A 144,179-nucleotide genomic window follows, 5' to 3' on the forward strand; every position below is an offset into this window, starting at 1 on the left:
AAAAACGCTTAGGTTAAGTTTCAGAGTTGCTTCTAATGTACCGAAGCTGGACTTAGACATAATTTCACTCTCACAACATTATGGCTGGTTGGAGACAGTCCGAACCACAAATAGCGGGTCCATGGTTCTGGGCATATACTGGGGGGACGGGGACGACTCCCATTAACCCTTGACTATACCGGGGATACGCTTATCACAATGCCTTTCTGGTCTGTGCTGAAGCAGGGCATTCTGGCAGCCAAGTGGCTTGACCTTTATTAGTGAGCCTGGTTACCCCCTCTCAGAACCACAGACTTAGAAATCGCCAGCTCATATACAGTGCATAAAATATATTTATATATATACCCTTATACACCATTTTAATAAAAAATATCACAAAATTCTTCTAAGTCCCTCGGGAAGAGTGAAAGACGCGCAGGTTCATTTTCAGAGCTCCTAGACCTTCCTATAAGAAGTTAGCCAAAAAGTAGCTTCTAAAAACGCTTAGGTTAAGTTTCAGAGTTGCTTCTAATGTACCGAAGCTGGACTTAGACATAATTTCACTCTCACAACATTATGGCTGGTTGGAGACAGTCCGAACCACAAATAGCGGGTCCATGGTTCTGGGCATATACTGGGGGGACGGGGACGACTCCCATTAACCCCTGACTATACCGGGGATACGCTTATCACAATGCCTTTCTGGTCTGTGCTGAAGCAGGGCATTCTGGCAGCCAAGTGGCTTGACCTTTATTAGTGAGCCTGATTACCCCCTCTCAGAACCACAGACTTAGAAATCGCCAGCTCATATACAGTGCATAAAATATATTTATATATATACCCTTATACACCATTTTAATAAAAAATATCACAAAATTCTTCTAAGTCCCTCGGGAAGAGTGAAAGACGCGCACGTTCATTTTCAGAGCTCCTAGACCTTCCTATAAGAAGTTAGCCAAAAAGTAGCTTCTAAAAACGCTTAGGTTAAGTTTCAGAGTTGCTTCTAATGTACCGAAGCTGGACTTAGACATAATTTCACTCTCACAACATTATGGCTGGTTGGAGACAGTCCGAACCACAAATAGCGGGTCCATGGTTCTGGGCATATACTGGGGGGACGGGGACGACTCCCATTAACCCCTGACTATACCGGGGATACGCTTATCACAATGCCTTTCTGGTCTGTGCTGAAGCAGGGCATTCTGGCAGCCAAGTGGCTTGACCTTTATTAGTGAGCCTGGTTACCCCCTCTCAGAACCACAGACTTAGAAATCGCCAGCTCATATACAGTGCATAAAATATATTTATATATATACCCTTATACACCATTTTAATAAAAAATATCACAAAATTCTTCTAAGTCCCTCGGGAAGAGTGAAAGACGCGCAGGTTCATTTTCAGAGCTCCTAGACCTTCCTATAAGAAGTTAGCCAAAAAGTAGCTTCTAAAAACGCTTAGGTTAAGTTTCAGAGTTGCTTCTAATGTACCGAAGCTGGACTTAGACATAATTTCACTCTCACAACATTATGGCTGGTTGGAGACAGTCCGAACCACAAATAGCGGGTCCATGGTTCTGGGCATATACTGGGGGGACGGGGACGACTCCCATTAACCCCTGACTATACCGGGGATACGCTTATCACAATGCCTTTCTGGTCTGTGCTGAAGCAGGGCATTCTGGCAGCCAAGTGGCTTGACCTTTATTAGTGAGCCTGGTTACCCCCTCTCAGAACCACAGACTTAGAAATCGCCAGCTCATATACAGTGCATAAAATATATTTATATATATACCCTTATACACCATTTTAATAAAAAATATCACAAAATTCTTCTAAGTCCCTCGGGAAGAGTGAAAGACGCGCAGGTTCATTTTCAGAGCTCCTAGACCTTCCTATAAGAAGTTAGCCAAAAAGTAGCTTCTAAAAACGCTTAGGTTAAGTTTCAGAGTTGCTTCTAATGTACCGAAGCTGGACTTAGACATAATTTCACTCTCACAACATTATGGCTGGTTGGAGACAGTCCGAACCACAAATAGCGGGTCCATGGTTCTGGGCATATACTGGGGGGACGGGGACGACTCCCATTAACCCCTGACTATACCGGGGATACGCTTATCACAATGCCTTTCTGGTCTGTGCTGAAGCAGGGCATTCTGGCAGCCAAGTGGCTTGCACTTTATTAGTGAGCCTGGTTACCCCCTCTCAGAACCACAGACTTAGAAATCGCCAGCTCATATACAGTGCATAAAATATATTTATATATATACCCTTATACACCATTTTAATAAAAAATATCACAAAATTCTTCTAAGTCCCTCGGGAAGAGTGAAAGACGCGCAGGTTCATTTTCAGAGCTTCTAGACCTTCCTATAAGAAGTTAGCCAAAAAGTAGCTTCTAAAAACGCTTAGGTTAAGTTTCAGAGTTGCTTCTAATGTACCGAAGCTGGACTTAGACATAATTTCACTCTCACAACATTATGGCTGGTTGGAGACAGTCCGAACCACAAATAGCGGGTCCATGGTTCTGGGCATATACTGGGGGGACGGGGACGACTCCCATTAACCCCTGACTATACCGGGGATACGCTTATCACAATGCCTTTCTGGTCTGTGCTGAAGCAGGGCATTCTGGCAGCCAAGTGGCTTGACCTTTATTAGTGAGCCTGATTACCCCCTCTCAGAACCACAGACTTAGAAATCGCCAGCTCATATACAGTGCATAAAATATATTTATATATATACCCTTATACACCATTTTAATAAAAAATATCACAAAATTCTTCTAAGTCCCTCGGGAAGAGTGAAAGACGCGCACGTTCATTTTCAGAGCTCCTAGACCTTCCTATAAGAAGTTAGCCAAAAAGTAGCTTCTAAAAACGCTTAGGTTAAGTTTCAGAGTTGCTTCTAATGTACCGAAGCTGGACTTAGACATAATTTCACTCTCACAACATTATGGCTGGTTGGAGACAGTCCGAACCACAAATAGCGGGTCCATGGTTCTGGGCATATACTGGGGGGACGGGGACGACTCCCATTAACCCCTGACTATACCGGGGATACGCTTATCACAATGCCTTTCTGGTCTGTGCTGAAGCAGGGCATTCTGGCAGCCAAGTGGCTTGAACTTTATTAGTGAGCCTGGTTACCCCCTCTCGGAACCACAGACTTAGAAATCGCCAGCTCATATAGAGTGCATAAAATATATTTATATATATACCCTTATACACCATTTTAATAAAAAATATCACAAAATTCTTCTAAGTCCCTCGGGAAGAGTGAAAGACGCGCACGTTCATTTTCAGAGCTCCTAGACCTTCCTATAAGAAGTTAGCCAAAAAGCAGCTTCTAAAAACGCTTAGGTTAAGTTTCAGAGTTGCTTCTAATGTACCGAAGCTGGACTTAGACATAATTTCACTCTCACAACATTATGGCTGGTTGGAGACAGTCCGAACCACAAATAGCGGGTCCATGGTTCTGGGCATATACTGGGGGGACGGGGACGACTCCCATTAACCCTTGACTATACCGGGGATACGCTTATCACAATGCCTTTCTGGTCTGTGCTGAAGCAGGGCATTCTGGCAGCCAAGTGGCTTGACCTTTATTAGTGAGCCTGGTTACCCCCTCTCAGAACCACAGACTTAGAAATCGCCAGCTCATATACAGTGCATAAAATATATTTATATATATACCCTTATACACCATTTTAATAAAAAATATCACAAAATTCTTCTAAGTCCCTCGGGAAGAGTGAAAGACGCGCAGGTTCATTTTCAGAGCTCCTAGACCTTCCTATAAGAAGTTAGCCAAAAAGTAGCTTCTAAAAACGCTTAGGTTAAGTTTCAGAGTTGCTTCTAATGTACCGAAGCTGGACTTAGACATAATTTCACTCTCACAACATTATGGCTGGTTGGAGACAGTCCGAACCACAAATAGCGGGTCCATGGTTCTGGGCATATACTGGGGGGACGGGGACGACTCCCATTAACCCCTGACTATACCGGGGATACGCTTATCACAATGCCTTTCTGGTCTGTGCTGAAGCAGGGCATTCTGGCAGCCAAGTGGCTTGACCTTTATTAGTGAGCCTGATTACCCCCTCTCAGAACCACAGACTTAGAAATCGCCAGCTCATATACAGTGCATAAAATATATTTATATATATACCCTTATACACCATTTTAATAAAAAATATCACAAAATTCTTCTAAGTCCCTCGGGAAGAGTGAAAGACGCGCACGTTCATTTTCAGAGCTCCTAGACCTTCCTATAAGAAGTTAGCCAAAAAGTAGCTTCTAAAAACGCTTAGGTTAAGTTTCAGAGTTGCTTCTAATGTACCGAAGCTGGACTTAGACATAATTTCACTCTCACAACATTATGGCTGGTTGAAGACAGTCCGAACCACAAATAGCGGGTCCATGGTTCTGGGCATATACTGGGGGGACGGGGACGACTCCCATTAACCCCTGACTATACCGGGGATACGCTTATCACAATGCCTTTCTGGTCTGTGCTGAAGCAGGGCATTCTGGCAGCCAAGTGGCTTGACCTTTATTAGTGAGCCTGGTTACCCCCTCTCAGAACCACAGACTTAGAAATCGCCAGCTCATATACAGTGCATAAAATATATTTATATATATACCCTTATACACCATTTTAATAAAAAATATCACAAAATTCTTCTAAGTCCCTCGGGAAGAGTGAAAGACGCGCAGGTTCATTTTCAGAGCTCCTAGACCTTCCTATAAGAAGTTAGCCAAAAAGTAGCTTCTAAAAACGCTTAGGTTAAGTTTCAGAGTTGCTTCTAATGTACCGAAGCTGGACTTAGACATAATTTCACTCTCACAACATTATGGCTGGTTGGAGACAGTCCGAACCACAAATAGCGGGTCCATGGTTCTGGGCATATACTGGGGGGACGGGGACGACTCCCATTAACCCCTGACTATACCGGGGATACGCTTATCACAATGCCTTTCTGGTCTGTGCTGAAGCAGGGCATTCTGGCAGCCAAGTGGCTTGACCTTTATTAGTGAGCCTGGTTACCCCCTCTCAGAACCACAGACTTAGAAATCGCCAGCTCATATACAGTGCATAAAATATATTTATATATATACCCTTATACACCATTTTAATAAAAAATATCACAAAATTCTTCTAAGTCCCTCGGGAAGAGTGAAAGACGCGCAGGTTCATTTTCAGAGCTCCTAGACCTTCCTATAAGAAGTTAGCCAAAAAGTAGCTTCTAAAAACGCTTAGGTTAAGTTTCAGAGTTGCTTCTAATGTACCGAAGCTGGACTTAGACATAATTTCACTCTCACAACATTATGGCTGGTTGGAGACAGTACGAACCACAAATAGCGGGTCCATGGTTCTGGGCATATACTGGGGGGACGGGGACGACTCCCATTAACCCCTGACTATACCGGGGATACGCTTATCACAATGCCTTTCTGGTCTGTGCTGAAGCAGGGCATTCTGGCAGCCAAGTGGCTTGACCTTTATTAGTGAGCCTGGTTACCCCCTCTCAGAACCACAGACTTAGAAATCGCCAGCTCATATACAGTGCATAAAATATATTTATATATATACCCTTATACACCATTTTAATAAAAAATATCACAAAATTCTTCTAAGTCCCTCGGGAAGAGTGAAAGACGCGCAGGTTCATTTTCAGAGCTCCTAGACCTTCCTATAAGAAGTTAGCCAAAAAGTAGCTTCTAAAAACGCTTAGGTTAAGTTTCAGAGTTGCTTCTAATGTACCGAAGCTGGACTTAGACATAATTTCACTCTCACAACATTATGGCTGGTTGGAGACAGTCCGAACCACAAATAGCGGGTCCATGGTTCTGGGCATATACTGGGGGGACGGGGACGACTCCCATTAACCCCTGACTATACCGGGGATACGCTTATCACAATGCCTTTCTGGTCTGTGCTGAAGCAGGGCATTCTGGCAGCCAAAAGGCTTGAACTTTATTAGTGAGCCTGGTTACCCCCTCTCGGAACCACAGACTTAGAAATCGCCAGCTCATATAGAGTGCATAAAATATATTTATATATATACCCTTATACACCATTTTAATAAAAAATATCACAAAATTCTTCTAAGTCCCTCGGGAAGAGTGAAAGACGCGCACGTTCATTTTCAGAGCTCCTAGACCTTCCTATAAGAAGTTAGCCAAAAAGCAGCTTCTAAAAACGCTTAGGTTAAGTTTCAGAGTTGCTTCTAATGTACCGAAGCTGGACTTAGACATAATTTCACTCTCACAACATTATGGCTGGTTGGAGACAGTCCGAACCACAAATAGCGGGTCCATGGTTCTGGGCATATACTGGGGGGACGGGGACGACTCCCATTAACCCTTGACTATACCGGGGATACGCTTATCACAATGCCTTTCTGGTCTGTGCTGAAGCAGGGCATTCTGGCAGCCAAGTGGCTTGACCTTTATTAGTGAGCCTGGTTACCCCCTCTCAGAACCACAGACTTAGAAATCGCCAGCTCATATACAGTGCATAAAATATATTTATATATATACCCTTATACACCATTTTAATAAAAAATATCACAAAATTCTTCTAAGTCCCTCGGGAAGAGTGAAAGACGCGCAGGTTCATTTTCAGAGCTCCTAGACCTTCCTATAAGAAGTTAGCCAAAAAGTAGCTTCTAAAAACGCTTAGGTTAAGTTTCAGAGTTGCTTCTAATGTACCGAAGCTGGACTTAGACATAATTTCACTCTCACAACATTATGGCTGGTTGGAGACAGTCCGAACCACAAATAGCGGGTCCATGGTTCTGGGCATATACTGGGGGGACGGGGACGACTCCCATTAACCCCTGACTATACCGGGGATACGCTTATCACAATGCCTTTCTGGTCTGTGCTGAAGCAGGGCATTCTGGCAGCCAAGTGGCTTGACCTTTATTAGTGAGCCTGATTACCCCCTCTCAGAACCACAGACTTAGAAATCGCCAGCTCATATACAGTGCATAAAATATATTTATATATATACCCTTATACACCATTTTAATAAAAAATATCACAAAATTCTTCTAAGTCCCTCGGGAAGAGTGAAAGACGCGCACGTTCATTTTCAGAGCTCCTAGACCTTCCTATAAGAAGTTAGCCAAAAAGTAGCTTCTAAAAACGCTTAGGTTAAGTTTCAGAGTTGCTTCTAATGTACCGAAGCTGGACTTAGACATAATTTCACTCTCACAACATTATGGCTGGTTGGAGACAGTCCGAACCACAAATAGCGGGTCCATGGTTCTGGGCATATACTGGGGGGACGGGGACGACTCCCATTAACCCCTGACTATACCGGGGATACGCTTATCACAATGCCTTTCTGGTCTGTGCTGAAGCAGGGCATTCTGGCAGCCAAGTGGCTTGACCTTTATTAGTGAGCCTGGTTACCCCCTCTCAGAACCACAGACTTAGAAATCGCCAGCTCATATACAGTGCATAAAATATATTTATATATATACCCTTATACACCATTTTAATAAAAAATATCACAAAATTCTTCTAAGTCCCTCGGGAAGAGTGAAAGACGCGCAGGTTCATTTTCAGAGCTCCTAGACCTTCCTATAAGAAGTTAGCCAAAAAGTAGCTTCTAAAAACGCTTAGGTTAAGTTTCAGAGTTGCTTCTAATGTACCGAAGCTGGACTTAGACATAATTTCACTCTCACAACATTATGGCTGGTTGGAGACAGTCCGAACCACAAATAGCGGGTCCATGGTTCTGGGCATATACTGGGGGGACGGGGACGACTCCCATTAACCCCTGACTATACCGGGGATACGCTTATCACAATGCCTTTCTGGTCTGTGCTGAAGCAGGGCATTCTGGCAGCCAAGTGGCTTGACCTTTATTAGTGAGCCTGGTTACCCCCTCTCAGAACCACAGACTTAGAAATCGCCAGCTCATATACAGTGCATAAAATATATTTATATATATACCCTTATACACCATTTTAATAAAAAATATCACAAAATTCTTCTAAGTCCCTCGGGAAGAGTGAAAGACGCGCACATTCATTTTCAGAGCTCCTAGACCTTCCTATAAGAAGTTAGCCAAAAAGTAGCTTCTAAAAACGCTTAGGTTAAGTTTCAGAGTTGCTTCTAATGTACCGAAGCTGGACTTAGACATAATTTCACTCTCACAACATTATGGCTGGTTGGAGACAGTCCGAACCACAAATAGCGGGTCCATGGTTCTGGGCATATACTGGGGGGACGGGGACGACTCCCATTAACCCCTGACTATACCGGGGATACGCTTATCACAATGCCTTTCTGGTCTGTGCTGAAGCAGGGCATTCTGGCAGCCAAGTGGCTTGACCTTTATTAGTGAGCCTGGTTACCCCCTCTCAGAACCACAGACTTAGAAATCGCCAGCTCATATACAGTGCATAAAATATATTTATATATATACCCTTATACACCATTTTAATAAAAAATATCACAAAATTCTTCTAAGTCCCTCGGGAAGAGTGAAAGACGCGCAGGTTCATTGTCAGAGCTCCTAGACCTTCCTATAAGAAGTTAGCCAAAAAGCAGCTTCGAAAAACGCTTATGTTAAGTTTCAGAGTTGCTTCTAATGTACCGAAGCTGGACTTAGACATAATTTCACTCTCACAACATTATGGCTGGTTGGAGACAGTCCGAACCACAAATAGCGGGTCCATGGTTCTGGGCATATACTGGGGGGACGGGGACGACTCCCATTAACCCCTGACTATACCGGGGATACGCTTATCACAATGCCTTTCTGGTCTGTGCTGAAGCAGGGCATTCTGGCAGCCAAGTGGCTTGACCTTTATTAGTGAGCCTGGTTACCCCCTCTCAGAACCACAGACTTAGAAATCGCCAGCTCATATACAGTGCATAAAATATATTTATATATATACCCTTATACACCATTTTAATAAAAAATATCACAAAATTCTTCTAAGTCCCTCGGGAAGAGTGAAAGACGCGCAGGTTCATTTTTAGAGCTCCTAGACCTTCCTATAAGAAGTTAGCCAAAAAGTAGCTTCTAAAAACGCTTAGGTTAAGTTTCAGAGTTGCTTCTAATGTACCGAAGCTGGACTTAGACATAATTTCACTCTCACAACATTATGGCTGGTTGGAGACAGTCCGAACCACAAGTACCGGGTCCATGGTTCTGGGCGTATACTGGGGGGACGGGGACGACTCCCATTAACCCCTGACTATACCGGGGATACGCTTATCACAATGCCTTTCTGGTCTGTGCTGAAGCAGGGCATTCTGGCAGTCAAGTGGCTTGAATTTTATTAGTGAGCCTGGTTACCCCCTCTCGGAACCACAGACTTAGAAATCGCCAGCTCATATAGAGTGCATAAAATATATTTATATATATACCCTTATACACCATTTTAATAAAAAATATCACAAAATTCTTCTAAGTCCCTCGGGAAGAGTGAAAGACGCGCACGTTCATTTTCAGAGCTCCTAGACCTTCCTATAAGAAGTTAGCCAAATAGTAGCTTCGAAAAACGCTTAGGTTAAGTTTCAGAGTTGCTTCTAATGTACCGAAGCTGGACTTGGACATAATTTCCCTCTCACAACATTATGGCTGGTTGGAGACAGTCCTAACCACAAGTACTGGGTCCATGGTTCTGGGAGTATACTGGGGGGACGGGGACGACTCCCATTAACCCCTGACTATACCGGGGATACGCTTATCACAATGCCTTTCTGGTCTGTGCTGAAGCAGGGCATTCTGGCAGCCAAGTGGCTTGACCTTTATTAGTGAGCCTGATTACCCCCTCTCAGAACCACAGACTTAGAAATCGCCAGCTCATATACAGTGCATAAAATATATTTATATATATACCCTTATACACCATTTTAATAAAAAATTTCACAAAATTCTTCTAAGTCCCTCGGGAAGAGTGAAAGACGCGCACGTTCATTTTCAGAGCTCCTAGACCTTCCTATAAGAAGTTAGCCAAAAAGTAGCTTCTAAAAACGCTTAGGTTAAGTTTCAGAGTTGCTTCTAATGTACCGAAGCTGGACTTAGACATAATTTCACTCTCACAACATTATGGCTGGTTGGAGACAGTCCGAACCACAAGTACCGGGTCCATGGTTCTGGGCGTATACTGGGGGGACGGGGACGACTCCCATTAACCCCTGACTATACCGGGGATACGCTTATCACAATGCCTTTCTGGTCTGTGCTGAAGCAGGGCATTCTGGCAGCCAAGTGGCTTGAACTTTATTAGTGAGCCTGGTTACCCCCTCTCGGAACCACAGACTTAGAAATCGCCAGCTCATATAGAGTGCATAAAATATATTTATATATATACCCTTATACACCATTTTAATAAAAAATATCACAAAATTCTTCTAAGTCCCTCGGGAAGAGTGAAAGACGCGCACGTTCATTTTCAGAGCTCCTAGACCTTCCTATAAGAAGTTAGCCAAAAAGCAGCTTCTAAAAACGCTTAGGTTAAGTTTCAGAGTTGCTTCTAATGTACCGAAGCTGGACTTAGACATAATTTCACTCTCACAACATTATGGCTGGTTGGAGACAGTCCGAACCACAAATAGCGGGTCCATGGTTCTGGGCATATACTGGGGGGACGGGGACGACTCCCATTAACCCCTGACTATACCGGGGATACGCTTATCACAATGCCTTTCTGGTCTGTGCTGAAGCAGGGCATTCTGGCAGCCAAGTGGCTTGACCTTTATTAGTGAGCCTGGTTACCCCCTCTCAGAACCACAGACTTAGAAATCGCCAGCTCATATACAGTGCATAAAATATATTTATATATATACCCTTATACACCATTTTAATAAAAAATATCACAAAATTCTTCTAAGTCCCTCGGGAAGAGTGAAAGACGCGCAGGTTCATTTTCAGAGCTCCTAGACCTTCCTATAAGAAGTTAGCCAAAAAGTAGCTTCTAAAAACGCTTAGGTTAAGTTTCAGAGTTGCTTCTAATGTACCGAAGCTGGACTTAGACATAATTTCACTCTCACAACATTATGGCTGGTTGGAGACAGTCCGAACCACAAATAGCGGGTCCATGGTTCTGGGCATATACTGGGGGGACGGGGACGACTCCCATTAACCCCTGACTATACCGGGGATACGCTTATCACAATGCCTTTCTGGTCTGTGCTGAAGCAGGGCATTCTGGCAGCCAAGTGGCTTGACCTTTATTAGTGAGCCTGGTTACCCCCTCTCAGAACCACAGACTTAGAAATCGCCAGCTCATATACAGTGCATAAAATATATTTATATATATACCCTTATACACCATTTTAATAAAAAATATCACAAAATTCTTCTAAGTCCCTCGGGAAGAGTGAAAGACGCGCAGGTTCATTGTCAGAGCTCCTAGACCTTCCTATAAGAAGTTAGCCAAAAAGCAGCTTCGAAAAACGCTTAGGTTAAGTTTCAGAGTTGCTTCTAATGTACCGAAGCTGGACTTAGACATAATTTCACTCTCACAACATTATGGCTGGTTGGAGACAGTCCGAACCACAAATAGCGGGTCCATGGTTCTGGGCATATACTGGGGGGACGGGGACGACTCCCATTAACCCCTGACTATACCGGGGATACGCTTATCACAATGCCTTTCTGGTCTGTGCTGAAGCAGGGCATTCTGGCAGCCAAGTGGCTTGACCTTTATTAGTGAGCCTGGTTACCCCCTCTCAGAACCACAGACTTAGAAATCGCCAGCTCATATACAGTGCATAAAATATATTTATATATATACCCTTATACACCATTTTAATAAAAAATATCACAAAATTCTTCTAAGTCCCTCGGGAAGAGTGAAAGACGCGCAGGTTCATTTTCAGAGCTCCTAGACCTTCCTATAAGAAGTTAGCCAAAAAGTAGCTTCTAAAAACGCTTAGGTTAAGTTTCAGAGTTGCTTCTAATGTACCGAAGCTGGACTTAGACATAATTTCACTCTCACAACATTATGGCTGGTTGGAGACAGTCCGAACCACAAATAGCGGGTCCATGGTTCTGGGCATATACTGGGGGGACGGGGACGACTCCCATTAACCCCTGACTATACCGGGGATACGCTTATCACAATGCCTTTCTGGTCTGTGCTGAAGCAGGGCATTCTGGCAGCCAAGTGGCTTGACCTTTATTAGTGAGCCTGGTTACCCCCTCTCAGAACCACAGACTTAGAAATCGCCAGCTCATATACAGTGCATAAAATATATTTATATATATACCCTTATACACCATTTTAATAAAAAATATCACAAAATTCTTCTAAGTCCCTCGGGAAGAGTGAAAGACGCGCAGGTTCATTGTCAGAGCTCCTAGACCTTCCTATAAGAAGTTAGCCAAAAAGCAGCTTCGAAAAACGCTTATGTTAAGTTTCAGAGTTGCTTCTAATGTACCGAAGCTGGACTTAGACATAATTTCACTCTCACAACATTATGGCTGGTTGGAGACAGTCCGAACCACAAATAGCGGGTCCATGGTTCTGGGCATATACTGGGGGGACGGGGACGACTCCCATTAACCCCTGACTATACCGGGGATACGCTTATCACAATGCCTTTCTGGTCTGTGCTGAAGCAGGGCATTCTGGCAGCCAAGTGGCTTGACCTTTATTAGTGAGCCTGGTTACCCCCTCTCAGAACCACAGACTTAGAAATCGCCAGCTCATATACAGTGCATAAAATATATTTATATATATACCCTTATACACCATTTTAATAAAAAATATCACAAAATTCTTCTAAGTCCCTCGGGAAGAGTGAAAGACGCGCAGGTTCATTGTCAGAGCTCCTAGACCTTCCTATAAGAAGTTAGCCAAAAAGCAGCTTCGAAAAACGCTTATGTTAAGTTTCAGAGTTGCTTCTAATGTACCGAAGCTGGACTTAGACATAATTTCACTCTCACAACATTATGGCTGGTTGGAGACAGTCCGAACCACAAATAGCGGGTCCATGGTTCTGGGCATATACTGGGGGGACGGGGACGACTCCCATTAACCCCTGACTATACCGGGGATACGCTTATCACAATGCCTTTCTGGTCTGTGCTGAAGCAGGGCATTCTGGCAGCCAAGTGGCTTGACCTTTATTAGTGAGCCTGGTTACCCCCTCTCAGAACCACAGACTTAGAAATCGCCAGCTCATATACAGTGCATAAAATATATTTATATATATACCCTTATACACCATTTTAATAAAAAATATCACAAAATTCTTCTAAGTCCCTCGGGAAGAGTGAAAGACGCGCAGGTTCATTGTCAGAGCTCCTAGACCTTCCTATAAGAAGTTAGCCAAAAAGTAGCTTCTAAAAACGCTTAGGTTAAGTTTCAGAGTTGCTTCTAATGTACCGAAGCTGGACTTAGACATAATTTCACTCTCACAACATTATGGCTGGTTGGAGACAGTCCGAACCACAAATAGCGGGTCCATGGTTCTGGGCATATACTGGGGGGACGGGGACGACTCCCATTAACCCCTGACTATACCGGGGATACGCTTATCACAATGCCTTTCTGGTCTGTGCTGAAGCAGGGCATTCTGGCAGCCAAGTGGCTTGACCTTTATTAGTGAGCCTGGTTACCCCCTCTCAGAACCACAGACTTAGAAATCGCCAGCTCATATACAGTGCATAAAATATATTTATATATATACCCTTATACACCATTTTAATAAAAAATATCACAAAATTCTTCTAAGTCCCTCGGGAAGAGTGAAAGACGCGCAGGTTCATTGTCAGAGCTCCTAGACCTTCCTATAAGAAGTTAGCCAAAAAGTAGCTTCTAAAAACGCTTAGGTTAAGTTTCAGAGTTGCTTCTAATGTACCGAAGCTGGACTTAGACATAATTTCACTCTCACAACATTATGGCTGGTTGGAGACAGTCCGAACCACAAGTACCGGGTCCATGGTTCTGGGCGTATACTGGGGGGACGGGGACGACTCCCATTAACCCCTGACTATACCGGGGATACGCTTATCACAATGCCTTTCTGGTCTGTGCTGAAGCAGGGCATTCTGGCAGTCAAGTGGCTTGAATTTTATTAGTGAGCCTGGTTACCCCCTCTCGGAACCACAGACTTAGAAATCGCCAGCTCATATAGAGTGCATAAAATATATTTATATATACCCTTATACACCATTTTAATAAAAAATATCACAAAATTCTTCTAAGTCCCTCGGGAAGAGTGAAAGACGCGCACGTTCATTTTCAGAGCTCCTAGACCTTCCTATAAGAAGTTAGCCAAATAGTAGCTTCGAAAAACGCTTAGGTTAAGTTTCAGAGTTGCTTCTAATGTACCGAAGCTGGACTTGGACATAATTTCACTCTCACAACATTATGGCTGGTTGGAGACAGTCCTAACCACAAGTACTGGGTCCATGGTTCTGGGAGTATACTGGGGGGACGGGGACGACTCCCATTAACCCCTGACTATACCGGGGATACACTTATCACAATGCCTTTCTGGTCTGTGCTGAAGCAGGGCATTCTGGCAGCCAAGTGGCTTGACCTTTATTAGTGAGCCTGGTTACCCCCTCTCAGGACCACAGACTTAGAAATCGCCAGCTCATATACAGTGCATAAAATATATTTATATATATACCCTTATACACCATTTTAATAAAAAATATCACAAAATTCTTCTAAGTCCCTCGGGAAGAGTGAAAGACGCGCACGTTCATTTACAGAGCTCCTAGACCTTCCTATAAGAAGTTAGCCAAAAAGCAGCTTCGAAAAACGCTTATGTTAAGTTTCAGAGTTGCTTCTAATGTACCGAAGCTGGACTTAGACATAATTTCACTCTCACAACATTATGGCAGGTTGGAGACAGTCCGAACCACAAATAGCGGGTCCATGGTTCTGGGCATATACTGGGGGGACGGGGACGACTCCCATTAACCCCTGACTATACCGGGGATACACTTATCACAATGCCTTTCTGGTCTGTGCTGAAGCAGTACATTCTGGCAGCCAAGTGGCTTGACCTTTATTAGTGAGCCTGGTTACCCCCTCTCAGAACCACAGACTTAGAAATCGCCAGCTCATATACAGTGCATAAAATATATTTATATATATACCCTTATACACCCTTTTAATAAAAAATATCACAAAATTCTTCTAAGTCCCTCGTGAAGAGTGAAAGACGCGCACGTTCATTTTCAGAGCTCCTAGACCTTCCTATAAGAAGTTAGCCAAAAAGTAGCTTCGAAAAACGCTTAGGTTAAGTTTCAGAGTTGCTTCTAATGTACCAAAGCTGGACTTAGACATAATTTCACTCTCACAACATTATGGCTGGTTGGAGACAGTCCGAACCACAAGTACCGGGTCCATGGTTCTGGGCGTATACTGGGGGGACGGGGACGACTCCCATTAACCCCTGACTATACCGGGGATACGCTTATCACAATGCCTTTCTGGTCTGTGCTGAAGCAGGGCATTCTGGCAGCCAAGTGGCTTGAACTTTATTAGTGAGCCTGGTTACCCCCTCTCGGAACCACAGACTTAGAAATCGCCAGCTCATATACAGTGCATAAAATATATTTATATATATATACCCTTATACACCATTTTAATAAAAAATATCACAAAATTCTTCTAAGTCCCTCGGGAAGAGTGAAAGACGCGCACGTTCATTTTCAGAGCTCCTAGACCTTCCTATAAGAAGTTAGCCAAAAAGTAGCTTCGAAAAACGCTTAGGTTAAGTTTCAGAGTTGCTTCTAATGTACCGAAGCTGGACATGGACATAATTTCACTCTCACAACATTATGGCTGGTTGGAGACAGTCCTAACCACAAGTACTGGGTCCATGGTTCTGGGCGTATACTGGGGGGACGGGGACGACTCCCATTAACCCCTGACTATACCGGGGATACGCTTATCACAATGCCTTTCTAATCTGTGCTGAAGCAGGGCATTCTGGCAGCCAAGTGGCTTGAACTTTATTAGTGAGCCTGGTTACCCCCTCTCGGAACCACAGACTTAGAAATCGCCAGCTCATATAGAGTGCATAAAATATATTTATATATATACCCTTATACACCATTTTAATAAAAAATATCACAAAATTCTTCTAAGTCCCTCGGGAAGAGTGAAAGACGCGCACGTTCATTTTCAGAGCTCCTAGACCTTCCTATAAGAAGTTAGCCAAAAAGCAGCTTCTAAAAACGCTTAGGTTAAGTTTCAGAGTTGCTTCTAATGTACCGAAGCTGGACTTAGACATAATTTCACTCTCACAACATTATGGCTGGTTGGAGACAGTCCGAACCACAAATAGCGGGTCCATGGTTCTGGGCATATACTGGGGGGACGGGGACGACTCCCATTAACCCCTGACTATACCGGGGATACGCTTATCACAATGCCTTTCTGGTCTGTGCTGAAGCAGGGCATTCTGGCAGCCAAGTGGCTTGACCTTTATTAGTGAGCCTGGTTACCCCCTCTCAGAACCACAGACTTAGAAATCGCCAGCTCATATACAGTGCATAAAATATATTTATATATATACCCTTATACACCATTTTAATAAAAAATATCACAAAATTCTTCTAAGTCCCTCGGGAAGAGTGAAAGACGCGCAGGTTCATTTTCAGAGCTCCTAGACCTTCCTATAAGAAGTTAGCCAAAAAGTAGCTTCTAAAAACGCTTAGGTTAAGTTTCAGAGTTGCTTCTAATGTACCGAAGCTGGACTTAGACATAATTTCACTCTCACAACATTATGGCTGGTTGGAGACAGTCCGAACCACAAATAGCGGGTCCATGGTTCTGGGCATATACTGGGGGGACGGGGACGACTCCCATTAACCCCTGACTATACCGGGGATACGCTTATCACAATGCCTTTCTGGTCTGTGCTGAAGCAGGGCATTCTGGCAGCCAAGTGGCTTGACCTTTATTAGTGAGCCTGATTACCCCCTCTCAGAACCACAGACTTAGAAATCGCCAGCTCATATACAGTGCATAAAATATATTTATATATATACCCTTATACACCATTTTAATAAAAAATATCACAAAATTCTTCTAAGTCCCTCGGGAAGAGTGAAAGACGCGCACGTTCATTTTCAGATCTCCTAGACCTTCCTATAAGAAGTTAGCCAAAAAGTAGCTTCTAAAAACGCTTAGGTTAAGTTTCAGAGTTGCTTCTAATGTACCGAAGCTGGACTTAGACATAATTTCACTCTCACAACATTATGGCTGGTTGGAGACAGTCCGAACCACAAGTACCGGGTCCATGGTTCTGGGCGTATACTGGGGGGACGGGGGGGACTCCCATTAACCCCTGACTATACCGGGGATACGCTTATCACAATGCCTTTCTGGTCTGTGCTGAAGCAGGGCATTCTGGCAGCCAAGTGGCTTGAACTTTATTAGTGAGCCTGGTTACCCCCTCTCGGAACCACAGACTTAGAAATCGCCAGCTCATATAGAGTGCATAAAATATATTTATATATATACCCTTATACACCATTTTAATAAAAAATATCACAAAATTCTTCTAAGTCCCTCGGGAAGAGTGAAAGACGCGCACGTTCATTTTCAGAGCTCCTAGACCTTCCTATAAGAAGTTAGCCAAAAAGTAGCTTCTAAAAACGCTTAGGTTAAGTTTCAGAGTTGCTTCTAATGTACCGAAGCTGGACTTAGACATAATTTCACTCTCACAACATTATGGCTGGTTGGAGACAGTCCGAACCACAAGTACCGGGTCCATGGTTCTGGGCGTATACTGGGGGGACGGGGACGACTCCCATTAACCCCTGACTATACCGGGGATACACTTATCACAATGCCTTTCTGGTCTGTGCTGAAGCAGGGCATTCTGGCAGCCAAGTGGCTTGAACTTTATTAGTGAGCCTGGTTACCCCCTCTCGGAACCACAGACTTAGAAATCGCCAGCTCATATAGAGTGCATAAAATATATTTATATATATACCCTTATACACCATTTTAATAAAAAATATCACAAAATTCTTCTAAGTCCCTCGGGAAGAGTGAAAGACGCGCACGTTCATTTTCAGAGCTCCTAGACCTTCCTATAAGAAGTTAGCCAAAAAGCAGCTTCTAAAAACGCTTAGGTTAAGTTTCAGAGTTGCTTCTAATGTACCGAAGCTGGACTTAGACATCATTTCACTCTCACAACATTATGGCTGGTTGGAGACAGTCCGAACCACAAATAGCGGGTCCATGGTTCTGGGCATATACTGGGGGGACGGGGACGACTCCCATTAACCCCTGACTATACCGGGGATACGCTTATCACAATGCCTTTCTGGTCTGTGCTGAAGCAGGGCATTCTGGCAGCCAAGTGGCTTGACCTTTATTAGTGAGCCTGGTTACCCCCTCTCAGAACCACAGACTTAGAAATCGCCAGCTCATATACAGTGCATAAAATATATTTATATATATACCCTTATACACCATTTTAATAAAAAATATCACAAAATTCTTCTAAGTCCCTCGGGAAGAGTGAAAGACGCGCACGTTCATTTTCAGAGCTCCTAGACCTTCCTATAAGAAGTTAGCCAAAAAGCAGCTTCTAAAAACGCTTAGGTTAAGTTTCAGAGTTGCTTCTAATGTACCGAAGCTGGACTTAGACATAATTTCACTCTCACAACATTATGGCTGGTTGGAGACAGTCCGAACCACAAATAGCGGGTCCATGGTTCTGGGCATATACTGGGGGGACGGGGACGACTCCCATTAACCCCTGACTATACCGGGGATACGCTTATCACAATGCCTTTCTGGTCTGTGCTGAAGCAGGGCATTCTGGCAGCCAAGTGGCTTGACCTTTATTAGTGAGCCTGGTTACCCCCTCTCAGAACCACAGACTTAGAAATCGCCAGCTCATATACAGTGCATAAAATATATTTATATATATACCCTTATACACCATTTTAATAAAAAATATCACAAAATTCTTCTAAGTCCCTCGGGAAGAGTGAAAGACGCGCAGGTTCATTTTCAGAGCTCCTAGACCTTCCTATAAGAAGTTAGCCAAAAAGTAGCTTCTAAAAACGCTTAGGTTAAGTTTCAGAGTTGCTTCTAATGTACCGAAGCTGGACTTAGACATAATTTCACTCTCACAACATTATGGCTGGTTGGAGACAGTCCGAACCACAAATAGCGGGTCCATGGTTCTGGGCATATACTGGGGGGACGGGGACGACTCCCATTAACCCCTGACTATACCGGGGATACGCTTATCACAATGCCTTTCTGGTCTGTGCTGAAGCAGGGCATTCTGGCAGCCAAGTGGCTTGACCTTTATTAGTGAGCCTGGTTACCCCCTCTCAGAACCACAGACTTAGAAATCGCCAGCTCATATACAGTGCATAAAATATATTTATATATATACCCTTATACACCATTTTAATAAAAAATATCACAAAATTCTTCTAAGTCCCTCGGGAAGAGTGAAAGACGCGCACGTTCATTTTCAGAGCTCCTAGACCTTCCTATAAGAAGTTAGCCAAAAAGTAGCTTCTAAAAACGCTTAGGTTAAGTTTCAGAGTTGCTTCTAATGTACCGAAGCTGGACTTAGACATAATTTCACTCTCACAACATTATGGCTGGTTGGAGACAGTCCGAACCACAAGTACCGGGTCCATGGTTCTGGGCGTATACTGGGGGGACGGGGACGACTCCCATTAACCCCTGACTATACCGGGGATACACTTATCACAATGCCTTTCTGGTCTGTGCTGAAGCAGGGCATTCTGGCAGCCAAGTGGCTTGAACTTTATTAGTGAGCCTGGTTACCCCCTCTCGGAACCACAGACTTAGAAATCGCCAGCTCATATAGAGTGCATAAAATATATTTATATATATACCCTTATACACCATTTTAATAAAAAATATCACAAAATTCTTCTAAGTCCCTCGGGAAGAGTGAAAGACGCGCACGTTCATTTTCAGAGCTCCTAGACCTTCCTATAAGAAGTTAGCCAAAAAGCAGCTTCTAAAAACGCTTAGGTTAAGTTTCAGAGTTGCTTCTAATGTACCGAAGCTGGACTTAGACATCATTTCACTCTCACAACATTATGGCTGGTTGGAGACAGTCCGAACCACAAATAGCGGGTCCATGGTTCTGGGCATATACTGGGGGGACGGGGACGACTCCCATTAACCCCTGACTATACCGGGGATACGCTTATCACAATGCCTTTCTGGTCTGTGCTGAAGCAGGGCATTCTGGCAGCCAAGTGGCTTGACCTTTATTAGTGAGCCTGGTTACCCCCTCTCAGAACCACAGACTTAGAAATCGCCAGCTCATATACAGTGCATAAAATATATTTATATATATACCCTTATACACCATTTTAATAAAAAATATCACAAAATTCTTCTAAGTCCCTCGGGAAGAGTGAAAGACGCGCACGTTCATTTTCAGAGCTCCTAGACCTTCCTATAAGAAGTTAGCCAAAAAGCAGCTTCTAAAAACGCTTAGGTTAAGTTTCAGAGTTGCTTCTAATGTACCGAAGCTGGACTTAGACATAATTTCACTCTCACAACATTATGGCTGGTTGGAGACAGTCCGAACCACAAATAGCGGGTCCATGGTTCTGGGCATATACTGGGGGGACGGGGACGACTCCCATTAACCCCTGACTATACCGGGGATACGCTTATCACAATGCCTTTCTGGTCTGTGCTGAAGCAGGGCATTCTGGCAGCCAAGTGGCTTGACCTTTATTAGTGAGCCTGGTTACCCCCTCTCAGAACCACAGACTTAGAAATCGCCAGCTCATATACAGTGCATAAAATATATTTATATATATACCCTTATACACCATTTTAATAAAAAATATCACAAAATTCTTCTAAGTCCCTCGGGAAGAGTGAAAGACGCGCAGGTTCATTTTCAGAGCTCCTAGACCTTCCTATAAGAAGTTAGCCAAAAAGTAGCTTCTAAAAACGCTTAGGTTAAGTTTCAGAGTTGCTTCTAATGTACCGAAGCTGGACTTAGACATAATTTCACTCTCACAACATTATGGCTGGTTGGAGACAGTCCGAACCACAAATAGCGGGTCCATGGTTCTGGGCATATACTGGGGGGACGGGGACGACTCCCATTAACCCCTGACTATACCGGGGATACGCTTATCACAATGCCTTTCTGGTCTGTGCTGAAGCAGGGCATTCTGGCAGCCAAGTGGCTTGACCTTTATTAGTGAGCCTGGTTACCCCCTCTCAGAACCACAGACTTAGAAATCGCCAGCTCATATACAGTGCATAAAATATATTTATATATATACCCTTATACACCATTTTAATAAAAAATATCACAAAATTCTTCTAAGTCCCTCGGGAAGAGTGAAAGACGCGCAGGTTCATTGTCAGAGCTCCTAGACCTTCCTATAAGAAGTTAGCCAAAAAGTAGCTTCTAAAAACGCTTAGGTTAAGTTTCAGAGTTGCTTCTAATGTACCGAAGCTGGACTTAGACATAATTTCACTCTCACAACATTATGGCTGGTTGGAGACAGTCCTAACCACAAGTACTGGGTCCATGGTTCTGGGCATATACTGGGGGGACGGGGACGACTCCCATTAACCCCTGACTATACCGGGGATACGCTTATCACAATGCCTTTCTGGTCTGTGCTGAAGCAGGGCATTCTGGCAGCCAAGTGGCTTGAATTTTATTAGTGAGCCTGGTTACCCCCTCTCGGAACCACAGACTTAGAAATCGCCAGCTCATATAGAGTGCATAAAATATATTTATATATATACCCTTATACACCATTTTAATAAAAAATATCACAAAATTCTTCTAAGTCCCTCGGGAAGAGTGAAAGACGCGCACGTTCATTTTCAGAGCTCCTAGACCTTCCTATAAGAAGTTAGCCAAATAGTAGCTTCGAAAAACGCTTAGGTTAAGTTTCAGAGTTGCTTCTAATGTACCGAAGCTGGACTTGGACATAATTTCACTCTCACAACATTATGGCTGGTTGGAGACAGTCCGAACCACAAATAGCGGGTCCATGGTTCTGGGCATATACTGGGGGGACGGGGACGACTCCCATTAACCCCTGACTATACCGGGGATACGCTTATCACAATGCCTTTCTGGTCTGTGCTGAAGCAGGGCATTCTGGCAGCCAAGTGGCTTGACCTTTATTAGTGAGCCTGGTTACCCCCTCTCAGAACCACAGACTTAGAAATCGCCAGCTCATATAGAGTGCATAAAATATATTTATATATATACCCTTATACACCATTTTAATAAAAAATATCACAAAATTCTTCTAAGTCCCTCGGGAAGAGTGAAAGACGCGCACGTTCATTTTCAGAGCTCCTAGACCTTCCTATAAGAAGTTAGCCAAAAAGCAGCTTCTAAAAACGCTTAGGTTAAGTTTCAGAGTTGCTTCTAATGTACCGAAGCTGGACTTAGACATAATTTCACTCTCACAACATTATGGCTGGTTGGAGACAGTCCGAACCACAAATAGCGGGTCCATGGTTCTGGGCATATACTGGGGGGACGGGGACGACTCCCATTAACCCCTGACTATACCGGGGATACGCTTATCACAATGCCTTTCTGGTCTGTGCTGAAGCAGGGCATTCTGGCAGCCAAGTGGCTTGACCTTTATTAGTGAGCCTGGTTACCCCCTCTCAGAACCACAGACTTAGAAATCGCCAGCTCATATACAGTGCATAAAATATATTTATATATATACCCTTATACACCATTTTAATAAAAAATATCACAAAATTCTTCTAAGTCCCTCGGGAAGAGTGAAAGACGCGCAGGTTCATTTTCAGAGCTCCTAGACCTTCCTATAAGAAGTTAGCCAAAAAGTAGCTTCTAAAAACGCTTAGGTTAAGTTTCAGAGTTGCTTCTAATGTACCGAAGCTGGACTTAGACATAATTTCACTCTCACAACATTATGGCTGGTTGGAGACAGTCCGAACCACAAATAGCGGGTCCATGGTTCTGGGCATATACTGGGGGGACGGGGACGACTCCCATTAACCCCTGACTATACCGGGGATACGCTTATCACAATGCCTTTCTGGTCTGTGCTGAAGCAGGGCATTCTGGCAGCCAAGTGGCTTGAATTTTATTAGTGAGCCTGGTTACCCCCTCTCGGAACCACAGACTTAGAAATCGCCAGCTCATATAGAGTGCATAAAATATATTTATATATATACCCTTATACACCATTTTAATAAAAAATATCACAAAATTCTTCTAAGTCCCTCGGGAAGAGTGAAAGACGCGCACGTTCATTTTCAGAGCTCCTAGACCTTCCTATAAGAAGTTAGCCAAATAGTAGCTTCGAAAAACGCTTAGGTTAAGTTTCAGAGTTGCTTCTAATGTACCGAAGCTGGACTTGGACATAATTTCACTCTCACAACATTATGGCTGGTTGGAGACAGTCCGAACCACAAATAGCGGGTCCATGGTTCTGGGCATATACTGGGGGGACGGGGACGACTCCCATTAACCCCTGACTATACCGGGGATACGCTTATCACAATGCCTTTCTGGTCTGTGCTGAAGCAGGGCATTCTGGCAGCCAAGTGGCTTGACCTTTATTAGTGAGCCTGGTTACCCCCTCTCAGAACCACAGACTTAGAAATCGCCAGCTCATATAGAGTGCATAAAATATATTTATATATATACCCTTATACACCATTTTAATAAAAAATATCACAAAATTCTTCTAAGTCCCTCGGGAAGAGTGAAAGACGCGCACGTTCATTTTCAGAGCTCCTAGACCTTCCTATAAGAAGTTAGCCAAAAAGCAGCTTCTAAAAACGCTTAGGTTAAGTTTCAGAGTTGCTTCTAATGTACCGAAGCTGGACTTAGACATAATTTCACTCTCACAACATTATGGCTGGTTGGAGACAGTCCGAACCACAAATAGCGGGTCCATGGTTCTGGGCATATACTGGGGGGACGGGGACGACTCCCATTAACCCCTGACTATACCGGGGATACGCTTATCACAATGCCTTTCTGGTCTGTGCTGAAGCAGGGCATTCTGGCAGCCAAGTGGCTTGACCTTTATTAGTGAGCCTGGTTACCCCCTCTCAGAACCACAGACTTAGAAATCGCCAGCTCATATACAGTGCATAAAATATATTTATATATATACCCTTATACACCATTTTAATAAAAAATATCACAAAATTCTTCTAAGTCCCTCGGGAAGAGTGAAAGACGCGCAGGTTCATTTTCAGAGCTCCTAGACCTTCCTATAAGAAGTTAGCCAAAAAGTAGCTTCTAAAAACGCTTAGGTTAAGTTTCAGAGTTGCTTCTAATGTACCGAAGCTGGACTTAGACATAATTTCACTCTCACAACATTATGGCTGGTTGGAGACAGTCCGAACCACAAATAGCGGGTCCATGGTTCTGGGCATATACTGGGGGGACGGGGACGACTCCCATTAACCCCTGACTATACCGGGGATACGCTTATCACAATGCCTTTCTGGTCTGTGCTGAAGCAGGGCATTCTGGCAGCCAAGTGGCTTGACCTTTATTAGTGAGCCTGGTTACCCCCTCTCAGAACCACAGACTTAGAAATCGCCAGCTCATATACAGTGCATAAAATATATTTATATATATACCCTTATACACCATTTTAATAAAAAATATCACAAAATTCTTCTAAGTCCCTCGGGAAGAGTGAAAGACGCGCAGGTTCATTGTCAGAGCTCCTAGACCTTCCTATAAGAAGTTAGCCAAAAAGTAGCTTCTAAAAACGCTTAGGTTAAGTTTCAGAGTTGCTTCTAATGTACCGAAGCTGGACTTAGACATAATTTCACTCTCACAACATTATGGCTGGTTGGAGACAGTCCGAACCACAAATAGCGGGTCCATGGTTCTGGGCATATACTGGGGGGACGGGGACGACTCCCATTAACCCCTGACTATACCGGGGATACGCTTATCACAATGCCTTTCTGGTCTGTGCTGAAGCAGGGCATTCTGGCAGCCAAGTGGCTTGAATTTTATTAGTGAGCCTGGTTACCCCCTCTCGGAACCACAGACTTAGAAATCGCCAGCTCATATAGAGTGCATAAAATATATTTATATATATACCCTTATACACCATTTTAATAAAAAATATCACAAAATTCTTCTAAGTCCCTCGGGAAGAGTGAAAGACGCGCACGTTCATTTTCAGAGCTCCTAGACCTTCCTATAAGAAGTTAGCCAAATAGTAGCTTCGAAAAACGCTTAGGTTAAGTTTCAGAGTTGCTTCTAATGTACCGAAGCTGGACTTGGACATAATTTCACTCTCACAACATTATGGCTGGTTGGAGACAGTCCGAACCACAAATAGCGGGTCCATGGTTCTGGGCATATACTGGGGGGACGGGGACGACTCCCATTAACCCCTGACTATACCGGGGATACGCTTATCACAATGCCTTTCTGGTCTGTGCTGAAGCAGGGCATTCTGGCAGCCAAGTGGCTTGACCTTTATTAGTGAGCCTGGTTACCCCCTCTCAGAACCACAGACTTAGAAATCGCCAGCTCATATACAGTGCATAAAATATATTTATATATATACCCTTATACACCATTTTAATAAAAAATATCACAAAATTCTTCTAAGTCCCTCGGGAAGAGTGAAAGACGCGCAGGTTCATTTTCAGAGCTCCTAGACCTTCCTATAAGAAGTTAGCCAAAAAGTAGCTTCTAAAAACGCTTAGGTTAAGTTTCAGAGTTGCTTCTAATGTACCGAAGCTGGACTTAGACATAATTTCACTCTCACAACATTATGGCTGGTTGGAGACAGTCCGAACCACAAATAGCTGGTCCATGGTTCTGGGCATATACTGGGGGGACGGGGACGACTCCCATTAACCCCTGACTATACCGGGGATACGCTTATCACAATGCCTTTCTGGTCTGTGCTGAAGCAGGGCATTCTGGCAGCCAAGTGGCTTGACCTTTATCAGTGAGCCTGATTACCCCCTCTCAGAACCACAGACTTAGAAATCGCCAGCTCATATACAGTGCATAAAATATATTTATATATATACCCTTATACACCATTTTAATAAAAAATATCACAAAATTCTTCTAAGTCCCTCGGGAAGAGTGAAAGACGCGCACGTTCATTTTCAGAGCTCCTAGACCTTCCTATAAGAAGTTAGCCAAAAAGTAGCTTCTAAAAACGCTTAGGTTAAGTTTCAGAGTTGCTTCTAATGTACCGAAGCTGGACTTAGACATAATTTCACTCTCACAACATTATGGCTGGTTGGAGACAGTCCGAACCACAAGTACCGGGTCCATGGTTCTGGGCGTATACTGGGGGGACGGGGACGACTCCCATTAACCCCTGACTATACCGGGGATACGCTTATCACAATGCCTTTCTGGTCTGTGCTGAAGCAGGGCATTCTGGCAGCCAAGTGGCTTGAACTTTATTAGTGAGCCTGGTTACCCCCTCTCGGAACCACAGACTTAGAAATCGCCAGCTCATATAGAGTGCATAAAATATATTTATATATATACCCTTATACACCATTTTAATAAAAAATATCACAAAATTCTTCTAAGTCCCTCGGGAAGAGTGAAAGACGCGCACGTTCATTTTCAGAGCTCCTAGACCTTCCTATAAGAAGTTAGCCAAAAAGCAGCTTCTAAAAACGCTTAGGTTAAGTTTCAGAGTTGCTTCTAATGTACCGAAGCTGGACTTAGACATAATTTCACTCTCACAACATTATGGCTGGTTGGAGACAGTCCGAACCACAAATAGCGGGTCCATGGTTCTGGGCATATACTGGGGGGACGGGGACGACTCCCATTAACCCCTGACTATACCGGGGATACGCTTATCACAATGCCTTTCTGGTCTGTGCTGAAGCAGGGCATTCTGGCAGCCAAGTGGCTTGACCTTTATTAGTGAGCCTGGTTACCCCCTCTCAGAACCACAGACTTAGAAATCGCCAGCTCATATACAGTGCATAAAATATATTTATATATATACCCTTATACACCATTTTAATAAAAAATATCACAAAATTCTTCTAAGTCCCTCGGGAAGAGTGAAAGACGCGCAGGTTCATTTTCAGAGCTCCTAGACCTTCCTATAAGAAGTTAGCCAAAAAGTAGCTTCTAAAAACGCTTAGGTTAAGTTTCAGAGTTGCTTCTAATGTACCGAAGCTGGACTTAGACTTAATTTCACTCTCACAACATTATGGCTGGTTGGAGACAGTCCGAACCACAAATAGCGGGTCCATGGTTCTGGGCATATACTGGGGGGACGGGGACGACTCCCATTAACCCCTGACTATACCGGGGATACGCTTATCACAATGCCTTTCTGGTCTGTGCTGAAGCAGGGCATTCTGGCAGCCAAGTGGCTTGACCTTTATTAGTGAGCCTGGTTACCCCCTCTCAGAACCACAGACTTAGAAATCGCCAGCTCATATACAGTGCATAAAATATATTTATATATATACCCTTATACACCATTTTAATAAAAAATATCACAAAATTCTTCTAAGTCCCTCGGGAAGAGTGAAAAACGCGCAGGTTCATTGTCAGAGCTCCTAGACCTTCCTATAAGAAGTTAGCCAAAAAGTAGCTTCTAAAAACGCTTAGGTTAAGTTTCAGAGTTGCTTCTAATGTACCGAAGCTGGACTTAGACATAATTTCACTCTCACAACATTATGGCTGGTTGGAGACAGTCCGAACCACAAGTACCGGGTCCATGGTTCTGGGCGTATACTGGGGGGACGGGGACGACTCCCATTAACCCCTGACTATACCGGGGATACGCTTATCACAATGCCTTTCTGGTCTGTGCTGAAGCAGGGCATTCTGGCAGCCAAGTGGCTTGAATTATATTAGTGAGCCTGGTTACCCCCTCTCGGAACCACAGACTTAGAAATCGCCAGCTCATATAGAGTGCATAAAATATATTTATATATATACCCTTATACACCATTTTAATAAAAAATATCACAAAATTCTTCTAAGTCCCTCGGGAAGAGTGAAAGACGCGCACGTTCATTTTCAGAGCTCCTAGACCTTCCTATAAGAAGTTAGCCAAATAGTAGCTTCGAAAAACGCTTAGGTTAAGTTTCAGAGTTGCTTCTAATGTACCGAAGCTGGACTTGGACATAATTTCACTCTCACAACATTATGGCTGGTTGGAGACAGTCCTAACCACAAGTACTGGGTCCATGGCTCTAGGAGTATACTGGGGGGACGGGGACGACTCCCATTAACCCCTGACTATACCGGGGATACACTTATCACAATGCCTTTCTGGTCTGTGCTGAAGCAGGGCATTCTGGCAGCCAAGTGGCTTGACCTTTATTAGTGAGCCTGGTTACCCCCTCTCGGAACCACAGACTTAGAAATCGCCAGCTCATATACAGTGCATAAAATATATTTATATATATACCCTTATACACCATTTTAATAAAAAATATCACAAAATTCTTCTAAGTCCCTCGGGAAGAGTGAAAGACGCGCACGTTCATTTACAGAGCTCCTAGACCTTCCTATAAGAAGTTAGCCAAAAAGTAGCTTCGAAAAACGCTTATGTTAAGTTTCAGAGTTGCTTCTAATGTACCGAAGCTGGACTTAGACATAATTTCACTCTCACAACATTATGGCTGGTTGGAGACAGTCCGAACCACAAATAGCGGGTCCATGGTTCTGGGCATATACTGGGGGGACGGGGACGACTCCCATTAACCCCTGACTATACCGGGGATACGCTTATCACAATGCCTTTCTGGTCTGTGCTGAAGCAGGGCATTCTGGCAGCCAAGTGGCTTGACCTTTATTAGTGAGCCTGGTTACCCCCTCTCAGAACCACAGACTTAGAAATCGCCAGCTCATATACAGTGCATAAAATATATTTATATATATACCCTTATACACCATTTTAATAAAAAATATCACAAAATTCTTCTAAGTCCCTCGGGAAGAGTGAAAGACGCGCAGGTTCATTTTCAGAGCTCCTAGACCTTCCTATAAGAAGTTAGCCAAAAAGTAGCTTCTAAAAACGCTTAGGTTAAGTTTCAGAGTTGCTTCTAATGTACCGAAGCTGGACTTAGACATAATTTCACTCTCACAACATTATGGCTGGTTGGAGACAGTCCGAACCACAAATAGCGGGTCCATGGTTCTGGGCATATACTGGGGGGACGGGGACGACTCCCATTAACCCCTGACTATACAGGGGATACGCTTATCACAATGCCTTTCTGGTCTGTGCTGAAGCAGGGCATTCTGGCAGCCAAGTGGCTTGACCTTTATTAGTGAGCCTGGTTACCCCCTCTCAGAACCACAGACTTAGAAATCGCCAGCTCATATACAGTGCATAAAATATATTTATATATATACCCTTATACACCATTTTAATAAAAAATATCACAAAATTCTTCTAAGTCCCTTGGGAAGAGTGAAAGACGCGCAGGTTCATTTTCAGAGCTCCTAGACCTTCCTATAAGAAGTTAGCCAAAAAGTAGCTTCTAAAAACGCTTAGGTTAAGTTTCAGAGTTGCTTCTAATGTACCGAAGCTGGACTTAGACATAATTTCACTCTCACAACATTATGGCTGGTTGGAGACAGTCCGAACCACAAATAGCGGGTCCATGGTTCTGGGCATATACTGGGGGGACGGGGACGACTCCCATTAACCCCTGACTATACCGGGGATACGCTTATCACAATGCCTTTCTGGTCTGTGCTGAAGCAGGGCATTCTGGCAGCCAAGTGGCTTGACCTTTATTAGTGAGCCTGGTTACCCCCTCTCAGAACCACAGACTTAGAAATCGCCAGCTCATATACAGTGCATAAAATATATTTATATATATACCCTTATACACCATTTTAATAAAAAATATCACAAAATTCTTCTAAGTCCCTCGGGAAGAGTGAAAGACGCGCAGGTTCATTGTCAGAGCTCCTAGACCTTCCTATAAGAAGTTAGCCAAAAAGTAGCTTCTAAAAACGCTTAGGTTAAGTTTCAGAGTTGCTTCTAATGTACCGAAGCTGGACTTAGACATAATTTCACTCTCACAACATTATGGCTGGTTGGAGACAGTCCGAACCACAAGTACCGGGTCCATGGTTCTGGGCGTATACTGGGGGGACGGGGACGACTCCCATTAACCCCTGACTATACCGGGGATACGCTTATCACAATGCCTTTCTGGTCTGTGCTGAAGCAGGGCATTCTGGCAGCCAAGTGGCTTGAATTTTATTAGTGAGCCTGGTTACCCCCTCTCGGAACCACAGACTTAGAAATCGCCAGCTCATATAGAGTGCATAAAATATATTTATATATATACCCTTATACACCATTTTAATAAAAAATATCACAAAATTCTTCTAAGTCCCTCGGGAAGAGTGAAAGACGCGTACGTTCATTTTCAGAGCTCCTAGACCTTCCTATAAGAAGTTAGCCAAATAGTAGCTTCGAAAAACGCTTAGGTTAAGTTTCAGAGTTGCTTCTAATGTACCGAAGCTGGACTTGGACATAATTTCACTCTCACAACATTATGGCTGGTTGGAGACAGTCCTAACCACAAGTACTGGGTCCATGGCTCTAGGAGTATACTGGGGGGACGGGGACGACTCCCATTAACCCCTGACTATACCGGGGATACACTTATCACAATGCCTTTCTGGTCTGTGCTGAAGCAGGGCATTCTGGCAGCCAAGTGGCTTGACCTTTATTAGTGAGCCTGGTTACCCCCTCTCGGAACCACAGACTTAGAAATCGCCAGCTCATATACAGTGCATAAAATATATTTATATATATACCCTTATACACCATTTTAATAAAAAATATCACAAAATTCTTCTAAGTCCCTCGGGAAGAGTGAAAGACGCGCACGTTCATTTACAGAGCTCCTAGACCTTCCTATAAGAAGTTAGCCAAAAAGCAGCTTCGAAAAACGCTTATGTTAAGTTTCAGAGTTGCTTCTAATGTACCGAAGCTGGACTTAGACATAATTTCACTCTCACAACATTATGGCAGGTTGGAGACAGTCCGAACCACAAATAGCGGGTCCATGGTTCTGGGCATATACTGGGGGGACGGGGACGACTCCCATTAACCCCTGACTATACCGGGGATACACTTATCACAATGCCTTTCTGGTCTGTGCTGAAGCAGTACATTCTGGCAGCCAAGTGGCTTGACCTTTATTAGTGAGCCTGGTTACCCCCTCTCAGAACCACAGACTTAGAAATCGCCAGCTCATATACAGTGCATAAAATATATTTATATATATACCCTTATACACCCTTTTAATAAAAAATATCACAAAATTCTTCTAAGTCCCTCGTGAAGAGTGAAAGACGCGCACGTTCATTTTCAGAGCTCCTAGACCTTCCTATAAGAAGTTAGCCAAAAAGTAGCTTCGAAAAACGCTTAGGTTAAGTTTCAGAGTTGCTTCTAATGTACCAAAGCTGGACTTAGACATAATTTCACTCTCACAACATTATGGCTGGTTGGACACAGTCCGAACCACAAGTACCGGGTCCATGGTTCTGGGCGTATACTGGGGGGACGGGGACGACTCCCATTAACCCCTGACTATACCGGGGATACGCTTATCACAATGCCTTTTTGGTCTGTGCTGAAGCAGGGCATTCTGGCAGCCAAGTGGCTTGAACTTTATTAGTGAGCCTGGTTACCCCCTCTCGGAACCACAGACTTAGAAATCGCCAGCTCATATACAGTGCATAAAATATATTTATATATATATACCCTTATACACCATTTTAATAAAAAATATCACAAAATTCTTCTAAGTCCCTCGGGAAGAGTGAAAGACGCGCACGTTCATTTTCAGAGCTCCTAGACCTTCCTATAAGAAGTTAGCCAAAAAGTAGCTTCGAAAAACGCTTAGGTTAAGTTTCAGAGTTGCTTCTAATGTACCGAAGCTGGACATGGACATAATTTCACTCTCACAACATTATGGCTGGTTGGAGACAGTCCTAACCACAAGTACTGGGTCCATGGTTCTGGGCGTATACTGGGGGGACGGGGACGACTCCCATTAACCCCTGACTATACCGGGGATACGCTTATCACAATGCCTTTCTGGTCTGTGCTGAAGCAGGGCATTCTGGCAGCCAAGTGGCTTGAACTTTATTAGTGAGCCTGGTTACCCCCTCTCGGAACCACAGACTTAGAAATCGCCAGCTCATATAGAGTGCATAAAATATATTTATATATATACCCTTATACACCATTTTAATAAAAAATATCACAAAATTCTTCTAAGTCCCTCGGGAAGAGTGAAAGACGCGCACGTTCATTTTCAGAGCTCCTAGACCTTCCTATAAGAAGTTAGCCAAAAAGCAGCTTCTAAAAACGCTTAGGTTAAGTTTCAGAGTTGCTTCTAATGTACCGAAGCTGGACTTAGACATAATTTCACTCTCACAACATTATGGCTGGTTGGAGACAGTCCGAACCACAAATAGCGGGTCCATGGTTCTGGGCATATACTGGGGGGACGGGGACGACTCCCATTAACCCCTGACTATACCGGGGATACGCTTATCACAATGCCTTTCTGGTCTGTGCTGAAGCAGGGCATTCTGGCAGCCAAGTGGCTTGACCTTTATTAGTGAGCCTGGTTACCCCCTCTCAGAACCACAGACTTAGAAATCGCCAGCTCATATACAGTGCATAAAATATATTTATATACTGTATATACCCTTATACACCATTTTAATAAAAAATATCACAAAATTCTTCTAAGTCCCTCGGGAAGAGTGAAAGACGCGCAGGTTAATTTTCAGAGCTCCTAGACCTTCCTATAAGAAGTTAGCCAAAAAGTAGCTTCTAAAAACGCTTAGGTTAAGTTTCAGAGTTGCTTCTAATGTACCGAAGCTGGACTTAGACATAATTTCACTCTCACAACATTATGGCTGGTTGGAGACAGTCCGAACCACAAATAGCGGGTCCATGGTTCTGGGCATATACTGGGGGGACGGGGACGACTCCCATTAACCCCTGACTATACCGGGGATACGCTTATCACAATGCCTTTCTGGTCTGTGCTGAAGCAGGGCATTCTGGCAGCCAAGTGGATTGACCTTTATTAGTGAGCCTGATTACCCCCTCTCAGAACCACAGACTTAGAAATCGCCAGCTCATATACAGTGCATAAAATATATTTATATATATACCCTTATACACCATTTTAATAAAAAATATCACAAAATTCTTCTAAGTCCCTCGGGAAGAGTGAAAGACGCGCACGTTCATTTTCAGAGCTCCTAGACCTTCCTATAAGAAGTTAGCCAAAAAGCAGCTTCTAAAAACGCTTAGGTTAAGTTTCAGAGTTGCTTCTAATGTACCGAAGCTGGACTTAGACATAATTTCACTCTCACAACATTATGGCTGGTTGGAGACAGTCCGAACCACAAATAGCGGGTCCATGGTTCTGGGCATATACTGGGGGGACGGGGACGACTCCCATTAACCCCTGACTATACCGGGGATACGCTTATCACAATGCCTTTCTGGTCTGTGCTGAAGCAGGGCATTCTGGCAGCCAAGTGGCTTGACCTTTATTAGTGAGCCTGGTTACCCCCTCTCAGAACCACAGACTTAGAAATCGCCAGCTCATATACAGTGCATAAAATATATTTTTTTTACTGTATATACCCTTATACACCATTTTAATAAAAAATATCACAAAATTCTTCTAAGTCCCTCGGGAAGAGTGAAAGACGCGCAGGTTAATTTTCAGAGCTCCTAGACCTTCCTATAAGAAGTTAGCCAAAAAGTAGCTTCTAAAAACGCTTAGGTTAAGTTTCAGAGTTGCTTCTAATGTACCGAAGCTGGACTTAGACATAATTTCACTCTCACAACATTATGGCTGGTTGGAGACAGTCCGAACCACAAATAGCGGGTCCATGGTTCTGGGCATATACTGGGGGGACGGGGACGACTCCCATTAACCCCTGACTATACCGGGGATACGCTTATCACAATGCCTTTCTGGTCTGTGCTGAAGCAGGGCATTCTGGCAGCCAAGTGGCTTGAACTTTATTAGTGAGCCTGGTTACCCCCTCTCGGAACCACAGACTTAGAAATCGCAAGCTCATATAGAGTGCATAAAATATATTTATATATATACCCTTATACACCATTTTAATAAAAAATATCACAAAATTCTTCTAAGTCCCTCGGGAAGAGTGAAAGACGCGCACGTTCATTTTCAGAGCTCCTAGACCTTCCTATAAGAAGTTAGCCAAAAAGCAGCTTCTAAAAACGCTTAGGTTAAGTTTCAGAGTTGCTTCTAATGTACCGAAGCTGGACTTAGACATAATTTCACTCTCACAACATTATGGCTGGTTGGAGACAGTCCGAACCACAAATAGCGGGTCCATGGTTCTGGGCATATACTGGGGGGACGGGGACGACTCCCATTAACCCCTGACTATACCGGGGATACGCTTATCACAATGCCTTTCTGGTCTGTGCTGAAGCAGGGCATTCTGGCAGCCAAGTGGATTGACCTTTATTAGTGAGCCTGATTACCCCCTCTCAGAACCACAGACTTAGAAATCGCCAGCTCATATACAGTGCATAAAATATATTTATATATATACCCTTATACACCATTTTAATAAAAAATATCACAAAATTCTTCTAAGTCCCTCGGGAAGAGTGAAAGACGCGCACGTTCATTTTCAGAGCTCCTAGACCTTCCTATAAGAAGTTAGCCAAAAAGCAGCTTCTAAAAACGCTTAGGTTAAGTTTCAGAGTTGCTTCTAATGTACCGAAGCTGGACTTAGACATAATTTCACTCTCACAACATTATGGCTGGTTGGAGACAGTCCGAACCACAAATAGCGGGTCCATGGTTCTGGGCATATACTGGGGGGACGGGGACGACTCCCATTAACCCCTGACTATACCGGGGATACGCTTATCACAATGCCTTTCTGGTCTGTGCTGAAGCAGGGCATTCTGGCAGCCAAGTGGATTGACCTTTATTAGTGAGCCTGATTACCCCCTCTCAGAACCACAGACTTAGAAATCGCCAGCTCATATACAGTGCATAAAATATATTTATATATATACCCTTATACACCATTTTAATAAAAAATATCACAAAATTCTTCTAAGTCCCTCGGGAAGAGTGAAAGACGCGCACGTTCATTTTCAGAGCTCCTAGACCTTCCTATAAGAAGTTAGCCAAAAAGCAGCTTCTAAAAACGCTTAGGTTAAGTTTCAGAGTTGCTTCTAATGTACCGAAGCTGGACTTAGACATAATTTCACTCTCACAACATTATGGCTGGTTGGAGACAGTCCGAACCACAAATAGCGGGTCCATGGTTCTGGGCATATACTGGGGGGACGGGGACGACTCCCATTAACCCCTGACTATACCGGGGATACGCTTATCACAATGCCTTTCTGGTCTGTGCTGAAGCAGGGCATTCTGGCAGCCAAGTGGCTTGACCTTTATTAGTGAGCCTGGTTACCCCCTCTCAGAACCACAGACTTAGAAATCGCCAGCTCATATACAGTGCATAAAATATATTTATATACTGTATATACCCTTATACACCATTTTAATAAAAAATATCACAAAATTCTTCTAAGTCCCTCGGGAAGAGTGAAAGACGCGCAGGTTAATTTTCAGAGCTCCTAGACCTTCCTATAAGAAGTTAGCCAAAAAGTAGCTTCTAAAAACGCTTAGGTTAAGTTTCAGAGTTGCTTCTAATGTACCGAAGCTGGACTTAGACATAATTTCACTCTCACAACATTATGGCTGGTTGGAGACAGTCCGAACCACAAATAGCGGGTCCATGGTTCTGGGCATATACTGGGGGGACGGGGACGACTCCCATTAACCCCTGACTATACCGGGGATACGCTTATCACAATGCCTTTCTGGTCTGTGCTGAAGCAGGGCATTCTGGCAGCCAAGTGGCTTGAACTTTATTAGTGAGCCTGGTTACCCCCTCTCGGAACCACAGACTTAGAAATCGCAAGCTCATATAGAGTGCATAAAATATATTTATATATATACCCTTATACACCATTTTAATAAAAAATATCACAAAATTCTTCTAAGTCCCTCGGGAAGAGTGAAAGACGCGCACGTTCATTTTCAGAGCTCCTAGACCTTCCTATAAGAAGTTAGCCAAAAAGCAGCTTCTAAAAACGCTTAGGTTAAGTTTCAGAGTTGCTTCTAATGTACCGAAGCTGGACTTAGACATAATTTCACTCTCACAACATTATGGCTGGTTGGAGACAGTCCGAACCACAAATAGCGGGTCCATGGTTCTGGGCATATACTGGGGGGACGGGGACGACTCCCATTAACCCCTGACTATACCGGGGATACGCTTATCACAATGCCTTTCTGGTCTGTGCTGAAGCAGGGCATTCTGGCAGCCAAGTGGCTTGACCTTTATTAGTGAGCCTGGTTACCCCCTCTCAGAACCACAGACTTAGAAATCGCCAGCTCATATACAGTGCATAAAATATATTTATATATATACCCTTATACACCATTTTAATAAAAAATATCACAAAATTCTTCTAAGTCCCTCGGGAAGAGTGAAAGACGCGCAGGTTCATTTTCAGAGCTCCTAGACCTTCCTATAAGAAGTTAGCCAAAAAGTAGCTTCTAAAAACGCTTAGGTTAAGTTTCAGAGTTGCTTCTAATGTACCGAAGCTGGACTTAGACATAATTTCACTCTCACAACATTATGGCTGGTTGGAGACAGTCCGAACCACAAATAGCGGGTCCATGGTTCTGGGCATATACTGGGGGGACGGGGACGACTCCCATTAACCCCTGACTATACCGGGGATACGCTTATCACAATGCCTTTCTGGTCTGTGCTGAAGCAGGGCATTCTGGCAGCCAAGTGGCTTGACCTTTATTAGTGAGCCTGGTTACCCCCTCTCAGAACCACAGACTTAGAAATCGCCAGCTCATATACAGTGCATAAAATATATTTATATATATACCCTTATACACCATTTTAATAAAAAATATCACAAAATTCTTCTAAGTCCCTCGGGAAGAGTGAAAGACGCGCAGGTTCATTGTCAGAGCTCCTAGACCTTCCTATAAGAAGTTAGCCAAAAAGTAGCTTCTAAAAACGCTTAGGTTAAGTTTCAGAGTTGCTTCTAATGTACCGAAGCTGGACTTGGACATAATTTCACTCTCACAACATTATGGCTGGTTGGAGACAGTCCTAACCACAAGTACTGGGTCCATGGTTCTAGGAGTATACTGGGGGGACGGGGACGACTCCCATTAACCCCTGACTATACCGGGGATACACTTATCACAATGCCTTTCTGGTCTGTGCTGAAGCAGGGCATTCTGGCAGCCAAGTGGCTTGACCTTTATTAGTGAGCCTGGTTACCCCCTCTCGGAACCACAGACTTAGAAATCGCCAGCTCATATACAGTGCATAAAATATATTTATATATATACCCTTATACACCATTTTAATAAAAAATATCACAAAATTCTTCTAAGTCCCTCGGGAAGAGTGAAAGACGCGCACGTTCATTTACAGAGCTCCTAGACCTTCCTATAAGAAGTTAGCCAAAAAGCAGCTTCGAAAAACGCTTATGTTAAGTTTCAGAGTTGCTTCTAATGTACCGAAGCTGGACTTAGACATAATTTCACTCTCACAACATTATGGCTGGTTGGAGACAGTCCGAACCACAAATAGCGGGTCCATGGTTCTGGGCATATACTGGGGGGACGGGGACGACTCCCATTAACCCCTGACTATACCGGGGATACGCTTATCACAATGCCTTTCTGGTCTGTGCTGAAGCAGGGCATTCTGGCAGCCAAGTGGCTTGACCTTTATAAGTGAGCCTGGTTACCCCCTCTCAGAACCACAGACTTAGAAATCGCCAGCTCATATACAGTGCATAAAATATATTTATATATATACCCTTATACACCATTTTAATAAAAAATATCACAAACTTCTTCTAAGTCCCTCGGGAAGAGTGAAAGACGCGCAGGTTCATTTTCAGAGCTCCTAGACCTTCCTATAAGAAGTTAGCCAAAAAGTAGCTTCTAAAAATGCTTAGGTTAAGTTTCAGAGTTGCTTCTAATGTACCGAAGCTGGACTTAGACATAATTTCACTCTCACAACATTATGGCTGGTTGGAGACAGTCCGAACCACAAATAGCGGGTCCATGGTTCTGGGCATATACTGGGGGGACGGGGACGACTCCCATTAACCCCTGACTATACCGGGGATACGCTTATCACAATGCCTTTCTGGTCTGTGCTGAAGCAGGGCATTCTGGCAGCCAAGTGGCTTGACCTTTATTAGTGAGCCTGGTTACCCCCTCTCAGAACCACAGACTTAGAAATCGCCAGCTCATATACAGTGCATAAAATATATTTATATATATACCCTTATACACCATTTTAATAGAAAATATCACAAAATTCTTCTAAGTCCCTCGGGAAGAGTGAAAGACGCGCAGGTTCATTGTCAGAGCTCCTAGACCTTCCTATAAGAAGTTAGCCAAAAAGTAGCTTCTAAAAACGCTTAGGTTAAGTTTCAGAGTTGCTTCTAATGTACCGAAGCTGGACTTAGACATAATTTCACTCTCACAACATTATGGCTGGTTGGAGACAGTCCGAACCACAAGTACCGGGTCCATGGTTCTGGGCGTATACTGGGGGGACGGGGACGACTCCCATTAACCCCTGACTATACCGGGGATACGCTTATCACAATGCCTTTCTGGTCTGTGCTGAAGCAGGGCATTCTGGCAGCCAAGTGGCTTGAATTTTATTAGTGAGCCTGGTTACCCCCTCTCGGAACCACAGACTTAGAAATCGCCAGCTCATATAGAGTGCATAAAATATATTTATATATATACCCTTATACACCATTTTAATAAAAAATATCACAAAATTCTTCTAAGTCCCTCGGGAAGAGTGAAAGACGCGCACGTTCATTTTTAGAGCTCCTAGACCTTCCTATAAGAAGTTAGCCAAATAGTAGCTTCGAAAAACGCTTAGGTTAAGTTTCAGAGTTGCTTCTAATGTACCGAAGCTGGACTTGGACATAATTTCACTCTCACAACATTATGGCTGGTTGGAGACAGTCCTAACCACAAGTACTGGGTCCATGGTTCTAGGAGTATACTGGGGGGACGGGGACGACTCCCATTAACCCCTGACTATACCGGGGATACACTTATCACAATGCCTTTCTGGTCTGTGCTGAAGCAGGGCATTCTGGCAGCCAAGTGGCTTGACCTTTATTAGTGAGCCTGGTTACCCCCTCTCGGAACCACAGACTTAGAAATCGCCAGCTCATATACAGTGCATAAAATATATTTATATATATACCCTTATACACCATTTTAATAAAAAATATCACAAAATTCTTCTAAGTCCCTCGGGAAGAGTGAAAGACGCGCACGTTCATTTACAGAGCTCCTAGACCTTCCTATAAGAAGTTAGCCAAAAAGCAGCTTCGAAAAACGCTTATGTTAAGTTTCAGAGTTGCTTCTAATGTACCGAAGCTGGACTTAGACATAATTTCACTCTCACAACATTATGGCTGGTTGGAGACAGTCCGAACCACAAATAGCGGGTCCATGGTTCTGGGCATATACTGGGGGGACGGGGACGACTCCCATTAACCCCTGACTATACCGGGGATACGCTTATCACAATGCCTTTCTGGTCTGTGCTGAAGCAGGGCATTCTGGCAGGCAAGTGGCTTGACCTTTATTAGTGAGCCTGGTTACCCCCTCTCAGAACCACAGACTTAGAAATCGCCAGCTCATATACAGTGCATAAAATATATTTATATATATACCCTTATACACCATTTTAATAAAAAATATCACAAACTTCTTCTAAGTCCCTCGGGAAGAGTGAAAGACGCGCAGGTTCATTTTCAGAGCTCCTAGACCTTCCTATAAGAAGTTAGCCAAAAAGTAGCTTCTAAAAACGCTTAGGTTAAGTTTCAGAGTTGCTTCTAATGTACCGAAGCTGGACTTAGACATAATTTCACTCTCACAACATTATGGCTGGTTGGAGACAGTCCGAACCACAAATAGCGGGTCCATGGTTCTGGGCATATACTGGGGGGACGGGGACGACTCCCATTAACCCCTGACTATACCGGGGATACGCTTATCACAATGCCTTTCTGGTCTGTGCTGAAGCAGGGCATTCTGGCAGCCAAGTGGCTTGACCTTTATTAGTGAGCCTGATTACCCCCTCTCAGAACCACAGACTTAGAAATCGCCAGCTCATATACAGTGCATAAAATATATTTATATATATACCCTTATACACCATTTTAATAAAAAATATCACAAAATTCTTCTAAGTCCCTCGGGAAGAGTGAAAGACGCGCACGTTCATTTTCAGAGCTCCTAGACCTTCCTATAAGAAGTTAGCCAAAAAGTAGCTTCTAAAAACGCTTAGGTTAAGTTTCAGAGTTGCTTCTAATGTACCGAAGCTGGACTTAGACATAATTTCACTCTCACAACATTATGGCTGGTTGGAGACAGTCCGAACCACAAATAGCGGGTCCATGGTTCTGGGCGTATACTGGGGGGACGGGGACGACTCCCATTAACCCCTGACTATACCGGGGATACGCTTATCACAATGCCTTTCTGGTCTGTGCTGAAGCAGGGCATTCTGGCAGCCAAGTGGCTTGAACTTTATTAGTGAGCCTGGTTACCCCCTCTCGGAACCACAGACTTAGAAATCGCCAGCTCATATAGAGTGCATAAAATATATTTATATATATACCCTTATACACCATTTTAATAAAAAATATCACAAAATTCTTCTAAGTCCCTCGGGAAGAGTGAAAGACGCGCACGTTCATTTTCAGAGCTCCTAGACCTTCCTATAAGTAGTTAGCCAAAAAGCAGCTTCTAAAAACGCTTAGGTTAAGTTTCAGAGTTGCTTCTAATGTACCGAAGCTGGACTTAGACATAATTTCACTCTCACAACATTATGGCTGGTTGGAGACAGTCCGAACCACAAATAGCGGGTCCATGGTTCTGGGCATATACTGGGGGGACGGGGACGACTCCCATTAACCCCTGACTATACCGGGGATACGCTTATCACAATGCCTTTCTGGTCTGTGCTGAAGCAGGGCATTCTGGCAGCCAAGTGGCTTGACCTTTATTAGTGAGCCTGGTTACCCCCTCTCAGAACCACAGACTTAGAAATCGCCAGCTCATATACAGTGCATAAAATATATTTATATATATACCCTTATACACCATTTTAATAAAAAATATCACAAAATTCTTCTAAGTCCCTCGGGAAGAGTGAAAGACGCGCAGGTTCATTTTCAGAGCTCCTAGACCTTCCTATAAGAAGTTAGCCAAAAAGTAGCTTCTAAAAACGCTTAGGTTAAGTTTCAGAGTTGCTTCTAATGTACCGAAGCTGGACTTAGACATAATTTCACTCTCACAACATTATGGCTGGTTGGAGACAGTCCGAACCACAAATAGCGGGTCCATGGTTCTGGGCATATACTGGGGGGACGGGGACGACTCCCATTAACCCCTGACTATACCGGGGATACGCTTATCACAATGCCTTTCTGGTCTGTGCTGAAGCAGGGCATTCTGGCAGCCAAGTGGCTTGACCTTTATTAGTGAGCCTGGTTACCCCCTCTCAGAACCACAGACTTAGAAATCGCCAGCTCATATACAGTGCATAAAATATATTTATATATATACCCTTATACACCATTTTAATAAAAAATATCACAAAATTCTTCTAAGTCCCTCGGGAAGAGTGAAAGACGCGCAGGTTCATTGTCAGAGCTCCTAGACCTTCCTATAAGAAGTTAGCCAAAAAGTAGCTTCTAAAAACGCTTAGGTTAAGTTTCAGAGTTGCTTCTAATGTACCGAAGCTGGACTTAGACATAATTTCACTCTCACAACATTATGGCTGGTTGGAGACAGTCCGAACCACAAGTACCGGGTCCATGGTTCTGGGCGTATACTGGGGGGACGGGGACGACTCCCATTAACCCCTGACTATACCGGGGATACGCTTATCACAATGCCTTTCTGGTCTGTGCTGAAGCAGGGCATTCTGGCAGCCAAGTGGCTTGAATTTTATTAGTGAGCCTGGTTACCCCCTCTCGGAACCACAGACTTAGAAATCGCCAGCTCATATAGAGTGCATAAAATATATTTATATATATACCCTTATACACCATTTTAATAAAAAATATCACAAAATTCTTCTAAGTCCCTCGGGAAGAGTGAAAGACGCGCACGTTCATTTTCAGAGCTCCTAGACCTTCCTATAAGAAGTTAGCCAAATAGTAGCTTCGAAAAACGCTTAGGTTAAGTTTCAGAGTTGCTTCTAATGTACCGAAGCTGGACTTGGACATAATTTCACTCTCACAACATTATGGCTGGTTGGAGACAGTCCTAACCACAAGTACTGGGTCCATGGTTCTGGGAGTATACTGGGGGGACGGGGACGACTCCCATTAACCCCTGACTATACCGGGGATACACTTATCACAATGCCTTTCTGGTCTGTGCTGAAGCAGGGCATTCTGGCAGCCAAGTGGCTTGACCTTTATTAGTGAGCCTGGTTACCCCCTCTCGGAACCACAGACTTAGAAATCGCCAGCTCATATACAGTGCATAAAATATATTTATATATATACCCTTATACACCATTTTAATAAAAAATATCACAAAATTCTTCTAAGTCCCTCGGGAAGAGTGAAAGACGCGCACGTTCATTTACAGAGCTCCTAGACCTTCCTATAAGAAGTTAGCCAAAAAGCAGCTTCGAAAAACGCTTATGTTAAGTTTCAGAGTTGCTTCTAATGTACCGAAGCTGGACTTAGACATAATTTCACTCTCACAACATTATGGCAGGTTGGAGACAGTCCGAACCACAAATAGCGGGTCCATGGTTCTGGGCATATACTGGGGGGACGGGGACGACTCCCATTAACCCCTGACTATACCGGGGATACACTTATCACAATGCCTTTCTGGTCTGTGCTGAAGCAGTACATTCTGGCAGCCAAGTGGCTTGACCTTTATTAGTGAGCCTGGTTACCCCCTCTCAGAACCACAGACTTAGAAATCGCCAGCTCATATACAGTGCATAAAATATATTTATATATATACCCTTATACACCCTTTTAATAAAAAATATCACAAAATTCTTCTAAGTCCCTCGGGAAGAGTGAAAGACGCGCACGTTCATTTTCAGAGCTCCTAGACCTTCCTATAAGAAGTTAACCAAAAAGCAGCTTCTAAAAACGCTTAGGTTAAGTTTCAGAGTTGCTTCTAATGTACCGAAGCTGGACTTAGACATAATTTCACTCTCACAACATTATGGCTGGTTGGAGACAGTCCGAACCACAAATAGCGGGTCCATGGTTCTGGGCATATACTGGGGGGACGGGGACGACTCCCATTAACCCCTGACTATACCGGGGATACGCTTATCACAATGCCTTTCTGGTCTGTGCTGAAGCAGGGCATTCTGGCAGCCAAGTGGCTTGACCTTTATTAGTGAGCCTGGTTACCCCCTCTCAGAACCACAGACTTAGAAATCGCCAGCTCATATACAGTGCATAAAATATATTTATATATATACCCTTATACACCATTTTAATAAAAAATATCACAAAATTCTTCTAAGTCCCTCGGGAAGAGTGAAAGACGCGCAGGTTCATTTTCAGAGCTCCTAGACCTTCCTATAAGAAGTTAGCCAAAAAGTAGCTTCTAAAAACGCTTAGGTTAAGTTTCAGAGTTGCTTCTAATGTACCGAAGCTGGACTTAGACATAATTTCACTCTCACAACATTATGGCTGGTTGGAGACAGTCCGAACCACAAATAGCGGGTCCATGGTTCTGGGCATATACTGGGGGGACGGGGACGACTCCCATTAACCCCTGACTATACCGGGGATACGCTTATCACAATGCCTTTCTGGTCTGTGCTGAAGCAGGGCATTCTGGCAGCCAAGTGGCTTGACCTTTATTAGTGAGCCTGGTTACCCCCTCTCAGAACCACAGACTTAGAAATCGCCAGCTCATATACAGTGCATAAAATATATTTATATATATACCCTTATACACCATTTTAATAAAAAATATCACAAAATTCTTCTAAGTCCCTCGGGAAGAGTGAAAGACGCGCAGGTTCATTGTCAGAGCTCCTAGACCTTCCTATAAGAAGTTAGCCAAAAAGTAGCTTCTAAAAACGCTTAGGTTAAGTTTCAGAGTTGCTTCTAATGTACCGAAGCTGGACTTAGACATAATTTCACTCTCACAACATTATGGCTGGTTGGAGACAGTCCGAACCACAAGTACCGGGTCCATGGTTCTGGGCGTATACTGGGGGGACGGGGACGACTCCCATTAACCCCTGACTATACCGGGGATACGCTTATCACAATGCCTTTCTGGTCTGTGCTGAAGCAGGGCATTCTGGCAGCCAAGTGGCTTGAATTTTATTAGTGAGCCTGGTTACCCCCTCTCGGAACCACAGACTTAGAAATCGCCAGCTCATATAGAGTGCATAAAATATATTTATATATATACCCTTATACACCATTTTAATAAAAAATATCACAAAATTCTTCTAAGTCCCTCGGGAAGAGTGAAAGACGCGCACGTTCATTTTCAGAGCTCCTAGACCTTCCTATAAGAAGTTAGCCAAATAGTAGCTTCGAAAAACGCTTAGGTTAAGTTTCAGAGTTGCTTCTAATGTACCGAAGCTGGACTTGGACATAATTTCACTCTCACAACATTATGGCTGGTTGGAGACAGTCCTAACCACAAGTACTGGGTCCATGGTTCTGGGAGTATACTGGGGGGACGGGGACGACTCCCATTAACCCCTGACTATACCGGGGATACACTTATCACAATGCCTTTCTGGTCTGTGCTGAAGCAGGGCATTCTGGCAGCCAAGTGGCTTGACCTTTATTAGTGAGCCTGGTTACCCCCTCTCGGAACCACAGACTTAGAAATCGCCAGCTCATATACAGTGCATAAAATATATTTATATATATACCCTTATACACCATTTTAATAAAAAATATCACAAAATTCTTCTAAGTCCCTCGGGAAGAGTGAAAGACGCGCACGTTCATTTTCAGAGCTCCTAGACCTTCCTATAAGAAGTTAGCCAAATAGTAGCTTCGAAAAACGCTTAGGTTAAGTTTCAGAGTTGCTTCTAATGTACCGAAGCTGGACTTGGACATAATTTCACTCTCACAACATTATGGCTGGTTGGAGACAGTCCTAACCACAAGTACTGGGTCCATGGTTCTGGGCGTATACTGGGGGGACGGGGACGACTCCCATTAACCCCTGACTATACCGGGGATACGCTTATCACAATGCCTTTCTGGTCTGTGCTGAAGCAGGGCATTCTGGCAGCCAAGTGGCTTGAACTTTATTAGTGAGCCTGGTTACCCCCTCTCGGAACCACAGACTTAGAAATCGCCAGCTCATATAGAGTGCATAAAATATATTTATATATATACCCTTATACACCATTTTAATAAAAAATATCACAAAATTCTTCTAAGTCCCTCGGGAAGAGTGAAAGACGCGCACGTTCATTTTCAGAGCTCCTAGACCTTCCTATAAGAAGTTAGCCAAAAAGCAGCTTCTAAAAACGCTTAGGTTAAGTTTCAGAGTTGCTTCTAATGTACCGAAGCTGGACTTAAACATAATTTCACTCTCACAACATTATGGCTGGTTGGAGACAGTCCGAACCACAAATAGCGGGTCCATGGTTCTGGGCATATACTGGGGGGACGGGGACGACTCCCATTAACCCCTGACTATACCGGGGATACGCTTATCACAATGCCTTTCTGGTCTGTGCTGAAGCAGGGCATTCTGGCAGCCAAGTGGCTTGACCTTTATTAGTGAGCCTGGTTACCCCCTCTCAGAACCACAGACTTAGAAATCGCCAGCTCATATACAGTGCATAAAATATATTTATATATATACCCTTATACACCATTTTAATAAAAAATATCACAAAATTCTTCTAAGTCCCTCGGGAAGAGTGAAAGACGCGCAGGTTCATTTTCAGAGCTCCTAGACCTTCCTATAAGAAGTTAGCCAAAAAGTAGCTTCTAAAAACGCTTAGGTTAAGTTTCAGAGTTGCTTCTAATGTACCGAAGCTGGACTTAGACATAATTTCACTCTCACAACATTATGGCTGGTTGGAGACAGTCCGAACCACAAATAGCGGGTCCATGGTTCTGGGCATATACTGGGGGGACGGGGACGACTCCCATTAACCCCTGACTATACCGGGGATACGCTTATCACAATGCCTTTCTGGTCTGTGCTGAAGCAGGGCATTCTGGCAGCCAAGTGGCTTGACCTTTATTAGTGAGCCTGGTTACCCCCTCTCAGAACCACAGACTTAGAAATCGCCAGCTCATATACAGTGCATAAAATATATTTATATATATACCCTTATACACCATTTTAATAAAAAATATCACAAAATTCTTCTAAGTCCCTCGGGAAGAGTGAAAGACGCGCAGGTTCATTTTCAGAGCTCCTAGACCTTCCTATAAGAAGTTAGCCAAAAAGTAGCTTCTAAAAACGCTTAGGTTAAGTTTCAGAGTTGCTTCTAATGTACCGAAGCTGGACTTAGACATAATTTCACTCTCACAACATTATGGCTGGTTGGAGACAGTCCGAACCACAAATAGCGGGTCCATGGTTCTGGGCATATACTGGGGGGACGGGGACGACTCCCATTAACCCCTGACTATACCGGGGATACGCTTATCACAATGCCTTTCTGGTCTGTGCTGAAGCAGGGCATTCTGGCAGCCAAGTGGCTTGACCTTTATTAGTGAGCCTGGTTACCCCCTCTCGGAACCACAGACTTAGAAATCGCCAGCTCATATAGAGTGCATAAAATATATTTATATATATACCCTTATACACCATTTTAATAAAAAATATCACAAAATTCTTCTAAGTCCCTCGGGAAGAGAGAAAGACGCGCACGTTCATTTTCAGAGCTCCTAGACCTTCCTATAAGAAGTTAGCCAAAAAGCAGCTTCTAAAAACGCTTAGGTTAAGTTTCAGAGTTGCTTCTAATGTACCGAAGCTGGACTTAGACATAATTTCACTCTCACAACATTATGGCTGGTTGGAGACAGTCCGAACCACAAATAGCGGGTCCATGGTTCTGGGCATATACTGGGGGGACGGGGACGACTCCCATTAACCCCTGACTATACCGGGGATACGCTTATCACAATGCCTTTCTGGTCTGTGCTGAAGCAGGGCATTCTGGCAGCCAAGTGGCTTGACCTTTATTAGTGAGCCTGGTTACCCCCTCTCAGAACCACAGACTTAGAAATCGCCAGCTCATATACAGTGCATAAAATATATTTATATATATACCCTTATACACCATTTTAATAAAAAATATCACAAAATTCTTCTAAGTCCCTCGGGAAGAGTGAAAGACGCGCAGGTTAATTTTCAGAGCTCCTAGACCTTCCTATAAGAAGTTAGCCAAAAAGTAGCTTCTAAAAACGCTTAGGTTAAGTTTCAGAGTTGCTTCTAATGTACCGAAGCTGGACTTAGACATAATTTCACTCTCACAACATTATGGCTGGTTGGAGACAGTCCGAACCACAAATAGCGGGTCCATGGTTCTGGGCATATACTGGGGGGACGGGGACGACTCCCATTAACCCCTGACTATACCGGGGATACGCTTATCACAATGCCTTTCTGGTCTGTGCTGAAGCAGGGCATTCTGGCAGCCAAGTGGCTTGACCTTTATTAGTGAGCCTGGTTACCCCCTCTCAGAACCACCGACTTAGAAATCGCCAGCTCATATACAGTGCATAAAATATATTTATATATATTCCCTTATACACCATTTTAATAAAAAATATCACAAAATTCTTCTAAGTCCCTCGGGAAGAGTGAAAGACGCGCAGGTTCATTGTCAGAGCTCCTAGACCTTCCTATAAGAAGTTAGCCAAAAAGTAGCTTCTAAAAACGCTTAGGTTAAGTTTCAGAGTTGCTTCTAATGTACCGAAGCTGGACTTGGACATAATTTCACTCTCACAACATTATGGCTGGTTGGAGACAGTCCTAACCACAAGTACTGGGTCCATGGTTCTAGGAGTATACTGGGGGGACGGGGACGACTCCCATTAACCCCTGACTATACCGGGGATACACTTATCACAATGCCTTTCTGGTCTGTGCTGAAGCAGGGCATTCTGGCAGCCAAGTGGCTTGACCTTTATTAGTGAGCCTGGTTACCCCCTCTCGGAACCACAGACTTAGAAATCGCCAGCTCATATACAGTGCATAAAATATATTTATATATATACCCTTATACACCATTTTAATAAAAAATATCACAAAATTCTTCTAAGTCCCTCGGGAAGAGTGAAAGACGCGCACGTTCATTTACAGAGCTCCTAGACCTTCCTATAAGAAGTTAGCCAAAAAGCAGCTTCGAAAAACGCTTATGTTAAGTTTCAGAGTTGCTTCTAATGTACCGAAGCTGGACTTAGACATAATTTCACTCTCACAACATTATGGCTGGTTGGAGACAGTCCGAACCACAAATAGCGGGTCCATGGTTCTGGGCATATACTGGGGGGACGGGGACGACTCCCATTAACCCCTGACTATACCGGGGATACGCTTATCACAATGCCTTTCTGGTCTGTGCTGAAGCAGGGCATTCTGGCAGCCAAGTGGCTTGACCTTTATTAGTGAGCCTGGTTACCCCCTCTCAGAACCACAGACTTAGAAATCGCCAGCTCATATACAGTGCATAAAATATATTTATATATATACCCTTATACACCATTTTAATAAAAAATATCACAAACTTCTTCTAAGTCCCTCGGGAAGAGTGAAAGACGCGCAGGTTCATTTTCAGAGCTCCTAGACCTTCCTATAAGAAGTTAGCCAAAAAGTAGCTTCTAAAAACGCTTAGGTTAAGTTTCAGAGTTGCTTCTAATGTACCGAAGCTGGACTTAGACATAATTTCACTCTCACAACATTATGGCTGGTTGGAGACAGTCCGAACCACAAATAGCGGGTCCATGGTTCTGGGCATATACTGGGGGGACGGGGACGACTCCCATTAACCCCTGACTATACCGGGGATACGCTTATCACAATGCCTTTCTGGTCTGTGCTGAAGCAGGGCATTCTGGCAGCCAAGTGGCTTGACCTTTATTAGTGAGCCTGGTTACCCCCTCTCAGAACCACAGACTTAGAAATCGCAAGCTCATATACAGTGCATAAAATATATTTATATATATACCCTTATACACCATTTTAATAAAAAATATCACAAAATTCTTCTAAGTCCCTCGGGAAGAGTGAAAGACGCGCAGGTTCTTTTTCAGAGCTCCTAGACCTTCCTATAAGAAGTTAGCCAAAAAGTAGCTTCTAAAAACGCTTAGGTTAAGTTTCAGAGTTGCTTCTAATGTACCGAAGCTGGACTTAGACATAATTTCACTCTCACAACATTATGGCTGGTTGGAGACAGTCCGAACCACAAATAGCGGGTCCATGGTTCTGGGCATATACTGGGGGGACGGGGACGACTCCCATTAACCCCTGACTATACCGGGGATACGCTTATCACAATGCCTTTCTGGTCTGTGCTGAAGCAGGGCATTCTGGCAGCCAAGTGGCTTGACCTTTATTAGTGAGCCTGGTTACCCCCTCTCAGAACCACAGACTTAGAAATCGCCAGCTCATATACAGTGCATAAAATATATTTATATATATACCCTTATACACCATTTTAATAAAAAATATCACAAAATTCTTCTAAGTCCCTCGGGAAGAGTGAAAGACGCGCAGGTTCATTTTCAGAGCTCCTAGACCTTCCTATAAGAAGTTAGCCAAAAAGTAGCTTCTAAAAACGCTTAGGTTAAGTTTCAGAGTTGCTTCTAATGTACCGAAGCTGGACTTAGACATAATTTCACTCTCACAACATTATGGCTGGTTGGAGACAGTCCGAACCACAAATAGCGGGTCCATGGTTCTGGGCATATACTGGGGGGACGGGGACGACTCCCATTAACCCCTGACTATACCGGGGATACGCTTATCACAATGCCTTTCTGGTCTGTGCTGAAGCAGGGCATTCTGGCAGCCAAGTGGCTTGACCTTTATTAGTGAGCCTGGTTACCCCCTCTCAGAACCACAGACTTAGAAATCGCAAGCTCATATACAGTGCATAAAATATATTTATATATATACCCTTATACACCATTTTAATAAAAAATATCACAAAATTCTTCTAAGTCCCTCGGGAAGAGTGAAAGACGCGCAGGTTCTTTTTCAGAGCTCCTAGACCTTCCTATAAGAAGTTAGCCAAAAAGTAGCTTCTAAAAACGCTTAGGTTAAGTTTCAGAGTTGCTTCTAATGTACCGAAGCTGGACTTAGACATAATTTCACTCTCACAACATTATGGCTGGTTGGAGACAGTCCGAACCACAAATAGCGGGTCCATGGTTCTGGGCATATACTGGGGGGACGGGGACGACTCCCATTAACCCCTGACTATACCGGGGATACGCTTATCACAATGCCTTTCTGGTCTGTGCTGAAGCAGGGCATTCTGGCAGCCAAGTGGCTTGACCTTTATTAGTGAGCCTGGTTACCCCCTCTCAGAACCACAGACTTAGAAATCGCCAGCTCATATACAGTGCATAAAATATATTTATATATATACCCTTATACACCATTTTAATAAAAAATATCACAAAATTCTTCTAAGTCCCTCGGGAAGAGTGAAAGACGCGCAGGTTAATTTTCAGAGCTCCTAGACCTTCCTATAAGAAGTTAGCCAAAAAGTAGCTTCTAAAAACGCTTAGGTTAAGTTTCAGAGTTGCTTCTAATGTACCGAAGCTGGACTTAGACATAATTTCACTCTCACAACATTATGGCTGGTTGGAGACAGTCCGAACCACAAATAGCGGGTCCATGGTTCTGGGCATATACTGGGGGGACGGGGACGACTCCCATTAACCCCTGACTATACCGGGGATACGCTTATCACAATGCCTTTCTGGTCTGTGCTGAAGCAGGGCATTCTGGCAGCCAAGTGGCTTGACCTTTATTAGTGAGCCTGGTTACCCCCTCTCGGAACCACAGACTTAGAAATCGCCAGCTCATATAGAGTGCATAAAATATATTTATATATATACCCTTATACACCATTTTAATAAAAAATATCACAAAATTCTTCTAAGTCCCTCGGGAAGAGAGAAAGACGCGCACGTTCATTTTCAGAGCTCCTAGACCTTCCTATAAGAAGTTAGCCAAAAAGCAGCTTCTAAAAACGCTTAGGTTAAGTTTCAGAGTTGCTTCTAATGTACCGAAGCTGGACTTAGACATAATTTCACTCTCACAACATTATGGCTGGTTGGAGACAGTCCGAACCACAAATAGCGGGTCCATGGTTCTGGGCATATACTGGGGGGACGGGGACGACTCCCATTAACCCCTGACTATACCGGGGATACGCTTATCACAATGCCTTTCTGGTCTGTGCTGAAGCAGGGCATTCTGGCAGCCAAGTGGCTTGACCTTTATTAGTGAGCCTGGTTACCCCCTCTCAGAACCACCGACTTAGAAATCGCCAGCTCATATACAGTGCATAAAATATATTTATATATATTCCCTTATACACCATTTTAATAAAAAATATCACAAAATTCTTCTAAGTCCCTCGGGAAGAGTGAAAGACGCGCAGGTTCATTGTCAGAGCTCCTAGACCTTCCTATAAGAAGTTAGCCAAAAAGTAGCTTCTAAAAACGCTTAGGTTAAGTTTCAGAGTTGCTTCTAATGTACCGAAGCTGGACTTGGACATAATTTCACTCTCACAACATTATGGCTGGTTGGAGACAGTCCTAACCACAAGTACTGGGTCCATGGTTCTAGGAGTATACTGGGGGGACGGGGACGACTCCCATTAACCCCTGACTATACCGGGGATACACTTATCACAATGCCTTTCTGGTCTGTGCTGAAGCAGGGCATTCTGGCAGCCAAGTGGCTTGACCTTTATTAGTGAGCCTGGTTACCCCCTCTCGGAACCACAGACTTAGAAATCGCCAGCTCATATACAGTGCATAAAATATATTTATATATATACCCTTATACACCATTTTAATAAAAAATATCACAAAATTCTTCTAAGTCCCTCGGGAAGAGTGAAAGACGCGCACGTTCATTTACAGAGCTCCTAGACCTTCCTATAAGAAGTTAGCCAAAAAGCAGCTTCGAAAAACGCTTATGTTAAGTTTCAGAGTTGCTTCTAATGTACCGAAGCTGGACTTAGACATAATTTCACTCTCACAACATTATGGCTGGTTGGAGACAGTCCGAACCACAAATAGCGGGTCCATGGTTCTGGGCATATACTGGGGGGACGGGGACGACTCCCATTAACCCCTGACTATACCGGGGATACGCTTATCACAATGCCTTTCTGGTCTGTGCTGAAGCAGGGCATTCTGGCAGCCAAGTGGCTTGACCTTTATTAGTGAGCCTGGTTACCCCCTCTCAGAACCACAGACTTAGAAATCGCCAGCTCATATACAGTGCATAAAATATATTTATATACTGTATATACCCTTATACACCATTTTAATAAAAAATATCACAAACTTCTTCTAAGTCCCTCGGGAAGAGTGAAAGACGCGCAGGTTCATTTTCAGAGCTCCTAGACCTTCCTATAAGAAGTTAGCCAAAAAGTAGCTTCTAAAAACGCTTAGGTTAAGTTTCAGAGTTGCTTCTAATGTACCGAAGCTGGACTTAGACATAATTTCACTCTCACAACATTATGGCTGGTTGGAGACAGTCCGAACCACAAATAGCGGGTCCATGGTTCTGGGCATATACTGGGGGGACGGGGACGACTCCCATTAACCCCTGACTATACCGGGGATACGCTTATCACAATGCCTTTCTGGTCTGTGCTGAAGCAGGGCATTCTGGCAGCCAAGTGGCTTGACCTTTATTAGTGAGCCTGGTTACCCCCTCTCAGAACCACAGACTTAGAAATCGCAAGCTCATATACAGTGCATAAAATATATTTATATATATACCCTTATACACCATTTTAATAAAAAATATCACAAAATTCTTCTAAGTCCCTCGGGAAGAGTGAAAGACGCGCAGGTTCTTTTTCAGAGCTCCTAGACCTTCCTATAAGAAGTTAGCCAAAAAGTAGCTTCTAAAAACGCTTAGGTTAAGTTTCAGAGTTGCTTCTAATGTACCGAAGCTGGACTTAGACATAATTTCACTCTCACAACATTATGGCTGGTTGGAGACAGTCCGAACCACAAATAGCGGGTCCATGGTTCTGGGCATATACTGGGGGGACGGGGACGACTCCCATTAACCCCTGACTATACCGGGGATACGCTTATCACAATGCCTTTCTGGTCTGTGCTGAAGCAGGGCATTCTGGCAGCCAAGTGGCTTGACCTTTATTAGTGAGCCTGGTTACCCCCTCTCAGAACCACAGACTTAGAAATCGCCAGCTCATATACAGTGCATAAAATATATTTATATATATACCCTTATACACCATTTTAATAAAAAATATCACAAAATTCTTCTAAGTCCCTCGGGAAGAGTGAAAGACGCGCAGGTTCATTTTCAGAGCTCCTAGACCTTCCTATAAGAAGTTAGCCAAAAAGTAGCTTCTAAAAACGCTTAGGTTAAGTTTCAGAGTTGCTTCTAATGTACCGAAGCTGGACTTAGACATAATTTCACTCTCACAACATTATGGCTGGTTGGAGACAGTCCGAACCACAAATAGCGGGTCCATGGTTCTGGGCATATACTGGGGGGACGGGGACGACTCCCATTAACCCCTGACTATACCGGGGATACGCTTATCACAATGCCTTTCTGGTCTGTGCTGAAGCAGGGCATTCTGGCAGCCAAGTGGCTTGACCTTTATTAGTGAGCCTGGTTACCCCCTCTCAGAACCACAGACTTAGAAATCGCAAGCTCATATACAGTGCATAAAATATATTTATATATATACCCTTATACACCATTTTAATAAAAAATATCACAAAATTCTTCTAAGTCCCTCGGGAAGAGTGAAAGACGCGCAGGTTCTTTTTCAGAGCTCCTAGACCTTCCTATAAGAAGTTAGCCAAAAAGTAGCTTCTAAAAACGCTTAGGTTAAGTTTCAGAGTTGCTTCTAATGTACCGAAGCTGGACTTAGACATAATTTCACTCTCACAACATTATGGCTGGTTGGAGACAGTCCGAACCACAAATAGCGGGTCCATGGTTCTGGGCATATACTGGGGGGACGGGGACGACTCCCATTAACCCCTGACTATACCGGGGATACGCTTATCACAATGCCTTTCTGGTCTGTGCTGAAGCAGGGCATTCTGGCAGCCAAGTGGCTTGACCTTTATTAGTGAGCCTGGTTACCCCCTCTCAGAACCACAGACTTAGAAATCGCCAGCTCATATACAGTGCATAAAATATATTTATATATATACCCTTATACACCATTTTAATAAAAAATATCACAAAATTCTTCTAAGTCCCTCGGGAAGAGTGAAAGACGCGCAGGTTCATTTTCAGAGCTCCTAGACCTTCCTATAAGAAGTTAGCCAAAAAGTAGCTTCTAAAAACGCTTAGGTTAAGTTTCAGAGTTGCTTCTAATGTACCGAAGCTGGACTTAGACATAATTTCACTCTCACAACATTATGGCTGGTTGGAGACAGTCCGAACCACAAATAGCGGGTCCATGGTTCTGGGCATATACTGGGGGGACGGGGACGACTCCCATTAACCCCTGACTATACCGGGGATACGCTTATCACAATGCCTTTCTGGTCTGTGCTGAAGCAGGGCATTCTGGCAGCCAAGTGGCTTGACCTTTATTAGTGAGCCTGGTTACCCCCTCTCAGAACCACAGACTTAGAAATCGCCAGCTCATATACAGTGCATAAAATATATTTATATATATACCCTTATACACCATTTTAATAAAAAATATCACAAAATTCTTCTAAGTCCCTCGGAAAGAGTGAAAGACGCGCAGGTTCATTTTCAGAGCTCCTAGACCTTCCTATAAGAAGTTAGCCAAAAAGTAGCTTCTAAAAACGCTTAGGTTAAGTTTCAGAGTTGCTTCTAATGTACCGAAGCTGGACTTAGACATAATTTCACTCTCACAACATTATGGCTGGTTGGAGACAGTCCAAACCACAAATAGCGGGTCCATGGTTCTGGGCATATACTGGGGGGACGGGGACGACTCCCATTAACCCCTGACTATACCGGGGATACGCTTATCACAATGCCTTTCTGGTCTGTGCTGAAGCAGGGCATTCTGGCAGCCAAGTGGCTTGACCTTTATTAGTGAGCCTGGTTACCCCCTCTCAGAACCACAGACTTAGAAATCGCCAGCTCATATACAGTGCATAAAATATATTTATATATATACCCTTATACACCATTTTAATAAAAAATATCACAAAATTCTTCTAAGTCCCTCGGGAAGAGTGAAAGACGCGCACGTTCATTTTCAGAGCTCCTAGACCTTCCTATAAGAAGTTAGCCAAAAAGTAGCTTCTAAAAACGCTTAGGTTAAGTTTCAGAGTTGCTTCTAATGTACCGAAGCTGGACTTAGACATAATTTCACTCTCACAACATTATGGCTGGTTGGAGACAGTCCGAACCACAAGTACCGGGTCCATGGTTCTGGGCGTATACTGGGGGGACGGGGACGACTCCCATTAACCCCTGACTATACCGGGGATACGCTTATCACAATGCCTTTCTGGTCTGTGCTGAAGCAGGGCATTCTGGCAGCCAAGTGTCTTGAACTTTATTAGTGAGCCTGGTTACCCCCTCTCGGAACCACAGACTTAGAAATCGCCAGCTCATATAGAGTGCATAAAATATATATATATATATACCCTTATACACCATTTTAATAAAAAATATCACAAAATTCTTCTAAGTCCCTCGGGAAGAGAGAAAGATGCGCACGTTCATTTTCAGAGCTCCTAGACCTTCCTATAAGAAGTTAGCCAAAAAGCAGCTTCTAAAAACGCTTAGGTTAAGTTTCAGAGTTGCTTCTAATGTACCGAAGCTGGACTTAGACATAATTTCACTCTCACAACATTATGGCTGGTTGGAGACAGTCCGAACCACAAATAGCGGGTCCATGGTTCTGGGCATATACTGGGGGGACGGGGACGACTCCCATTAACCCCTGACTATACCGGGGATACGCTTATCACAATGCCTTTCTGGTCTGTGCTGAAGCAGGGCATTCTGGCAGCCAAGTGGCTTGACCTTTATTAGTGAGCCTGGTTACCCCCTCTCAGAACCACAGACTTAGAAATCGCCAGCTCATATACAGTGCATAAAATATATTTATATATATACCCTTATACACCATTTTAATAAAAAATATCACAAAATTCTTCTAAGTCCCTCGGGAAGAGTGAAAGACGCGCAGGTTCATTTTCAGAGCTCCTAGACCTTCCTATAAGAAGTTAGCCAAAAAGTAGCTTCGAAAAACGCTTAGGTTAAGTTTCAGAGTTGCTTCTAATGTACCGAAGCTGGACTTAGACATAATTTCACTCTCACAACATTATGGCTGGTTGGAGACAGTCCGAACCACAAATAGCGGGTCCATGGTTCTGGGCATATACTGGGGGGACGGGGACGACTCCCACTAACCCCTGACTATACCGGGGATACGCTTATCACAATGCCTTTCTGGTCTGTGCTGAAGCAGGGCATTCTGGCAGCCAAGTGGCTTGACCTTTATTAGTGAGCCTGGTTACCCCCTCTCAGAACCACAGACTTAGAAATCGCCAGCTCATATACAGTGCATAAAATATATTTATATATATACCCTTATACACCATTTTAATAAAAAATATCACAAAATTCTTCTAAGTCCCTCGGGAAGAGTGAAAGACGCGCAGGTTCATTTTCAGAGCTCCTAGACCTTCCTATAAGAAGTTAGCCAAAAAGTAGCATCTAAAAACGCTTAGGTTAAGTTTCAGAGTTGCTTCTAATGTACCGAAGCTGGACTTAGACATAATTTCACTCTCACAACATTATGGCTGGTTGGAGACAGTCCGAACCACAAATAGCGGGTCCATGGTTCTGGGCATATACTGGGGGGACGGGGACGACTCCCATTAACCCCTGACTATACCGGGGATACGCTTATCACAATGCCTTTCTGGTCTGTGCTGAAGCAGGGCATTCTGGCAGCCAAGTGGCTTGACCTTTATTAGTGAGCCTGGTTACCCCCTCTCAGAACCACAGACTTAGAAATCGCCAGCTCATATACAGTGCATAAAATATATTTATATATATACCCTTATACACCATTTTAATAAAAAATATCACAAAATTCTTCTAAGTCCCTCGGGAAGAGTGAAAGACGCGCAGGTTCATTTTCAGAGCTCCTAGACCTTCCTATAAGAAGTTAGCCAAAAAGTAGCTTCTAAAAACGCTTAGGTTAAGTTTCAGAGTTGCTTCTAATGTACTGAAGCTGGACTTAGACATAATTTCACTCTCACAACATTATGGCTGGTTGGAGACAGTCCGAACCACAAATAGCGGGTCCATGGTTCTGGGCATATACTGGGGGGACGGGGACGACTCCCATTAACCCCTGACTATACCGGGGATACGCTTATCACAATGCCTTTCTGGTCTGTGCTGAAGCAGGGCATTCTGGCAGCCAAGTGGCTTGACCTTTATTAGTGAGCCTGGTTACCCCCTCTCAGAACCACAGACTTAGAAATCGCCAGCTCATATACAGTGCATAAAATATATTTATATATATACCCTTATACACCATTTTAATAAAAAATATCACAAAATTCTTCTAAGTCCCTCGGGAAGAGTGAAAGACGCGCAGGTTCATTTTCAGAGCTCCTAGACCTTCCTATAAGAAGTTAGCCAAAAAGTAGCTTCTAAAAACGCTTAGGTTAAGTTTCAGAGTTGCTTCTAATGTACCGAAGCTGGACTTAGACATAATTTCACTCTCACAACATTATGGCTGGTTGGAGACAGTCCGAACCACAAATAGCGGGTCCATGGTTCTGGGCATATACTGGGGGGACGGGGACGACTCCCATTAACCCCTGACTATACCGGGGATACGCTTATCACAATGCCTTTCTGGTCTGTGCTGAAGCAGGGCATTCTGGCAGCCAAGTGGCTTGACCTTTATTAGTGAGCCTGGTTACCCCCTCTCAGAACCACAGACTTAGAAATCGCAAGCTCATATACAGTGCATAAAATATATTTATATATATACCCTTATACACCATTTTAATAAAAAATATCACAAAATTCTTCTAAGTCCCTCGGGAAGAGTGAAAGACGCGCAGGTTCTTTTTCAGAGCTCCTAGACCTTCCTATAAGAAGTTAGCCAAAAAGTAGCTTCTAAAAACGCTTAGGTTAAGTTTCAGAGTTGCTTCTAATGTACCGAAGCTGGACTTAGACATAATTTCACTCTCACAACATTATGGCTGGTTGGAGACAGTCCGAACCACAAATAGCGGGTCCATGGTTCTGGGCATATACTGGGGGGACGGGGACGACTCCCATTAACCCCTGACTATACCGGGGATACGCTTATCACAATGCCTTTCTGGTCTGTGCTGAAGCAGGGCATTCTGGCAGCCAAGTGGCTTGACCTTTATTAGTGAGCCTGGTTACCCCCTCTCAGAACCACAGACTTAGAAATCGCCAGCTCATATACAGTGCATAAAATATATTTATATATATACCCTTATACACCATTTTAATAAAAAATATCACAAAATTCTTCTAAGTCCCTCGGGAAGAGTGAAAGACGCGCAGGTTCATTTTCAGAGCTCCTAGACCTTCCTATAAGAAGTTAGCCAAAAAGTAGCTTCTAAAAACGCTTAGGTTAAGTTTCAGAGTTGCTTCTAATGTACCGAAGCTGGACTTAGACATAATTTCACTCTCACAACATTATGGCTGGTTGGAGACAGTCCGAACCACAAATAGCGGGTCCATGGTTCTGGGCATATACTGGGGGGACGGGGACGACTCCCATTAACCCCTGACTATACCGGGGATACGCTTATCACAATGCCTTTCTGGTCTGTGCTGAAGCAGGGCATTCTGGCAGCCAAGTGGCTTGACCTTTATTAGTGAGCCTGGTTACCCCCTCTCAGAACCACAGACTTAGAAATCGCCAGCTCATATACAGTGCATAAAATATATTTATATATATACCCTTATACACCATTTTAATAAAAAATATCACAAAATTCTTCTAAGTCCCTCGGGAAGAGTGAAAGACGCGCAGGTTCATTTTCAGAGCTCCTAGACCTTCCTATAAGAAGTTAGCCAAAAAGTAGCTTCTAAAAACGCTTAGGTTAAGTTTCAGAGTTGCTTCTAATGTACCGAAGCTGGACTTAGACATAATTTCACTCTCACAACATTATGGCTGGTTGGAGACAGTCCAAACCACAAATAGCGGGTCCATGGTTCTGGGCATATACTGGGGGGACGGGGACGACTCCCATTAACCCCTGACTATACCGGGGATACGCTTATCACAATGCCTTTCTGGTCTGTGCTGAAGCAGGGCATTCTGGCAGCCAAGTGGCTTGACCTTTATTAGTGAGCCTGGTTACCCCCTCTCAGAACCACAGACTTAGAAATCGCCAGCTCATATACAGTGCATAAAATATATTTATATATATACCCTTATACACCATTTTAATAAAAAATATCACAAAATTCTTCTAAGTCCCTCGGGAAGAGTGAAAGACGCGCACGTTCATTTTCAGAGCTCCTAGACCTTCCTATAAGAAGTTAGCCAAAAAGTAGCTTCTAAAAACGCTTAGGTTAAGTTTCAGAGTTGCTTCTAATGTACCGAAGCTGGACTTAGACATAATTTCACTCTCACAACATTATGGCTGGTTGGAGACAGTCCGAACCACAAGTACCGGGTCCATGGTTCTGGGCGTATACTGGGGGGACGGGGACGACTCCCATTAACCCCTGACTATACCGGGGATACGCTTATCACAATGCCTTTCTGGTCTGTGCTGAAGCAGGGCATTCTGGCAGCCAAGTGTCTTGAACTTTATTAGTGAGCCTGGTTACCCCCTCTCGGAACCACAGACTTAGAAATCGCCAGCTCATATAGAGTGCATAAAATATATATATATATATACCCTTATACACCATTTTAATAAAAAATATCACAAAATTCTTCTAAGTCCCTCGGGAAGAGTGAAAGATGCGCACGTTCATTTTCAGAGCTCCTAGACCTTCCTATAAGAAGTTAGCCAAAAAGCAGCTTCTAAAAACGCTTAGGTTAAGTTTCAGAGTTGCTTCTAATGTACCGAAGCTGGACTTAGACATAATTTCACTCTCACAACATTATGGCTGGTTGGAGACAGTCCGAACCACAAATAGCGGGTCCATGGTTCTGGGCATATACTGGGGGGACGGGGACGACTCCCATTAACCCCTGACTATACCGGGGATACGCTTATCACAATGCCTTTCTGGTCTGTGCTGAAGCAGGGCATTCTGGCAGCCAAGTGGCTTGACCTTTATTAGTGAGCCTGGTTACCCCCTCTCAGAACCACAGACTTAGAAATCGCCAGCTCATATACAGTGCATAAAATATATTTATATATATACCCTTATACACCATTTTAATAAAAAATATCACAAAATTCTTCTAAGTCCCTCGGGAAGAGTGAAAGACGCGCAGGTTCATTTTCAGAGCTCCTAGACCTTCCTATAAGAAGTTAGCCAAAAAGTAGCTTCGAAAAACGCTTAGGTTAAGTTTCAGAGTTGCTTCTAATGTACCGAAGCTGGACTTAGACATAATTTCACTCTCACAACATTATGGCTGGTTGGAGACAGTCCGAACCACAAATAGCGGGTCCATGGTTCTGGGCATATACTGGGGGGACGGGGACGACTCCCACTAACCCCTGACTATACCGGGGATACGCTTATCACAATGCCTTTCTGGTCTGTGCTGAAGCAGGGCATTCTGGCAGCCAAGTGGCTTGACCTTTATTAGTGAGCCTGGTTACCCCCTCTCAGAACCACAGACTTAGAAATCGCCAGCTCATATACAGTGCATAAAATATATTTATATATATACCCTTATACACCATTTTAATAAAAAATATCACAAAATTCTTCTAAGTCCCTCGGGAAGAGTGAAAGACGCGCAGGTTCATTTTCAGAGCTCCTAGACCTTCCTATAAGAAGTTAGCCAAAAAGTAGCATCTAAGAACGCTTAGGTTAAGTTTCAGAGTTGCTTCTAATGTACCGAAGCTGGACTTAGACATAATTTCACTCTCACAACATTATGGCTGGTTGGAGACAGTCCGAACCACAAATAGCGGGTCCATGGTTCTGGGCATATACTGGGGGGACGGGGACGACTCCCATTAACCCCTGACTATACCGGGGATACGCTTATCACAATGCCTTTCTGGTCTGTGCTGAAGCAGGGCATTCTGGCAGCCAAGTGGCTTGACCTTTATTAGTGAGCCTGGTTACCCCCTCTCAGAACCACAGACTTAGAAATCGCCAGCTCATATACAGTGCATAAAATATATTTATATATATACCCTTATACACCATTTTAATAAAAAATATCACAAAATTCTTCTAAGTCCCTCGGGAAGAGTGAAAGACGCGCACGTTCATTTTCAGAGCTCCTAGACCTTCCTATAAGAAGTTAGCCAAAAAGTAGCTTCTAAAAACGCTTAGGTTAAGTTTCAGAGTTGCTTCTAATGTACCGAAGCTGGACTTAGACATAATTTCACTCTCACAACATTATGGCTGGTTGGAGACAGTCCGAACCACAAGTACCGGGTCCATGGTTCTGGGCGTATACTGGGGGGACGGGGACGACTCCCATTAACCCCTGACTATACCGGGGATACGCTTATCACAATGCCTTTCTGGTCTGTGCTGAAGCAGGGCATTCTGGCAGCCAAGTGGCTTGAACTTTATTAGTGAGCCTGGTTACCCCCTCTCGGAACCACAGACTTAGAAATCGCCAGCTCATATAGAGTGCATAAAATATATTTATATATATACCCTTATACACCATTTTAATAAAAAATATCACAAAATTCTTCTAAGTCCCTCTGGAAGAGTGAAAGACGCGCACGTTCATTTCAGAGCTCCTAGACCTTCCTATAAGAAGTTAGCCAAAAAGCAGCTTCTAAAAACGCTTAGGTTAAGTTTCAGAGTTGCTTCTAATGTACCGAAGCTGGACTTAGACATAATTTCACTCTCACAACATTATGGCTGGTTGGAGACAGTCCGAACCACAAATAGCGGGTCCATGGTTCTGGGCATATACTGGGGGGACGGGGACGACTCCCATTAACCCCTGACTATACCGGGGATACGCTTATCACAATGCCTTTCTGGTCTGTGCTGAAGCAGGGCATTCTGGCAGCCAAGTGGCTTGACCTTTATTAGTGAGCCTGGTTACCCCCTCTCAGAACCACAGACTTAGAAATCGCCAGCTCATATACAGTGCATAAAATATATTTATATATATACCCTTATACACCATTTTAATAAAAAATATCACAAAATTCTTCTAAGTCCCTCGGGAAGAGTGAAAGACGCGCAGGTTAATTTTCAGAGCTCCTAGACCTTCCTATAAGAAGTTAGCCAAAAAGTAGCTTCTAAAAACGCTTAGGTTAAGTTTCAGAGTTGCTTCTAATGTACCGAAGCTGGACTTAGACATAATTTCACTCTCACAACATTATGGCTGGTTGGAGACAGTCCGAACCACAAATAGCGGGTCCATGGTTCTGGGCATATACTGGGGGGACGGGGACGACTCCCATTAACCCCTGACTATACCGGGGATACGCTTATCACAATGCCTTTCTGGTCTGTGCTGAAGCAGGGCATTCTGGCAGCCAATTGGCTTGACCTTTATTAGTGAGCCTGGTTACCCCCTCTCAGAACCACAGACTTAGAAATCGCCAGCTCATATGCAGTGCATAAAATATATTTATATATATACCCTTATACACCATTTTAATAAAAAATATCACAAAATTCTTCTAAGTCCCTCGGGAAGAGTGAAAGACGCGCAGGTTCATTGTCAGAGCTCCTAGACCTTCCTATAAGAAGTTAGCCAAAAAGTAGCTTCTAAAAACGCTTAGGTTAAGTTTCAGAGTTGCTTCTAATGTACCGAAGCTGGACTTAGACATAATTTCACTCTCACAACATTATGGCTGGTTGGAGACAGTCCGAACCACAAATAGCGGGTCCATGGTTCTGGGCATATACTGGGGGGACGGGGACGACTCCCATTAACCCCTGACTATACCGGGGATACGCTTATCACAATGCCTTTCTGGTCTGTGCTGAAGCAGGGCATTCTGGCAGCCAAGTGGCTTGACCTTTATTAGTGAGCCTGGTTACCCCCTCTCAGAACCACAGACTTAGAAATCGCCAGCTCATATACAGTGCATAAAATATATTTATATATATATACCCTTATACACCATTTTAATAAAAAATATCACAAAATTCTTCTAAGTCCCTCGGGAAGAGTGAAAGACGCGCAGGTTCATTGTCAGAGCTCCTAGACCTTCCTATAAGAAGTTAGCCAAAAAGTAGCTTCTAAAATCGCTTAGGTTAAGTTTCAGAGTTGCTTCTAATGTACTGAAGCTGGACTTAGACATAATTTCACTCTCACAACATTATGGCTGGTTGGAGACAGTCCGAACCACAAATAGCGGGTCCATGGTTCTGGGCATATACTGGGGGGACGGGGACGACTCCCATTAACCCCTGACTATACCGGGGATACGCTTATCACAATGCCTTTCTGGTCTGTGCTGAAGCAGGGCATTCTGGCAGCCAAGTGGCTTGACCTTTATTAGTGAGCCTGGTTACCCCCTCTCAGAACCACAGACTTAGAAATCGCCAGCTCATATACAGTGCATAAAATATATTTATATATATATACCCTTATACACCATTTTAATAAAAAATATCACAAAATTCTTCTAAGTCCCTCGGGAAGAGTGAAAGACGCGCAGGTTCATTTTCAGAGCTCCTAGACCTTCCTATAAGAAGTTAGCCAAAAAGTAGCTTCTAAAAACGCTTAGGTTAAGTTTCAGAGTTGCTTCTAATGTACCGAAGCTGGACTTAGACATAATTTCACTCTCACAACATTATGGCTGGTTGGAGACAGTCCGAACCACAAGTACCGGGTCCATGGTTCTGGGCGTATACTGGGGGGACGGGGACGACTCCCATTAACCCCTGACTATACCGGGGATACGCTTATCACAATGCCTTTCTGGTCTGTGCTGAAGCAGGGCATTCTGGCAGCCAAGTGGCTTGAACTTTATTAGTGAGCCTGGTTACCCCCTCTCGGAACCACAGACTTAGAAATCGCCAGCTCATATAGAGTGCATAAAATATATTTATATATATACCCTTATACACCATTTTAATAAAAAATATCACAAAATTCTTCTAAGTCCCTCGGGAAGAGTGAAAGACGCGCACGTTCATTTTCAGAGCTCCTAGACCTTCCTATAAGAAGTTAGCCAAAAAGCAGCTTCTAAAAACGCTTAGGTTAAGTTTCAGAGTTGCTTCTAATGTACCGAAGCTGGACTTAGACATAATTTCACTCTCACAACATTATGGCTGGTTGGAGACAGTCCGAACCACAAATAGCGGGTCCATGGTTCTGGGCATATACTGGGGGGACGGGGACGACTCCCATTAACCCCTGACTATACCGGGGATACGCTTATCACAATGCCTTTCTGGTCTGTGCTGAAGCAGGGCATTCTGGCAGCCAAGTGGCTTGACCTTTATTAGTGAGCCTGGTTACCCCCTCTCAGAACCACAGACTTAGAAATCGCCAGCTCATATACAGTGCATAAAATATATTTATATATATACCCTTATACACCATTTTAATAAAAAATATCACAAAATTCTTCTAAGTCCCTCGGGAAGAGTGAAAGACGCGCACGTTCATTTTCAGAGCTCCTAGACCTTCCTATAAGAAGTTAGCCAAAAAGTAGCTTCTAAAAACGCTTAGGTTAAGTTTCAGAGTTGCTTCTAATGTACCGAAGCTGGACTTAGACATAATTTCACTCTCACAACATTATGGCTGGTTGGAGACAGTCCGAACCACAAGTACCGGGTCCATGGTTCTGGGCGTATACTGGGGGGACGGGGACGACTCCCATTAACCCCTGACTATACCGGGGATACGCTTATCACAATGCCTTTCTGGTCTGTGCTGAAGCAGGGCATTCTGGCAGCCAAGTGGCTTGAACTTTATTAGTGAGCCTGGTTACCCCCTCTCGGAACCACAGACTTAGAAATCGCCAGCTCATATAGAGTGCATAAAATATATTTATATATATACCCTTATACACCATTTTAATAAAAAATATCACAAAATTCTTCTAAGTCCCTCTGGAAGAGTGAAAGACGCGCACGTTCATTTCAGAGCTCCTAGACCTTCCTATAAGAAGTTAGCCAAAAAGCAGCTTCTAAAAACGCTTAGGTTAAGTTTCAGAGTTGCTTCTAATGTACCGAAGCTGGACTTAGACATAATTTCACTCTCACAACATTATGGCTGGTTGGAGACAGTCCGAACCACAAATAGCGGGTCCATGGTTCTGGGCATATACTGGGGGGACGGGGACGACTCCCATTAACCCCTGACTATACCGGGGATACGCTTATCACAATGCCTTTCTGGTCTGTGCTGAAGCAGGGCATTCTGGCAGCCAAGTGGCTTGACCTTTATTAGTGAGCCTGGTTACCCCCTCTCAGAACCACAGACTTAGAAATCGCCAGCTCATATACAGTGCATAAAATATATTTATATATATACCCTTATACACCATTTTAATAAAAAATATCACAAAATTCTTCTAAGTCCCTCGGGAAGAGTGAAAGACGCGCAGGTTAATTTTCAGAGCTCCTAGACCTTCCTATAAGAAGTTAGCCAAAAAGTAGCTTCTAAAAACGCTTAGGTTAAGTTTCAGAGTTGCTTCTAATGTACCGAAGCTGGACTTAGACATAATTTCACTCTCACAACATTATGGCTGGTTGGAGACAGTCCGAACCACAAATAGCGGGTCCATGGTTCTGGGCATATACTGGGGGGACGGGGACGACTCCCATTAACCCCTGACTATACCGGGGATACGCTTATCACAATGCCTTTCTGGTCTGTGCTGAAGCAGGGCATTCTGGCAGCCAATTGGCTTGACCTTTATTAGTGAGCCTGGTTACCCCCTCTCAGAACCACAGACTTAGAAATCGCCAGCTCATATGCAGTGCATAAAATATATTTATATATATACCCTTATACACCATTTTAATAAAAAATATCACAAAATTCTTCTAAGTCCCTCGGGAAGAGTGAAAGACGCGCAGGTTCATTGTCAGAGCTCCTAGACCTTCCTATAAGAAGTTAGCCAAAAAGTAGCTTCTAAAAACGCTTAGGTTAAGTTTCAGAGTTGCTTCTAATGTACCGAAGCTGGACTTAGACATAATTTCACTCTCACAACATTATGGCTGGTTGGAGACAGTCCGAACCACAAATAGCGGGTCCATGGTTCTGGGCATATACTGGGGGGACGGGGACGACTCCCATTAACCCCTGACTATACCGGGGATACGCTTATCACAATGCCTTTCTGGTCTGTGCTGAAGCAGGGCATTCTGGCAGCCAAGTGGCTTGACCTTTATTAGTGAGCCTGGTTACCCCCTCTCAGAACCACAGACTTAGAAATCGCCAGCTCATATACAGTGCATAAAATATATTTATATATATATACCCTTATACACCATTTTAATAAAAAATATCACAAAATTCTTCTAAGTCCCTCGGGAAGAGTGAAAGACGCGCAGGTTCATTGTCAGAGCTCCTAGACCTTCCTATAAGAAGTTAGCCAAAAAGTAGCTTCTAAAATCGCTTAGGTTAAGTTTCAGAGTTGCTTCTAATGTACTGAAGCTGGACTTAGACATAATTTCACTCTCACAACATTATGGCTGGTTGGAGACAGTCCGAACCACAAATAGCGGGTCCATGGTTCTGGGCATATACTGGGGGGACGGGGACGACTCCCATTAACCCCTGACTATACCGGGGATACGCTTATCACAATGCCTTTCTGGTCTGTGCTGAAGCAGGGCATTCTGGCAGCCAAGTGGCTTGACCTTTATTAGTGAGCCTGGTTACCCCCTCTCAGAACCACAGACTTAGAAATCGCCAGCTCATATACAGTGCATAAAATATATTTATATATATATACCCTTATACACCATTTTAATAAAAAATATCACAAAATTCTTCTAAGTCCCTCGGGAAGAGTGAAAGACGCGCAGGTTCATTTTCAGAGCTCCTAGACCTTCCTATAAGAAGTTAGCCAAAAAGTAGCTTCTAAAAACGCTTAGGTTAAGTTTCAGAGTTGCTTCTAATGTACCGAAGCTGGACTTAGACATAATTTCACTCTCACAACATTATGGCTGGTTGGAGACAGTCCGAACCACAAGTACCGGGTCCATGGTTCTGGGCGTATACTGGGGGGACGGGGACGACTCCCATTAACCCCTGACTATACCGGGGATACGCTTATCACAATGCCTTTCTGGTCTGTGCTGAAGCAGGGCATTCTGGCAGCCAAGTGGCTTGAACTTTATTAGTGAGCCTGGTTACCCCCTCTCGGAACCACAGACTTAGAAATCGCCAGCTCATATAGAGTGCATAAAATATATTTATATATATACCCTTATACACCATTTTAATAAAAAATATCACAAAATTCTTCTAAGTCCCTCGGGAAGAGTGAAAGACGCGCACGTTCATTTTCAGAGCTCCTAGACCTTCCTATAAGAAGTTAGCCAAAAAGCAGCTTCTAAAAACGCTTAGGTTAAGTTTCAGAGTTGCTTCTAATGTACCGAAGCTGGACTTAGACATAATTTCACTCTCACAACATTATGGCTGGTTGGAGACAGTCCGAACCACAAATAGCGGGTCCATGGTTCTGGGCATATACTGGGGGGACGGGGACGACTCCCATTAACCCCTGACTATACCGGGGATACGCTTATCACAATGCCTTTCTGGTCTGTGCTGAAGCAGGGCATTCTGGCAGCCAAGTGGCTTGACCTTTATTAGTGAGCCTGGTTACCCCCTCTCAGAACCACAGACTTAGAAATCGCCAGCTCATATACAGTGCATAAAATATATTTATATATATACCCTTATACACCATTTTAATAAAAAATATCACAAAATTCTTCTAAGTCCCTCGGGAAGAGTGAAAGACGCGCAGGTTCATTGTCAGATCTCCTAGACCTTCCTATAAGAAGTTAGCCAAAAAGTAGCTTCTAAAAACGCTTAGGTTAAGTTTCAGAGTTGCTTCTAATGTACCGAAGCTTGATTTAGACATAATTTCACTCTCACAACATTATGGCTGGTTGGAGACAGTCCGAACCACAAGTACCGGGTCCATGGTTCTGGGCGTATATTGGGGGGACGGGGACGACTCCCATTAACCCCTGACTATACCGGGGATACGCGTATCACAATGCCTTTCTGGTCTGTGCTGAAGCAGGGCATTCTGGCAGCCAAGTGGCTTGAACTTTATTAGTGAGCCTGGTTACCCCCTCTCGGAACCACAGACTTAGAAATCGCCAGCTCATATAGAGTGCATAAAATATATTTATATATATACCCTTATACACCATTTTAATAAAAAATATCACAAAATTCTTCTAAGTCCCTCGGGAAGAGTGAAAGACGCGCACGTTCATTTTCAGAGCTCCTAGACCTTCCTATAAGAAGTTAGCCAAATAGTAGCTTCGAAAAACGCTTAGGTTAAGTTTCAGAGTTGCTTCTAATGTACCGAAGCTGGACTTGGACATAATTTCACTCTCACAACATTATGGCTGGTTGGAGACAGTCCTAACCACAAGTACTGGGTCCACGGTTCTGGGAGTATACTGGGGGGACGGGGACGACTCCCATTAACCCCTGACTATACCGGGGATACACTTATCACAATGCCTTTCTGGTCTGTGCTGAAGCAGGGCATTCTGGCAGCCAAGTGGCTTGACCTTTATTAGTGAGCCTGGTTACCCCCTCTCGGAACCACAGACTTAGAAATCGCCAGCTCATATACAGTGCATAAAATATATTTATATATATACCCTTATACACCCTTTTAATAAAAAATATCACAAAATTCTTCTAAGTCCCTCGGGAAGAGTGAAAGACGCGCACGTTCATTTTCAGAGCTCCTAGACCTTCCTATAAGAAGTTAGCCAAAAAGTAGCTTCGAAAAACGCTTAGGTTAAGTTTCAGAGTTGCTTCTAATGTACCAAAGCTGGACTTAGACATAATTTCACTCTCACAACATTATGGCTGGTTGGAGACAGTCCGAACCACAAGTACCGGGTCCATGGTTCTGGGCGTATACTGGGGGGACGGGGACGACTCCCATTAACCCCTGACTATACCGGGGATACGCTTATCACAATGCCTTTCTGGTCTGTGCTGAAGCAGGGCATTCTGGCAGCCAAGTGGCTTGAACTTTATTAGTGAGCCTGGTTACCCCCTCTCGGAACCACAGACTTAGAAATCGCCAGCTCATATACAGTGCATAAAATATATTTATATATATATACCCTTATACACCATTTTAATAAAAAATATCACAAAATTCTTCTAAGTCCCTCTGGAAGAGTGAAAGACGCGCACGTTCATTTTCAGAGCTCCTAGACCTTCCTATAAGAAGTTAGCCAAAAAGTAGCTTCGAAAAACGCTTAGGTTAAGTTTCAGAGTTGCTTCTAATGTACCGAAGCTGGACATGGACATAATTTCACTCTCACAACATTATGGCTGGTTGGAGACAGTCCTAACCACAAGTACTGGGTCCATGGTTCTGGGCGTATACTGGGGGTACGGGGACGACTCCCATTAACCCCTGACTATACCGGGGATACGCTTATCACAATGCCTTTCTGGTCTGTGCGGAAGCAGGGCATTCTGGCAGCCAAGTGTCTTGACCTTTATTAGTGAGCCTGGTTACCCCCTTTCAGAACCACAGACTTAGAAATCGCCAGCTCATATACAGTGCATAAAATATATTTATATATATACCCTTATACACCATTTTAATAAAACATATCACAAAATTCTTCTAAGTCCCTCGGGAAGAGTGAAAGACGCGCACGTTCATTTTCAGAGCTCCTACACCTTCCTATAAGAAGTTAGCCAAAAAGTAGCTTCTAAAAACGCTTAGGTTAAGTTTCAGAGTTGCTTCTAATGTACCGAAGCTGGACTTAGACATAATTTCACTCTCACAACATTATGGCTGGTTGGAGACAGTCCGAACCACAAGTACCGGGTCCATGGCTCTGGGCGTATACTGGGGGGACGGGGACGACTCCCATTAACCCCTGACTATACCGGGGATACGCTTATCACAATGCCTTTCTGGTCTGTGCTGAAGCAGGGCATTCTGGCAGCCAATTGGCTTGACCTTTTTTTAGTGAGCCTGGTTACCCCCTCTCGGAACCACAGACTTAGAAATCGCCAGCTCATATAGAGTGCATAAAATATATTTATATATATACCCTTATACACCATTTTAATAAAAAATATCACAAAATTCTTCTAAGTGCCTCGGGAAGAGTGAAAGACGCGCAGGTTCATTTTCAGAGCTCCTAGACCTTCCTATAAGAAGTTAGCCAAAAAGTAGCTTCTAAAAACGCTTAGGTTAAGTTTCAGAGTTGCTTCTAATGTACCGAAGCTGGACTTAGACATAATTTCACTCTCACAACATTATGGCTGGTTGGAGACAGTCCGAACCACAAATAGCGGGTCCATGGTTCTGGGCATATACTGGGGGGACGGGGACGACTCCCATTAACCCCTGACTATACCGGGGATACGCTTATCACAATGCCTTTCTGGTCTGTGCTGAAGCAGGGCATTATGGCAGCCAAGTGGCTTGACCTTTATTAGTGAGCCTGGTTACCCCCTCTCAGAACCACAGACTTAGAAATCGCCAGCTCATATACAGTGCATAAAATATATTTATATATATACCCTTATACACCATTTTAATAAAAAATATCACAAAATTCTTCTAAGTCCCTCGGGAAGAGTGAAAGACGCGCAGGTTCATTGTCAGATCTCCTAGACCTTCCTATAAGAAGTTAGCCAAAAAGTAGCTTCTAAAAACGCTTAGGTTAAGTTTCAGAGTTGCTTCTAATGTACCGAAGCTTGATTTAGACATAATTTCACTCTCACAACATTATGGCTGGTTGGAGACAGTCCGAACCACAAGTACCGGGTCCATGGTTCTGGGCGTATACTGGGGGGACGGGGACGACTCCCATTAACCCCTGACTATACCGGGGATACGCTTATCACAATGCCTTTCTGGTCTGTGCTGAAGCAGGGCATTCTGGCAGCCAAGTGGCTTGAACTTTATTAGTGAGCCTGGTTACCCCCTCTCGGAACCACAGACTTAGAAATCGCCAGCTCATATAGAGTGCATAAAATATATTTATATATATACCCTTATACACCATTTTAATAAAAAATATCACAAAATTCTTCTAAGTCCCTCGGGAAGAGTGAAAGACGCGCACGTTCATTTTCAGAGCTCCTAGACCTTCCTATAAGAAGTTAGCCAAATAGTAGCTTCGAAAAACGCTTAGGTTAAGTTTCAGAGTTGCTTCTAATGTACCGAAGCTGGACTTGGACATAATTTCACTCTCACAACATTATGGCTGGTTGGAGACAGTCCTAACCACAAGTACTGGGTCCACGGTTCTGGGAGTATACTGGGGGGACGGGGACGACTCCCATTAACCCCTGACTATACCGGGGATACACTTATCACAATGCCTTTCTGGTCTGTGCTGAAGCAGGGCATTCTGGCAGCCAAGTGGCTTGACCTTTATTAGTGAGCCTGGTTACCCCCTCTCGGAACCACAGACTTAGAAATCGCCAGCTCATATACAGTGCATAAAATATATTTATATATATACCCTTATACACCCTTTTAATAAAAAATATCACAAAATTCTTCTAAGTCCCTCGGGAAGAGTGAAAGACGCGCACGTTCATTTTCAGAGCTCCTAGACCTTCCTATAAGAAGTTAGCCAAAAAGTAGCTTCGAAAAACGCTTAGGTTAAGTTTCAGAGTTGCTTCTAATGTACCAAAGCTGGACTTAGACATAATTTCACTCTCACAACATTATGGCTGGTTGGAGACAGTCCGAACCACAAGTACCGGGTCCATGGTTCTGGGCGTATACTGGGGGGACGGGGACGACTCCCATTAACCCCTGACTATACCGGGGATACGCTTATCACAATGCCTTTCTGGTCTGTGCTGAAGCAGGGCATTCTGGCAGCCAAGTGGCTTGAACTTTATTAGTGAGCCTGGTTACCCCCTCTCGGAACCACAGACTTAGAAATCGCCAGCTCATATACAGTGCATAAAATATATTTATATATATATACCCTTATACACCATTTTAATAAAAAATATCACAAAATTCTTCTAAGTCCCTCGGGAAGAGTGAAAGACGCGCACGTTCATTTTCAGAGCTCCTAGACCTTCCTATAAGAAGTTAGCCAAAAAGTAGCTTCGAAAAACGCTTAGGTTAAGTTTCAGAGTTGCTTCTAATGTACCGAAGCTGGACATGGACATAATTTCACTCTCACAACATTATGGCTGGTTGGAGACAGTCCTAACCACAAGTACTGGGTCCATGGTTCTGGGCGTATACTGGGGGGACGGGGACGACTCCCATTAACCCCTGACTATACCGGGGATACGCTTATCACAATGCCTTTCTGGTCTGTGCGGAAGCAGGGCATTCTGGCAGCCAAGTGTCTTGACCTTTATTAGTGAGCCTGGTTACCCCCTTTCAGAACCACAGACTTAGAAATCGCCAGCTCATATACAGTGCATAAAATATATTTATATATATACCCTTATACACCATTTTAATAAAACATATCACAAAATTCTTCTAAGTCCCTCGGGAAGAGTGAAAGACGCGCACGTTCATTTTCAGAGCTCCTACACCTTCCTATAAGAAGTTAGCCAAAAAGTAGCTTCTAAAAACGCTTAGGTTAAGTTTCAGAGTTGCTTCTAATGTACCGAAGCTGGACTTAGACATAATTTCACTCTCACAACATTATGGCTGGTTGGAGACAGTCCGAACCACAAGTACCGGGTCCATGGCTCTGGGCGTATACTGGGGGGACGGGGACGACTCCCATTAACCCCTGACTATACCGGGGATACGCTTATCACAATGCCTTTCTGGTCTGTGCTGAAGCAGGGCATTCTGGCAGCCAATTGGCTTGACCTTTTTTTAGTGAGCCTGGTTACCCCCTCTCGGAACCACAGACTTAGAAATCGCCAGCTCATATAGAGTGCATAAAATATATTTATATATATACCCTTATACACCATTTTAATAAAAAATATCACAAAATTCTTCTAAGTGCCTCGGGAAGAGTGAAAGACGCGCACGTTCATTTTCAGAGCTCCTAGACCTTCCTATAAGAAGTTAGCCAAAAAGCAGCTTCTAAAAACGCTTAGGTTAAGTTTCAGAGTTGCTTCTAATGTACCGAAGCTGGACTTAGACATAATTTCACTCTCACAACATTATGGCTGGTTGGAGACAGTCCGAACCACAAATAGCGGGTCCATGGTTCTGGGCATATACTGGGGGGACGGGGACGACTCCCATTAACCCCTGACTATACCGGGGATACGCTTATCACAATGCCTTTCTGGTCTGTGCTGAAGCAGGGCATTCTGGCAGCCAAGTGGCTTGACCGTTATTAGTGAGCCTGGTTACCCCCTCTCAGAACCACAGACTTAGAAATCGCCAGCTCATATACAGTGCATAAAATATATTTATATATATACCCTTATACACCATTTTAATAAAAAATATCACAAAATTCTTCTAAGTCCCTCGGGAAGAGTGAAAGACGCGCAGGTTCATTGTCAGAGCTCCTAGACCTTCCTATAAGAAGTTAGCCAAAAAGTAGCTTCTAAAAACGCTTAGGTAAAGTTTCAGAGTTGCTTCTAATGTACCGAAGCTGGATTTAGACATAATTTCACTCTCACAACATTATGGCTGGTTGGAGACAGTCCGAACCACAAGTACCGGGTCCATGGTTCTGGGCGTATACTGGGGGGACGGGTACGACTCCCATTAACCCCTCACTATACCGGGGATACGCTTATCACAATGCCTTTCTGGTCTGTGCTGAAGCAGGGCATTCTGGCAGCCAAGTGGCTTGAACTTTATTAGTGAGCCTGGTTACCCCCTCTCGGAACCACAGACTTAGAAATCGCCAGCTCATATAGAGTGCATAAAATATATTTATATATATACCCTTATACACCATTTTAATAAAAAATATCACAAAATTCTTCTAAGTCCCTCGGGAAGAGTGAAAGACGCGCACGTTCATTTTCAGAGCTCCTAGACCTTCCTATAAGAAGTTAGCCAAATAGTAGCTTCGAAAAACGCTTAGGTTAAGTTTCAGAGTTGCTTCTAATGTACCGAAGCTGGACTTGGACATAATTTCACTCTCACAACATTATGGCTGGTTGGAGACAGTCCTAACCACAAGTACTGGGTCCATGGTTCTGGGAGTATACTGGGGGGACGGGGACGACTCCCATTAACCCCTGACTATACCGGGGATACACTTATCACAATGCCTTTCTGGTCTGTGCTGAAGCAGGGCATTCTGGCAGCCAAGTGGCTTGACCTTTATTAGTGAGCCTGGTTACACCCTCTCGGAACCACAGACTTAGAAATCGCCAGCTCATATACAGTGCATAAAATATATTTATATATATACCCTTATACACCCTTTTAATAAAAAATATCACAAAATTCTTCTAAGTCCCTCGGGAAGAGTGAAAGACGCGCACGTTCATTTTCAGAGCTCCTAGACCTTCCTATAAGAAGTTAGCCAAAAAGTAGCTTCGAAAAACGCTTAGGTTAAGTTTCAGAGTTGCTTCTAATGTACCGAAGCTGGACATGGACATAATTTCACTCTCACAACATTATGGCTGGTTGGAGACAGTCCTAACCACAAGTACTGGGTCCATGGTTCTGGGCGTATACTGGGGGGACGGGGACGACTCCCATTAACCCCTGACTATACCGGGGATACGCTTATCACAATGCCTTTCTGGTCTGTGCGGAAGCAGGGCATTCTGGCAGCCAAGTGTCTTGACCTTTATTAGTGAGCCTGGTTACCCCCTTTCAGAACCACAGACTTAGAAATCGCCAGCTCATATACAGTGCATAAAATATATTTATATATATACCCTTATACACCATTTTAATAAAACATATCACAAAATTCTTCTAAGTCCCGCGGGAAGAGTGAAAGACGCGCACGTTCATTTTCAGAGCTCCTACACCTTCCTATAAGAAGTTAGCCAAAAAGTAGCTTCTAAAAACGCTTAGGTTAAGTTTCAGAGTTGCTTCTAATGTACCGAAGCTGGACTTAGACATAATTTCACTCTCACAACATTATGGCTGGTTGGAGACAGTCCGAACCACAAGTACCGGGTCCATGGCTCTGGGCGTATACTGGGGGGACGGGGACGACTCCCATTAACCCCTGACTATACCGGGGATACGCTTATCACAATGCCTTTCTGGTCTGTGCTGAAGCAGGGCATTCTGGCAGCCAATTGGCTTGACCTTTTTTTAGTGAGCCTGGTTACCCCCTCTCGGAACCACAGACTTAGAAATCGCCAGCTCATATAGAGTGCATAAAATATATTTATATATATACCCTTATACACCATTTTAATAAAAAATATCACAAAATTCTTCTAAGTGCCTCGGGAAGAGTGAAAGACGCGCACGTTCATTTTCAGAGCTCCTAGACCTTCCTATAAGAAGTTAGCCAAAAAGCAGCTTCTAAAAACGCTTAGGTTAAGTTTCAGAGTTGCTTCTAATGTACCGAAGCTGGACTTAGACATAATTTCACTCTCACAACATTATGGCTGGTTGGAGACAGTCCGAACCACAAATAGCGGGTCCATGGTTCTGGGCATATACTGGGGGGACGGGGACGACTCCCATTAACCCCTGACTATACCGGGGATACGCTTATCACAATGCCTTTCTGGTCTGTGCTGAAGCAGGGCATTCTGGCAGCCAAGTGGCTTGACCTTTATTAGTGAGCCTGGTTACCCCCTCTCAGAACCACAGACTTAGAAATCGCCAGCTCATATACAGTGCATAAAATATATTTATATATATACCCTTATACACCATTTTAATAAAAAATATCACAAAATTCTTCTAAGTCCCTCGGGAAGAGTGAAAGACGCGCAGGTTCATTGTCAGAGCTCCTAGACCTTCCTATAAGAAGTTAGCCAAAAAGTAGCTTCTAAAAACGCTTAGGTAAAGTTTCAGAGTTGCTTCTAATGTACCGAAGCTGGATTTAGACATAATTTCACTCTCACAACATTATGGCTGGTTGGAGACAGTCCGAACCACAAGTACCGGGTCCATGGTTCTGGGCGTATACTGGGGGGACGGGTACGACTCCCATTAACCCCTGACTATACCGGGGATACGCTTATCACAATGCCTTTCTGGTCTGTGCTGAAGCAGGGCATTCTGGCAGCCAAGTGGCTTGAACTTTATTAGTGAGCCTGGTTACCCCCTCTCGGAACCACAGACTTAGAAATCGCCAGCTCATATAGAGTGCATAAAATATATTTATATATATACCCTTATACACCATTTTAATAAAAAATATCACAAAATTCTTCTAAGTCCCTCGGGAAGAGTGAAAGACGCGCACGTTCATTTTCAGAGCTCCTAGACCTTCCTATAAGAAGTTAGCCAAAAAGTAGCTTCGAAAAACGCTTAGGTTAAGTTCCAGAGTTGCATCTAATGTACCGAAGCTGGACTTAGACATAATTTCACTCTCACAACATTATGGCTGGTTGGAGACAGTCCGAACCACAAATACAGGGTCCATGGTTCTGGCCATATACTGGGGGGACAGGAACGACTCCCATTAACCCCTGACTATACCGGGGATACGCTTATCACAATGCCTTTCTGGTCTGTGCTGAAGCAGGGCATTCTGGCATCAAAGTAGCTTGACCTTTATTAGTGAGCCTGGTTACCCCCTCTCGGAACCACAGACTTAGAAATCGCCAGCTCATATACAGTGCATAAAATAGATTTATATATATACCCTTATACACCATTTTAATAAAAAATATCACAAAATTCTTCTAAGTCCCTCGGGAAGAGTGAAAGACGCGCACGTTCATTTTCAGAGCTCCTAGACCTTCCTATAAGAAGTTAGCCAAAAAGTAGCTTCGAAAAACGCGTAGGTTAAGTTTCAGAGTTGCTTCTAATGTACCAAAGCTGGACTTAGACATAATTTCACTCTCACAACATTATGGCTGGTTGGAGACAGTCCGAACCACAAATACCGGGTCCATGGTTCTGGCCATATACTGGGGGGACGGGGACGACTCCCATTAACCTCTGACTATACCGGGGATACGCTTATCACAATGCCTTTCTGGTCTGTGCTGAAGCAGGGCATTCTGGCAGCCAATTGGCTTGACTTTTATTAGTGAGCCTGGTTACCCCCTCTCGGAACCACAGACTTAGAAATCGCCAGCTCATATACATGCATAAAATAGATTTATATATATACCCTTATACACCATTTTAATAAAAAATATCACAAAATTCTTCTAAGTCCCTCGGGAAGAGTGAAAGACGCGCACGTTCATTTTCAGAGCTCCTAGACCTTCCTATAAGAAGTTAGCCAAAAAGTAGCTTCGAAAAACGCTTAGGTTAAGTTTCAGAGTTGCATCTAATGTACCGAAGCTGGACTTAGACATAATTTCACTCTCACAACATTATGGCTGGTTGGAGACAGTCCGAACCACAAATACCGGGTCCATGGTTCTGGCCATATACTGGGGGGACGGGGACGACTCCCATTAACCTCTTACTCTACCGGGGATACGCTTATCACAATGCCTTTCTGGTCTGTGCTGAAGCAGGGCATTCTGGCAGCTAATTGGCTTGACTTTTATTAGTGAGCCTGGTTACCCCCTCTCGGAACCACAGACTTAGAAATCGCCAGCTCATATACATGCATAAAATATATTTATATATATACCCTTATACACCATTTTAATAAAAAATATCACAAAATTCTTCTAAGTCCCTCGGGAAGAGTGAAAGACGCGCACGTTCATTTTCAGAGCTCCTAGACCTTCCTATAAGAAGTTAGCCAAAAAGTAGCTTCGAAAAACGCTTAGGTTAAGTTCCAGAGTTGCATCTAATGTACCGAAGCTGGACTTAGACATAATTTCACTCTCACAACATTATGGCTGGTTGGAGACAGTCCGAACCACAAATACAGGGTCCATGGTTCTGGCCATATACTGGGGGGACAGGAACGACTCCCATTAACCCCTGACTATACCGGGGATACGCTTATCACAATGCCTTTCTGGTCTGTGCTGAAGCAGGGCATTCTGGCATCAAAGTAGCTTGACCTTTATTAGTGAGCCTGGTTACCCCCTCTCGGAACCACAGACTTAGAAATCGCCAGCTCATATACAGTGCATAAAATAGATTTATATATATACCCTTATACACCATTTTAATAAAAAATATCACAAAATTCTTCTAAGTCCCTCGGGAAGAGTGAAAGACGCGCACGTTCATTTTCAGAGCTCCTAGACCTTCCTATAAGAAGTTAGCCAAAAAGTAGCTTCGAAAAACGCGTAGGTTAAGTTTCAGAGTTGCTTCTAATGTACCAAAGCTGGACTTAGACATAATTTCACTCTCACAACATTATGGCTGGTTGGAGACAGTCCGAACCACAAATACCGGGTCCATGGTTCTGGCCATATACTGGGGGGACGGGGACGACTCCCATTAACCTCTGACTATACCGGGGATACGCTTATCACAATGCCTTTCTGGTCTGTGCTGAAGCAGGGCATTCTGGCAGCCAATTGGCTTGACTTTTATTAGTGAGCCTGGTTACCCCCTCTCGGAACCACAGACTTAGAAATCGCCAGCTCATATACTTGCATAAAATAGATTTATATATATACCCTTATACACCATTTTAATAAAAAATATCACAAAATTCTTCTAAGTCCCTCGGGAAGAGTGAAAGACGCGCACGTTCATTTTCAGAGCTCCTAGACCTTCCTATAAGAAGTTAGCCAAAAAGTAGCTTCGAAAAACGCTTAGGTTAAGTTTCAGAGTTGCATCTAATGTACCGAAGCTGGACTTAGACATAATTTCACTCTCACAACATTATGGCTGGTTGGAGACAGTCCGAACCACAAATACCGGGTCCATGGTTCTGGCCATATACTGGGGGGACGGGAACGACTCCCATTAACCCCTGACTATACCGGGGATACGCTTATCACAATGCCTTACTGGTCTGTGCTGAAGCAGGGCATTCTGGCATCAAAGTAGCTTGACCTTTATTAGTGAGCCTGGTTACCCCCTCTCGGAACCACAGACTTAGAAATCGCCAGCTCATATACAGTGCATAAAATATATTTATATATATACCCTTATACACCATTTTAATAAAAAATATCACAAAATTCTTCTAAGTCCCTCGGGAAGAGTGAAAGACGCGCACGTTCATTTTCAGAGCTCCTAGACCTTCCTATAAGAAGTTAGCCAAAAAGTAGCTTCGAAAAACGCTTAGGTTAAGTTTCAGAGTTGCTTCTAATGTACCAAAGCTGGACTTAGACATAATTTCACTCTCACAACATTATGGCTGGTTGGAGACAGTCCGAACCACAAGTACCGGGTCCATGGTTCTGGGCGTATAATGGGGGGACGGGGACGACTCCCATTAACCCCTGACTATACCGGGGATACGCTTATCACAATGCCTTACTGGTCTGTGCTGAAGCAGGGCATTCTGGCATCCAAGTGGCTTGACCTTTATTAGTGAGCCTGGTTACCCCCTCTCGGAACCACAGACTTAGAAATCGCCAGCTCATATACATGCATAAAATAGATTTATATACTGTATATACCCTTATACACCATTTTAATAAAAAATATCACAAAATTCTTCTAAGTCCCTCGGGAAGAGTGAAAGACGTGCACGTTCATTTTCAGAGCTCCTAGACCTTCCTATAAGAAGTTAGCCAAAAAGTAGCTTCGAAAAACGCTTAGGTTAAGTTTCAGAGTTGCTTCTAATGTACCAAAGCTGGACTTAGACATAATTTCACTCTCACAACATTATGGCTGGTTGGAGACAGTCCGAACCACAAATACCGGGTCCATGGTTCTGGCCATATACTGGGGGGACGGGGACGACTCCCATTAACCTCTGACTATACCGGGGATACGCTTATCACAATGCCTTTCTGGTCTGTGCTGAAGCAGGGCATTCTGGCAGCCAATTGGCTTGACTTTTATTAGTGAGCCTGGTTACCCCCTCTCGGAACCACAGACTTAGAAATCGCCAGCTCATATACATGCATAAAATATATTTATATATATACACTTATACACCATTTTAATAAAAAAATATCACAAAATTCTTCTAAGTCCCTCGGGAAGAGTGAAAGACGCGCACGTTCATTTTCAGAGCTCCTAGACCTTCCTATAAGAAGTTAGCCAAAAAGTAGCTTCGAAAAACGCTTAGGTTAAGTTTCAGAGTTGCTTCTAATGTACCAAAGCTGGACTTAGACATAATTTCACTCTCACAACATTATGGCTGGTTGGAGACAGTCCGAACCACAAATACCGGGTCCATGGTTCTGGCCATATACTGGGGGGACGGGAACGACTCCCATTAACCCCTGACTATACCGGGGATACGCTTATCACAATGCCTTTCTGGTCTGTGCTGAAGCAGGGCAATCTGGCAGCCAATTGGCTTGACTTTTATTAGTGAGCCTGGTTACCCCCTCTCGTAACCACAGACTTAGAAATCGCCAGCTCATATACAGTGCATAAAATATATTTATATATATACCCTTATACATCATTTTAATAAAAAATATCACAAAATTCTTCTAAGTCCCTCAGGAAGAGTGAAAGACGCGCACGTTCATTTTCAGAGCTCCTAGACATTCCTATAAGAAGTTAGCCAAAAAGTACCTTCGAAAAACGCTTAGGTTAAGTTTCAGAGTTGCTTCTAATGTACCGAAGCTGGACTTAGACATAATTTCACTCTCACAACATTATGGCTGGTTGGAGACAGTCCGAACCACAAATACCGGGTCCATGGTTCTGGCCATATACTGGGGGGACGGGGACGACTCCCATTAACCTCTGACTATACCGGGGATACGCTTATCACAATGCCTTTCTGGTCTGTGCTGAAGCAGGGCATTCTGGCAGCCAATTGGCTTGACTTTTATTAGTGAGCCTGGTTACCCCCTCTCGGAACCACAGACTTAGAAATCGCCAGCTCATATACATGCATAACATATATTTATATATATACCCTTATACACCATTTTAATAAAAAATATCACAAAATTCTTCTATGTCCCTCGGGAAGAGTGAAAGACGCGCACGTTCATTTTCAGAGCTCCTAGACATTCCTATAAGAAGTTAGCCAAAAAGTACCTTCGAAAAACGCTTAGGTTAAGTTTCAGAGTTGCTTCTAATGTACCGAAGCTGGACTTAGACATAATTTCACTCTCACAACATTATGGCTGGTTGGAGACAGTCCGAACCACAAATACCGGGTCCATGGTTCTGGCCATATACTGGGGGGACGGGGACGACTCCCATTAACCTCTGACTATACCGGGGATACGCTTATCACAATGCCTTTCTGGTCTGTGCTGAAGCAGGGCATTCTGGCAGCCAATTGGCTTGACTTTTATTAGTGAGCCTGGTTACCCCCTCTCGGAACCACAGACTAAGAAATCGCCAGCTCATATACATGCATAAAATATATTTATATATATACCCTTATACACCATTTTAATAAAAAATATCACAAAATTCTTCTAAGTCCCTCGGGAAGAGTGAAAGACGCGCACGTTCATTTTTAGATCTCCTAGACCTTCCTATAAGAATTTAGCCAAAAAGTAGCTTCGAAAAACGCTTAGGTTAAGTTTCAGAGTTGCATCTAATGTACCGAAGTTGGACTTAGACATAATTTCACTCTCACAACATTATGGCTGGTTGGAGACAGTCCGAACCACAAATACCGGGTCCATGGTTCTGGCCATATACTGGGGGGACGGGGACGACTCCCATTAACCCCTGACTATACCGGGGATACGCTTATCACAATGCCTTTCTGGTCTGTGCTGAAGCAGGGCATTCTGGCAGCCAATTGGCTTGACTTTTATTAGTGAGCCTGGTTACCCCCTCTCGTAACCACAGACTTAGAAATCGCCAGCTCATATACAGTGCATAATATATATATATATATATACCCTTATACATCATTTTAATAAAAAATATCACAAAATTCTTCTAAGTCCCTCAGGAAGAGTGAAAGACGCGCACGTTCATTTTCAGTGCTCCTAGAAATTCCTATAAGAAGTTAGCCAAAAAGTAGCTTCGAAAAACGCTTACAGTAGGTTAAGTTTCAGAGTTGCTTCTAATGTACCAAAGCTGGACTTAGACATAATTTCACTCTCACAACATTATGGCTGGTTGGAGACAGTCCGAACCACAAGTACCGGGTCCATGGTTCTGGGCGTATACTGGGGGGACGGGGACGACTCCCATTAACCCCTGACTATACCGGGGATACGCTTATCACAATGCCTTACTGGTCTGTGCTGAAGCAGGGCATTCTGGCATCAAAGTAGCTTGACCTTTATTAGTGAGCCTGGTTACCCCCTCTCGGAACCACAGACTTAGAATTCGGCAGCTCATATACAGTGCATAAAATATATTTATATATATACCCTTATACACCATTTTAATAAAAAATATCACAAAATTCTTCTAAGTCCCTCTGGAAGAGTGAAAGACGCGCACGTTCATTTTCAGAGCTCCTAGACCTTCCTATAAGAAGTTAGCCAAAAAGTAGCTTCGAAAAACGCTTAGGTTAAGTTTCAGAGGTACTTCTAATGTACCAAAGCTGGACTTAGACATAATTTCACTCTCACAACATTATGGCTGGTTGGAGACAGTCCGAACCACAAGAACCGGGTCCATGGTTCTGGGCGTATACTGGGGGGACGGGGACGACTCCCATTAACCCCTGACTATACCGGGGATACGCTTATCACAATGCCTTTCTGGTCTGTGCTGAAGCAGGGCATTCTGGCATCCAAGTGGCTTGACCTTTATTAGTGAGCCTGGTTACCCCCTCTCGGAACCACAGACTTAGAAATCGCCAGCTCATATACATGCATAAAATATATTTATATATATACCCTTATACACCATTTTAATAAAAAATATCACAAAATTCTTCTAAGTCCCTCGGGAAGAGTGAAAGACGCGCACGTTCATTTTCAGAGCTCCTAGACCTTCCTATAAGAAGTTAGCCAAAAAGTACCTTCGAAAAACGCTTAGGTTAAGTTTCAGAGTTGCTTCTAATGTACCGAAGCTGGACTTAGACATAATTTCACTCTCACAACATTATGGCTGGTTGAAGACAGTCCGAACCACAAATACCGGGTCCATGGTTCTGGCCATATACTGGGGGGACGGGGACGACTCCCATTAACCTCTGACTATACCGGGGATACGCTTATCACAATGCCTTTCTGGTCTGTGCTGAAGCAGGGCATTCTGGCAGACAATTGGCTTGACTTTTATTAGTGAGCCTGGTTACCCCCTCTCGGAACCACCGACTTAGAAATCGCCAGCTCATATACATGCATAACATATATTTATATATATACCCTTATACACCATTTTAATAAAAAATATCACAAAATTCTTCTAAGTCCCTCGGGAAGAGTGAAAGATGCGCACGTTCATTTTTAGAGCTCCTAGACCTTCCTATAAGAAGTTAGCCAAAAAGTAGCTTCGAAAAACGCTTAGGTTAAGTTTCAGAGTTGCATCTAATGTACCGAAGCTGGACTTAGACATAATTTCACTCTCACAACATTATGGCTGGTTGGAGACAGTCCGAACCACAAATACCGGGTCCATGGTTCTGGCCATATACTGGGGGGACGGGGACGACTCCCATTAACCCCTGACTATACCGGGGATACGCTTATCACAATGCCTTTCTGGTCTGTGCTGAAGCAGGGCATTCTGGCAGCCAATTGGCTTGACTTTTATTAGTGAGCCTGGTTACCCCCTCTCGTAACCACAGACTTAGAAATCGCCAGCTCATATACAGTGCATAAAATATATTTATATATATACCCTTATACACCATTTTAATAAAACATATCACAAAATTCTTCTAAGTCCCTCGGGAAGAGTGAAAGACGCGCACGTTCATTTTCAGAGCTCCTACACCTTCCTATAAGAAGTTAGCCAAAAAGTAGCTTCTAAAAACGCTTAGGTTAAGTTTCAGAGTTGCTTCTAATGTACCGAAGCTGGACTTAGACATAATTTCACTCTCACAACATTATGGCTGGTTGGAGACAGTCCGAACCACAAGTACCGGGTCCATGGCTCTGGGCGTATACTGGGGGGACGGGGACGACTCCCATTAACCCCTGACTATACCGGGGATACGCTTATCACAATGCCTTTCTGGTCTGTGCTGAAGCAGGGCATTCTGGCAGCCAATTGGCTTGACCTTTTTTTAGTGAGCCTGGTTACCCCCTCTCGGAACCACAGACTTAGAAATCGCCAGCTCATATAGAGTGCATAAAATATATTTATATATATACCCTTATACACCATTTTAATAAAAAATATCACAAAATTCTTCTAAGTGCCTCGGGAAGAGTGAAAGACGCGCAGGTTCATTTTCAGAGCTCCTAGACCTTCCTATAAGAAGTTAGCCAAAAAGTAGCTTCTAAAAACGCTTAGGTTAAGTTTCAGAGTTGCTTCTAATGTACCGAAGCTGGACTTAGACATAATTTCACTCTCACAACATTATGGCTGGTTGGAGACAGTCCGAACCACAAATAGCGGGTCCATGGTTCTGGGCATATACTGGGGGGACGGGGACGACTCCCATTAACCCCTGACTATACCGGGGATACGCTTATCACAATGCCTTTCTGGTCTGTGCTGAAGCAGGGCATTCTGGCAGCCAAGTGGCTTGAACTTTATTAGTGAGCCTGGTTACCCCCTCTCGGAACCACAGACTTAGAAATCGCCAGCTCATATAGAGTGCATAAAATATATTTATATATATACCCTTATACACCATTTTAATAAAAAATATCACAAAATTCTTCTAAGTCCCTCGGGAAGAGTGAAAGACGCGCACGTTCATTTTCAGAGCTCCTAGACCTTCCTATAAGAAGTTAGCCAAATAGTAGCTTCGAAAAACGCTTAGGTTAAGTTTCAGAGTTGCTTCTAATGTACCGAAGCTGGACTTGGACATAATTTCACTCTCACAACATTATGGCTGGTTGGAGACAGTCCTAACCACAAGTACTGGGTCCACGGTTCTGGGAGTATACTGGGGGGACGGGGACGACTCCCATTAACCCCTGACTATACCGGGGATACACTTATCACAATGCCTTTCTGGTCTGTGCTGAAGCAGGGCATTCTGGCAGCCAAGTGGCTTGACCTTTATTAGTGAGCCTGGTTACCCCCTCTCGGAACCACAGACTTAGAAATCGCCAGCTCATATACAGTGCATAAAATATATTTATATATATACCCTTATACACCCTTTTAATAAAAAATATCACAAAATTCTTCTAAGTCCCTCGGGAAGAGTGAAAGACGCGCACGTTCATTTTCAGAGCTCCTAGACCTTCCTATAAGAAGTTAGCCAAAAAGTAGCTTCGAAAAACGCTTAGGTTAAGTTTCAGAGTTGCTTCTAATGTACCAAAGCTGGACTTAGACATAATTTCACTCTCACAACATTATGGCTGGTTGGAGACAGTCCGAACCACAAGTACCGGGTCCATGGTTCTGGGCGTATACTGGGGGGACGGGGACGACTCCCATTAACCCCTGACTATACCGGGGATACGCTTATCACAATGCCTTTCTGGTCTGTGCTGAAGCAGGGCATTCTGGCAGCCAAGTGGCTTGAACTTTATTAGTGAGCCTGGTTACCCCCTCTCGGAACCACAGACTTAGAAATCGCCAGCTCATATACAGTGCATAAAATATATTTATATATATATACCCTTATACACCATTTTAATAAAAAATATCACAAAATTCTTCTAAGTCCCTCGGGAAGAGTGAAAGACGCGCACGTTCATTTTCAGAGCTCCTAGACCTTCCTATAAGAAGTTAGCCAAAAAGTAGCTTCGAAAAACGCTTAGGTTAAGTTTCAGAGTTGCTTCTAATGTACCGAAGCTGGACATGGACATAATTTCACTCTCACAACATTATGGCTGGTTGGAGACAGTCCTAACCACAAGTACTGGGTCCATGGTTCTGGGCGTATACTGGGGGGACGGGGACGACTCCCATTAACCCCTGACTATACCGGGGATACGCTTATCACAATGCCTTTCTGGTCTGTGCGGAAGCAGGGCATTCTGGCAGCCAAGTGTCTTGACCTTTATTAGTGAGCCTGGTTACCCCCTTTCAGAACCACAGACTTAGAAATCGCCAGCTCATATACAGTGCATAAAATATATTTATATATATACCCTTATACACCATTTTAATAAAACATATCACAAAATTCTTCTAAGTCCCTCGGGAAGAGTGAAAGACGCGCACGTTCATTTTCAGAGCTCCTACACCTTCCTATAAGAAGTTAGCCAAAAAGTAGCTTCTAAAAACGCTTAGGTTAAGTTTCAGAGTTGCTTCTAATGTACCGAAGCTGGACTTAGACATAATTTCACTCTCACAACATTATGGCTGGTTGGAGACAGTCCGAACCACAAGTACCGGGTCCATGGCTCTGGGCGTATACTGGGGGGACGGGGACGACTCCCATTAACCCCTGACTATACCGGGGATACGCTTATCACAATGCCTTTCTGGTCTGTGCTGAAGCAGGGCATTCTGGCAGCCAATTGGCTTGACCTTTTTTTAGTGAGCCTGGTTACCCCCTCTCGGAACCACAGACTTAGAAATCGCCAGCTCATATAGAGTGCATAAAATATATTTATATATATACCCTTATACACCATTTTAATAAAAAATATCACAAAATTCTTCTAAGTGCCTCGGGAAGAGTGAAAGACGCGCACGTTCATTTTCAGAGCTCCTAGACCTTCCTATAAGAAGTTAGCCAAAAAGCAGCTTCTAAAAACGCTTAGGTTAAGTTTCAGAGTTGCTTCTAATGTACCGAAGCTGGACTTAGACATAATTTCACTCTCACAACATTATGGCTGGTTGGAGACAGTCCGAACCACAAATAGCGGGTCCATGGTTCTGGGCATATACTGGGGGGACGGGGACGACTCCCATTAACCCCTGACTATACCGGGGATACGCTTATCACAATGCCTTTCTGGTCTGTGCTGAAGCAGGGCATTCTGGCAGCCAAGTGGCTTGACCGTTATTAGTGAGCCTGGTTACCCCCTCTCAGAACCACAGACTTAGAAATCGCCAGCTCATATACAGTGCATAAAATATATTTATATATATACCCTTATACACCATTTTAATAAAAAATATCACAAAATTCTTCTAAGTCCCTCGGGAAGAGTGAAAGACGCGCAGGTTCATTGTCAGAGCTCCTAGACCTTCCTATAAGAAGTTAGCCAAAAAGTAGCTTCTAAAAACGCTTAGGTAAAGTTTCAGAGTTGCTTCTAATGTACCGAAGCTGGATTTAGACATAATTTCACTCTCACAACATTATGGCTGGTTGGAGACAGTCCGAACCACAAGTACCGGGTCCATGGTTCTGGGCGTATACTGGGGGGACGGGTACGACTCCCATTAACCCCTCACTATACCGGGGATACGCTTATCACAATGCCTTTCTGGTCTGTGCTGAAGCAGGGCATTCTGGCAGCCAAGTGGCTTGAACTTTATTAGTGAGCCTGGTTACCCCCTCTCGGAACCACAGACTTAGAAATCGCCAGCTCATATAGAGTGCATAAAATATATTTATATATATACCCTTATACACCATTTTAATAAAACATATCACAAAATTCTTCTAAGTCCCTCGGGAAGAGTGAAAGACGCGCACGTTCATTTTCAGAGCTCCTACACCTTCCTATAAGAAGTTAGCCAAAAAGTAGCTTCTAAAAACGCTTAGGTTAAGTTTCAGAGTTGCTTCTAATGTACCGAAGCTGGACTTAGACATAATTTCACTCTCACAACATTATGGCTGGTTGGAGACAGTCCGAACCACAAGTACCGGGTCCATGGCTCTGGGCGTATACTGGGGGGACGGGGACGACTCCCATTAACCCCTGACTATACCGGGGATACGCTTATCACAATGCCTTTCTGGTCTGTGCTGAAGCAGGGCATTCTGGCAGCCAATTGGCTTGACCTTTTTTTAGTGAGCCTGGTTACCCCCTCTCGGAACCACAGACTTAGAAATCGCCAGCTCATATAGAGTGCATAAAATATATTTATATATATACCCTTATACACCATTTTAATAAAAAATATCACAAAATTCTTCTAAGTGCCTCGGGAAGAGTGAAAGACGCGCACGTTCATTTTCAGAGCTCCTAGACCTTCCTATAAGAAGTTAGCCAAAAAGCAGCTTCTAAAAACGCTTAGGTTAAGTTTCAGAGTTGCTTCTAATGTACCGAAGCTGGACTTAGACATAATTTCACTCTCACAACATTATGGCTGGTTGGAGACAGTCCGAACCACAAATAGCGGGTCCATGGTTCTGGGCATATACTGGGGGGACGGGGACGACTCCCATTAACCCCTGACTATACCGGGGATACGCTTATCACAATGCCTTTCTGGTCTGTGCTGAAGCAGGGCATTCTGGCAGCCAAGTGGCTTGACCGTTATTAGTGAGCCTGGTTACCCCCTCTCAGAACCACAGACTTAGAAATCGCCAGCTCATATACAGTGCATAAAATATATTTATATATATACCCTTATACACCATTTTAATAAAAAATATCACAAAATTCTTCTAAGTCCCTCGGGAAGAGTGAAAGACGCGCAGGTTCATTGTCAGAGCTCCTAGACCTTCCTATAAGAAGTTAGCCAAAAAGTAGCTTCTAAAAACGCTTAGGTAAAGTTTCAGAGTTGCTTCTAATGTACCGAAGCTGGATTTAGACATAATTTCACTCTCACAACATTATGGCTGGTTGGAGACAGTCCGAACCACAAGTACCGGGTCCATGGTTCTGGGCGTATACTGGGGGGACGGGTACGACTCCCATTAACCCCTCACTATACCGGGGATACGCTTATCACAATGCCTTTCTGGTCTGTGCTGAAGCAGGGCATTCTGGCAGCCAAGTGGCTTGAACTTTATTAGTGAGCCTGGTTACCCCCTCTCGGAACCACAGACTTAGAAATCGCCAGCTCATATAGAGTGCATAAAATATATTTATATATATACCCTTATACACCATTTTAATAAAAAATATCACAAAATTCTTCTAAGTCCCTCGGGAAGAGTGAAAGACGCGCACGTTCATTTTCAGAGCTCCTAGACCTTCCTATAAGAAGTTAGCCAAATAGTAGCTTCGAAAAACGCTTAGGTTAAGTTTCAGAGTTGCTTCTAATGTACCGAAGCTGGACTTGGACATAATTTCACTCTCACAACATTATGGCTGGTTGGAGACAGTCCTAACCACAAGTACTGGGTCCATGGTTCTGGGAGTATACTGGGGGGACGGGGACGACTCCCATTAACCCCTGACTATACCGGGGATACACTTATCACAATGCCTTTCTGGTCTGTGCTGAAGCAGGGCATTCTGGCAGCCAAGTGGCTTGACCTTTATTAGTGAGCCTGGTTACCCCCTCTCGGAACCACAGACTTAGAAATCGCCAGCTCATATACAGTGCATAAAATATATTTATATATATACCCTTATACACCCTTTTAATAAAAAATATCACAAAATTCTTCTAAGTCCCTCGGGAAGAGTGAAAGACGCGCACGTTCATTTTCAGAGCTCCTAGACCTTCCTATAAGAAGTTAGCCAAAAAGTAGCTTCGAAAAACGCTTAGGTTAAGTTTCAGAGTTGCTTCTAATGTACCAAAGCTGGACTTAGACATAATTTCACTCTCACAACATTATGGCTGGTTGGAGACAGTCCGAACCACAAGTACCGGGTCCATGGTTCTGGGCGTATACTGGGGGGACGGGGACGACTCCCATTAACCCCTGACTATACCGGGGATACGCTTATCACAATGCCTTTCTGGTCTGTGCTGAAGCAGGGCATTCTGGCAGCCAAGTGGCTTGAACTTTATTAGTGAGCCTGGTTACCCCCTCTCGGAACCACAGACTTAGAAATCGCCAGCTCATATACAGTGCATAAAATATATTTATATATATATACCCTTATACACCATTTTAATAAAAAATATCACAAAATTCTTCTAAGTCCCTCGGGAAGAGTGAAAGACGCGCAGGTTCATTGTCAGAGCTCCTAGACCTTCCTATAAGAAGTTAGCCAAAAATTAGCTTCTAAAAACGCTTAGGTAAAGTTTCAGAGTTGCTTCTAATGTACCGAAGCTGGATTTAGACATAATTTCACTCTCACAACATTATGGCTGGTTGGAGACAGTCCGAACCACAAGTACCGGGTCCATGGTTCTGGGCGTATACTGGGGGGACGGGTACGACTCCCATTAACCCCTCACTATACCGGGGATACGCTTATCACAATGCCTTTCTGGTCTGTGCTGAAGCAGGGCATTCTGGCAGCCAAGTGGCTTGAACTTTATTAGTGAGCCTGGTTACCCCCTCTCGGAACCACAGACTTAGAAATCGCCAGCTCATATAGAGTGCATAAAATATATTTATATATATACCCTTATACACCATTTTAATAAAAAATATCACAAAATTCTTCTAAGTCCCTCGGGAAGAGTGAAAGACGCGCACGTTCATGTTCAGAGCTCCTAGACCTTCCTATAAGAAGTTAGCCAAATAGTAGCTTCGAAAAACGCTTAGGTTAAGTTTCAGAGTTGCTTCTAATGTACCGAAGCTGGACTTGGACATAATTTCACTCTCACAACATTATGGCTGGTTGGAGACAGTCCTAACCACAAGTACTGGGTCCATGGTTCTGGGAGTATACTGGGGGGACGGGGACGACTCCCATTAACCCCTGACTATACCGGGGATACACTTATCACAATGCCTTTCTGGTCTGTGCTGAAGCAGGGCATTCTGGCAGCCAAGTGGCTTGACCTTTATTAGTGAGCCTGGTTACCCCCTCTCGGAACCACAGACTTAGAAATCGCCAGCTCATATACAGTGCATAAAATATATTTATATATATACCCTTATACACCCTTTTAATAAAAAATATCACAAAATTCTTCTAAGTCCCTCGGGAAGAGTGAAAGACGCGCACGTTCATTTTCAGAGCTCCTAGACCTTCCTATAAGAAGTTAGCCAAAAAGTAGCTTCGAAAAACGCTTAGGTTAAGTTTCAGAGTTGCTTCTAATGTACCAAAGCTGGACTTAGACATAATTTCACTCTCACAACATTATGGCTGGTTGGAGACAGTCCGAACCACAAGTACCGGGTCCATGGTTCTGGGCGTATACTGGGGGGACGGGGACGACTCCCATTAACCCCTGACTATACCGGGGATACGCTTATCACAATGCCTTTCTGGTCTGTGCTGAAGCAGGGCATTCTGGCAGCCAAGTGGCTTGAACTTTATTAGTGAGCCTGGTTACCCCCTCTCGGAACCACAGACTTAGAAATCGCCAGCTCATATACAGTGCATAAAATATATTTATATATATATACCCTTATACACCATTTTAATAAAAAATATCACAAAATTCTTCTAAGTCCCTCGGGAAGAGTGAAAGACGCGCACGTTCATTTTCAGAGCTCCTAGACCTTCCTATAAGAAGTTAGCGAAAAAGTAGCTTCGAAAAACGCTTAGGTTAAGTTTCAGAGTTGCTTCTAATGTACCGAAGCTGGACATGGACATAATTTCACTCTCACAACATTATGGCTGGTTGGAGACAGTCCTAACCACAAGTACTGGGTCCATGGTTCTGGGCGTATACTGGGGGGACGGGGACGACTCCCATTAACCCCTGACTATACCGGGGATACGCTTATCACAATGCCTTTCTGGTCTGTGCGGAAGCAGGGCATTCTGGCAGCCAAGTGTCTTGACCTTTATTAGTGAGCCTGGTTACCCCCTTTCAGAACCACAGACTTAGAAATCGCCAGCTCATATACAGTGCATAAAATATATTTATATATATACCCTTATACACCATTTTAATAAAACATATCACAAAATTCTTCTAAGTCCCTCGGGAAGAGTGAAAGACGCGCACGTTCATTTTCAGAGCTCCTACACCTTCCTATAAGAAGTTAGCCAAAAAGTAGCTTCTAAAAACGCTTAGGTTAAGTTTCAGAGTTGCTTCTAATGTACCGAAGCTGGACTTAGACATAATTTCACTCTCACAACATTATGGCTGGTTGGAGACAGTCCGAACCACAAGTACCGGGTCCATGGCTCTGGGCGTATACTGGGGGGACGGGGACGACTCCCATTAACCCCTGACTATACCGGGGATACGCTTATCACAATGCCTTTCTGGTCTGTGCTGAAGCAGGGCATTCTGGCAGCCAATTGGCTTGACCTTTTTTTAGTGAGCCTGGTTACCCCCTCTCGGAACCACAGACTTAGAAATCGCCAGCTCATATAGAGTGCATAAAATATATTTATATATATACCCTTATACACCATTTTAATAAAAAATATCACAAAATTCTTCTAAGTGCCTCGGGAAGAGTGAAAGACGCGCACGTTCATTTTCAGAGCTCCTAGACCTTCCTATAAGAAGTTAGCCAAAAAGCAGCTTCTAAAAACGCTTAGGTTAAGTTTCAGAGTTGCTTCTAATGTACCGAAGCTGGACTTAGACATAATTTCACTCTCACAACATTATGGCTGGTTGGAGACAGTCCGAACCACAAATAGCGGGTCCATGGTTCTGGGCATATACTGGGGGGACGGGGACGACTCCCATTAACCCCTGACTATACCGGGGATACGCTTATCACAATGCCTTTCTGGTCTGTGCTGAAGCAGGGCATTCTGGCAGCCAAGTGGCTTGACCTTTATTAGTGAGCCTGGTTACCCCCTCTCAGAACCACAGACTTAGAAATCGCCAGCTCATATACAGTGCATAAAATATATTTATATATATACCCTTATACACCATTTTAATAAAAAATATCACAAAATTCTTCTAAGTCCCTCGGGAAGAGTGAAAGACGCGCAGGTTCATTGTCAGAGCTCCTAGACCTTCCTATAAGAAGTTAGCCAAAAAGTAGCTTCTAAAAACGCTTAGGTAAAGTTTCAGAGTTGCTTCTAATGTACCGAAGCTGGATTTAGACATAATTTCACTCTCACAACATTATGGCTGGTTGGAGACAGTCCGAACCACAAGTACCGGGTCCATGGTTCTGGGCGTATACTGGGGGGACGGGTACGACTCCCATTAACCCCTGACTATACCGGGGATACGCTTATCACAATGCCTTTCTGGTCTGTGCTGAAGCAGGGCATTCTGGCAGCCAAGTGGCTTGAACTTTATTAGTGAGCCTGGTTACCCCCTCTCGGAACCACAGACTTAGAAATCGCCAGCTCATATAGAGTGCATAAAATATATTTATATATATACCCTTATACACCATTTTAATAAAAAATATCACAAAATTCTTCTAAGTCCCTCGGGAAGAGTGAAAGACGCGCACGTAAATTTTCAGAGCTCCTAGACCTTCCTATAAGAAGTTAGCCAAAAAGTAGCTTCGAAAAACGCGTAGGTTAAGTTTCAGAGTTGCTTCTAATGTACCAAAGCTGGACTTAGACATAATTTCACTCTCACAACATTATGGCTGGTTGGAGACAGTCCGAACCACAAATACCGGGTCCATGGTTCTGGCCATATACTGGGGGGACGGGGACGACTCCCATTAACCTCTGACTATACCGGGGATACGCTTATCACAATGCCTTTCTGGTCTGTGCTGAAGCAGGGCATTCTGGCAGCCAATTGGCTTGACTTTTATTAGTGAGCCTGGTTACCCCCTCTCGGAACCACAGACTTAGAAATCGCCAGCTCATATACATGCATAAAATAGATTTATATATATACCCTTATACACCATTTTAATAAAAAATATCACAAAATTCTTCTAAGTCCCTCGGGAAGAGTGAAAGACGCGCACGTTCATTTTCAGAGCTCCTAGACCTTCCTATAAGAAGTTAGCCAAAAAGTAGCTTCGAAAAACGCTTAGGTTAAGTTTCAGAGTTGCATCTAATGTACCGAAGCTGGACTTAGACATAATTTCACTCTCACAACATTATGGCTGGTTGGAGACAGTCCGAACCACAAATACCGGGTCCATGGTTCTGGCCATATACTGGGGGGACGGGGACGACTCCCATTAACCTCTTACTCTACCGGGGATACGCTTATCACAATGCCTTTCTGGTCTGTGCTGAAGCAGGGCATTCTGGCAGCTAATTGGCTTGACTTTTATTAGTGAGCCTGGTTACCCCCTCTCGGAACCACAGACTTAGAAATCGCCAGCTCATATACATGCATAAAATATATTTATATATATACCCTTATACACCATTTTAATAAAAAATATCACAAAATTCTTCTAAGTCCCTCGGGAAGAGTGAAAGACGCGCACGTTCATTTTCAGAGCTCCTAGACCTTCCTATAAGAAGTTAGCCAAAAAGTAGCTTCGAAAAACGCTTAGGTTAAGTTCCAGAGTTGCATCTAATGTACCGAAGCTGGACTTAGACATAATTTCACTCTCACAACATTATGGCTGGTTGGAGACAGTCCGAACCACAAATACAGGGTCCATGGTTCTGGCCATATACTGGGGGGACAGGAACGACTCCCATTAACCCCTGACTATACCGGGGATACGCTTATCACAATGCCTTTCTGGTCTGTGCTGAAGCAGGGCATTCTGGCATCAAAGTAGCTTGACCTTTATTAGTGAGCCTGGTTACCCCCTCTCGGAACCACAGACTTAGAAATCGCCAGCTCATATACAGTGCATAAAATAGATTTATATATATACCCTTATACACCATTTTAATAAAAAATATCACAAAATTCTTCTAAGTCCCTCGGGAAGAGTGAAAGACGCGCACGTTCATTTTCAGAGCTCCTAGACCTTCCTATAAGAAGTTAGCCAAAAAGTAGCTTCGAAAAACGCGTAGGTTAAGTTTCAGAGTTGCTTCTAATGTACCAAAGCTGGACTTAGACATAATTTCACTCTCACAACATTATGGCTGGTTGGAGACAGTCCGAACCACAAATACCGGGTCCATGGTTCTGGCCATATACTGGGGGGACGGGGACGACTCCCATTAACCTCTGACTATACCGGGGATACGCTTATCACAATGCCTTTCTGGTCTGTGCTGAAGCAGGGCATTCTGGCAGCCAAGTGGCTTGAACTTTATTAGTGAGCCTGGTTACCCCCTCTCGGAACCACAGACTTAGAAATCGCCAGCTCATATACAGTGCATAAAATATATTTATATATATATACCCTTATACACCATTTTAATAAAAAATATCACAAAATTCTTCTAAGTCCCTCGGGAAGAGTGAAAGACGCGCAGGTTCATTGTCAGAGCTCCTAGACCTTCCTATAAGAAGTTAGCCAAAAATTAGCTTCTAAAAACGCTTAGGTAAAGTTTCAGAGTTGCTTCTAATGTACCGAAGCTGGATTTAGACATAATTTCACTCTCACAACATTATGGCTGGTTGGAGACAGTCCGAACCACAAGTACCGGGTCCATGGTTCTGGGCGTATACTGGGGGGACGGGTACGACTCCCATTAACCCCTCACTATACCGGGGATACGCTTATCACAATGCCTTTCTGGTCTGTGCTGAAGCAGGGCATTCTGGCAGCCAAGTGGCTTGAACTTTATTAGTGAGCCTGGTTACCCCCTCTCGGAACCACAGACTTAGAAATCGCCAGCTCATATAGAGTGCATAAAATATATTTATATATATACCCTTATACACCATTTTAATAAAAAATATCACAAAATTCTTCTAAGTCCCTCGGGAAGAGTGAAAGACGCGCACGTTCATTTTCAGAGCTCCTAGACCTTCCTATAAGAAGTTAGCCAAATAGTAGCTTCGAAAAACGCTTAGGTTAAGTTTCAGAGTTGCTTCTAATGTACCGAAGCTGGACTTGGACATAATTTCACTCTCACAACATTATGGCTGGTTGGAGACAGTCCTAACCACAAGTACTGGGTCCATGGTTCTGGGAGTATACTGGGGGGACGGGGACGACTCCCATTAACCCCTGACTATACCGGGGATACACTTATCACAATGCCTTTCTGGTCTGTGCTGAAGCAGGGCATTCTGGCAGCCAAGTGGCTTGACCTTTATTAGTGAGCCTGGTTACCCCCTCTCGGAACCACAGACTTAGAAATCGCCAGCTCATATACAGTGCATAAAATATATTTATATATATACCCTTATACACCCTTTTAATAAAAAATATCACAAAATTCTTCTAAGTCCCTCGGGAAGAGTGAAAGACGCGCAGGTTCATTGTCAGAGCTCCTAGACCTTCCTATAAGAAGTTAGCCAAAAATTAGCTTCTAAAAACGCTTAGGTAAAGTTTCAGAGTTGCTTCTAATGTACCGAAGCTGGATTTAGACATAATTTCACTCTCACAACATTATGGCTGGTTGGAGACAGTCCGAACCACAAGTACCGGGTCCATGGTTCTGGGCGTATACTGGGGGGACGGGTACGACTCCCATTAACCCCTCACTATACCGGGGATACGCTTATCACAATGCCTTTCTGGTCTGTGCTGAAGCAGGGCATTCTGGCAGCCAAGTGGCTTGAACTTTATTAGTGAGCCTGGTTACCCCCTCTCGGAACCACAGACTTAGAAATCGCCAGCTCATATAGAGTGCATAAAATATATTTATATATATACCCTTATACACCATTTTAATAAAAAATATCACAAAATTCTTCTAAGTCCCTCGGGAAGAGTGAAAGACGCGCACGTTCATTTTCAGAGCTCCTAGACCTTCCTATAAGAAGTTAGCCAAATAGTAGCTTCGAAAAACGCTTAGGTTAAGTTTCAGAGTTGCTTCTAATGTACCGAAGCTGGACTTGGACATAATTTCACTCTCACAACATTATGGCTGGTTGGAGACAGTCCTAACCACAAGTACTGGGTCCATGGTTCTGGGAGTATACTGGGGGGACGGGGACGACTCCCATTAACCCCTGACTATACCGGGGATACACTTATCACAATGCCTTTCTGGTCTGTGCTGAAGCAGGGCATTCTGGCAGCCAAGTGGCTTGACCTTTATTAGTGAGCCTGGTTACCCCCTCTCGGAACCACAGACTTAGAAATCGCCAGCTCATATACAGTGCATAAAATATATTTATATATATACCCTTATACACCCTTTTAATAAAAAATATCACAAAATTCTTCTAAGTCCCTCGGGAAGAGTGAAAGACGCGCACGTTCATTTTCAGAGCTCCTAGACCTTCCTATAAGAAGTTAGCCAAAAAGTAGCTTCGAAAAACGCTTAGGTTAAGTTTCAGAGTTGCTTCTAATGTACCAAAGCTGGACTTAGACATAATTTCACTCTCACAACATTATGGCTGGTTGGAGACAGTCCGAACCACAAGTACCGGGTCCATGGTTCTGGGCGTATACTGGGGGGACGGGGACGACTCCCATTAACCCCTGACTATACCGGGGATACGCTTATCACAATGCCTTTCTGGTCTGTGCTGAAGCAGGGCATTCTGGCAGCCAAGTGGCTTGAACTTTATTAGTGAGCCTGGTTACCCCCTCTCGGAACCACAGACTTAGAAATCGCCAGCTCATATACAGTGCATAAAATATATTTATATATATATACCCTTATACACCATTTTAATAAAAAATATTACAAAATTCTTCTAAGTCCCTCGGGAAGAGTGAAAGACGCGCACGTTCATTTTCAGAGCTCCTAGACCTTCCTATAAGAAGTTAGCCAAAAAGTAGCTTCGAAAAACGCTTAGGTTAAGTTTCAGAGTTGCTTCTAATGTACCGAAGCTGGACATGGACATAATTTCACTCTCACAACATTATGGCTGGTTGGAGACAGTCCTAACCACAAGTACTGGGTCCATGGTTCTGGGCGTATACTGGGGGGACGGGGACGACTCCCATTAACCCCTGACTATACCGGGGATACGCTTATCACAATGCCTTTCTGGTCTGTGCGGAAGCAGGGCATTCTGGCAGCCAAGTGTCTTGACCTTTATTAGTGAGCCTGGTTACCCCCTTTCAGAACCACAGACTTAGAAATCGCCAGCTCATATACAGTGCATAAAATATATTTATATATATACCCTTATACACCATTTTAATAAAACATATCACAAAATTCTTCTAAGTCCCTCGGGAAGAGTGAAAGACGCGCACGTTCATTTTCAGAGCTCCTACACCTTCCTATAAGAAGTTAGCCAAAAAGTAGCTTCTAAAAACGCTTAGGTTAAGTTTCAGAGTTGCTTCTAATGTACCGAAGCTGGACTTAGACATAATTTCACTCTCACAACATTATGGCTGGTTGGAGACAGTCCGAACCACAAGTACCGGGTCCATGGCTCTGGGCGTATACTGGGGGGACGGGGACGACTCCCATTAACCCCTGACTATACCGGGGATACGCTTATCACAATGCCTTTCTGGTCTGTGCTGAAGCAGGGCATTCTGGCAGCCAATTGGCTTGACCTTTTTTTAGTGAGCCTGGTTACCCCCTCTCGGAACCACAGACTTAGAAATCGCCAGCTCATATAGAGTGCATAAAATATATTTATATATATACCCTTATACACCATTTTAATAAAAAATATCACAAAATTCTTCTAAGTGCCTCGGGAAGAGTGAAAGACGCGCACGTTCATTTTCAGAGCTCCTAGACCTTCCTATAAGAAGTTAGCCAAAAAGCAGCTTCTAAAAACGCTTAGGTTAAGTTTCAGAGTTGCTTCTAATGTACCGAAGCTGGACTTAGACATAATTTCACTCTCACAACATTATGGCTGGTTGGAGACAGTCCGAACCACAAATAGCGGGTCCATGGTTCTGGGCATATACTGGGGGGACGGGGACGACTCCCATTAACCCCTGACTATACCGGGGATACGCTTATCACAATGCCTTTCTGGTCTGTGCTGAAGCAGGGCATTCTGGCAGCCAAGTGGCTTGACCTTTATTAGTGAGCCTGGTTACCCCCTCTCAGAACCACAGACTTAGAAATCGCCAGCTCATATACAGTGCATAAAATATATTTATATATATACCCTTATACACCATTTTAATAAAAAATATCACAAAATTCTTCTAAGTCCCTCGGGAAGAGTGAAAGACGCGCAGGTTCATTGTCAGAGCTCCTAGACCTTCCTATAAGAAGTTAGCCAAAAAGTAGCTTCTAAAAACGCTTAGGTAAAGTTTCAGAGTTGCTTCTAATGTACCGAAGCTGGATTTAGACATAATTTCACTCTCACAACATTATGGCTGGTTGGAGACAGTCCGAACCACAAGTACCGGGTCCATGGTTCTGGGCGTATACTGGGGGGACGGGTACGACTCCCATTAACCCCTGACTATACCGGGGATACGCTTATCACAATGCCTTTCTGGTCTGTGCTGAAGCAGGGCATTCTGGCAGCCAAGTGGCTTGAACTTTATTAGTGAGCCTGGTTACCCCCTCTCGGAACCACAGACTTAGAAATCGCCAGCTCATATAGAGTGCATAAAATATATTTATATATATACCCTTATACACCATTTTAATAAAAAATATCACAAAATTCTTCTAAGTCCCTCGGGAAGAGTGAAAGACGCGCACGTAAATTTTCAGAGCTCCTAGACCTTCCTATAAGAAGTTAGCCAAAAAGTAGCTTCGAAAAACGCTTAGGTTAAGTTCCAGAGTTGCATCTAATGTACCGAAGCTGGACTTAGACATAATTTCACTCTCACAACATTATGGCTGGTTGGAGACAGTCCGAACCACAAATACAGGGTCCATGGTTCTGGCCATATACTGGGGGGACAGGAACGACTCCCATTAACCCCTGACTATACCGGGGATACGCTTATCACAATGCCTTTCTGGTCTGTGCTGAAGCAGGGCATTCTGGCATCAAAGTAGCTTGACCTTTATTAGTGAGCCTGGTTACCCCCTCTCGGAACCACAGACTTAGAAATCGCCAGCTCATATACAGTGCATAAAATAGATTTATATATATACCCTTATACACCATTTTAATAAAAAATATCACAAAATTCTTCTAAGTCCCTCGGGAAGAGTGAAAGACGCGCACGTTCATTTTCAGAGCTCCTAGACCTTCCTATAAGAAGTTAGCCAAAAAGTAGCTTCGAAAAACGCGTAGGTTAAGTTTCAGAGTTGCTTCTAATGTACCAAAGCTGGACTTAGACATAATTTCACTCTCACAACATTATGGCTGGTTGGAGACAGTCCGAACCACAAATACCGGGTCCATGGTTCTGGCCATATACTGGGGGGACGGGGACGACTCCCATTAACCTCTGACTATACCGGGGATACGCTTATCACAATGCCTTTCTGGTCTGTGCTGAAGCAGGGCATTCTGGCAGCCAATTGGCTTGACTTTTATTAGTGAGCCTGGTTACCCCCTCTCGGAACCACAGACTTAGAAATCGCCAGCTCATATACATGCATAAAATAGATTTATATATATACCCTTATACACCATTTTAATAAAAAATATCACAAAATTCTTCTAAGTCCCTCGGGAAGAGTGAAAGACGCGCACGTTCATTTTCAGAGCTCCTAGACCTTCCTATAAGAAGTTAGCCAAAAAGTAGCTTCGAAAAACGCTTAGGTTAAGTTTCAGAGTTGCATCTAATGTACCGAAGCTGGACTTAGACATAATTTCACTCTCACAACATTATGGCTGGTTGGAGACAGTCCGAACCACAAATACCGGGTCCATGGTTCTGGCCATATACTGGGGGGACGGGGACGACTCCCATTAACCTCTTACTCTACCGGGGATACGCTTATCACAATGCCTTTCTGGTCTGTGCTGAAGCAGGGCATTCTGGCAGCTAATTGGCTTGACTTTTATTAGTGAGCCTGGTTACCCCCTCTCGGAACCACAGACTTTGAAATCGCCAGCTCATATACATGCATAAAATATATTTATATATATACCCTTATACACCATTTTAATAAAAAATATCACAAAATTCTTCTAAGTCCCTCGGGAAGAGTGAAAGACGCGCACGTTCATTTTCAGAGCTCCTAGACCTTCCTATAAGAAGTTAGCCAAAAAGTAGCTTCGAAAAACGCTTAGGTTAAGTTCCAGAGTTGCATCTAATGTACCGAAGCTGGACTTAGACATAATTTCACTCTCACAACATTATGGCTGGTTGGAGACAGTCCGAACCACAAATACAGGGTCCATGGTTCTGGCCATATACTGGGGGGACAGGAACGACTCCCATTAACCCCTGACTATACCGGGGATACGCTTATCACAATGCCTTTCTGGTCTGTGCTGAAGCAGGGCATTCTGGCATCAAAGTAGCTTGACCTTTATTAGTGAGCCTGGTTACCCCCTCTCGGAACCACAGACTTAGAAATCGCCAGCTCATATACAGTGCATAAAATAGATTTATATATATACCCTTATACACCATTTTAATAAAAAATATCACAAAATTCTTCTAAGTCCCTCGGGAAGAATGAAAGACGCGCACGTTCATTTTCAGAGCTCCTAGACCTTCCTATAAGAAGTTAGCCAAAAAGTAGCTTCGAAAAACGCGTAGGTTAAGTTTCAGAGTTGCTTCTAATGTACCAAAGCTGGACTTAGACATAATTTCACTCTCACAACATTATGGCTGGTTGGAGACAGTCCGAACCACAAATACCGGGTCCATGGTTCTGGCCATATACTGGGGGGACGGGGACGACTCCCATTAACCTCTGACTATACCGGGGATACGCTTATCACAATGCCTTTCTGGTCTGTGCTGAAGCAGGGCATTCTGGCAGCCAATTGGCTTGACTTTTATTAGTGAGCCTGGTTACCCCCTCTCGGAACCACAGACTTAGAAATCGCCAGCTCATATACATGCATAAAATAGATTTATATATATACCCTTATACACCATTTTAATAAAAAATATCACAAAATTCTTCTAAGTCCCTCGGGAAGAGTGAAAGACGCGCACGTTCATTTTCAGAGCTCCTAGACCTTCCTATAAGAAGTTAGCCAAAAAGTAGCTTCGAAAAACGCTTAGGTTAAGTTTCAGAGTTGCATCTAATGTACCGAAGCTGGACTTAGACATAATTTCACTCTCACAACATTATGGCTGGTTGGAGACAGTCCGAACCACAAATACCGGGTCCATGGTTCTGGCCATATACTGGGGGGACGGGAACGACTCCCATTAACCCCTGACTATACCGGGGATACGCTTATCACAATGCCTTTCTGGTCTGTGCTGAAGCAGGGCATTCTGGCAGCCAATTGGCTTGACTTTTATTAGTGAGCCTGGTTACCCCCTCTCGTAACCACAGACTTAGAAATCGCCAGCTCATATACAGTGCATAAAATATATTTATATATATACCCTTATACATCATTTTAATAAAAAATATCACAAAATTCTTCTAAGTCCCTCGGGAAGAGTGAAAGACGCGCACGTTCATTTTCAGAGCTCCTAGACCTTCCTATAAGAAGTTAGCCAAAAAGTAGCTTCGAAAAACGCTTAGGTTAAGTTTCAGAGTTGCTTCTAATGTACCAAAGCTGGACTTAGACATAATTTCACTCTCACAACATTATGGCTGGTTGGAGACAGTCCGAACCACAAATACCGGGTCCATGGTTCTGGGCGTATACTGGGGGGACGGGGACGACTCCCATTAACCCCTGACTATACCGGGGATACGCTTATCACAATGCCTTACTGGTCTGTGCTGAAGCAGGGCATTCTGGCATCAAAGTAGCTTGACCTTTATTAGTGAGCCTGGTTACCCCCTCTCGGAACCACAGACTTAGAAATCGCCAGCTCATATACAGTGCATAAAATATATTTATATATATACCCTTATACACCATTTTAATAAAAAATATCACAAAATTCTTCTAAGTCCCTCGGGAAGAGTGAAAGACGCGCACGTTCATTTTCAGAGCTCCTAGACCTTCCTATAAGAAGTTAGCCAAAAAGTAGCTTCGAAAAACGCTTAGGTTAAGTTTCAGAGGTACTTCTAATGTACCAAAGCTGGACTTAGACATAATTTCACTCTCACAACATTATGGCTGGTTGGAGACAGTCCGAACCACAAGTACCGGGTCCATGGTTCTGGGCGTATAATGGGGGGACGGGGACGACTCCCATTAACCCCTGACTATACCGGGGATACGCTTATCACAATGCCTTACTGGTCTGTGCTGAAGCAGGGCATTCTGGCATCCAAGTGGCTTGACCTTTATTAGTGAGCCTGGTTACCCCCTCTCGGAACCACAGACTTAGAAATCGCCAGCTCATATACATGCATAAAATAGATTTATATACTGTATATACCCTTATACACCATTTTAATAAAAAATATCACAAAATTCTTCTAAGTCCCTCGGGAAGAGTGAAAGACGTGCACGTTCATTTTCAGAGCTCCTAGACCTTCCTATAAGAAGTTAGCCAAAAAGTAGCTTCGAAAAACGCTTAGGTTAAGTTTCAGAGTTGCTTCTAATGTACCAAAGCTGGACTTAGACATAATTTCACTCTCACAACATTATGGCTGGTTGGAGACAGTCCGAACCACAAATACCGGGTCCATGGTTCTGGCCATATACTGGGGGGACGGGGACGACTCCCATTAACCTCTGACTATACCGGGGATACGCTTATCACAATGCCTTTCTGGTCTGTGCTGAAGCAGGGCATTCTGGCAGCCAATTGGCTTGACTTTTATTAGTGAGCCTGGTTACCCCCTCTCGGAACCACAGACTTAGAAATCGCCAGCTCATATACATGCATAAAATATATTTATATATATACACTTATACACCATTTTAATAAAAAATATCACAAAATTCTTCTAAGTCCCTCGGGAAGAGTGAAAGACGCGCACGTTCATTTTCAGAGCTCCTAGACCTTCCTATAAGAAGTTAGCCAAAAAGTAGCTTCGAAAAACGCTTAGGTTAAGTTTCAGAGTTGCTTCTAATGTACCAAAGCTGGACTTAGACATAATTTCACTCTCACAACATTATGGCTGGTTGGAGACAGTCCGAACCACAAATACCGGGTCCATGGTTCTGGCCATATACTGGGGGGACGGGAACGACTCCCATTAACCCCTGTCTATACCGGGGATACGCTTATCACAATGCCTTTCTGGTCTGTGCTGAAGCAGGGCAATCTGGCAGCCAATTGGCTTGACTTTTATTAGTGAGCCTGGTTACCCCCTCTCGTAACCACAGACTTAGAAATCGCCAGCTCATATACAGTGCATAAAATATATTTATATATATACCCTTATACATCATTTTAATAAAAAATATCACAAAATTCTTCTAAGTCCCTCAGGAAGAGTGAAAGACGCGCACGTTCATTTTCAGAGCTCCTAGACATTCCTATAAGAAGTTAGCCAAAAAGTACCTTCGAAAAACGCTTAGGTTAAGTTTCAGAGTTGCTTCTAATGTACCGAAGCTGGACTTAGACATAATTTCACTCTCACAACATTATGGCTGGTTGGAGACAGTCCGAACCACAAATACCGGGTCCATGGTTCTGGCCATATACTGGGGGGACGGGGACGACTCCCATTAACCTCTGACTATACCGGGGATACGCTTATCACAATGCCTTTCTGGTCTGTGCTGAAGCAGGGCATTCTGGCAGCCAATTGGCTTGACTTTTATTAGTGAGCCTGGTTACCCCCTCTCGGAACCACAGACTTAGAAATCGCCAGCTCATATACATGCATAACATATATTTATATATATACCCTTATACACCATTTTAATAAAAAATATCACAAAATTCTTCTATGTCCCTCGGGAAGAGTGAAAGACGCGCACGTTCATTTTCAGAGCTCCTAGACATTCCTATAAGAAGTTAGCCAAAAAGTACCTTCGAAAAACGCTTAGGTTAAGTTTCAGAGTTGCTTCTAATGTACCGAAGCTGGACTTAGACATAATTTCACTCTCACAACATTATGGCTGGTTGGAGACAGTCCGAACCACAAATACCGGGTCCATGGTTCTGGCCATATACTGGGGGGACGGGGACGACTCCCATTAACCTCTGACTATACCGGGGATACGCTTATCACAATGCCTTTCTGGTCTGTGCTGAAGCAGGGCATTCTGGCAGCCAATTGGCTTGACTTTTATTAGTGAGCCTGGTTACCCCCTCTCGGAACCACAGACTAAGAAATCGCCAGCTCATATACATGCATAAAATATATTTATATATATACCCTTATACACCATTTTAATAAAAAATATCACAAAATTCTTCTAAGTCCCTCGGGAAGAGTGAAAGACGCGCACGTTCATTTTTAGATCTCCTAGACCTTCCTATAAGAATTTAGCCAAAAAGTAGCTTCGAAAAACGCTTAGGTTAAGTTTCAGAGTTGCATCTAATGTACCGAAGTTGGACTTAGACATAATTTCACTCTCACAACATTATGGCTGGTTGGAGACAGTCCGAACCACAAATACCGGGTCCATGGTTCTGGCCATATACTGGGGGGACGGGGACGACTCCCATTAACCCCTGACTATACCGGGGATACGCTTATCACAATGCCTTTCTGGTCTGTGCTGAAGCAGGGCATTCTGGCAGCCAATTGGCTTGACTTTTATTAGTGAGCCTGGTTACCCCCTCTCGTAACCACAGACTTAGAAATCGCCAGCTCATATACAGTGCATAAAATATATATATATATATACCCTTATACATCATTTTAATAAAAAATATCACAAAATTCTTCTAAGTCCCTCAGGAAGAGTGAAAGACGCGCACGTTCATTTTCAGTGCTCCTAGAAATTCCTATAAGAAGTTAGCCAAAAAGTAGCTTCGAAAAACGCTTACAGTAGGTTAAGTTTCAGAGTTGCTTCTAATGTACCAAAGCTGGACTTAGACATAATTTCACTCTCACAACATTATGGCTGGTTGGAGACAGTCCGAACCACAAGTACCGGGTCCATGGTTCTGGGCGTATACTGGGGGGACGGGGACGACTCCCATTAACCCCTGACTATACCGGGGATACGCTTATCACAATGCCTTACTGGTCTGTGCTGAAGCAGGGCATTCTGGCATCAAAGTAGCTTGACCTTTATTAGTGAGCCTGGTTACCCCCTCTCGGAACCACAGACTTAGAATTCGGCAGCTCATATACAGTGCATAAAATATATTTATATATATACCCTTATACACCATTTTAATAAAAAATATCACAAAATTCTTCTAAGTCCCTCTGGAAGAGTGAAAGACGCGCACGTTCATTTTCAGAGCTCCTAGACCTTCCTATAAGAAGTTAGCCAAAAAGTAGCTTCGAAAAACGCTTAGGTTAAGTTTCAGAGGTACTTCTAATGTACCAAAGCTGGACTTAGACATAATTTCACTCTCACAACATTATGGCTGGTTGGAGACAGTCCGAACCACAAGTACCGGGTCCATGGTTCTGGGCGTATACTGGGGGGACGGGGACGACTCCCATTAACCCCTGACTATACCGGGGATACGCTTATCACAATGCCTTTCTGGTCTGTGCTGAAGCAGGGCATTCTGGCATCCAAGTGGCTTGACCTTTATTAGTGAGCCTGGTTACCCCCTCTCGGAACCACAGACTTAGAAATCGCCAGCTCATATACATGCATAAAATATATTTATATATATACCCTTATACACCATTTTAATAAAAAATATCACAAAATTCTTCTAAGTCCCTCGGGAAGAGTGAAAGACGCGCACGTTCATTTTCAGAGCTCCTAGACCTTCCTATAAGAAGTTAGCCAAAAAGTACCTTCGAAAAACGCTTAGGTTAAGTTTCAGAGTTGCTTCTAATGTACCGAAGCTGGACTTAGACATAATTTCACTCTCACAACATTATGGCTGGTTGGAGACAGTCCGAACCACAAATACCGGGTCCATGGTTCTGGCCATATACTGGGGGGACGGGGACGACTCCCATTAACCCCTGACTATACCGGGGATACGCTTATCACAATGCCTTTCTGGTCTGTGCTGAAGCAGGGCATTCTGGCAGCCAATTGGCTTGACTTTTATTAGTGAGCCTGGTTACCCCCTCTCGTAACCACAGACTTAGAAATCGCCAGCTCATATACAGTGCATAAAATATATTTATATATATACCCTTATACATCATTTTAATAAAAAATATCACAAAATTCTTCTAAGTCCCTCAGGAAGAGTGAAAGACGCGCACGTTCATTTTCAGTGCTCCTAGACATTCCTATAAGAAGTTAGCCAAAAAGTAGCTTCGAAAAACGCTTAGGTTAAGTTTCAGAGTTGCTTCTAATGTACCAAAGCTGGACTTAGACATAATTTCACTCTCACAACATTATGGCTGGTTGGAGACAGTCCGAACCACAAGTACCGGGTCCATGGTTCTGGGCGTGTACTGGGGGGACGGGGACGACTCCCATTAACCCCTGACTATACCGGGGATACGCTTATCACAATGCCTTACTGGTCTGTGCTGAAGCAGGGCATTCTGGCATCAAAGTAGCTTGACCTTTATTAGTGAGCCTGGTTACCCCCTCTCGTAACCACAGACTTAGAAATCGCCAGCTCATATACAGTGCATAAAATATATTTATATATATACCCTTATACATCATTTTAATAAAAAATATCACAAAATTCTTCTAAGTCCCTCAGGAAGAGTGAAAGACGCGCACGTTCATTTTCAGTGCTCCTAGACATTCCTATAAGAAGTTAGCCAAAAAGTAGCTTCGAAAAACGCTTAGGTTAAGTTTCAGAGTTGCTTCTAATGTACCAAAGCTGGACTTAGACATAATTTCACTCTCACAACATTATGGCTGGTTGGAGACAGTCCGAACCACAAGTACCGGGTCCATGGTTCTGGGCGTATACTGGGGGGACGGGGACGACTCCCATTAACCCCTGACTATACCGGGGATACGCTTATCACAATGCCTTTCTGGTCTGTGCTGAAGCAGGGCATTCTGGCAGCCAATTGGCTTGACTTTTATTAGTGAGCCTGGTTACCCCCTCTCGGAACCACCGACTTAGAAATCGCCAGCTCATATACATGCATAACATATATTTATATATATACCCTTATACACCATTTTAATAAAAAATATCACAAAATTCTTCTAAGTCCCTCGGGAAGAGTGAAAGACGCGCACGTTCATTTTCAGAGCTCCTAGACATTCCTATAAGAAGTTAGCCAAAAAGTACCTTCGAAAAACGCTTAGGTTAAGTTTCAGAGTTGCTTCTAATGTACCAAAGCTGGACTTAGACATAATTTCACTCTCACAACATTATGGCTGGTTGGAGACAGTCCGAACCACAAATACCGGGTCCATGGTTCTGGCCATATACTGGGGGGACGGGGACGACTCCCATTAACCCCTGACTATACCGGGGATACGCTTATCACAATGCCTTTCTGGTCTGTGCTGAAGCAGGGCATTCTGGCAGCCAATTGGCTTGACTTTTATTAGTGAGCCTGGTTACCCCCTCTCGTAACCACAGACTTAGAAATCGCCAGCTCATATACAGTGCATAAAATATATTTATATATATACCCTTATACATCATTTTAATAAAAAATATCACAAAATTCTTCTAAGTCCCTCAGGAAGAGTGAAAGACGCGCACGTTCATTTTCAGTGCTCCTAGACATTCCTATAAGAAGTTAGCCAAAAAGTAGCTTCGAAAAACGCTTAGGTTAAGTTTCAGAGTTGCTTCTAATGTACCAAAGCTGGACTTAGACATAATTTCACTCTCACAACATTATGGCTGGTTGGAGACAGTCCGAACCACAAGTACCGGGTCCATGGTTCTGGGCGTGTACTGGGGGGACGGGGACGACTCCCATTAACCCCTGACTATACCGGGGATACGCTTATCACAATGCCTTACTGGTCTGTGCTGAAGCAGGGCATTCTGGCATCAAAGTAGCTTGACCTTTATTAGTGAGCCTGGTTACCCCCTCTCGTAACCACAGACTTAGAAATCGCCAGCTCATATACAGTGCATAAAATATATTTATATATATACCCTTATACATCATTTTAATAAAAAATATCACAAAATTCTTCTAAGTCCCTCGGGAAGAGTGAAAGACGCGCACGTTCATTTTCAGAGCTCCTAGACATTCCTATAAGAAGTTAGCCAAAAAGTACCTTCGAAAAACGCTTAGGTTAAGTTTCAGAGTTGCTTCTAATGTACCGAAGCTGGACTTAGACATAATTTCACTCTCACAACATTATGGCTGGTTGGAGACAGTCCGAACCACAAATACCGGGTCCATGGTTCTGGCCATATACTGGGGGGACGGGGACGACTCCCATTAACCTCTGACTATACCGGGGATACGCTTATCACAATGCCTTTCTGGTCTGTGCTGAAGCAGGGCATTCTGGCAGCCAATTGGCTTGACTTTTATTAGTGAGCCTGGTTACCCCCTCTCGGAACCACAGACTTAGAAATCGCCAGCTCATATACATGCATAAAATATATTTATATATATACCCTTATACACCAATTTAATAAAAAATATCACAAAATTCTTCTATGTCCCTCGGGAAGAGTGAAAGACGCGCACATTCATTTTTAGAGCTCCTAGACCTTCCTATAAGAAGTTAGCCAAAAAGTAGCTTCGAAAAACGCTTAGGTTAAGTTTCAGAGTTGCATCTAATGTACCGAAGCTGGACTTAGACATAATTTCACTCTAACAACATTATGGCTGGTTGGAGACAGTCCGAACCACAAATACCGGGTCCATGGTTCTGGCCATATACTGTGGGGACGGGGACGACTCCCATTAACCCCTGACTATACCGGGGATACGCTTATCACAATGCCTTTCTGGTCTGTGCTGAAGCAGGGCATTCTGGCAGCCAATTGGCTTGACTTTTATTAGTGAGCCTGGTTACCCCCTCTCGTAACCACAGACTTAGAAATCGCCAGCTCATATACAATGCATAAAATATATTTATATATATACCCTTATACATCATTTTAATAAAAAATATCACAAAATTCTTCTAAGTCCCTCAGGAAGAGTGAAAGACGCGCACGTTTATTTTCAGAGCTCCTAGACATTCCTATAAGAAGTTAGCCAAAAAGTAGCTTCGAAAAACGCTTAGGTTAAGTTTCAGAGTTGCTTCTAATGTACCAAAGCTGGACTTAGACATAATTTCACTCTCACAACATTATGGCTGGTTGGAGACAGTCCGAACCACAAGTACCGGGTCCATGGTTCTGGGCGTATACTGGGGGGACGGGGACGACTCCCATTAACCCCTGACTATACCGGGGATACGCTTATCACAATGCCTTACTGGTCTGTGCTGAAGCAGGGCATTCTGGCATCCAAGTGGCTTGACCTTTATTAGTGAGCCTGGTTACCCCCTCTCGGAACCACAGACTTAGAAATCGCCAGCTCATATACAGTGCATAAAATATATTTATATATATACCCTTATACACCATTTTAATAAAAAATATCACAAAATTCTTCTAAGTCCCTCGGGAAGAGTGAAAGACGCGCACGTTAATTTTTAGAGCTCCTAGACCTTCCTATAAGAAGTTAGCCAAAAAGTAGCTTCGAAAAACGCTTAGGTTAAGTTTCAGAGGTACTTCTAATGTACCAAAGCTGGACTTAGACATAATTTCACTCTCACAACATTATGGCTGTTTGGAGACAGTCCGAACCACAAGTACCGGGTCCATGGTTCTGGGCGTATACTGGGGGGACGGGGACGACTCCCATTAACCCCTGACTATATCGGGGATACGCTTATCACAATGCCTTACTGGTCTGTGCTGAAGCAGGGCATTCTGGCATCCAAGTGGCTTGACCTTTATTAGTGAGCCTGGTTACCCCCTCTCGGAACCACAGACTTAGAAATCGCCAGCTCATATACAGTGCATAAAATATATTTATATATATACCCTTATACACCATTTTAATAAAAAATATCACAAAATTCTTCTAAGTCCCTCGGGAAGAGTGAAAGACGCGCACGTTCATTTTCAGAGCTCCTAGACCTTCCTATAAGAAGTTAGCCAAAAAGTAGCTTCGAAAAACGCTTAGGTTAAGTTTCAGAGTTGCTTCTAATGTACCAAAGCTTTACTTAGACATAATTTCACTCTCACAACATTATGGCTGGTTGGAGACAGTCCAAACCATAATTACCGGGTCCATGGTTCTGGGCGTATACTGGGGGGACGGGGACGACTCCCATTAACCCCTGACTGTACCGGGGATACGCTTATCACAATGCCTTTCTGGTCTGTGCTGAAGCAGGGCATTCTGGCAGCCAATTGGCTTGACTTTTATTAGTGAGCCTGGTTACCCCCTCTCGGAACCACAGACTTAGAAATCGCCAGCTCATATACATGCATAAAATATATTTATATATATACCCTTATACACCATTTTAATAAAAAATATCACAAAATTCTTCTAAGTACCTCAGGAAGAGTGAAAGACGCGCACGTTTATTTTCAGAGCTCCTAGACATTCCTATAAGAAGTTAGCCAAAAAGTACCTTCGAAAAACGCTTAGGTTAAGTTTCAGAGTTGCTTCTAATGTACCGAAGCTGGACTTAGACATAATTTCACTCTCACAACATTTTGGCTGGTTGGAGACAGTCCGAACCACAAATACCGGGTCCATGGTTCTGGCCATATACTGGGGGGACGGGGACGACTCCCATTAACCTCTGACTATACCGGGGATACGCTTATCACAATGCCTTACTGGTCTGTGCTGAAGCAGGGCATTCTGGCAGACAATTGGCTTGACTTTTATTAGTGAGCCTGGTTACCCCTCTCGGAACCACAGACTTAGAAATCGCCAGCTCATATACATGCATAAAATATATTTATATATATACCCTTATACACCATTTTAATAAAAAATATCACAAAATTCTTCTAAGTCCCTCGGGAAGAGTGAAAGACGCGCACGTTCATTTTCAGAGCTCCTAGACCTTCCTATAAGAAGTTAGCCAAAAAGTAGCTTCGAAAAACGCTTAGGTTAAGTTTCAGAGTTGCTTCTAATGTACCGAAGCTAGACTTAGACATACTGTAATTTCACTCTCACGACATTATGGCTGGTTGGAGACAGTCCGAACCACAAATACCGAGTCCATGGTTCTGGCCATATACTGGGGGGACGGGGACGACTCCCATTAACCCCTGACTATACCGGGGATACGCGTATCACACTGCCTTACTGGTCTGTGCAGAAGCAGGGCATTCTGGCAGCCAAGTGGCTTGACCTTTATTAGTGAGCCTGGTTACCCCCTCTCGGAACCACAGACTTAGAAATCGCCAGCTCATATACAGTGCATAAAATATATTTATATATATACCCTTATACATCATTTTAATAAAAAATATCACAAAATTCTTCTAAGTCTCTTAAGAAGAGTGAAAGACGCGCACGTTCATTTTCAGAGCTCCTAGACCTTCCTATAAGAAGTTAGCCAAAAAGTAGCTTCGAAAAACGCTTAGGTTAAGTTTCAGAGTTGCTTCTAATGTACCGAAGCTGGACTTAGACATACTGTAATTTCACTCTCACAACATTATGGCTGGTTGGAGACAGTCCGAACCACAAATTCCGGGTCCATGGTTCTGGCCATATACTGGGGGGACGGGGACGACTCCCATTAACCCCTGACTATACCGGGGATACGCGTATCACACTGCCTTACTGGTCTGTGCTGAAGCAGGGCATTCTGGCAGCCAAGTGGCTTGACCTTTATTAGTGAGCCTGGTTACTCCCTCTCGGAAACACAGACTTAGAAATCGCCAGCTCATATACAGTGCATAAAATATATTTATATATATACCCTTATACACAATTTTAATAACAAATATCACAAAATTCTTCTAAGTCCCTCGGGAAGAGTGACAGACGCGCACGTTCATTTTCAGAGCTCCTAGACCTTCCTATAAGAAGTTAGCCAAAAAGTAGCTTCGAAAAACGCTTAGGTTAAGTTTCAGAGTTGCATCTAATGTACTTAAGCTGGACTTAGACATAATTTCACTCTCACAACATTATGGCTGGTTGGAGACAGTCCGAACCACAAATACCGGGTCCATGGTTCTGGCCATATACTGGGGGGACGGGGACGACTCCCATTAACCCCTGACTATACCGGGGATACGCTTATCACAATGCCTTTCTGGTCTGTGCTGAAGCAGGGCATTCTGGCAGCCAATTGGCTTGACTTTTATTAGTGAGCCTGGTTACCCCCTCTCGGAACCACAGACTTAGAAATCGCCAGCTCATATAGAGTGCATAAAATATATTTATATATATACCCTTATACATCATTTTAATAAAAAATATCACAAAATTCTTCTAAGTCCCTCAGGAATTTTGAAAGACGCGCACGTTCATTTTCAGAGCTCCTAGACATTCCTATAAGAAGTTAGCCAAAAAGTACCTTCGAAAAACGCTTAGGTTAAGTTTCAGAGTTGCTTCTAATGTACCGAAGCTGGACTTAGACATAATTTCACTCTCACAACATTATGGCTGGTTGGAGACACTCCGAACCACAAATACCGGGTCCATGGTTCTGGCCATATACTGGGGGAACGGGGACGACTCCCATTAACCCCTGACTATACCGGGGATACGCTTATCACAATGCCTTACTGGTCTGTGCTGAAGCAGGGCATTGTGGCAGCCAAGTGGCTTGACCTTTATTAGTGAGCCTGGTTACCCCCTCTCGGAACCACAGACTTAAAAATCGCCAGCTCATATACAGTGCATAAAATATATTTGTATATATACCCTTATACATCATTTTAATAAAAAATATCACAAAATTCTTCTAAGTCCCTCAGGAAGAGTGAAAGACGCGCACGTTCATTTTCAGAGCTCCTAGACCTTCCTATAAGAAGTTAGCCAAAAAGTAGCTTCGAAAAACGCTTAGGTTAAGTTTCAGAGTTGCTTCTAATGTACCGAAGCTAGACTTAGACATACTGTAATTTCACTCTCACGACATTATGGCTGGTTGGAGACAGTCCGAACCACAAATACCGAGTCCATGGTTCTGGCCATATACTGGGGGGACGGGGACGACTCCCATTAACCCCTGACTATACCGGGGATACGCGTATCACACTGCCTTACTGGTCTGTGCAGAAGCAGGGCATTCTGGCAGCCAAGTGGCTTGACCTTTATTAGTGAGCCTGGTTACCCCCTCTCGGAACCACAGACTTAGAAATCGCCAGCTCATATACAGTGCAAAAAATATATTTATATATATACCCTTTTTTACCATTTTAATAAAAAATATCACAAAATTCTTCTAAGTCCCTCGGGAAGAGTGAAAGACGCGCACGTTCATTTTCAGAGCTCCTAGACCTTCCTATAAGAAGTTAGCCAAAAAGTAGCTTCGAAAAACGCTTAGGTTAAGTTTCAGAGTTGCTTCTAATGTACCAAAGCTGGACTTAGACATAATTTCACTCTCACAACATTATGGCTGGTTGGAGACAGTCCGAACCACAAGTACCGGGTCCATGGTTCTGGCCGTATACTGGGGGGACGGGGACGACTCCCATTAACCCCTGACTATACCGGGGATACGCTTATCACAATGCCTTTCTGGTCTGTGCTGAAGCAGGGCATTCTGGCAGCCAAGTGGCTTGACCTTTATTAGTGAGCCTGGTTACCCCCTCTCGGAACCACAGACTTAGAAATCGCCAGCTCATATACAGTGCATAAAATATATTTATATATATACCCTTATACACCATTTTAATAAAAAATATCACAAAATTCTTCTAAGTCCCTCGGGAAGAGTGAAAGACGCGCACGTTCATTTTCAGAGCTCCTAGACCTTCCTATAAGAAGTTAGCCAAAAAGTAGCTTCGAAAAACGCTTAGGTTAAGTTTCAGAGTTGCTTCTAATGTACCAAAGCTGGACTTAGACATAATTTCACTCTCACAACATTATGGCTGGTTGGAGACAGTCCGAACCACAAGTACCGGGTCCATGGTTCTGGCCGTATACTGGGGGGACGGGGACGACTCCCATTAACCCCTGACTATACCGGGGATACGCTTATCACAATGCCTTTCTGGTCTGTGCTGAAGCAGGGCATTCTGGCAGCCAAGTGGCTTGACCTTTATTAGTGAGCCTGGTTACCCCCTCTCGGAACCACAGACTTAGAAATCGCCAGCTCATATACAGTGCATAAAATATATTTATACTGTATATATACCCTTATACACCATTTTAATAAAAAATATCACAAAATTCTTCTAAGTCCCTCGGGAAGAGTAAAAGACGCGCACGTTCATTTTCAGAGTTCCTAGACCTTCCTATAAGAAGTTAGCCAAAAAGTAGCTTCGAAAAACGCTTAGGTTAAGTTTCAGAGTTGCTTCTAATGTACCAAAGCTGGACTTAGACATAATTTCACTCTCACAACATTATGGCTGGTTGGAGACAGTCCGAACCACAAGTACTGGGTCCATGGTTCTGGCCGTATACTGGGGGGACGGGGACGACTCCCATTAACCCCTGACTATACCGGGGATACGCTTATCACAATGCCTTTCTGGTCTGTGCTGAAGCAGGGCATTCTGGCAGCCAAGTGGCTTGACCTTTATTAGTGAGCCTGGTTACCCCCTCTCGGAACCACAGACTTAGAAATCGCCAGCTCATATACAGTGCATAAAATATATTTATATATATACCCTTATACACCATTTTAATAAAAAATATCACAAAATTCTTCTAAGTCCCTCGGGAAGAGTGAAAGACGCGCATGTTCATTTTCAGAGCTCCTAGACCTTCCTATAAGAAGTTAGCCAAAAAGTAGCTTCGAAAAACGCTTAGGTTAAGTTTCAGAGTTGCTTCTAATGTACCAAAGCTGGACTTAGACATAATTTCACTCTCACAACATTATGGCTGGTTGGAGACAGTCCGAACCACAAATACAGGGTCCATGGTTCTGGCCATATACTGGGGGGACGGGAACGACTCCCATTAACCCCTGACTATACCGGGGATACGCTTATCACAATGCCTTTCTGGTCTGTGCTGAAGCAGGGCATTCTGGCAGCCAATTGGCTTGACTTTTATTAGTGAGCCTGGTTACCCCCTCTCGGAACCACAGACTTAGAAATCGCCAGCTCATATACATGCATAAAATAGATTTATATATATACCCTTATACACCATTTTAATAAAAAATATCACAAAATTCTTCTAAGTCCCTCGGGAAGAGTGAAAGACGCGCACGTTCATTTTCAGAGCTCCTAGACCTTCCTATAAGAAGTTAGCCAAAAAGTAGCTTCGAAAAACGCTTAGGTTAAGTTTCAGAGTTGCATCTAATGTACCGAAGCTGGACTTAGACATAATTTCACTCTCACAACATTATGGCTGGTTGGAGACAGTCCGAACCACAAATACCGGGTCCATGGTTCTGGCCATATACTGGGGGGACGGGAACGACTCCCATTAACCCCTGACTATACCGGGGATACGCTTATCACAATGCCTTTCTGGTCTGTGCTGAAGCAGGGCATTCTGGCAGCCAATTGGCTTGACTTTTATTAGTGAGCCTGGTTACCCCCTCTCGTAACCACAGACTTAGAAATCGCCAGCTCATATACAGTGCATAAAATATATTTATATATATACCCTTATACATCATTTTAATAAAAAATATCACAAAATTCTTCTAAGTCCCTCGGGAAGAGTGAAAGACGCGCACGTTCATTTTCAGAGCTCCTAGACCTTCCTATAAGAAGTTAGCCAAAAAGTAGCTTCGAAAAACGCTTAGGTTAAGTTTCAGAGTTGCTTCTAATGTACCAAAGCTGGACTTAGACATAATTTCACTCTCACAACATTATGGCTGGTTGGAGACAGTCCGAACCACAAATACCGGGTCCATGGTTCTGGGCGTATACTGGGGGGACGGGGACGACTCCCATTAACCCCTGACTATACCGGGGATACGCTTATCACAATGCCTTACTGGTCTGTGCTGAAGCAGGGCATTCTGGCATCAAAGTAGCTTGACCTTTATTAGTGAGCCTGGTTACCCCCTCTCGGAACCACAGACTTAGAAATCGCCAGCTCATATACAGTGCATAAAATATATTTATATATATACCCTTATACACCATTTTAATAAAAAATATCACAAAATTCTTCTAAGTCCCTCGGGAAGAGTGAAAGACGCGCACGTTCATTTTCAGAGCTCCTAGACCTTCCTATAAGAAGTTAGCCAAAAAGTAGCTTCGAAAAACGCTTAGGTTAAGTTTCAGAGGTACTTCTAATGTACCAAAGCTGGACTTAGACATAATTTCACTCTCACAACATTATGGCTGGTTGGAGACAGTCCGAACCACAAGTACCGGGTCCATGGTTCTGGGCGTATAATGGGGGGACGGGGACGACTCCCATTAACCCCTGACTATACCGGGGATACGCTTATCACAATGCCTTACTGGTCTGTGCTGAAGCAGGGCATTCTGGCATCCAAGTGGCTTGACCTTTATTAGTGAGCCTGGTTACCCCCTCTCGGAACCACAGACTTAGAAATCGCCAGCTCATATACATGCATAAAATATATTTATATATATACCCTTATACACCATTTTAATAAAAAATATCACAAAATTCTTCTAAGTCCCTCGGGAAGAGTGAAAGACGCGCACGTTCATTTTCAGAGCTCCTAGACCTTCCTATAAATAGTTAGCCAAAAAGTAGCTTCGAAAAACGCTTAGGTTAAGTTCCAGAGTTGCATCTAATGTACCGAAGCTGGACTTAGACATAATTTCACTCTCACAACATTATGGCTGGTTGGAGACAGTCCGAACCACAAATACAGGGTCCATGGTTCTGGCCATATACTGGGGGGACGGGAACGACTCCCATTAACCCCTGACTATACCGGGGATACGCTTATCACAATGCCTTTCTGGTCTGTGCTGAAGCAGGGCATTCTGGCATCAAAGTAGCTTGACCTTTATTAGTGAGCCTGGTTACCCCCTCTCGGAACCACAGACTTAGAAATCGCCAGCTCATATACAGTGCATAAAATAGATTTATATATATACCCTTATACACCATTTTAATAAAAAATATCACAAAATTCTTCTAAGTCCCTCGGGAAGAGTGAAAGACGCGCACGTTCATTTTCAGAGCTCCTAGACCTTCCTATAAGAAGTTAGCCAAAAAGTAGCTTCGAAAAACGCGTAGGTTAAGTTTCAGAGTTGCTTCTAATGTACCAAAGCTGGACTTAGACATAATTTCACTCTCACAACATTATGGCTGGTTGGAGACAGTCCGAACCACAAATACCGGGTCCATGGTTCTGGCCATATACTGGGGGGACGGGGACGACTCCCATTAACCTCTGACTATACCGGGGATACGCTTATCACAATGCCTTTCTGGTCTGTGCTGAAGCAGGGCATTCTGGCAGCCAATTGGCTTGACTTTTATTAGTGAGCCTGGTTACCCCCTCTCGGAACCACAGACTTAGAAATCGCCAGCTCATATACATGCATAAAATAGATTTATATATATACCCTTATACACCATTTTAATAAAAAATATCACAAAATTCTTCTAAGTCCCTCGGGAAGAGTGAAAGACGCGCACGTTCATTTTCAGAGCTCCTAGACCTTCCTATAAGAAGTTAGCCAAAAAGTAGCTTCGAAAAACGCTTAGGTTAAGTTTCAGAGTTGCATCTAATGTACCGAAGCTGGACTTAGACATAATTTCACTCTCACAACATTATGGCTGGTTGGAGACAGTCCGAACCACAAATACCGGGTCCATGGTTCTGGCCATATACTGGGGGGACGGGAACGACTCCCATTAACCCCTGACTATACCGGGGATACGCTTATCACAATGCCTTTCTGGTCTGTGCTGAAGCAGGGCATTCTGGCAGCCAATTGGCTTGACTTTTATTAGTGAGCCTGGTTACCCCCTCTCGTAACCACAGACTTAGAAATCGCCAGCTCATATACAGTGCATAAAATATATTTATATATATACCCTTATACATCATTTTAATAAAAAATATCACAAAATTCTTCTAAGTCCCTCGGGAAGAGTGAAAGACGCGCACGTTTATTTTCAGAGCTCCTAGACATTCCTATAAGAAGTTAGCCAAAAAGTACCTTCGAAAAACGCTTAGGTTAAGTTTCAGAGTTGCTTCTAATGTACCGAAGCTGGACTTAGACATAATTTCACTCTCACAACATTATGGCTGGTTGGAGACAGTCCGAACCACAAATACCGGGTCCATGGTTCTGGCCATATACTGGGGGGACGGGGACGACTCCCATTAACCTCTGACTATACCGGGGATACGCTTATCACAATGCCTTACTGGTCTGTGCTGAAGCAGGGCATTCTGGCAGACAATTGGCTTGACTTTTATTAGTGAGCCTGGTTACCCCTCTCGGAACCACAGACTTAGAAATCGCCAGCTCATATACATGCATAAAATATATTTATATATATACCCTTATACACCATTTTAATAAAAAATATCACAAAATTCTTCTAAGTCCCTCGGGAAGAGTGAAAGACGCGCACCTTCATTTTCAGAGCTCCTAGACCTTCCTATAAGAAGTTTGCCAAAAAGTAGCTTCGAAAAACGCTTAGGTTAAGTTTCAGAGTTGCTTCTAATGTACCAAAGCTGGACTTAGACATAATTTCACTCTCACAACATTATGGCTGGTTGGAGACAGTCCGAACCACAAGTACCGGGTCCATGGTTCTGGCCGTATACTGGGGGGACGGGGACGACTCCCATTAACCCCTGACTATACCGGAGATACGCTTATCACAATGCCTTTCTGGTCTGTGCTGAAGCAGGGCATTCTGGCAGCCAAGTGGCTTGACCTTTATTAGTGAGCCTGGTTACCCCCTCTCGGAACCACAGACTTAGAAATCGCCAGCTCATATACAGTGCATAAAATATATTTATATATATACCCTTATACACCATTTTAATAAAAAATATCACAAAATTCTTCTAAGTCCCTCGGGAAGAGTGAAAGACGCGCACGTTCATTTTCAGAGCTCCTAGACATTCCTATAAGAAGTTAGCCAAAAAGTACCTTCGAAAAACGCTTAGGTTAAGTTTCAGAGTTGCTTCTAATGTACCGAAGCTGGACTTAGACATAATTTCACTCTCACAACATTATGGCTGTTTGGAGACAGTCCGAACCACAAGTACCGGGTCCATGGTTCTGGGCGTATACTGGGGGGACGGGGACGACTCCCATTAACCCCTGACTATATCGGGGATACGCTTATCACAATGCCTTACTGGTCTGTGCTGAAGCAGGGCATTCTGGCATCCAAGTGGCTTGACCTTTATTAGTGAGCCTGGTTACCCCCTCTCGGAACCACAGACTTAGAAATCGCCAGCTCATATACAGTGCATAAAATATATTTATATATATACCCTTATACACCATTTTAATAAAAAATATCACAAAATTCTTCTAAGTCCCTCGGGAAGAGTGAAAGACGCGCACGTTCATTTTCAGAGCTCCTAGACCTTCCTATAAGAAGTTAGCCAAAAAGTAGCTTCGAAAAACGCTTAGGTTAAGTTTCAGAGTTGCTTCTAATGTACCAAAGCTTTACTAAGACATAATTTCACTCTCACAACATTATGGCTGGTTGGAGACAGTCCAAACCATAATTACCGGGTCCATGGTTCTGGGCGTATACTGGGGGGACGGGGACGACTCCCATTAACCCCTGACTGTACCGGGGATACGCTTATCACAATGCCTTTCTGGTCTGTGCTGAAGCAGGGCATTCTGGCAGCCAATTGGCTTGACTTTTATTAGTGAGCCTGGTTACCCCCTCTCGGAACCACAGACTTAGAAATCGCCAGCTCATATACATGCATAAAATATATTTATATATATACCCTTATACACCATTTTAATAAAAAATATCACAAAATTCTTCTAAGTACCTCAGGAAGAGTGAAAGACGCGCACGTTTATTTTCAGAGCTCCTAGACATTCCTATAAGAAGTTAGCCAAAAAGTACCTTCGAAAAACGCTTAGGTTAAGTTTCAGAGTTGCTTCTAATGTACCGAAGCTGGACTTAGACATAATTTCACTCTCACAACATTATGGCTGGTTGGAGACAGTCCGAACCACAAATACCGGGTCCATGGTTCTGGCCATATACTGGGGGGACGGGGACGACTCCCATTAACCTCTGACTATACCGGGGATACGCTTATCACAATGCCTTACTGGTCTGTGCTGAAGCAGGGCATTCTGGCAGACAATTGGCTTGACTTTTATTAGTGAGCCTGGTTACCCCTCTCGGAACCACAGACTTAGAAATCGCCAGCTCATATACATGCATAAAATATATTTATATATATACCCTTATACACCATTTTAATAAAAAATATCACAAAATTCTTCTAAGTCCCTCGGGAAGAGTGAAAGACGCGCACCTTCATTTTCAGAGCTCCTAGACCTTCCTATAAGAAGTTTGCCAAAAAGTAGCTTCGAAAAACGCTTAGGTTAAGTTTCAGAGTTGCTTCTAATGTACCAAAGCTGGACTTAGACATAATTTCACTCTCACAACATTATGGCTGGTTGGAGACAGTCCGAACCACAAGTACCGGGTCCATGGTTCTGGCCGTATACTGGGGGGACGGGGACGACTCCCATTAACCCCTGACTATACCGGAGATACGCTTATCACAATGCCTTTCTGGTCTGTGCTGAAGCAGGGCATTCTGGCAGCCAAGTGGCTTGACCTTTATTAGTGAGCCTGGTTACCCCCTCTCGGAACCACAGACTTAGAAATCGCCAGCTCATATACAGTGCATAAAATATATTTATATATATACCCTTATACACCATTTTAATAAAAAATATCACAAAATTCTTCTAAGTCCCTCGGGAAGAGTGAAAGACGCGCACGTTCATTTTCAGAGCTCCTAGACATTCCTATAAGAAGTTAGCCAAAAAGTACCTTCGAAAAACGCTTAGGTTAAGTTTCAGAGTTGCTTCTAATGTACCGAAGCTGGACTTAGACATAATTTCACTCTCACAACATTATGGCTGGTTGGAGACAGTCCGAACCACAAATACCGGGTCCATGGTTCTGGCCATATACTGGGGGGACGGGGACGACTCCCATTAACCTCTGACTATACCGGGGATACGCTTATCACAATGCCTTTCTGGTCTGTGCTGAAGCAGGGCATTCTGGCAGCCAATTGGCTTGACTTTTATTAGTGAGCCTGGTTACCCCCTCTCGGAACCACAGACTTAGAAATCGCCAGCTCATATACATGCATAAAATATATTTATATATATACCCTTATACACCAATTTAATAAAAAATATCACAAAATTCTTCTATGTCCCTCGGTAAGAGTGAAAGACGCGCACATTCATTTTTAGAGCTCCTAGACCTTCCTATAAGAAGTTAGCCAAAAAGTAGCTTCGAAAAACGCTTAGGTTAAGTTTCAGAGTTGCTTCTAATGTACCGAAGCTGGAATTAGACATAATTTCACTCTCACAACATTATGGCTGGTTGGAGACAGTCCGAACCACAAATACCGGGTCCATGGTTCTGGCCATATACTGGGGGGACGGGGACGACTCCCATTAACCCCTGACTATACCGGGGATACGCTTATCACAATGCCTTACTGGTCTGTGCTGAAGCAGGGCATTCTGGCAGCCAAGTTGCTTGACCTTTATTAGTGAGCCTGGTTACCCCCTCTCGGAACCACAGACTTAGAAATCGCCAGCTCATATACAGTGCATAAAATATATTTATATATATACCCTTATACACCATTTTAATAAAAAATATCACAAAATTCTTCTAAGTCCCTCGGAAAGAGTGAAAGACGCGCACGTTCATTTTCAGAGCTCCTAGACCTTCCTATAAGAAGTTAGCCAAAAAGTAGCTTCGAAAAACGCTTAGGTTAAGTCTCAGAGTTGCATCTAATGTACTGAAGCTGGACTTAGACATAATTTCACTCTCACAACATTATGGCTGGTTGGAGACAGTCCGAACCACAAATACCGGGTCCATGGTTCTGGCCATATACTGGGGGGACGGGGACGACTCCCATTAACCCCTGACTATACCGGGGATACGCTTATCACAATGCCTTACTGGTCTGTGCTGAAGCAGGGCATTCTGGCAGCCAAGTTGCTTGACCTTTATTAGTGAGCCTGGTTACCCCCTCTCGGAACAACAGACTTAGAAATCGCCAGCTCATATACAGTGCATAAAATATATTTATATATATACCCTTATACACCATTTTAATAAAAAATATCACAAAATTCTTCTAAGTCCCTCGGGAAGAGTGAAAGACGCGCACGTTCATTTTCAGAGCTCCTAGACCTTCCTATAAGAAGTTAGCCAAAAAGTAGCTTCGAAAAACGCTTAGGTTAAGTTTCAGAGTTGCTTCTAATGTACCGAAGCTGGAATTAGACATAATTTCACTCTCACAACATTATGGCTGGTTGGAGACAGTCCGAACCACAAATACCGGGTCCATGGTTCTGGCCATATACTGGGGGGACGGGGACGACTCCCATTAACCCCTGACTATACCGGGGATACGCTTATCACAATGCCTTACTGGTCTGTGCTGAAGCAGGGCATTCTGGCAGCCAAGTTGCTTGACCTTTATTAGTGAGCCTGGTTACCCCCTCTCGGAACCACAGACTTAGAAATCGCCAGCTCATATACAGTGCATAAAATATATTTATATATATACCCTTATACACCATTTTAATAAAAAATATCACAAAATTCTTCTAAGTCCCTCGGGAAGAGTAAAAGACGCGCACGGTCATTTTCAGAGCTCCTAGACCTTCCTATAAGAAGTTAGCCAAAAAGTAGCTTCAAAAAACGCTTAGGTTAAGTTTCAGAGTTGCTTCTAATGTACCGAAGCTGGAATTAGACATAATTTCACTCTCACAACATTATGGCTGGTTGGAGACAGTCCGAACAACAAGTACTGGGTCCATGGTTCTGGGCGTATACTGGGGGGACGGGGACGACTCCCATTAACCCCTGACTATACCGGGGATACGCTTATCACAATGCCTTACTGGTCTGTGCTGAAGCAGGGCATTCTGGCAGCCAAGTTGCTTGACCTTTATTAGTTAGCCTGGTTACCCCCTCTCGGAACCACAGACTTAGAAATCGCCAGCTCATATACAGTGCATAAAATATATTTATATATATACCCTTATACACCATTTTAATAAAAAATATCACAAAATTCTTCTAAGTCCCTCGGAAAGAGTGAAAGACGCGCACGTTCATTTTCAGAGCTCCTAGACCTTCCTATAAGAAGTTAGCCAAAAAGTAGCTTCGAAAAACGCTTAGGTTAAGTCTCAGAGTTGCATCTAATGTACTGAAGCTGGACTTAGACATAATTTCACTCTCACAACATTATGGCTGGTTGGAGACAGTCCGAACCACAAATACCGGGTCCATGGTTCTGGCCATATACTGGGGGGACGGGGACGACTCCCATTAACCCCTGACTATACCGGGGATACGCTTATCACAATGCCTTACTGGTCTGTGCTGAAGCAGGGCATTCTGGCAGCCAAGTTGCTTGACCTTTATTAGTGAGCCTGGTTACCCCCTCTCGGAACAACAGACTTAGAAATCGCCAGCTCATATACAGTGCATAAAATATATTTATATATATACCCTTATACACCATTTTAATAAAAAATATCACAAAATTCTTCTAAGTCCCTCGGGAAGAGTGAAAGACGCGCACGTTCATTTTCAGAGCTCCTAGACCTTCCTATAAGAAGTTAGCCAAAAAGTAGCTTCGAAAAACGCTTAGGTTAAGTTTCAGAGTTGCTTCTAATGTACCGAAGCTGGAATTAGACATAATTTCACTCTCACAACATTATGGCTGGTTGGAGACAGTCCGAACCACAAATACCGGGTCCATGGTTCTGGCCATATACTGGGGGGACGGGGACGACTCCCATTAACCCCTGACTATACCGGGGATACGCTTATCACAATGCCTTTCTGGTCTGTGCTGAAGCAGGGCATTCTGGCAGCCAATTGGCTTGACTTTTATTAGTGAGCCTGGTTACCCCCTCTCGTAACCACAGACTTAGAAATCGCCAGCTCATATACAGTGCATAAAATATATTTATATATATACCCTTATACATCATTTTAATAAAAAATATCACAAAATTCTTCTAAGTCCCTCAGGAAGAGTGAAAGACGCGCACGTTCATTTTCAGAGCTCCTAGATATTCCTATAAGAAGTTAGCCAAAAAGTAGCTTCGAAAAACGCTTAGGTTAAGTTTCAGAGTTGCTTCTAATGTACTGTACCAAAGCTGGACTTAGACATAATTTCACTCTCACAACATTATGGCTGGTTGGAGACAGTCCGAACCACAAGTACCGGGTCCATGGTTCTGGGTGTATACTGGGGGGACGGGGACGACTCCCATTAACCCCTGACTATACCGGGGATACGCTTATCACAATGCCTTACTGGTCTGTGCTGAAGCAGGGCATTCTGGCATCCAAGTGGCTTGACCTTTATTAGTGAGCCTGGTTACCCCCTCTCGGAACCACAGACTTAGAAATCGCCAGCTCATATACAGTGCATAAAATATATTTATATATATACCCTTATACACCATTTTAATAAAAAATATCACAAAATTCTTCTAAGTCCCTCGGGAAGAGTGAAAGACGCGCACGTTCATTTTTAGAGCTCCTAGACCTTCCTATAAGAAGTTAGCCAAAAAGTAGCTTCGAAAAACGCTTAGGTTAAGTTTCAGAGGTACTTCTTATGTACCAAAGCTGGACTTAGACATAATTTCACTCTCACAACATTATGGCTGTTTGGAGACAGTCCAAACCATAATTACCGGGTCCATGGTTCTGGGCGTATACTGGGGGGACGGGGACGACTCCCATTAACCCCTGACTGTACCGGGGATACGCTTATCACAATGCCTTTCTGGTCTGTGCTGAAGCAGGGCATTCTGGCAGCCAATTGGCTTGACTTTTATTAGTGAGCCTGGTTACCCCCTCTCGGATCCACAGACTTAGAAATCGCCAGCTCATATACATGCATAAAATATATTTATATATATACCCTTATACACCATTTTAATAAAAAATATCACAAAATTCTTCTAAGTCCCTCGGGAAGAGTGAAAGACGCGCACGTTCATTTTCAGAGCTCCTAGACCTTCCTATAAGAAGTTAGCCAAAAAGTAGCTTCGAAAAACGCTTAGGTTAAGTTTCAGAGTTGCATCTAATGTACCGAAGCTGGACTTAGACATAATTTCACTCTCACAACATTATGGCTGGTTGGAGACAGTCCGAACCACAAATACCGGGTCCATGGTTCTGGCCATATACTGGGGGGACGGGGACGACTCCCATTAAACCCTGACTATACCGGGGATACGCTTATCACAATGCCTTTCTGGTCTGTGCTGAAGCAGGGCATTCTGGCAGCCAATTGGCTTGACTTTTATTAGTGAGCCTGGTTACCCCCTCTCGTAACCACAGACTTAGAAATCGCCAGCTCATATACAGTGCATAAAATATATTTATATATATACCCTTATACAGTACATCATTTTAATAAAAAATATCACAAAATTCTTCTAAGTCCCTCAGGAAGAGCGAAAGACGCGCACGTTCATTTTCAGAGCTCCTAGACATTCCTATAAGAAGTTAGCCAAAAAGTACCTTCGAAAAACGCTTAGGTTAAGTGTCAGAGTTGCTTCTAATGTACCGAAGCTGGACTTAGACATAATTTCACTCTCACAACATTATGGCGGGTTGGAGACAGTCCGAACCACAAATACCGGGTCCATGGTTCTGGCCATATACTGGGGGGACGGGGACGACTCCCATTAACCTCTGACTATACCGGGGATACGCTTATCACAATGCCTTTCTGGTCTGTGCTGAAGCAGGGCATTCTGGCAGCCAATTGGCTTGACTTTTATTAGTGAGCCTGGTTACCCCCTCTCGTAACCACAGACTTAGAAATCGCCAGCTCATATACAGTGCATAAAATATATTTATATATATACCCTTATACAGTACATCATTTTAATAAAAAATATCACAAAATTCTTCTAAGTCCCTCAGGAAGAGTGAAAGACGCGCACGTTCATTTTCAGAGCTCCTAGACATTCCTATAAGAAGTTAGCCAAAAAGTAGCTTCGAAAAACGCTTAGGTTAAGTTTCAGAGGTACTTCTAATGTACCAAAGCTGGACTTAGACATAATTTCACTCTCACAACATTATGGCTGGTTGGAGACAGTCCAAACCATAATTACCGGGTCCATGGTTCTGGGCGTATACTGGGGGGACGGGGACGACTCCCATTAACCCCTGACTGTACCGGGGATACGCTTATCACAATGCCTTTCTGGTCTGTGCTGAAGCAGGGCATTCTGGCAGCCAATTGGCTTGACTTTTATTAGTGAGCCTGGTTACCCCCTCTCGGATCCACAGACTTAGGAATCGCCAGCTCATATACATGCATAAAATATATTTATATATATACCCTTATACACCATTTTAATAAAAAATATCACAAAATTCTTCTAAGTCCCTCGGGAAGAGTGAAAGACGCGCACGTTCATTTTCAGAGCTCCTAGACCTTCCTATAAGAAGTTAGCCAAAAAGTAGCTTCGAAAAACGCTTAGGTTAAGTTTCAGAGTTGCATCTAATGTACCGAAGCTGGACTTAGACATAATTTCACTCTCACAACATTATGGCTGGTTGGAGACAGTCCGAACCACAAATACCGGGTCCATGGTTCTGGCCATATACTGGGGGGACGGGGACGACTCCCATTAAACCCTGACTATACCGGGGATACGCTTATCACAATGCCTTACTGGTCTGTGCTGAAGCAGGGCATTCTGGCAGCCAATTGGCTTGACTTTTATTAGTGAGCCTGGTTACACCCTCTCGTAACCACAGACTTAGAAATCGCCAGCTCATATACAGTGCATAAAATATATTTATATATATACCCTTATACAGTACATCATTTTAATAAAAAATATCACAAAATTCTTCTAAGTCCCTCAGGAAGAGCGAAAGACGCGCACGTTCATTTTCAGAGCTCCTAGACATTCCTATAAGAAGTTAGCCAAAAAGTACCTTCGAAAAACGCTTAGGTTAAGTGTCAGAGTTGCTTCTAATGTACCGAAGCTGGACTTAGACATAATTTCACTCTCACAACATTATGGCTGGTTGGAGACAGTCCGAACCACAAATACCGGGTCCATGGTTCTGGCCATATACTGGGGGGACGGGGACGACTCCCATTAACCTCTGACTATACCGGGGATACGCTTATCACAATGCCTTACTGGTCTGTGCTGAAGCAGGGCATTCTGGCAGCCAATTGTCTTGACTTTTATTAGTGAGCCTGGTTACCCCCTCTCGGAACCACAGACTTAGAAATCGCCAGCTCATATACATGCATAAAATATATTTATATATATACCCTTATACAGTACATCATTTTAATAAAAAATATCACAAAATTCTTCTAAGTCCCTCAGGAAGAGTGAAAGACGCGCACGTTCATTTTCAGAGCTCCTAGACCTTCCTATAAGAAGTTAGCCAAAAAGTAGCTTCGAAAAACGCTTACTGTAGGTTAAGTTTCAGAGTTGCTTCTAATGTACCAAAGCTGGACTTAGAAATAATTTCACTCTCACAACATTATGGCTGGTTGGAGACAGTCCGAACCACAAATACCGGGTCCATGGTTCTGGCCATATACTGGGGGGACGGGGACGACTCCCATTAACCCCTGACTATACCGGGGATACGCTTATCACAATGCCTTTCTGGTCTGTGCTGAAGCAGGGCATTCTGGCAGCCAATTGGCTTGACTTTTATTAGTGAGCCTGGTTACCCCCTCTCGGAACCACAGACTTAGAAATCGCCAGCTCATATAGAGTGCATAAAATATATTTATATATATACCCTTATACATCATTTTAATAAAAAATATCACAAAATTCTTCTAAGTCCCTCAGGAAGAGTGAAAGACGCGCACGTTCATTTTCAGAGCTCCTAGACATTCCTATAAGAAGTTAGCCAAAAAGTACCTTCGAAAAACGCTTAGGTTAAGTTTCAGAGTTGCTTCTAATGTACCGAAGCTGGACTTAGACATAATTTCACTCTCACAACATTATGGCTGGTTGGAGACACTCCGAACCACAAATACCGGGTCCATGGTTCTGGCCATATACTGGGGGGACGGGGACGACTCCCATTAACCCCTGACTATACCGGGGATACGCTTATCACAATGCCTTTCTGGTCTGTGCTGAAGCAGGGCATTCTGGCAGCCAATTGGCTTGACTTTTATTAGTGAGCCTGGTTACCCCCTCTCGTAACCACAGACTTAGAAATCGCCAGCTCATATACAGTGCATAAAATATATTTATATATATACCCTTATACATCATTTTAATAAAAAATATCACAAAATTCTTCTAAGTCCCTCAGGAAGAGTGAAAGACGCGCACGTTTATTTTCAGAGCTCCTAGACATTCCTATAAGAAGTTAGCCAAAAAGTAGCTTCGAAAAACGCTTAGGTTAAGTTTCAGAGTTGCTTCTAATGTACCAAAGCTGGACTTAGACATAATTTCACTCTCACAACATTATGGCTGGTTGGAGACAGTCCGAACCACAAGTACCGGGTCCATGGTTCTGGGCGTATACTGGGGGGACGGGGACGACTCCCATTAACCCCTGACTATACCGGGGATACGCTTATCACAATGCCTTACTGGTCTGTGCTGAAGCAGGGCATTCTGGCATCCAAGTGGCTTGACCTTTATTAGTGAGCCTGGTTACCCCCTCTCGGAACCACAGACTTAGAAATCGCCAGCTCATATACAGTGCATAAAATATATTTATATATATACCCTTATACACCATTTTAATAAAAAATATCACAAAATTCTTCTAAGTCCCTCGGGAAGAGTGAAAGACGCGCACGTTAATTTTTAGAGCTCCTAGACCTTCCTATAAGAAGTTAGCCAAAAAGTAGCTTCGAAAAACGCTTAGGTTAAGTTTCAGAGGTACTTCTAATGTACCAAAGCTGGACTTAGACATAATTTCACTCTCACAACATTATGGCTGTTTGGAGACAGTCCGAACCACAAGTACCGGGTCCATGGTTCTGGGCGTATACTGGGGGGACGGGGACGACTCCCATTAACCCCTGACTATATCGGGGATACGCTTATCACAATGCCTTACTGGTCTGTGCTGAAGCAGGGCATTCTGGCATCCAAGTGGCTTGACCTTTATTAGTGAGCCTGGTTACCCCCTCTCGGAACCACAGACTTAGAAATCGCCAGCTCATATACAGTGCATAAAATATATTTATATATATACCCTTATACATCATTTTAATAAAAAATATCACAAAATTCTTCTAAGTCCCTCAGGAAGAGTGAAAGACGCGCACGTTTATTTTCAGAGCTCCTAGACATTCCTATAAGAAGTTAGCCAAAAAGTAGCTTCGAAAAACGCTTAGGTTAAGTTTCAGAGTTGCTTCTAATGTACCAAAGCTGGACTTAGACATAATTTCACTCTCACAACATTATGGCTGGTTGGAGACAGTCCGAACCACAAGTACCGGGTCCATGGTTCTGGGCGTATACTGGGGGGACGGGGACGACTCCCATTAACCCCTGACTATACCGGGGATACGCTTATCACAATGCCTTACTGGTCTGTGCTGAAGCAGGGCATTCTGGCATCCAAGTGGCTTGACCTTTATTAGTGAGCCTGGTTACCCCCTCTCGGAACTACAGACTTAGAAATCGCCAGCTCATATACAGTGCATAAAATATATTTATATGTATACCCTTATACACCATTTTAATAAAAAATATCACAAAATTCTTCTAAGTCCCTCGGGAAGAGTGAAAGACGCGCACGTTAATTTTTAGAGCTCCTAGACCTTCCTATAAGAAGTTAGCCAAAAAGTAGCTTCGAAAAACGCTTAGGTTAAGTTTCAGAGGTACTTCTAATGTACCAAAGCTGGACTTAGACATAATTTCACTCTCACAACATTATGGCTGTTTGGAGACAGTCCGAACCACAAGTACCGGGTCCATGGTTCTGGGCGTATACTGGGGGGACGGGGACGACTCCCATTAACCCCTGACTATATCGGGGATACGCTTATCACAATGCCTTACTGGTCTGTGCTGAAGCAGGGCATTCTGGCATCCAAGTGGCTTGACCTTTATTAGTGAGCCTGGTTACCCCCTCTCGGAACCACAGACTTAGAAATCGCCAGCTCATATACAGTGCATAAAATATATTTATATATATACCCTTATACACCATTTTAATAAAAAATATCACAAAATTCTTCTAAGTCCCTCGGGAAGAGTGAAAGACGCGCACGTTCATTTTCAGAGCTCCTAGACCTTCCTATAAGAAGTTAGCCAAAAAGTAGCTTCGAAAAACGCTTAGGTTAAGTTTCAGAGTTGCTTCTAATGTACCAAAGCTTTACTTAGACATAATTTCACTCTCACAACATTATGGCTGGTTGGAGACAGTCCAAACCATAATTACCGGGTCCATGGTTCTGGGCGTATACTGGGGGGACGGGGACGACTCCCATTAACCCCTGACTGTACCGGGGATACGCTTATCACAATGCCTTTCTGGTCTGTGCTGAAGCAGGGCATTCTGGCAGCCAATTGGCTTGACTTTTATTAGTGAGCCTGGTTACCCCCTCTCGGAACCACAGACTTAGAAATCGCCAGCTCATATACATGCATAAAATATATTTATATATATACCCTTATACACCATTTTAATAAAAAATATCACAAAATTCTTCTAAGTACCTCAGGAAGAGTGAAAGACGCGCACGTTTATTTTCAGAGCTCCTAGACATTCCTATAAGAAGTTAGCCAAAAAGTACCTTCGAAAAACGCTTAGGTTAAGTTTCAGAGTTGCTTCTAATGTACCGAAGCTGGACTTAGACATAATTTCACTCTCACAACATTATGGCTGGTTGGAGACAGTCCGAACCACAAATACCGGGTCCATGGTTCTGGCCATATACTGGGGGGACGGGGACGACTCCCATTAACCTCTGACTATACCGGGGATACGCTTATCACAATGCCTTACTGGTCTGTGCTGAAGCAGGGCATTCTGGCAGACAATTGGCTTGACTTTTATTAGTGAGCCTGGTTACCCCTCTCGGAACCACAGACTTAGAAATCGCCAGCTCATATACATGCATAAAATATATTTATATATATACCCTTATACACCATTTTAATAAAAAATATCACAAAATTCTTCTAAGTCCCTCGGGAAGAGTGAAAGACGCGCACGTTCATTTTCAGAGCTCCTAGACCTTTCTATAAGAAGTTAGCCAAAAAGTAGCTTCGAAAAACGCTTAGGTTAAGTTTCAGAGTTGCATCTAATGTACCGAAGCTGGACTAAGACATAATTTCACTCACAACATTATGGCTGGTTGGAGACAGTCCGAACCACAAATACCGGGTCCATGGTTCTGGCCATATACTGGGGGGACGGGGACGACTCCCATTAACCCCTGACTATACGGGGGATACGCTTATCACAATGCCTTACTGGTCTGTGCTGAAGCAGGGCATTCTGGCAGCCAAGTGGCTTGACCTTTATTAGTGAGCCTGGTTACCCCCTCTCGGAACCACAGACTTAGAAATCGCCAGCTCATATACAGTGCATAAAATATATTTATATATATACCCTTATACATCATTTTAATAAAAAATATCACAAAATTCTTCTAAGTCTCTCAAGAAGAGTGAAAGACGCGCACGTTCATTTTCAGAGCTCCTAGACCTTCCTATAAGAAGTTAGCCAAAAAGTAGCTTCGAAAAACGCTTAGGTTAAGTTTCAGAGTTGCATCTAATGTACTTAAGCTGGACTTAGACATAATTTCACTCTCACAACATTATGGCTGGTTGGAGACAGTCCGAACCACAAATACCGGGTCCATGGTTCTGGCCATATACTGGGGGGACGGGGACGACTCCCATTAACCCCTGACTATACCGGGGATACGCTTATCACAATGCCTTTCTGGTCTGTGCTGAAGCAGGGCATTCTGGCAGCCAATTGGCTTGACTTTTATTAGTGAGCCTGGTTACCCCCTCTCGGAACCACAGACTTAGAAATCGCCAGCTCATATAGAGTGCATAAAATATATTTATATATATACCCTTATACATCATTTTAATAAAAAATATCACAAAATTCTTCTAAGTCCCTCAGGAATTTTGAAAGACGCGCACGTTCATTTTCAGAGCTCCTAGACATTCCTATAAGAAGTTAACCAAAAAGTACCTTCGAAAAACGCTTAGGTTAAGTTTCAGAGTTGCTTCTAATGTACCGAAGCTGGACTTAGACATAATTTCACTCTCACAACATTATGGCTGGTTGGAGACACGCCGAACCACAAATACCGGGTCCATGGTTCTGGCCATATACTGGGGGAACGGGGACGACTCCCATTAACCCCTGACTATACCGGGGATACGCTTATCACAATGCCTTACTGGTCTGTGCTGAAGCAGGGCATTGTGGCAGCCAAGTGGCTTGACCTTTATTAGTGAGCCTGGTTACCCCCTCTTGGAACCACAGACTTAAAAATCGCCAGCTCATATACAGTGCATAAAATATATTTATATATATACCCTTATACATCATTTTAATAAAAAATTTCACAAAATTCTTCTAAGTCCCTCAGGAAGAGTGAAAGACGCGCACGTTCATTTTCAGAGCTCCTAGACCTTCCTATAAGAAGTTAGCCAAAAAGTAGCTTCGAAAAACGCTTAGGTTAAGTTTCAGAGTTGCTTCTAATGTACCGAAGCTAGACTTAGACATACTGTAATTTCACTCTCACGACATTATGGCTGGTTGGAGACAGTCCGAACCACAAATACCGAGTCCATGGTTCTGGCCATATACTGGGGGGACGGGGACGACTCCCATTAACCCCTGACTATACCGGGGATACGCGTATCACACTGCCTTACTGGTCTGTGCAGAAGCAGGGCATTCTGGCAGCCAAGTGGCTTGACCTTTATTAGTGAGCCTGGTTACCCCCTCTCGGAACCACAGACTTAGAAATCGCCAGCTCATATACAGTGCAACAAATATATTTATATATATACCCTTTTTTACCATTTTAATAAAAAATATCACAAAATTCTTCTAAGTCCCTCGGGAAGAGTGAAAGACGCGCACGTTCATTTTCAGAGCTCCTAGACCTTCCTATAAGAAGTTAGCCAAAAAGTAGCTTCGAAAAACGCTTAGGTTAAGTTTCAGAGTTGCTTCTAATGTACCAAAGCTGGACTTAGACATAATTTCACTCTCACAACATTATGGCTGGTTGGAGACAGTCCGAACCACAAGTACCGGGTCCATGGTTCTGGCCGTATACTGGGGGGACGGGGACGACTCCCATTAACCCCTGACTATACCGGGGATACGCTTATCACAATGCCTTTCTGGTCTGTGCTGAAGCAGGGCATTCTGGCAGCCAAGTGGCTTGACCTTTATTAGTGAGCCTGGTTACCCCCTCTCGGAACCACAGACTTAGAAATCGCCAGCTCATATACAGTGCATAAAATATATTTATATATATACCCTTATACACCATTTTAATAAAAAATATCACAAAATTCTTCTAAGTCCCTCGGGAAGAGTGAAAGACGCGCACGTTCATTTTCAGAGCTCCTAGACCTTCCTATAAGAAGTTAGCCAAAAAGTCGCTTCGAAAAACGCTTAGGTTAAGTTCCAGAGTTGCATCTAATGTACCGAAGCTGGACTTAGACATAATTTCACTCTCACAACATTATGGCTGGTTGGAGACAGTCCGAACCACAAATACAGGGTCCATGGTTCTGGCCATATACTGGGGGGACGGGAACGACTCCCATTAACCCCTGACTATACCGGGGATACGCTTATCACAATGCCTTTCTGGTCTGTGCTGAAGCAGGGCATTCTGGCAGCCAATTGGCTTGACTTTTATTAGTGAGCCTGGTTACCCCCTCTCGGAACCACAGACTTAGAAATCGCCAGCTCATATTCATGCATAAAATATATTTATATATATACCCTTATACACCATTTTAATAAAAAATATCACAAAATTCTTCTAAGTCCCTCGGGAAGAGTGAAAGACGCGCACGTTCATTTTCAGAGCTCCTAGACCTTCCTATAAGAAGTTAGCCAAAAAGTAGCTTCGAAAAACGCGTAGGTTAAGTTTCAGAGTTGCATCTAATGTACCGAAGCTGGACTTAGACATAATTTCACTCTCACAACATTATGGCTGGTTGGAGACAGTCCGAACCACAAATACCGGGTCCATGGTTCTGGCCATATACTGGGGGGACGGGAACGACTCCCATTAACCCCTGACTATACCGGGGATACGCTTATCACAATGCCTTTCTGGTCTGTGCTGAAGCAGGGCATTCTGGCAGCCAATTGGCTTGACTTTTATTAGTGAGCCTGGTTACCCCCTCTCGTAACCACAGACTTAGAAATCGCCAGCTCATATACAGTGCATAAAATATATTTATATATATACCCTTATACATCATTTTAATAAAAAATATCACAAAATTCTTCTAAGTCCCTCGGGAAGAGTGAAAGACGCGCACGTTCATTTTCAGAGCTCCTAGACCTTCCTATAAGAAGTTAGCCAAAAAGTAGCTTCGAAAAACGCTTAGGTTAAGTTTCAGAGTTGCTTCTAATGTACCAAAGCTGGACTTAGACATAATTTCACTCTCACAACATTATGGCTGGTTGGAGACAGTCCGAACCACAAATACCGGGTCCATGGTTCTGGGCGTATACTGGGGGGACGGGGACGACTCCCATTAACCCCTGACTATACCGGGGATACGCTTATCACAATGCCTTACTGGTCTGTGCTGAAGCAGGGCATTCTGGCATCAAAGTAGCTTGACCTTTATTAGTGAGCCTGGTTACCCCCTCTCGGAACCACAGACTTAGAAATCGCCAGCTCATATACAGTGCATAAAATATATTTATATATATACCCTTATACATCATTTTAATAAAAAATATCACAAAATTCTTCTAAGTCCCTCGGGAAGAGTGAAAGACGCGCACGTTCATTTTCAGAGCTCCTAGACCTTCCTATAAGAAGTTAGCCAAAAAGTAGCTTCGAAAAACGCTTAGGTTAAGTTTCAGAGGTACTTCTAATGTACCAAAGCTGGACTTAGACATAATTTCACTCTCACAACATTATGGCTGGTTGGAGACAGTCCGAACCACAAGTACCGGGTCCATGGTTCTGGGCGTATAATGGGGGGACGGGGACGACTCCCATTAACCCCTGACTATACCGGGGATACGCTTATCACAATGCCTTACTGGTCTGTGCTGAAGCAGGGCATTCTGGCATCCAAGTGGCTTGACCTTTATTAGTGAGCCTGGTTACCCCCTCTCGGAACCACAGACTTAGAAATCGCCAGCTCATATACATGCATAAAATAGATTTATATATATACCCTTATACACCATTTTAATAAAAAATATCACAAAATTCTTCTAAGTCCCTCGGGAAGAGTGAAAGACGTGCACGTTCATTTTCAGAGCTCCTAGACCTTCCTATAAGAAGTTAGCCAAAAAGTAGCTTCGAAAAACGCTTAGGTTAAGTTTCAGAGTTGCTTCTAATGTACCAAAGCTGGACTTAGACATAATTTCACTCTCACAACATTATGGCTGGTTGGAGACAGTCCGAACCACAAATACCGGGTCCATGGTTCTGGCCATATACTGGGGGGACGGGGACGACTCCCATTAACCTCTGACTATACCGGGGATACGCTTATCACAATGCCTTTCTGGTCTGTGCTGAAGCAGGGCATTCTGGCAGCCAATTGGCTTGACTTTTATTAGTGAGCCTGGTTACCCCCTCTCGGAACCACAGACTTAGAAATCGCCAGCTCATATACATGCATAAAATATATTTATATATATACACTTATACACCATTTTAATAAAAAATATCACAAAATTCTTCTAAGTCCCTCGGGAAGAGTGAAAGACGCGCACGTTCATTTTCAGAGCTCCTAGACCTTCCTATAAGAAGTTAGCCAAAAAGTAGCTTCGAAAAACGCTTAGGTTAAGTTTCAGAGTTGCTTCTAATGTACCAAAGCTGGACTTAGACATAATTTCACTCTCACAACATTATGGCTGGTTGGAGACAGTCCGAACCACAAATACCGGGTCCATGGTTCTGGCCATATACTGGGGGGACGGGAACGACTCCCATTAACCCCTGATTATACCGGGGATACGCTTATCACAATGCCTTTCTGGTCTGTGCTGAAGCAGGGCAATCTGGCAGCCAATTGGCTTGACTTTTATTAGTGAGCCTGGTTACCCCCTCTCGTAACCACAGACTTAGAAATCGCCAGCTCATATACAGTGCATAAAATATATTTATATATATACCCTTATACATCATTTTAATAAAAAATATCACAAAATTCTTCTAAGTCCCTCAGGAAGAGTGAAAGACGCGCACGTTCATTTTCAGAGCTCCTAGACATTCCTATAAGAAGTTAGCCAAAAAGTACCTTCGAAAAACGCTTAGGTTAAGTTTCAGAGTTGCTTCTAATGTACCGAAGCTGGACTTAGACATAATTTCACTCTCACAACATTATGGCTGGTTGGAGACAGTCCGAACCACAAGTACCGGGTCCATGGTTCTGGGCGTATAATGGGGGGACGGGGACGACTCCCATTAACCCCTGACTATACCGGGGATACGCTTATCACAATGCCTTACTGGTCTGTGCTGAAGCAGGGCATTCTGGCATCCAAGTGGCTTGACCTTTATTAGTGAGCCTGGTTACCCCCTCTCGGAACCACAGACTTAGAAATCGCCAGCTCATATACATGCATAAAATAGATTTATATATATACCCTTATACACCATTTTAATAAAAAATATCACAAAATTCTTCTAAGTCCCTCGGGAAGAGTGAAAGACGTGCACGTTCATTTTCAGAGCTCCTAGACCTTCCTATAAGAAGTTAGCCAAAAAGTAGCTTCGAAAAACGCTTAGGTTAAGTTTCAGAGTTGCTTCTAATGTACCAAAGCTGGACTTAGACATAATTTCACTCTCACAACATTATGGCTGGTTGGAGACAGTCCGAACCACAAATACCGGGTCCATGGTTCTGGCCATATACTGGGGGGACGGGGACGACTCCCATTAACCTCTGACTATACCGGGGATACGCTTATCACAATGCCTTTCTGGTCTGTGCTGAAGCAGGGCATTCTGGCAGCCAATTGGCTTGACTTTTATTAGTGAGCCTGGTTACCCCCTCTCGGAACCACAGACTTAGAAATCGCCAGCTCATATACATGTATAAAATATATTTATATATATACACTTATACACCATTTTAATAAAAAATATCACAAAATTCTTCTAAGTCCCTCGGGAAGAGTGAAAGACGCGCACGTTCATTTTCAGAGCTCCTAGACCTTCCTATAAGAAGTTAGCCAAAAAGTAGCTTCGAAAAACGCTTAGGTTAAGTTTCAGAGTTGCTTCTAATGTACCAAAGCTGGACTTAGACATAATTTCACTCTCACAACATTATGGCTGGTTGGAGACAGTCCGAACCACAAATACCGGGTCCATGGTTCTGGCCATATACTGGGGGGACGGGGACGACTCCCATTAACCCCTGACTATACCGGGGATACGCTTATCACAATGCCTTTCTGGTCTGTGCTGAAGCAGGGCATTCTGGCAGCCAATTGGCTTGACTTTTATTAGTGAGCCTGGTTACCCCCTCTCGTAACCACAGACTTAGAAATCGCCAGCTCATATACAGTGCATAAAATATATATATATATATACCCTTATACATCATTTTAATAAAAAATATCACAAAATTCTTCTAAGTCCCTCAGGAAGAGTGAAAGACGCGCACGTTCATTTTCAGTGCTCCTAGAAATTCCTATAAGAAGTTAGCCAAAAAGTAGCTTCGAAAAACGCTTAGGTTAAGTTTCAGAGTTGCTTCTAATGTACCAAAGCTGGACTTAGACATAATTTCACTCTCACAACATTATGGCTGGTTGGAGACAGTCCGAACCACAAATACCGGGTCCATGGTTCTGGCCATATACTGGGGGGACGGGGACGACTCCATTAACCTCTGACTATACCGGGGATACGCTTATCACAATGCCTTTCTGGTCTGTGCTGAAGCAGGGCATTCTGGCAGCCAATTGGCTTGACTTTTATTAGTGAGCCTGGTTACCCCCTCTCGGAACCACAGACTTAGAAATCGCCAGCTCATATACATGTATAAAATATATTTATATATATACACTTATACACCATTTTAATAAAAAATATCACAAAATTCTTCTAAGTCCCTCGGGAAGAGTGAAAGACGCGCACGTTCATTTTCAGAGCTCCTAGACCTTCCTATAAGAAGTTAGCCAAAAAGTAGCTTCGAAAAACGCTTAGGTTAAGTTTCAGAGTTGCTTCTAATGTACCAAAGCTGGACTTAGACATAATTTCACTCTCACAACATTATGGCTGGTTGGAGACAGTCCGAACCACAAGTACCGGGTCCATGGTTCTGGGCGTATAATGGGGGGACGGGGACGACTCCCATTAACCCCTGACTATACCGGGGATACGCTTATCACAATGCCTTACTGGTCTGTGCTGAAGCAGGGCATTCTGGCATCCAAGTGGCTTGACCTTTATTAGTGAGCCTGGTTACCCCCTCTCGGAACCACAGACTTAGAAATCGCCAGCTCATATACATGCATAAAATAGATTTATATATATACCCTTATACACCATTTTAATAAAAAATATCACAAAATTCTTCTAAGTCCCTCGGGAAGAGTGAAAGACGTGCACGTTCATTTTCAGAGCTCCTAGACCTTCCTATAAGAAGTTAGCCAAAAAGTAGCTTCGAAAAACGCTTAGGTTAAGTTTCAGAGTTGCTTCTAATGTACCAAAGCTGGACTTAGACATAATTTCACTCTCACAACATTATGGCTGGTTGGAGACAGTCCGAACCACAAATACCGGGTCCATGGTTCTGGCCATATACTGGGGGGACGGGGACGACTCCCATTAACCTCTGACTATACCGGGGATACGCTTATCACAATGCCTTTCTGGTCTGTGCTGAAGCAGGGCATTCTGGCAGCCAATTGGCTTGACTTTTATTAGTGAGCCTGGTTACCCCCTCTCGGAACCACAGACTTAGAAATCGCCAGCTCATATACATGTATAAAATATATTTATATATATACACTTATACACCATTTTAATAAAAAATATCACAAAATTCTTCTAAGTCCCTCGGGAAGAGTGAAAGACGCGCACGTTCATTTTCAGAGCTCCTAGACCTTCCTATAAGAAGTTAGCCAAAAAGTAGCTTCGAAAAACGCTTAGGTTAAGTTTCAGAGTTGCTTCTAATGTACCAAAGCTGGACTTAGACATAATTTCACTCTCACAACATTATGGCTGGTTGGAGACAGTCCGAACCACAAATACCGGGTCCATGGTTCTGGCCATATACTGGGGGGACGGGAACGACTCCCATTAACCCCTGACTATACCGGGGATACGCTTATCACAATGCCTTTCTGGTCTGTGCTGAAGCAGGGCAATCTGGCAGCCAATTGGCTTGACTTTTATTAGTGAGCCTGGTTACCCCCTCTCGTAACCACAGACTTAGAAATCGCCAGCTCATATACAGTGCATAAAATATATTTATATATATACCCTTATACATCATTTTAATAAAAAATATCACAAAATTCTTCTACTGTAAGTCCCTCAGGAAGAGTGAAAGACGCGCACGTTCATTTTCAGAGCTCCTAGACATTCCTATAAGAAGTTAGCCAAAAAGTACCTTCGAAAAACGCTTAGGTTAAGTTTCAGAGTTGCTTCTAATGTACCGAAGCTGGACTTAGACATAATTTCACTCTCACAACATTATGGCTGGTTGGAGACAGTCCGAACCACAAATACCGGGTCCATGGTTCTGGCCATATACTGGGGGGACGGGGACGACTCCCATTAACCTCTGACTATACCGGGGATACGCTTATCACAATGCCTTTCTGGTCTGTGCTGAAGCAGGGCATTCTGGCAGCCAATTGGCTTGACTTTTATTAGTGAGCCTGGTTACCCCCTCTCGGAACCACAGACTTAGAAATCGCCAGCTCATATACATGCATAACATATATTTATATATATACCCTTATACACCATTTTAATAAAAAATATCACAAAATTCTTCTATGTCCCTCGGGAAGAGTGAAAGACGCGCACGTTCATTTTCAGAGCTCCTAGACATTCCTATAAGAAGTTAGCCAAAAAGTACCTTCGAAAAACGCTTAGGTTAAGTTTCAGAGTTGCTTCTAATGTACCGAAGCTGGACTTAGACATAATTTCACTCTCACAACATTATGGCTGGTTGGAGACAGTCCGAACCACAAATACCGGGTCCATGGTTCTGGCCATATACTGGGGGGACGGGGACGACTCCCATTAACCTCTGACTATACCGGGGATACGCTTATCACAATGCCTTTCTGGTCTGTGCTGAAGCAGGGCATTCTGGCAGCCAATTGGCTTGACTTTTATTAGTGAGCCTGGTTACCCCCTCTCGGAACCACAGACTAAGAAATCGCCAGCTCATATACATGCATAAAATATATTTATATATATACCCTTATACACCATTTTAATAAAAAATATCACAAAATTCTTCTAAGTCCCTCGGGAAGAGTGAAAGACGCGCACGTTCATTTTTAGATCTCCTAGACCTTCCTATAAGAATTTAGCCAAAAAGTAGCTTCGAAAAACGCTTAGGTTAAGTTTCAGAGTTGCATCTAATGTACCGAAGTTGGACTTAGACATAATTTCACTCTCACAACATTATGGCTGGTTGGAGACAGTCCGAACCACAAATACCGGGTCCATGGTTCTGGCCATATACTGGGGGGACGGGGACGACTCCCATTAACCCCTGACTATACCGGGGATACGCTTATCACAATGCCTTTCTGGTCTGTGCTGAAGCAGGGCATTCTGGCAGCCAATTGGCTTGACTTTTATTAGTGAGCCTGGTTACCCCCTCTCGTAACCACAGACTTAGAAATCGCCAGCTCATATACAGTGCATAAAATATATATATATATATACCCTTATACATCATTTTAATAAAAAATATCACAAAATTCTTCTAAGTCCCTCAGGAAGAGTGAAAGACGCGCACGTTCATTTTCAGTGCTCCTAGAAATTCCTATAAGAAGTTAGCCAAAAAGTAGCTTCGAAAAACGCTTAGGTTAAGTTTCAGAGTTGCTTCTAATGTACCAAAGCTGGACTTAGACATAATTTCACTCTCACAACATTATGGCTGGTTGGAGACAGTCCGAACCACAAATACCGGGTCCATGGTTCTGGCCATATACTGGGGGGACGGGGACGACTCCATTAACCTCTGACTATACCGGAGATACGCTTATCACAATGCCTTTCTGGTCTGTGCTGAAGCAGGGCATTCTGGCAGCCAATTGGCTTGACTTTTATTAGTGAGCCTGGTTACCCCCTCTCGGAACCACAGACTTAGAAATCGCCAGCTCATATACATGTATAAAATATATTTATATATATACACTTATACACCATTTTAATAAAAAATATCACAAAATTCTTCTAAGTCCCTCGGGAAGAGTGAAAGACGCGCACGTTCATTTTCAGAGCTCCTAGACCTTCCTATAAGAAGTTAGCCAAAAAGTAGCTTCGAAAAACGCTTAGGTTAAGTTTCAGAGTTGCTTCTAATGTACCAAAGCTGGACTTAGACATAATTTCACTCTCACAACATTATGGCTGGTTGGAGACAGTCCGAACCACAAATACCGGGTCCATGGTTCTGGCCATATACTGGGGGGACGGGAACGACTCCCATTAACCCCTGACTATACCGGGGATACGCTTATCACAATGCCTTTCTGGTCTGTGCTGAAGCAGGGCAATCTGGCAGCCAATTGGCTTGACTTTTATTAGTGAGCCTGGTTACCCCCTCTCGTAACCACAGACTTAGAAATCGCCAGCTCATATACAGTGCATAAAATATATTTATATATATACCCTTATACATCATTTTAATAAAAAATATCACAAAATTCTTCTACTGTAAGTCGCTCAGGAAGAGTGAAAGACGCGCACGTTCATTTTCAGAGCTCCTAGACATTCCTATAAGAAGTTAGCCAAAAAGTACCTTCGAAAAACGCTTAGGTTAAGTTTCAGAGTTGCTTCTAATGTACCGAAGCTGGACTTAGACATAATTTCACTCTCACAACATTATGGCTGGTTGGAGACAGTCCGAACCACAAATACCGGGTCCATGGTTCTGGCCATATACTGGGGGGACGGGGACGACTCCCATTAACCTCT

The sequence above is a fragment of the Ascaphus truei genome, chromosome 2 (assembly GCF_040206685.1).
Source record: "Ascaphus truei isolate aAscTru1 chromosome 2, aAscTru1.hap1, whole genome shotgun sequence".
NCBI classification, from domain to species: Eukaryota; Metazoa; Chordata; class Amphibia; order Anura; family Ascaphidae; genus Ascaphus; species Ascaphus truei.